The sequence below is a fragment of the Brachyistius frenatus genome, unplaced genomic scaffold (assembly GCF_029030835.1).
Source record: "Brachyistius frenatus isolate BFR_SWC_R1_liver_20210118 unplaced genomic scaffold, ASM2903083v1 Contig_442, whole genome shotgun sequence".
Classification (NCBI taxonomy): Eukaryota; Metazoa; Chordata; class Actinopteri; family Embiotocidae; genus Brachyistius; species Brachyistius frenatus.
In genome coordinates this window covers 13,533-157,711 of record NW_027211041.1, presented here as the reverse complement: position 1 = coordinate 157,711, position 144,179 = coordinate 13,533, and the positions used below count along the sequence as shown (strand labels likewise).

General features: G+C 40.2%; 1 protein-coding gene across 1 annotated transcript; it reads right to left on the bottom strand.

Annotated features, from left to right (window-relative positions):
* Positions 1–24,362: 24,362 nt before the first annotated feature.
* LOC138637209 (seizure 6-like protein 2) lies at positions 24,363–110,750 on the bottom strand (the record flags this gene model as incomplete). Its single annotated transcript, XM_069725727.1, has 3 exons — positions 110,307–110,750; positions 30,446–30,913; positions 24,363–24,496 (listed from the first exon to the last, which is right to left on the bottom strand). Coding segments are annotated over exons 1-3 (675 nt in total), but the record flags the coding sequence as incomplete, so codon positions are not given.
* Between the last annotated feature and the right edge of the window lie 33,429 nt (positions 110,751–144,179).

Here is a 144,179-nt window from a genome sequence, read left to right as displayed (position 1 = left end):
GATGTATCAGTGTATTGAAGGGAGTGATGTATCAGTGTATTGAAGGGAGTGATGTATCAGTGTATTGAAGGGAGTGATGTATCGGTGTATTGAAGGGAGTGATGTATCTGTGTATTGAAGGGAGTGATGTATGAGTGTATTGAAGGGAGTGATGTATCTGTGTATTGAAGGGAGTGATGTATCTTTGTATTGAAGGGAATGATGTATCAGTGTATTGAAGGGAGTGATGTATCAGTGTATTGAAGGGAGTGATGTATCAGTGTATTGAAGGGAGTGATGTATCAGTGTATTGAAGGGAGTGATGTATCAGTGTATTGAAGGGAGTGATGTATCAGTGTATTGAAGGGAGTGATGTATCAGTGTATTGAAGGGAGTGATGTATCAGTGTATTGAAGGGAGTGATGTATCAGTGTATTGAAGGGGAGTGATGTATCAGTGTATTGAAGGGAGTTGTCCTATCTCGTTTACTGTACAGTACTATGTCGACTGAATTGGTAGAACACTTAGGTTGCGTGTTGAAATTGGTTGTCTGAATGGAAACTAGTGAAAAAAGCTGTCCCTTTATTTAACTTGCACTAATCTCACAGCTGCTCTACTGGAGGAGCTCACAGAGCTCTGTGGATGTAATGAGAATATTTATGTGTGAGTGTCAGTGATTGCATGACTGCAGGGCTGATAATCATTTATATACATTTACATATATAAATAGAACTGTATTTACTTCAACATTGTCTACCCTTCCAATGGGATACAATCCTCTTTATCCTTTATAGAACATCCAGCGAGTTTATGGGACTGCACTTACCCTGTTTTAACGTTCACTTTGTCTATTGCTGTTTTATTATCACCACAATCCCGTCACGCCTGTCAAAAAATTGGTTTAATGCAATATGCCTGAAAGAGGAGTGAAAAAAAAAATTAAAATCACTGTGCAAGCTGAAAAAAAAACAAAAAAAAACAGAGACAAACGATGAGGATGTAAGGTGAAGGTGTAAATTAAAAATATATTCCGACGCGCTGTAATGTATTGTATGCAAGAACAAAAACAGAAAGGAATTCACAGTCTCGAGCCTGTTTGTCATTGAAATGGTGCTGCAGAGAATAAATTACATAGAGGGAAATCAATTATATAGGTTTTTTTTCCCATGGAATCATATGAAGAAATCAGACTAGATTTCCATATGAAGCAGAACTGGGAAACATGAAGATGGTTAAATAATCCAGGAACCATACTGAGGATGCTGAGACGATAACTGTTATCAGCGAATACCAAACACTGATAACTGCGTTTCCAAAAAAGCTATTTATACATCTGGCGGATTCAACACCATCAGACAAAATGAGGCAGATTACATATTATTCAGGTCTAGTTTTGCACCAGATGAATCTTTGACAAGAAGATCTCATAACTATACTGTACCTGAGAGTCATGGTTTAGATTTCAGTTCAGTTTTATAACCTTTAGTTCAGTCTGAGTTGTGTGTTTCCCGTTAAACTCTGTGTCTCTGTGTTTAGGTCTTCTTCACTCCCTGCCCTTGTATGATTGTCTGCCCCACTCTGAGTTTTACCTGTTCCTCACTGTCCTCATATCCATGGTATATTTAGTTTGTTGCAGTGTTCAGATTGTCCACTATAGTGGACTATGTAGTCAGACAGATGATTGTGAATCTAAACCGAGCAGAGAGAGCAGTTGTTTTCTTCATGTTGACTGGCCCAGATGGAGTTACATCACCATGGTCTTAATAATGATGATGATAATATGAAGACAGACGATCCTTCTGGTCATGGAAAGACAGAAAAACACTATCACAGCAATCGGGTAAACTTTTCTTCTCATATTTTCAAGTTTGATGCCCAGCAAATATTGTAATAATAGACAGAAATGCTAGCTTAAAGTTCAGCTCTCTTTAGTCTGTCTTTAGCCCAGCTGTGCATCTGCTGGTCTGTCTGTATTTTGTCCAGTTGCTAGGTTACAGACTAGTTACTCTGTTAAAATGTAATAAGTAACGGAACTATTTTAATTACTCTATTAAAGTAATGTAATTTGTTAAATTTCAATACTTTTTGATTACTTTTCTATCAAATGTTTTAAACTGCACAATAAAACTACATTTAAAGTAGGCAGTGGAAACCTCCCAACAGAACTCAACACCGATGCTGTCAAACTGTTATTTTGATTTTAAGCACAACCATCAAACCAATCACAGGTTTTTATGTAGATTATAACTGACGGCAGTAAAGAAAATGTTCCCATGACCTCAAACCAAGTCACATCCAGGTCCACTCCATGCTGAATGCTGATAGGACTATCAACAGGGCTGCCTACTGCTCACAGTTTTATACCTCTGGTTCCTGAATGAAATATCTCTTCAATCTCCAACACCATGGCCCATCTGCTTTGATGCCTCGAGCAAGAACCCTGATTTGATTGGCAGACGAGAGGTAGTGTGAACTCAAACAGGAGAACCTAAATCTGAAACAAGGCCTGAAAAAGTTGAGAATGAAATATAAGTACTTGTTGTAATCGATGAACGGCGAAAAAGCCTGCAGCTCAAAGTGGAAAAGATAACCAGTTTGTGTGTGAACATGCATTTATATGCACATGCAGCAGTGCACTAAATGAAACTCTCATAACTGCAGCAGTGACCTCTGCGGGGACCGTTGAGACAGTATGTGGGTGTGATGGCACCCCCCATCGGCACATCTTAAAAAGAGGACAGCGGTTATCTGCTCTCTCAGTCAAGGTTTTAGTTACAACACCTGACTAATTCAAAATGCAATACAACGGATTAAAACTAACTAATGACAAATAGTGATTTGAAATGTTTATTAGCTGGGCATACTGGGCAATATGGATCAGAGTAAATATGAACCTACAAGTATTCAGCCAAGACATCGCATAAATAGTTTTTATATATTTAAAAACGTAGAAAAGGAAAACTGGGGAAGCCCGTTTAAATTGCCTTTGCACAAATGGTTTACAGGGCTCCTGGTTCTGGTAGGACGGCCCCTTAGAAGAATTTGGCTTCGGGCCCCAGGGAGGCCAGTGCCGGCTCTGGTACCTCTTTACCTAATGTGGCAGAATCATTGTAGTCATTATAAATCAATGAGATTCAGGGTTCATCACCAACCGGTAGCCAGGAGTCATAAATGGATCAGCTGGTAGACTACAGACGTGGAGGTTTAACTAATAGACTATTAATAATGATATTTAATGACATTAACTACAAGTTACAGTCTTTTATCTAAAAATTACTTATTAAAGGAGTAACTGTAATGAACTATCATCAACTTATCACTAAGTTGTTACGACCACAGCCACTTTGACAAACCTTTCTGGTCAGCTGATTGGCTCGGTGCTCTGGTCTGCTTAAAAAAATAATTTAATAACTTTGCGGTTCTGTTATTGTTACCTTATTCAAACTTACGATTCAATGCAGTAATCCACCTGACTGTTTTCTGTCTGTTTACGTAAGCGGGTTTTACATGGTGAACATTTGCCGAAATGTAAACATGAAAAGGTTGAAACGCTGGAAGGTTTAAATTAAACACTGCACCTTTAATCCACAGTACCTTTAAAATGAAACCATCAGTTTTCTCCTGATTTCTTGTGCTGTGTTGTGTTTTACCGAATGATGTAATATTAAAGACTTGTGCTTTGAGTTGTCTTGGATTTTTGTGATGCACTAATCTCATAATATATATCAGAGTAGAAAATAACTTATGAGGCAGTCTACATGATGTTCAACAAGTAATACCTGTCAATGTAATTCCACAACAGATGTTTTGGGAAAATGAAGAGCTGCAAATACAAACAGTAGTTTTACTTCCACTGCAATTATTGAATCATTAATTATAATTTAGTTTTTCTTTGATCCTTTCTCAGACTTCTGTTTGCTTCAAACACTTCACCAGAAATGTATTTACTGGAGGGTTTTTTTTTTTTAAAGCCATTCAGATCCTCCAAATTAATCCCACAACAGTGCTTAAGCTTTTACAGAGAGACGTCCATGTTTCTTCTCTGTGAGGTGAGAAGAGCTGCCACATCTTTCTCTCTCTGTCAATAAGATGTTAACACAAGACTAGTTTGAATCGATTGAACAACTTGGAGCACAAAGGCGCCTGCAGGTAGCTTTATTAACACTCTGCTATCATTTCAGTCCTGACTTCTGACAGCGGCACCCCTCCAACTGTTTCTCTTGTGTTCAATTAAGTGTTACCTTTCCTTGTGGCATCAATGATCCTTCTGTCACAGAGACACACAGAAAAACTAAATCCATTATTTTAGTTTGTATTCATACAGTATATGAGAATCCTTTCTGTATAAAGCTTGAGGAGAAGGAGGGTTTTTCTGAGAAGTGAATGGCACGAACAAGGACACTGTGTATCAAGGTGGGAGTGCCTGCACTGGGCTCTGCAAGGTGTACTTGTTTATATGCATGTGTTTTTGAATGGCGAATCAAAGGCCTCATGTGCAGGCCTGCACAGAGCTGATAGCAGACCCATCAAGCGTGGCCCACCTAAAGCAGAATAAAAAAAACCCGCCACATCAGAAAAAGCCCCAGCGGAGAGCATTTCTAAAGTGCAGCGCTGCACTGTGCACATCTAAAAGGCCTACCTCAGCCACAAGCACAAAACTCAAATCTCCAGCCAACGATGAGCACTTACAAAAGGCAGAGCTCAGGGCGGAGAGGGAGCGATGGGTGGAACAGACTCGTGTCCTTCACTCTCCAGCCTTTCATGTTCCAGCTGTGTTTTTCCTGACAGCAACACACCTGCACTCAATGCTCCTCGTTCACTGAGCTTTCCTAAAAACCCTCACACACGTTCTGCCATTCAGCAATGTTTTCTGATTTGATATTTGTTCTTAGCTAAGAACAGAATCTACACGTTCTTAAGAGCACACGTATGCACAGTGCTGGCAAATTTGTACAAAGTAACTGCTTATTGCGTTCTCTTTAATTACACAGTTGTTTATAGAATTTGAAATACATTGATATTATTTGTATAAGTCAAATTTTTGATATTTAGCAAAGCAGTAATGATCTTCAGTAAACACGATGCTAACACTCCCCGAAGCTGCACAATAGACTTGGTGTCCAAATTTGACTGCTTGTTTGTAAATAAACGCTTTTAAAATTAATTTGACTTTAACTGTCAATACAGAAAGATGATGATAAAAAAAAAAGAAAACAGGTTTCAGTTTATTTTATTTTTATATTTTGTTTCTAGATTAGTTTTGTTTAAGATTGTGGCCCGTGTTGAGGCTGCCTCTAAGAACAGACATTAAACGGGATCTGGGTTCCTGCTGCAGGACGGTTTAGCTGCTCCATTATAGCCTACTGCAAAAGCAAATGTTTAAATGTTGAATACAAACTATGTACTTATTAAACACATGGACATGCGATTGCTGTCTCACCACTAACGACCCCGATGCACTGATCCATCTCCGGTAACTCCGGGCAAAAAGCCTCGACTGATCTGCATCTCACTTCTATTTTTTTAAATTCATCAGTTGTGCACTCTTCCCCTGAACGTATGCATCTGTTTAAATTTACATCCTGAGCCTAATGATGCTACTAAATTCCTTCTCCTTTGCCGCAGCAGTCCTCCACTTGAAAAATATTTAGTTTTTTTCCCCTCTTGGAGTCTGGTGCTCCACCATAATTCGATTTTCGCATTATTTATTTTTCTCTAACTTCTATTTCTCAGTTAATTTCTCTGAATCCATGTGCTCAAAGCCCCAAAGTCTGGATCTATTTTCTGAAGATTTAAAGTGCATTTACCAACATGTGCGTTCAATTTACAAAGACAACAGGATCCATCACCTAAAAATAAACGTGTGAAGAATCTGCAGTTTAAGAACACGCAATAAATATGAGGTAGACTTTTCTTTAGGACCTTTTAACAAACAATTTTAAAAGAAAACAAATGAAAGGCCTCCTGTGCAGTAACAATATGAAGCAATGTTTTTATGGGCATGCTCCTGTTTTGTTTGTATTCACATGCACATTCAGACAGGACGATTCACTCATCATTTGTTCAAAGAAGTAAAATGTTTTGTAATGGGTCAAAAAGGCAGGAAAGAAGATGACTGATAACTAATATCAGTTAACAATGGAGGTTCCAAATTACTCCAAAAAAAATAATTGCTTTTTAAATGATCTCTGGTGACGGAAATGCATTCAGTATGTTTTATTAGAGGTAATTGAGCAACACTGCAACTATAATTATGTATTATTTACTCCACAATAAACATTTCATATATTATTGAAATTACTTGGTTTCAGCTAAGAAAAATGTTTAGACAGTGAAAAAAATAAAATAAGTTCAAATGGTGTCTCATTTGACAATTAAAATGACAGAAGCTTCAACCATGTTTGATCTCTGACCATATCAAGCATTTTGAATGACTGTATGTAAGTATGAGGGTTTTCACAGTCACTATACTATATAACTATACTGTCGACTACATTTTTTCCTTAATTCCTAATTCCTATGATTCTATTTACTTATTTGTTAAAATATCTAATGGTAGCCCTTCTTTAGACATACTCCTGCAGTCGTCTCCATATTACTTGTATATGTCACTGAAATCGATATTGTTTTTCGAGTTAACAGCCTTTCTGTGATGAGGAAGGATTTCATTGGAAGGACATTGACGGTGGATAAATGTTTGGCGATTGAACAGGAATTGAGAGTGAAACAGTCAAACCTTCTCTGAAAAGTGGTAAATTGTCAAATTCATTATGTCAATGCAACTACACTTAACATTAAACTGTAGCCACATCAGCAGCCATACGTTTGTGCAAGGTTGATTACCTAGAAATGCCCCTTTAGAAGTGAACTGAAGGAAAGGCAGCAGATACACATCTTTTACACAGACATATGCTATTTGTGAAAAGCAGAAAATTCAGACCTCAACTGTAGTCTGTTTTTCACACCAGGTGGACAGTGGCAGGTACAATCACATACAGATGTGTGACGCCATGTTTCTCTGCTCCCCTGAAGTGATGTTAAGTAAGTCTCCTGCTAACGTCTCTCAGCTCTCTGCAGGTTTTTCTGAGGACTACACTGCTGCCAAACATGAGAAAAATCCTTTCACTGGAGGGAAAGAGTTGATCACTGATCTCTCTTCTCTTTGTATGGGTTCAGACTCAGTTCATATTGGTTTTTCAATCCATATTCCAAGGCAACAAGCATGATTGTGTTATTCTAATACACAATACAACAATACACAAGAGTGGCAAATGATCAATAGACTGCATGGCTCAAAGGAAAAACTGATGAGCCCAAAATGGTAAGAAATATGAGTGTTGCTTTCAATCAATCATCATCAGATCAATGTCAACCTTTCATTCCACTGATTTAATAAAGTCAGATATGTTGATATTGTACATACAGTACAGTATTTAACATGTCATTGTGATGTCACACTGTAATAAGTTTGGTTAAATGGTGTTGTCAAAATTCAGAAAGGAGGATCCAGGATACTGAGGCAGCTTATTGGGCCGAAGGTGAACTTTACTTACAAAGAGTTGGAGAAATTACAAAAAGCAGGCAGGTAAACACAATACAGAGGCAGATTGTAAGAAGTCACGAGGGAAATACTGTCAGGCTTCAGCTCTGGAAACAGAACTACGACCCAACACGGCCGGTGCAGAGGACACACCCTGACAGGACTGACTGTTGTATCGTTCGATCATGCTCTGTTTAAAAGAACGGAGGCTTTTGGGAAATGTACTGAGCTGAATCACTTCCTGAATATGTTTATTTCTTAGTTCCGAGCTTTCAGTCATTTGTCACTCTGAGTGAGCTGGAGCTGGAGCTCGTGGCTAATGTAGCTGGAAGATAATCAATGGGATAATTACTGGACATACTTTGGGAGGACAAAAACAACAAAACCAAATTCTGTATTCAACAACTGTTGTAATATATAGTTCATCTCAAACTAAGACTGAAACTGTATGTCTGAGAAAAAGAAAAATAATTCTAAGAAAAACAAAAATCTTCTGAATCTGAGACACACATCGATGGAATAAGTTTATAATTAGTTAACCGCACTGGTTGAAGTTATTTATAATTAATTAAAGTGAAACGTATTGTATTATTGTTGATAAAATGTATTGTATAAATGTTTATATCTAATGTTAGCTGATTTTGAATCAAGCTTGGAGTGTACGTCTTTGGCTAAACATGGGTGGTAAATTAATGCTGATGAAGCAGATCTGAACTGATCTGATGACAAAAGAAATAAATCAGAGGTTTAATGAATACATGTGCGAGAGAAGAGGCTGGTGCTACAATAGGCGTCTCCCAGGGCTGTGGCAGTGCAGTGCAGAGGGTGTTTGATTGTATTCTGCTGTCTATAGAGCTGTTTGACTGCTGTTCAGTGAGCCGCTCACTGTCGGAGTGTAAACACTGAGGTCATGAGGGAGAGGCAGAGGCAGGTTTTTTACAGATCAAAGGGAGATTGGCCTGGTTTAGCGCGGCATAAGCATTGTGGGAGTTTGAACAGATCCAGTATTCTGCAGCAGTGCCTCTCAAACGGCGGGGTAGGAACTACAGGTCTCTGTTGCAACTAGTGATGCAATACATTCAGAATAATGTAATGCTGGAGCAGCTCAAAATGAAGTGGATGTAATGATTTCTATTTCAGAAATTCAGACCACTTGCAATGAAGAATTTCTCAAAATGTTATAAATAAAACAGTGATTCCACTCGAGCCTGGTGATATGTCGACTGATCTGCAATGATTTCATCCCGGTGAGTTTATGCACCTCATTTCACCTGGAGGCCGCCACAGCCAGGTATTCTGGGAGAATTCAAACCGCATCAGGTTCTGGCTACCTGCTGCCCAGAACTGAGAGCTGCTTCTGATTGCGGTGTATGACTTCAAAAGCAAGTGGAGGGCTTGGACAAATTCAAGAATATGAAACATCAATGAGAAATATGTTGTATGGATGTTTCAATGGTGGCTGAGTTTCATGCAGTATGATAGTAGAAACAAATTATCTTAGGTAGTGTTTACTTTTTTAATTTTGTTTGTTTGTTTGAATCAGTTGTGACGCAGCACAAAGACCAAGACTATAAAGACAAGTAGAGGTTTACAAACTTGCTGTGTGGATATGTTCATGTGGAGAGCAACAGAAACAACATTATAAACTGTATGTTCATGGTTAGGTTCAGTGGTCGTTGCACACTGGAATTCATTCAACGATGCCGTCGGAGAGGATTTCATTGGTGCTCTTAGCAGCTCATTAAAACAAGGCTTGTTTCAGTTTTCTCATGTATACCTGCGTGCCTGGTATGTCATAGAGTAAAGATCAATCATGGCTTCTTCTACGCAGATTATTCTATTTGTTGTCATTTTAATCTGTTTTCTTTATTTCACAGGGAGGCTGTGGCTCAGACGGGAGAGTGGGTTGAACACTAATCGGAAGGTTGGTGGTTCAATCCCCAGCTCCTCCTGTCCACATGCCTAAGTGTCCTTGAGAAAGACACTGAACCCTAAGTTGCTCCCGATGGTGAACCATCGGTGTGCGAATGTGCTCCTGACGGCAGCACCTTGCATGGTGATCTGTCTCATTAGTGTGCGAATGGGTGAATGGAAAAACCATGTTAAAGCGCTTTGAGACCGAAAGGTGATAAAACTATACAAGTACAGACCATTTAGCATCTCACATTTAGAATACATACATCTTGTATGTTTACTCAGACATCATGTCCATTTAAATGTAGAAAAGTGTTTCACTAACAGTGCGTACACACCAATCTATGCTTAAACAGTACGCACAAATCTGGGATTCATCAATATTTTCTTCCCTGAATTTGTTCGCTCTCTGAATAAATTCAGACTTTAGACCATGCATACAAACAAATGATGCCTAGCTGTCTTAGAAAATGTAAACAAACACCTTTTAGTATATTAAAACAAACTGTATTCATTAAAAAGGGATTTAATAAACGACAATATTGAAAACTGTTAATTTACTAATGCATTGACCAAATTTATTGAATAGGCTAACCATTAAATTGACTCCCTTTAGTCCATGTCAATTATTTTCTTAATTAAAATATTCACATATTCCCAGATAATTGCAAATACCACGTTAATTGTGAAATAAATTACCCGTGGGTACTTTTACTGGATGTCATCACTTTCACCCTCATTTCTATGTTGGATGTTAATATATTAATAATTGCTGCCAGTGTCTCATGCTGCGCCGTCAGATCAGATATCCTTGTCCTAACAGAAAGGAGGTTCTTTGTGCTCATAAGCACAAACACAAAATCAGGATAATTCTCAAGCTTGGGATATAATACATTTATATAAATAAAACCTGTAAAAAAACATGCTTTAATTACACTCAATTTCCTTTTTGAATCAACAGAAATTTAACAATACTTTAGTAACATCTTTGTTGCCAAATATTTTCAGTCAATTCTCCAGTGAATGATTTATGGTAATGCATTTTATTCCCTTTTTTATTTTTATTTTTTTATAATTTTTGTTGTTAGCATTTGGTCACAACCCTGATTTACTAACTTATCTGTGATTGACACAGAAGATGTGGGATTAAATATCATGCTGTGAAGTATAAAGGCCTTCAGGAATATAAGATTCACAAACATTTACAAGTGAAACAAAGATCAAGTAATACGAAATATAAATGGAATTTTGTCTTGTGCATTATATTCCAAGGTTTAGCTCTTACCACAATTATCTTGCAATGTGCTCTGGAATAATTTTTTTGGGGAAAGGGGGGGAGAAATACAAGTTTATGCTGCAAATAGAGACGGACCAAACACAGGATAAAAAAAAAAAAAGAAAAAAAAAAAGACATCAAATATTCATAGTGCATTGTGTGGGGCTGCTGCATATCAGAGTATCTTTTCCTCTGGTCAATGAGATGTTGACAGGCTGCTGCTATTTAATCAACCTCTCCACCATTTGATTCCTCTGACCGAATCTATTGCTTTCTCCCATTTCCTCCTCTCTGAAAGGCAATCACAGAGGGTGAAGCATTTTAATAGCTATATGGCGGAATGCACTTAAAGGCAGCATGAGCTCAGTATGAGCATCTTTCATTAGATTGTCACCCTAGAAGGATGTGAAGCACTCTGGGTGGCCTGACAGGGGGAGGGAGGGGCGGTGAAGTAGAGGGTGGTGCTGTGACCTTGCTCACATGACATCGCTGCATAATAAAAACAACAAACTGCAGCTACCTACCTACCTCATGCTAACTCATTACTAAATTGTTTTGCCAGTTTTTTGCCTTTTTAAAAAAAAAAAAAATTGTTCATGAAGCACTACATGAATTGCAGCTGAAATTAATGGAGGTATTTGGGGTAGATGTTGAGTATACTGAGCACACAGTTGCCCCTCCACAGACCAGTAAACACATCCAGACTCCCATAGCAAACAAAGGCTCTTTGCTTATAGTTTGGAAAAGACATTGCTTTGATTTAAATGTTAAACTCACTGTGTCTTAAGCAGGGGTGTAGTGCTCTTTGCTGAAGTACCGGAGTGAACCTGAGACATCGTTGGGTCGTGGCTGGTTTCACAGGTTGTGTAACCACTGTGGCAGCAAATAAACATACGGTCAGCAATAATATACAGTAGCTGAGATATTCTATCCCTGTTAATTCAATAAAGTCAACAATATAATGTCTATTTGGAGTAGTTGTTCTGGATTAGTCATCTAAATTATGATTGTTCCATTTCAGTCACACCATGTTTCTGCAAATGTTAAGAAATGAAGTGTTTCTGCATACTGAATCGTTAGAGGGCTTTTAATTTCAAACAAATACAGGAAGTGTTGAGTTTGTATTCACGCATAGTCCAGTAACTTTAACAGGATAAACCATAGCTGATCAAAACAAGGCTTTGAGTGGACACTGTGAGTCAATCAATACACCTTACATGTCAAGATGACAACTTTGACCATTCTATTTGTTTTTATTGGCTCTCTTTCATGGCACATGATTTAGAGATGATTGTATCTTCAAGCACATTTCAACATGATCAAGAAAACAGTAAACATTTTGTTTCCTCATCTTGAGGAAAGAAAGGGTGGGAAGTCATTCCAGTGTGCTCCAGCAGCACTACACCTACGGACTCAAGCCACTCTGAAACCACCATGTTTCCAATGACCTTAATCAAGAACTTTCAGAGTTTAAACACAGACAGAACAAAGTTAAACATGCTGCAGTCACTACGTGTGGCTGCAAGATCACTAGCTATAATCATGTTTCTTCATAACTGCATTTGCTTTTGTGGATTATTTGACACCCATTATCAGGAGACAGGGCTGTTTAATCTTGTTTGGATGCTTTTGTATGGCTCATAGCTTTGTTGTATATAATTATTTATCTGCCACTACACATGTTGTTTTTAGTTAAATAAGTGTGTTGTCACAACCCTTTCACCATACAAACATAGAGTGGATGTTCAGTTTTGTGCAGTCAGAAACTTTTTAACATTGTCACTATTAGCTTTGTACAGTAGCTATAAATATTTGAATAAGTTTAGGAAAAGACTGTGCTTATAGCGACTAAACTTTGATCTTACTTACAGTCAATAAAACGGCCAAAGTAAACTGCAGGTGTGTGATGAGATTAAACCGTCAGTCTTCTGCATAACGTGTGTCAGCCTCGACACCAAGCAGTAGCCTCCGGGGCTGAGGAAGCCAAAGTCCAAGTAATAAAAGTTGCAGTTCCTTGAATGGCCACTTGAGGCTGGTTACAAAAGTGAGTCAATGCCTCTGGACCCCAATGTTAAACTAATATCATTTTTACAGCCATACCGATAGAGACCCTTCATGGCCCTGGTTAAAGCCATCAGACTTCATTCTGCCGCCTCAGCTCCACCCACGCTTCACCTTTTTGCCATTTTTTGTATTAGAGCCAGGCATTACCAAGAAGGAGACAGACACAGAAATACTGAGCCTAAACCTGCTCATCAGGAAACCTGCAGGTGACGTCACAGACGCTACAATTATTGTTTTTCACTCAGTCAATGCTACATACCCAACCCCCACCCTGACCGCGGGGTTTCCACATTGCGGCACAAAGGACACTACTTCCTCTGCAAATGATTTCAGATTAGGTTTTGTGACTGAAGCGTGATACAGATGGAATGCTGATGAAGCCCATTCTCCTACCTGACCTCCACAGCCTCCACTGTAAGGTCAAACTATTCACTGCCACTTGGCATTGCCCTTTCATGTAAATCTGTAATGCTAAATAACTGCAAATGAATGTAGCTTCTATAAAGACTAGGTTGAAATTGTGAGAAGGAATTGATGTACTAGCAGCTTTCCCTGATTTAACGACTTGAATGATGAATGAATCACACAGAAGAGAAGGAGAAAAACAACATGTGCCCTTTACTGTACAGCAAACCAAGTTTAGCCCATAGCTGCAGTTTTGTTCATCTATGCTCATCTACTGTAATCGAGTCAAAAGGACACACAAAGACCGATACAGGAGATCATTCCTGCCCACTGCAATCACACTGTACAATAACTCACCTCTGGCCAAATCCATCACACATCAATAACACCATTTCACTGTTGTTTGTTTAATTTGTTGCACTGTTGTTTAGTTCAGTTTAATTTATTAATATTCTAATTTTATTTGTGTACAAGTTGTATATAATGTGCATTTTAAAATTTTATACATTTTAACAGGTATAAATAGTGTAACTAATGCAATTAACTCTTTGAAGGAAGCCCAAGTGGACCTCTCCTCCTTACAGGGCACAAAGAAATGAATGAGCTGAAGGGTAAAGATACGCATGTTTATGGTAATGAAGCGCATGCATAATGTAACATTGGTGTGTGTCTTAGGTTGAATTAATTAACTTCTGCTTCAGGTATCCTTCCTAAGTATGTCATTTCTCCCTCGTTTCTCAGCGTCTCGGTCAGTTAGCATGCATGGGATTATTAGTCTAGGTGACAACGCGATAAACCTACAGGCACCAGCATACAAACATGCTTCAGTGGTTTTACAGCAATGGCATGCAAACTCAACCAGCCACAGTAAATTCTGAAGGGTCGTGACAACAACAAAGCAGAGAAACTTAACCTGCGAGGAGCTGCACATATTGTAAATGAGCAGAAAAACACCTCAAACTGACAGGGCAGCTGCTCCCATAGGACGTGGATGTTAGCTATTCCTCTTGGAAACTGTCTCAGCATTGACAAATGCTTCCTAATCAATCTCTGCCATCAGTCCAGACAGGGACTGAAGATAGAACTGTGCCGTATTGAACCGAGGTGGAGTCTGGCTCAGCTAAAGCAGTTGAGGGTATTGATCCATCAGTCGATATCCTGCACTATCTGAGGCCGAACCTTTGCTGACTGTTGTTTGGATCTGTTTTGAGCTCTCTTTGGGGAAATTGCTGCTTGGCCTTGGCTCTCATCTTTATATGGCCGGCTGGGATTGATGCTTGGGCCACACACACACACACACACACACACACACACACACACACACACACACACACACACACACACACACACACACACACACACACACACACACACACACACACACACACACACACACACACACACACACCGGGAAGCCTGTCATTAAACAAGAGGTCTGTCAGAGTAATCACAGCATACAGTGTCACAGCAGTATCAAGCCAATTTACTTCCAGAGCATATGTAACCACACACGCTATACATAGAGGATTTTCAAATATCTAAAAAAAAATCGTAAGGAAATGTACAACATATGGTATATACACATACAAATTCCAAATAATATATACAAGGATGACACAGTGGTGCACCTCACACCTCACAGCGAAAAGGTTCCGAGTTTGAATCCGGGCCTTTCTGTGCAGAGTTTGCATGTTCTCCTTGTGCCTGCGTGGGTTCTCTCCGGGTACTCCAGCTTCCTCCCGCCATCCAAAGACATGCATGTCAGGTTAATTGGTGGTTCTACAAATTGTCCCTTAGGTGTGAATGAGAGCGTGAATGGTCTTTGTTTCCATCTGTCTCTGTGTTGGTCCTGTGATGGACTGGTGATCTGTCCAGGATGTACCCTGCCTTCACCCATAGTGAGCTGGGATAGGCTCCAGCCCCCCCATGACCCTGTTCAGGATAAAGCAGCTATAGATAATGGATGGATGGATGGAATATATAAGAAACGACTTGGTGATCATTTCACTTTATTCAGCTCTGTCCAAGGAAAACATCCATCTAAGTATTGTCACCTCTACTGCTCATGACTCAGTACTGTGTATGTTCTGTCCCAGTGTCATGTGTGATCTCTGATTTGTTTCCATGCTAAGTCATAAAGAAGAACCTAATAGGTGTGTTTAATGGCTCCAATCAGTACGACGGGAAGGCAACAGGACTATTGGTTAGAATCCCGCTTGGTCAGTTGTCAGGGTGCAGTGCTATTGTTGGCGAGAGCAGAACTGAAAAGTTAAAAAAATTGCTGATAATTTGCTTCCCTTGAGACCTTTGAACACCTTTGAAATCTGACACCGGGTAAAGAGCAGAGTTAAACCCAGGCAGTCTGAATACACTCTGCTTACTCCTCCTAATCACTATCAGATCACTAATTACCAAAAGATTGCTGCTATGACAACCACTTCTGCAGGATTGTGAACGGTCTCGTCATGGCAGAACATCTTCATGGGTATAATATCAAGTTGTGTCGTTATCTCGAAGTGGAAAAAAACTTGTGAAAGTGGTTGAAATGGTGTTCTCGCTCAGTCCTTGCACATCTCATGTAACGCAGGCTCTATGTTACCATGGGATCTCATTATGGCCTGAGATAAGAGTTGTAATGCCAGAGCTCCTTCACATTTCTGGAGAGTGTGGCAAGGTGAGGGAGAGGATATTGAACAAAGCCTTGCCGGGGTGATGATCTCTCTTTACTCCTTTACCTACAGCACTTTTCACATATTCTCTGTGCAACCCCAACCCAGATTCATACACGGAGAGTTCGGCACATCACCCCCCCAGGACCTGCACTGAGGAGTTACTAAGGTATATGAAATGGAATTTCTTGGAATAAGAAATTACCTTCTTGAAAATCCATTTCACCAGACAGCCTGGCCAGTTTTCTAGTCTATCTGACACAAACAGAAACACATTCATTCTGTTGGACGGTCATGAGAACAAAGAAAAGACCAGGGACTACATTTCCATGATCTGTCGTACAGTGCCAACCAATGACTCAGCATGAGTACCCGTGGTTCTGTATTTATAAAAAAAAATGTAAAAGAAGAAAGAAGAAAACCTTTGGTGCGTGAGTTAGACCGGTGAAAGCCAGACTTGGGAAATCTCAAAGTGTATACAAGTGGAACTACATCTAAAGAATCATCAACAGAACCTGCTCCACCTGTCCAAAGTGAATTGGAGGCCGGCTGGAACAAATGCTCAGAGAAAAGTGCTGATAACATGTAAATTGTACATATTGTCGGACAGTTGTAGCAAAACAAATATAATCATATCTCAGAGCAGTATTTTCACTCAACTTGCGGAGCAATTAGCCCAAACTGGAGCTGCGTAAAAAAATATTCTGAATATGTTTGTTTTTTTATCCTTTCAGTTGAGAAAGTTGCAGGCACTCATTTGCATCTATTTTTAACAATATAATGCCAAATACAATGTACAAATCTATCCACATGTTGACAGTTGTTTTGGGGAGCTGAAGGAGGCTTGCCATGAAACAAGTCTTTGTTTCACCAAATCTTTAGAATGGAAGTAGTGAGTCCAACTTTAGCAAAACTAAAGGAGACTACTGCCTCGTGTGGGAAAAACACCATGTTGAAATAAACCACAACTACCGTTTAACCACTATTCACCTGAGTAGCTTTACTCCCCCTGCTGCAGGTGTTGGGGTCTTACCTGGTAAAAGAGCCCAGACTCGACTCAATAATCTCTCTTATCAAACGTCTGTATCAGTGTAAAATCTGGCTTATCTTGTACAAAAAGACAATCAAATTAGGTAGCTGTGATTCTCCGGGGTTATTAAAGACCTTTGAAGAAGATTAATGAGCACGATTTCTTGATAAAACAAATTAGAAGCCCACTCTTAGTGAATAAAAGCTCCAAACGACCGGCTAGATCCACCTGACACCTTTGATGCATGTCCAACATGATTTGAATTCCACATTTGTCTGCGCCTGTCTGTCCAGGGAGGAAACGTGATGAAGAGAAGCTGATTAGATATTTTAGTCAAAGCACACTTAAAGCAGTCCGTAAACAAACTAAAGGAGAGGACAGATAATCCATGTGTAATTAATTAGTTGCTGTGGATAAGCCCCATCCGCACGCTGCAGTCACTTTTAATAATGAAAGTAAATGGAAGATGAGGGGAAAGTTCAATTATATTATTCTGCTCATCACCTCCTCTTCTTCTTCTTTCCACCTCATTTCCTTATTTTTCCTGCTTTATTCCCTTCATTCATTTCCTACTCATCTGCTCCTAACGCTATCGCTTTACTTTCTTCAAAACTCCCTTTTTCTATTGTCCTTCTTCCTTTCCATTCTTCTCACTTTCTGCTAGAAGGACATCATTTTAGCAGGCCTTTTTGTTTTACTTAATTAATTCAGCATGGCATTGTGTTAAATTTAGCCAATTTCCTGTTTTTGCTTTGTCCAAATCAATCAGTAGTGAGATATATACCTATTGTCCTGACGTCACGCCAACACAGTTACTTAACTCTGTCACCAGACACAAATGGTGATAATGAATGATTCATTAAAACCAATGATAACAATTTAGTGACAATGTTCCGTTACATTGATAGTTGATGTTTTTAAAAATCGCATTGCAGTGGTCCCTGAAGGACGCTGCTTTCATTTCTGTCTGCCTCTGTTTCTTAAACCAGCCTGAGTCCTGATCTTTCAGTTCATCACAGGGTAATGGACGAGAGCACACTTGTGCATTTTATACATTTTAACATGTAACCCCCCCCCCCCTGTATGAGATGCTAGCAGGTTGTTACAAAATAGTGGTATTTAAAGTTGTGTCCTGTTTAAGGGTTTGTTTCAATTACTAAAATATAACAAATATTTTCTTCAGTAATATTGTGTTGTGACAGTAACTACGTACAGTATGATTAAGGTTTGGAAAAGACCATAGTGGGGCCATGTTCTCCGTTTCTCAGCTACTTGTTTGGTCTATAAAATGTTCATCCGTTTCTTACAGATTTTTTGCTGACATCATCACATGTTTTGTTTTGTCCAACTAGCAAATCAAAACCCCAAAACAATCAATTAACAATTATATAAAAGCAAAGACAAGCAGCAAATATTCACTGAACAAGCTGCAACCAATGAATTTTGGGGGGAATATTCACTGAAGAAATTGTTTTTTTCTGGTTAATTAATTACACATACTGTAGTTTCTGCTGTACAGCAAACAAGATCTAATACATGCACATCCACCACCTCTACACCCTGATGTCTTCCATAATTATATAAACATCAAACTATGTCCTTCATTGGCACTGAACCTGGTTATTAGAGAGGAAACATGATGGAAGAGTTGATCTGTCAACCTACAACCTGTCACAGTCACTGTTACTGTCTTTTTTGTCTTTCCTTTTTGTAATTATTAAGGGAGCCATTTAGGAAGGTGATGTCCTCATTCCTTAATGTCATCTTCAAGCCACAATTTCCTCACTAACCTATATGTCTTCCTGAAGACCAGCTGTTATTGAATTCTGCCATCTGAGTCCCGTCCTTTGTGATGTCAGCATTGGCTCCACGTTGATAATCTGAGGTCCTGTGTCATCAGCTGCTGTTTAATCATATTGTCTCCTTCTTCAGCAGTGATGCTGGTGAACAGCACATAGACATCAAAATACCTGTCAATGTAAGGACCCAAACCCCCACTATTCACAGTCATATGTTCACCCTCCTCTCCCTCACCATGTCTTCCATTGTCTTCCACTACACCTCTCTTCATCTTCCTTTTGCTTTTTGATTTTCTAACATTTTATTCGCTTCCTTCACTTCCTCTCCACATCAGTGGCAGGAAGCAGCTGGGAGACATCATTGACGATGATTTGCAACCACATATTCATTTTTCATCCTAAATATATTAGGCCCAGCATCTGGAAGGTCAGCATTGTAATGACCATTGTATATTTTATGAGCAGCAGGAAGCCATGCTCTTGGAGTTAATCATGTGGATGAGGGGTTTTTCAGGTAGAAACAAGGGCGCTGCTTAAATCATCACATAAAGCCACCCCAAAAAGGTCAAATGCTTCAGAACGGCACTGAATGCCCTACAGCGGATAGAGAGGCTGTAATCATTTGGAGCGCCTGCCACTCTCTGCAGGCTAAACATTGTGTGGAGGTGACTTTGGAGATCTGCAGTGCATTTCCACAGTGTATGTTAGTCAAAGAGGCTCAATGAGTGATGCTGCTGCAACCCCAGAACAAACTATCAAAACTAAGCACATCTTTGTTTTTGCAATGGTTCATGAAAAAGGCCACAGTTCATTACAAGTCACTTGCTTGCATATTGCTTTTGTTTTAAATAAGCACACATATACGCACGTTTCTCAAAAAACAAGTGGACATGCAAATAAAAATGATTTTTAACCGTATTTTAGAGCCACTATGAATTACCAATTCATGGGTTGATATCATAAACCAACAAAGAAATGTAAATACATTATGTCTGTGCATTACAATTGCCTGGCACATTGCACAGACTTGGAGAAGCTCAAAAGCTACTTATTGTAAGTTATTAAAAAAAAAAAAAAGCAAAGAATAAACATGTCGTCTTCCGTCCTGTTTTCTTCCTAGCAATCTTCTAAGTGCCAAAATTTTAAAAGGGATCTTATAAATAATTCAAAGTTTAGGTTCCGTGATCAGCAAGAATCAACAAACTGACACAAACAGATATAGACTGACCAACCTGCTCCCTTCAGAATATGTAATGTGTATATACGAAATTATTTTTAAGTGGCAACATAATCACTGGCTGGATTGATTTTATAGATGAGTTTATTATTGATTCAAGCACCACATTACAAAGCAGGAAACTCTCAGAGGATTCACAATCAGACCGCCATCTTGGATTGAGGCAACAAAATAATTTAGGTTAAAGCTAGGGATGGATTATGTAAATAAACATCTCTCTTGAGTTTTCAGTTATAAATCTGAACAATGTCTTTCTTTAACCAAGAGTGGCCAGAGGTCAGACAAACCATAGAAAGTTGAATATCGGTATAGCAACAAGTGAATATTAAACTGAATGTTTGGCTGAAAGAAAAGTGTTGTCAGTTAACATATTACTGTTAAGCTCAGCATCATCTCTAAATACATTCCTAACAATATTTCCCTTTAGAAAATTAAATTTGATCAAAACTGTTGTGTGCTGGGAAAGCAAGTTTGGTTATAAGGATTATGATTAATAATCACAGGGAACCACCTTGGGATCGGATGCCGATCCCAAGGTGGTTCTTTTAATCAATAAACTCATCTAACTACAGTTACAAAGAACTATACAGTTAACAACAAGAGACAAACATTTAGCACCTACGTGTGAGTGGGCAGAGCCGTGTGTGTGGATATGTCGGATGTAATGACGTGCATGGGTATATCATAGCTACAATGGTATCCATAACAACAAGACAGATTGGAGGAGAGCTTAGCCGTGCAACCACGCACCTGCACATTGTAGGTGAGTGTAGGTGTGTGTAGGATAAGTAAAGGGAAGAAAAACAGAGAAAGGAAAACATTTTCAGTACACAGCGGTAACTGTTCTTTTATCACACAGATTACTGGTTTGAACGCGGTGGCTAACAAACGAGCTCAGAGAAATACACACAGCAACCCGTAACAAACACAATAACTACCAAGGTGGATCAAAACATTCAGAGACTGCTTCTGTTGCGCCTGAACAATGTGCTGCACCGTGAACGGGGCACAGACAAGCTAGAACCGCCGCCACTAGGCACTCCAAGTTCCTTTGCTCTGTGAAAATCAACGCCTGAGTTACACATGCCTTTGTGAGCAGTGGTCCGGGTGCATCTGTGATTCTTTATGCACCTGAAACTTGAGCAGATGTCTGCTCTCCAAATAAACACGTTAACGATGACAGCAGGTGTTTGTGTTCTTCTTAAAGCTTAAGATTTAAGCAGCTTTTGACAACACAGACTTAAGGTGTTTGCAGTTGTAAAGTTCTGCATGTGTGTGTGTGTGTGTGTGTGTGTGTGTGTGTGTGTGTGTGTGTGTGTGTGTGTGTGTGTGTGTGTGTGTGTGTGTGTGTGTGTGCCGTTTGCACCCCCCCCTGAATCTGAGATTCTGAAAAAAATATAACATAAAACAATGATAACCGGAGTTTTGATGTATGTATTGAAGCAAAGTACCAGCTAAATTATTTTCCAACCTTAGTAACTAAATCCCATCGATAACTGGTTACAACAGGACAAGACAAATTCAGGCCTGATCGTAAACAGCCCTGTTCAATAAAATCTTTACTTAAATCGAACATTTTTAGAAGCAAGAAGTTGACTAAAATATCTCACCAGCAGCCCATTTCACCCAAATCAAAATACATTCCAGAATAGATGAAGAAGGTTATTAAAATGCATCAGTCGGGGAAGAGTTACAAAGCTATTTCTAAGGCGAGGCAAGTGGAGACGACTGGGAGCAACAGTGAAACTTCAAATAAGTGGTTGACCTTTCAAAATTCTGCCAAGGGCAAATCCAGGAAGTCCAAAAGAAAACATCCAACATCCATCTTTGTATGCAGTCTAAGTGGAAGACACTGCTCTGAAGCTCTAAAGCCCCCCAGTTCCAGGTCCTATCACCAACATCCACAAAGAATCAGTAACTCATTTCCTCTTTAATAATAAAAGCGGGCAGACCGTTTCAAGTCAAATTGATGTTTGGTGAATTATGCAAAGTGAAATATTGCATCCTTGCCTTTTAAAAAAGAAAATGGTTTTAACAGTGTGTTTTCAAGCATCAGCTTGTCAGCATAATTTTTGTTTGTGAACAATGATCAATTGCCCACAATCCAAGAGTCCAAATCTGTTTCTTTGAAGAACAACTTGAGTCCAGAGACACAAATGTCAGTGTCGAGAACTTATGAATTCACAGAGATGAAGAATTTATTGGCATATACCATCATGACATATTCTGACAGCACAACACAAATCTAAACGAGAAGAATGTCCTCTTTGAACTCATAATCCAAAACCTTTTCATCATGTGAGGAAACATCAGCTGGTGTTTCAGAAGTGGGAGGACTACAAAAGAATGTTTAAAATTTAATGTCAACTGATCAAATATTTCTGAAGGTCTCCTAAAATCCAGAAACAGAAGACATAAAGGAAGTGCATTTTAAAAATGAACAGTGAATTGTTCTCCTGTCAGAGCGGCTGCTATGTAAGCTGTATATCTCTGCACTTGCTGGCCTGGAGACGGCTATTGTTGATGAAAAATGTGAATGCTAATTTAAAGCCATCCATCTGACAATAGACCAACAACATGCTCAGTGTTTTAACAGCTTAAACAGGGACAATGATTCCAACACAAAAGGACGGTGTGTCTCCATTACATTATCAAGGACAGTCAGTATGAATAAAGACTAAACCTGCAGAGGTCACTCTCTCTCTCTCTCTCTCTCTCTCTCTCACACACACACACACACTATTGATTATGGTATCTGCATGTCACCCTGCCAGAAAGGCGGTCCATTTAAACAATCACACGCTCCCAGTGTGTGATTCTTTTAGGACCTACACAGAAATTTTAGGTCCTAAAATAAAAAGCGAGGATAGCTTATTGCAATAATGCAGTAAATCATCTTTTAGTCATCAGTGAATTTGTTTGCTATCTGCACAATTAATTTGGGATTGAATCTAGGAATCTGAACACAAAGCGCTGATATCTTTACACTGTGGTGAAGTACAAATGCTCTATACATGAATAAATACATATCTTCATTATTAAAACTACTCTGTGTCTTCACAAATAACACAAAACCTCATCAAAGAGTTCCATGTACTCATGCACACAGGTACAGAGATGGTGGTGGTGGTGGTGTGTGTGTGTGTGTGTGTGTGTGTGTGTGTGTGTGTGTGTGTGTGTGTGTGTGTGTGTGTGTGTGTGTGTGTGTGTGTGTGTGTGTGTGTGTGTGTGTGTGTGTGTGTGTACCTGTCTAATAGTGGAGCACGCAGTTGTTTCCAATTTATCAACAGACAAGCAAACAGGATATTTTCTAGAGTAACTATTTAATCATGTTAAAATCACGTCTAACACCCACTGCTGATGTTATGTGAATTTTGGCCAGCAGGTGTTTGAGTGTTAAAGTTCATACTTCACAGTGCCTCTGTAGCCTGAAGCAGGAATATTCAAGGTTTCGTATCCTTTGCTGCCTCAGGAGGGCTGAAGGAACCAGTCTCTTCAAACAGAACCCGTCGGGATAGTGCCGGGTGTTACGTCCACTTTTTGAGGTATATCAACTAATTTTCAAACTAGATCTAGAACGAGACCATATCATTTATATTCATGTAGCTTATTGTTCCATTACATAACCTGTTTCTTCCCTGAAGTCACGCCGGTGTTTGCATCTCTCCTCCCTCACACTGCTCAGTGATGAATGGTGGGCGTCTGCTTCGGACAGTCGCCCGGCTTCACTTCACGGCTGCTCGGGGGAGAAAAACTGCGCTGGCTCGGCGCCCATCGGATACAGAGGGTTGGCTAACTATAGCAGCTAACAATTAGTTTTGTATAGGTTCACAGCAAAGACAAACTATTCATTACTAGTACCATTATGAATAAAGGAGGCAAAAGAATAACTAAACCTAAGACACCCCGAGCAGGAGAAAGCAGGACAGTGACAGGAACAAAGAATACTCAACACTAACTGCTGAGCTAAAATAACTACCTGAATATCTTCTTAAAAACTGGGATTAGTGAGAAAGACACTAATAGAAAGAGAAAACTGTGAGTACTTGAGTGGAAGTTTAAATGTACATTTAATTAAACATTAGGATATATGTCTTAATTGTCCTATATGTCCTATTTTTTTAATTTATTGTTAAAGGGAAGGAAACCCCTTTTTTTAATTTTACTTTGATCACATTTAGTATTCAGGAATGAGGATTCCTCAACACAAGCTTGCCAGAGGCAAATGTTAGAAGTGAAACTTTGGTAGTTTCGTCAAGGTTTCACTTATTCACATTATTATTAATATAAAGAACCGCCACAGTTGAGACCACATAGTATGTCATTTTTCCATTTATACACAACAAATATGTATAGTAGCAGTCATTATAATAAGTGTGAGTTTTCCATGACCCCAGACTTGGATCAAGCGGACTACATAAACTGGGTGGATGTAGAAGTGGTTCTTACCTGGACCTCCACTCCGTAGCCCATGTAGACGGTGATGATGTAACTGCAGTCCATGGTGGAGTGAAAAGCAGAGCTGGACTGTGGAGGAGCCTTGATGTACCCTTCAGGCCCAGTGAGGTTCATCTGGCAGGGAACTGCAGGGGCGATAACAAAAGCATGAAAATGAGTGAATGAAAGCAGCGAGGACACACTCACACACACACACACACACACACACACACACACACACACACACACACATTCATTCATATTCCATGTGCAAACTAATGTTGCTTTACCATTGGCTGTTTATTGATGCTTCTCCCCTCATGATTTGATTTGTGGTCATAATGAACCCTAATTATGAACCACAGCCATTAAAACTGCTTTTAATGGGTGATTTAGAATTATTATTATTATTTTTTTTTAAATCATATCCATGCATATCCCTAATGTTAACCATATGATGTGATGTTTTGAAAAGCATTCATAAAGGATTGTTAAAATTCATGGACAGAGAGCTGAGTGGTCCAGAAGGAGCCTGATGGTGTAGTAGTCCTTCTCTATCTAAATTTCACGTTTTAACATAAACATGTTATTCATAGCAATATCAAATATTTCATATTGTTGTGTGTGCTGTCAGTAAAACGTATTTGAATTTTAGACCGTATTTCCACCTACTATGAACATGTGATCCTATTTGAATACATCATGTGGGTGATGTCATAACAGCAAAGCTTTAGATGTATTATTGGTATTTTGTGTAGTAAATATTGTTACATTAATTGTTGTTACTTGTTTTGTGTCAGGTCAAGTGATGCTGAATGCTCTAAATATATCTCAGAGGTCATTTGGGAAGAAGCTGATCTGAGTGGTGTACTACCAAGCAAGTTCAACACACCTGCTCAACAAAGCTGAAACTGTCAGTCGGAGATAATCGGTACTACGACGGTGGTTCATCAGCTTTCTCTGTTAACGCTTTCTGCTTTCGGCTCTGAATGCGTTCACATAAAAGAGGTGTTTGTAGTATCTGACCATCACAAACACGGACAAGTGTTCTGACAGCAGAGCCACATCTTTTAAAAACGAGGAGCAAACTATAATCTTAAAAAACTATAATGAAGTTAAACACATAATCCAAACTGAAAGCAGCCCATCTGCAGCTGCTACATTTTGGAAGGATGTGAAAATAAAAAAATTGATGACTGTGTGAATGTATTAGATGTATTCTCATGACATGTATGAATGTTTTAGTCTCATCATTCCACCTGCAGCCCCAGAGGAGTCAAACGGACTGAGGAGCAAATAAGAAATAAACATAAAATCATAATTCAAAGCGGTAGGCGTGTTTATGGTCAGATCTTATAAGTGGGCAACACGTGCAATGCTTTAGTGCATTGATCAGTCCCAGATGTCAGTAAAAAGAACAAATGAAATTAATCTATACCTCATAAAAATCGTAGTACACCCCTCTGGAGTTGCATTTCTCTGAGACCTCTATCAGTTGTGACACTGCTTTGGTCATCACAGCAAATTTCAAATTACAGCACGCTCTAATGGTTAATTGTAATTATTAAAGGAACAAAGGAGGAAGTCAGATGACGTATTTATAAAGTTGCCATTGGAAAGATGTTGGGGTGAATGAAAAGGTCGTCAATGTTGACAATGGCATGTTTATTATTGTAACCATGGCAACAAAAATCCTTTAATCTCAACAAAGTTATTTTAAAGCAGTCTTCCCCAAAACTTAGCCAAACCTTTAACACACTGTTGTGACATAATAAGGTGTTAGTTAGTTATTTTACAACAGTTTTTCTGCTGGGTGACAGACAACTGTCAGCATGTTGAAGTTGTATTCGTCCCTCAGGAGTCTCATGGAGGGACGGATCTTTGCTCTGGTCTAGAACTTTCTGACATCAGGTGAGAGGTAGAACTCAACTTCACCATGATGCTTAGGTGTCTTTATCAGACTGTGGTCACCATGTGCAGATATTACACAATGTAACCCAGAACATCTCCACATGTTATGGTTCATTAGTATTGTTTAGAAAAGGTCAAACAGAGCGACCCAGCATCCATTAATCTAACCTGACTCTGTTTGATGCATGCGGCCTTTCTCAGCAGCTCATCCCTGCAGTGACATTTCAGACGGTTTCCGGTCTCCCACCTTCATCCCCCTCTGAGCTAAAGAGTGAATGATGACGAACATCCTCTCTCTCCCATCAGCCCCTTGGGGAGTGTCCACTCTGGCAGCGCTGCAGTGTTGTCGTTCACTCGTTGCCTAGATGTCTGTATTCCCGGGGTTTTGGGCAGAGTACTGTTTGTTTGTTTGGCCCTGCTGTCAACCTGCACACAGATGAACTGATTAATGAAGCTGCTCCCACGTTGCTCTTCCTGACTTGCAAAGTCCAGAAGAAATGACCACCCCGATATGTATTTCCACCATCTGATACCCTCAGGGGTGTTCAACTGCGGTCCCCGTTTGGACATCTCAGGTTAGTGATGCAGTTGTACTTTATTTTAGCTCTGTGGTCATGTTATTATGAGCAATGCAAATAGGCTAGATATTAGCTGAGCATGTGAAAGCCGCATGGGTACTATCAAAAGAATCAAATTATGTTTGATGTCTTGTATAGAGAGGACTGCTGTGATGTTTGGATCTCATATTTTAAAGACCAAGTAAAAAAATACTTAGCAGACCACATTTTATGGCGATATTAAAAATTAAGTGACAAATTCAGATAATGTTTTGTTTAATGTTTCAAATGAAATACCCAGCACACGCATATAATATAAACTACTGTAAAGAATAGTATCTAACATATTTATGCACTTTAAGGCTATGGAAGCATTTGAGAGAAATGTGGTAAAATCTTTGGTTGTCTTTTCACAGGCTAAGTTTTATGGAGGTTGTTGTGCACAGTTAATATACTGTAATGGAAAATAATGATAGTAATACTTCAAATAGGCAGTATAGGAAGGAAGTATCTATATTCAGTCCCTCCACGAAATCATGTATTATACCATAAAGAAAGCCTTTTCAAACAAAACTGACTATTAACAAAAATAACTCAAAGGCTCTGCTCCTGTTTTCTCATCACCAAATAGAACTCTGGGCTCCAGAAGAAACCAGAACAACAGGAAGGGACAGGGTTTGTGGAGAATGTGGTCTTCACATTCAAAGTTAATCAGTGAGTTAGTGATGGAATTCGGTCCGAGCTCATTAAGAGCTTGGTTTGTAGGAGGAGGAGCTTAAAGTCAATCCTGTGTTTTACAGGCAGCCAGTGCAGAGCAGCCAGAACTGGACTGATGTGTTTTCTTTAAGAAAGGAGTTTATTTGTACTCAAACTATCTTTTCAAGTAGCTTACTAATAAATGGAAGGTTGGATATTTGGCCTGTAGCTGGTCAATGAATTGACATCGAGGTTGGATTTCTTCAGTAATGATTTTACAGCTGTTATGAAGGCATCTGGGAAAATGTCTGTTTAAAGAGATGTGTTTATAATCTCGAGGGCATGACTTGAAATGTTGTTGAACACCTGTTTATAAAAAAAAAAAAAAAAAAAACACTGTTGGTATCGGGTCAATACAGGAAGTGGAGAAATTATACCAGGTGAGCCTTACAAAGCTCAGTTAATGGGATAGAGATGAATGTTTCCATGGCTGCATCTGTGTTACAAGATTTTTGGAGTTTGTCTGTGTTTACATAAGTAACAACACTGGCTCTGATTGAAATGGCTTTGTCTCTGAAGAACAGTGCCAGTTCTTCACATTTTGATGCTGAGACCTGGAGGGGGCCAGGGCTAGTGTTGAGTAGCTGCTCAATAGTGGAGAACAATATTCTTTAGTTCCCAAGTTCTCTGTAATAATTTTAGAAAAGTAATCCTTTCTTGCCAGATGTATTGCTTTGTTATAGGAAGTCATGGCTTCTTTTTATATCAATTAACCGAGTCCAGTTTTCCTCCACTTTCTTTCAGCTGCCCGACAACTTCTCTTGTTCTCTTTCACACCGTTATTGTTGAACCATGGGGAGATTCGACCAGTCGACTTCTTTCTGACCTTTTAAAGGAGCAATAGAATTTAAAACAGACAACTGAGTGTTATTGAAGTGTTCAACCATGTCATTTAAAGAGCACTCATGACTGTATGGCTCAATTGATCTCAGAATTTTGCTTCAGCACTCCCATCAAGGACTCTCTTTTGAACCAGACTCTCCCATTTAGTCTTTGGCATGGTTGCAATCACATCATAACATATACAGTGACAATCAGAGATAGGTAATTCACATACAGAAACATGATCCATGTGTAACCCTCTTGTTATCACCAAGTCCAGGGTGTTACCATGCTGGTGGGCGGCTTCCTTTACATGTTGGATCTCTTCAAAGCTGTCAAGTACATTTATAAGCTCTATAGCTTTGTGGTCATTCTTGTTATTTACATGAATATTAAAGTGTCCATTCAGAATGAACCTATCATATCTGGTGATACCTGGTGAGATCAACTCAGAGTTCCTGCAGAAATAATGACGAGTACGTTGGTGGCCGATACACTGATCATATTCAAATGATGTAAATTCACAGAGGTCAATGTCATTACACCCAAACTGTGATCCCTCTTCCTCTCTTGTTTTGTCTAACTGACTGATAGAATTTATAGTTAGGAGGACAAGCCTCTATCAGAGTTGCTTCACCAGTAGTGTTGTTAAGCCACGTTTCAACAAGGAACATAGTTTGGAGTGGTGTGTGCTGCCATGTTTGTTGCTCTGTCCTGTGTGTGCTGCGTGGGGGGAGAGATCAATCTGTCCTTTGACCTCATCTTGTTTTGGCCGGGCACGCCAAGGGCATGACGTAGGTTGGCGCCAAGAAGTCTGGATCCAGTGAAGTTCAGATGAACTCCATCAGGTTGAAACGCTCCTTTCGTTTCCAGAAAGTGTTAAAATTGTCAATAAAACATATCCCATGGTTAAAGCATGTTGATGTCAGCCATGTATTCAGGATCAGGAGTCGACTGAATGATTCACTTCCTTTCTTGCAAGTAGGAATTGGTCGAGAAATAAACACACCTTGCGGTTGATAGTCACTCAGTGTTTTCAGCCGCGGTGTAAAATATTTTTTCGGAGTCTTGTTCGCAGGATGTCCAAAGACCCCATGTGGATCAGAACCCTCAGACTTCTTGGACGAGTTGAGAGGATAACTGGGAGTAGGTCCGTTAACTCCTTGACAGTTGTGTTAGCCATGCACAGATTTTCAGTCTTTGCCATTTTAACGTGCTTGGTGATGGCGTCCCCTATTAAAATAGTGTCTGGTGTCTGACTGGCTTCAGTGTTTCTTCTGGCTGTCGGTCTGGCAGTGATTTTGGTGCTTTTTTCTCTTGCTTCGATTAGACTTATTGCTGGTAATATAACTAGCTTCCTTGGTTCCCACATACTCAGTGTTATCACACACTTAATTCTGAGCCAGTGGCTCGTACCTGTTGTGCAGGGAGAGTTCCAGTGGTGGAGTGAGCGTTGGAGTTGTGTTCCTGATGCATTTGCTTCAGCGGCAGACAACATCAAACTGAGTCCTGGCTGATGTTTTGGGCCTCGCCCCAGTACAATGTGTCACCAGGGACGGCAGGTGCAGCGGCCTCAGCTGCTAATCCAGAATTTCGGACGACGTCAGAATAAATCCTGGGAGCTGGCCCAGCTGGTGCAGTGACATTAGGACATATCCAGGGGAGGGTGTCAGCCAAGTATGTGGCAGAAGGCTCGACATCTGTAGCCCCTCGTATAAAAATCTGTCTGCCCACCTTCATTTTGTATGTTGGCTGCTACAGAGTCAATGAGGTAGTGCTTACAAAAAAAAAAAAAAATGTTTTCTCAACTTGCAATTTTTTAGAATTCCCACAATTTTACGCAAAAAGAAAAAAAAAATTTTAAAACTCCACAAATTACATCAAAATCTTTGAGAAAATCTGCTGCAAAATGACACATTTTTGATCATAATCACCAGAAAACTGCGAAATCCTGGAGGGACTATTTACCTGACAGCAACTGCACAATGCATGTACTTATGAAGACTGAATATTTTTCCCTATGATTTGTCTAAATAAGAGTGTTCTTACCTGGACTCTGCATGGTGGTGGTGGTGGTGGTGGTGGTTTCGGTCTCCTCTTTGTCACTTCCTGGTCTCGCATCTTCCGCCCTCGCAGCAGTAGCAGCAGAGGGAATGATGGTAGAAAGCTGTGGATCTTTTAAGACCCTGCTGCTGGCTGCTAATGTGTGCACAGTGAGGCTTGTTTTCATATTAGCGCTTTCAGCCCTTTCATCTTTGTTATCCAGCGCAGCTCCTGACGGTGGGGTGGAGGAGGTGGGCTGAGGGCTGGATCCTCCGCTGTCTTCAAAGTAGCTGGGCTGACCATGAGGGACGAGTGGGGCCCGGTGCTGCGGGGGGGTTCTGTAGACCGCATGGTGATCTGGGACATTGACCGGAGGGACGGTGGTGACCACAGGGAGCCTCCTGCCCATTTCCTGGGTGGTGGAGTGAAGGTTGGTCCTGCTCTCCAGGGTGATAGATGGACCATCAACAGAGGCTGCAGAGAATGAAAGAGAATTTTAGATGGATGTTGATTCATACCACAGACTTAATCAGCACTCAACCAGGCAGGGGCAGAGATTTCTGGCTCTAAACATCTCCATTCACAGCCATCAACACCTTGCCAATCTAATTTTTAATTTATAAATGGAGAATTTACAGCAAACAGCCTTAGGTCATGGCAAATCCTTTGAGTAAAGAGGGCAGCTAATCGGAAGGTTTGTGGTTTCGATCCCCGGCTTATCCTGTCCACATGCCGAAGTGTCCTTGGGCAAGACACTGAACTCCAAGTCACTCCTGTACCATTGGTGTGTAAATGTGTGTGAATATATTCCTGATGGCGAGCACCTTGGCTCAGCTCCATTAGTGTGTTAATGGAAAACGGTGTAAAACTTAGAGACTGCTAAGGTGATAAAGCGCTCCATAAGTAAAGACCATTTACTATTCACTAAAAACTGATTTTCTATTTTTTTTTCTATCACTTTATTGTCTTCAGGGCAGTATATACAATTTCTAAATTTTCTGGTAAAAAAAAAAAAAGCTACTAAGATGTATGACGATGTAAGACGGTATGGATCCCATTGAGGAGCAAAAACGGGAAAGTACGCCCATTTGTACAATTTCTTGTCCTAGCCATCCGTGTCATGGCTGGCTTCTTCCCCACTTTTGAATGTGGCCAATCAGAGCAGCTACAAAGACTTTCTTCTTTAAAATGTGGTTGAAAAACTAGTTTATTTCAGGTGCAACCCAGCATCTGCCCTACTAAGTGGCCTTTAACTTATTAAGTGGACCCTAGAGCCCGTTCTTTTCAACCTCAGTGCATATTAACATTCTACTATCTCCAAGTACAGGTACAGAGCACACAGCAGACTCTACTGCACAAAAATTAAATAGAATACACATAACAGTTTTAGAAACCAGCTAGTGCTCCTTTATTAGAAAACCACCTGATTCCACATCCTCTGTATGCCAGTTTAATATCACCTTAACACGTTTTTATGAATAGATTCCTGTTCAAACTAAGCCCACCTACAACGCAGGGCATTGCACTAATTTTCAAAGCCACCTAAAGGCCTCAGGTTCCCGAGAAGATGCCCACTTTGCCTAGTTTTTAAACTCAACTTCACAGCAGTATCGAGAAAATTAATTTTCCTTTTAATTAAACTGTTATGAGCAGGTCGTTCAGGCCATAACAATGATGGGAGGTCCACAGTAAAACTGGATTAACTCAACATTTTAGTGCAAAAATCAGAAGACAACTCAACAAAATGTCAAAGGCTGCCATGAGCCCGGCTGTCTGTGGAGAGAGAGAGAAAGCAAACAATGAGGGAGCCTAGCTTTATGCTCTTCCTCTCAGGTGCAGCTGGTCAACAATCAAGGGCAGGCGAAGCTCCACAACTAAACTGGAAACCATGCCTGCAAGGTAAAAGGACAGGGCCAAACAGAACACATCAGCACAGCAGGTGGGTGGAGATAACACCTACAACAGAAAGCACAGAGAGCAAAACAGGAAGGAAGAGTGGACGGCCTGGACTACATCTTCTTTCTCCGGTCCAGCATATCAATCAAATAACCACACGCAGTCACACGGCTCTTAACTGTATCTGGCACACTAAACTTCAACTGAAAGGGGGGAACTACTAAAGGCAACAAGACTGAAACTTGATCACCTTCCTCAAACTGACAATACTCGGCCTGAGCTGACTTAATCTTCTGGCTGGATTTGCCCATCATCTGACTAGTGTGACACAGTTTACAATACGCCGAGGCGTCCAGTACACAATCATAGGTTTCCTGGACCCCTAAATGCCCAGCAATGCTATCATGAAGGATTCAACAGCAACTGCCTGAATTTGGATGGAACCACCACCCGAGTAATCTGATCCATCTCTATATTGTCAACTACATGAGTCCAGTTCTCATCAGCATGCGTTCTTGTAGAAAATAACCATTTTGCAACCTTTCTAGTTTGCTCTCCAACTTGAACAAACGGGTCAGCATGGGATCTAGAGCCTGCTCTGCAATCAGTTCCTCTACTGACCGATGGCAAAGGCCATGGACAGAGCACAACCTTATCCTGAACCTTGTCAGAGACTACACACTGAAAAGAGAGCAGTAAAGAACCAGCTTGTGTGGACTCCTCACGCTCTCCTGAGCTCGACCTGCTCATTTCGTAGGGTCCTGCACAAACAGGGAAAAGATGTGGGTGCTTCTCACACTCATCCGGTTCTAAAGCGCACTGAGGTGATGCTGTCATTGCCAAAAGTGGTGGAACATCCTTCCATACTCTTGCTTCAGTAAAGTCATTCCCCAAGATAATGTCTACCCCTTTCCACTGGCAACAAATCACACAGTCCCATGACCACTTCACCATCAACTAAGCCAGAGAACAAGTTGAAGCGGTGCAGCGGCACAGGGCTAGGAACCAAACTAATACCACCTACTGGAGTCATCTCACCAGTGTCAGTATCTGATGAAAAAGGCAATAACCCTTCCAAAATTAAACTCTGTACTCTACCTGTATCTCAAGATTTTTACCAGTTTCTTCTCTGCATCCCCCAGAGACACAAACCCCTCCGTCATGAAAGGCACGCAAGCTTCATTAGCTTTGCGGCGTGACATTGCACGACATTTGACTCTGTACTAGTGACCCCGGAGCAACTTCCTCTCGGGTAAAGCTGGTCACCAATCAAGGGCAGGCAGAGCCCCACAACAGCAAGGTAAAAGGACAGGGCCAAGCAGTGGGTGGAGACATCACCTACAACAGAAAGCACAGGGAGCAAAACGGAAAGGAAGAGCGGACAGCCTGGACCGTCACAAAATATTTCACGATATTCAATTATGCAATATTATTAAAAACGGATTTGCTCAAATTACCTGTATTCTGTAGCACAATATAAAAATACATTATTTCAATGATTTATATTGATGTAATGCTGAAAACCTTCTCTATGCATTTGATACTTCAAGGCTGAACTATTGTAATTATTTATTATCAGGACATCCCAGTAAGTCTGACAAGCCTCCAGTTGATCTGAAATGCTGCAGTGGGAGTTCTGTCAAGATTTAGACACAGATCATATTTCTTCCAAATTAGTTTCTCTTCATTAGCGCCCTGTAAAATCATGAATAAAATGTAAAATCCTTCTCTTTACATATAAAGCCCTTAATGACCAAGTTCCATCCCATCTTAGAGACCTCATACCACCCCAATGCATGCTTTGTACTCAGAGTTCAGGCCGACTCGTAGATCCTAGAGTTTCCAAAATCAGAAGTGGAAGCAGAGCCTTTAACTTGCAGTCTCCTCTCCTGTGGACCTATCACCTGTTTAACATTCACCTTGAAACTTTCCTTTTTGATAAAGTTTATAGTTTCCGTTAGCTGTTGCAGTCTTCTCGCTCAAGTAGGATTTTTTTTTTTTCTATAACACTGTATGTGTTGGGGTGTTAGAATACTGACTCAAGTGCAAAACCAAAACACAAATAAACACTTGAATAACAGAGGTCCAAACATCTAAATTCAACCACAAGGGAACAATCCAAAAGCTTAGTTTCATACAATACAGATGTACAGGAGGGAACAGCAAAATCCAAAAAGGCAAAAGAGGGTCAAAGCATAAAAACACTCCCAAAATGCTGGCAGGAACTCTGGAGAGACGAGCCGACACACAATAGCTGACAGAACAATGACACGCGAGGAAGGGAGCATGTAGACCTTATACACAGGAGGGCAGGGAGATCATTACACACAGGTGGAAACAATCAGGGCAGGAAGGCAATCACAAAGGTGAGACAACACGAGGACAGGAAGTGAGTGACCAAAATAAAACAGGAAATGAACAGGAAAAACCTCAAAAAGGACAGAAAGATATAGTGATGAGGATAAGGCAAAAAGACAAACTGATGACAGATAGTGAAAGTATGGTCTCAACTGTGCAATTTACAATGTCTGTACATGACTGATGTTGATTTAATATGATATAAAGAAAACTGAATTGAATTTAACAGTTCTTTAGATGTCTCTATTGGCATTCTGCTGTAAGTACTGGACTTTTCTTCTGTAAACTGTTCATCTTAACTGAATGTGTATAGGTGTATACTGTATATGTTAGGTGTAAACTGTTACCTTGTTTGTCTGTTCAACAGAAGAAATAAACCAAAATTCAAATATTCAGCAGAGCAGGTTCCAAAGACTCTGCCACTGATTCATCGCACACTTGAAATATGAATTTTATTTCACGGCGCTGCAGTGATTTTGACAGCACAAAGTATAACTTTATGGCCACAGAATAAATCTAAAATTCAGTCACCCTCTTTATCTCGGTCTGTTCACTTCTCTGCTTCGCTGTATTTCATCCTGACATCCAGGCACAGAGGACCTGTCTCATGGTCCTGGATGGAGACACATTCCTTCACAAGAAAACTCATTCCATCTTTCAAAGGTGAATGTTATCCATATATATTCATGTGGAGTGGTGCATAAGTGCTCATCAGACTGGAGACTTCTTGTAAAAAGCAAAAACGTACAACCCAAACAATTCTCATAAATGGCTCCCATCAGTGGCTTCTTCCCTCCCTGTAATAAGACTCAATATTCTTTCCTGAGGAGATTTGATGAGCCGCTATAATTCTGCCACTGCAATAATCAGGACTGCCCTCCCAAGTGCACCTGTGAGATCTAATCTGAGACCCCTTCAGGAGGCCATCATCCACTGAGGGAAGTCTTATGTTTCCTTAACAATGTGTCATTTCCACCATAATAGCTCTGACTCTCTGCTGGCTAATAGCCATCTCCTTCAAATAATCAGGCTTTATTGTATCTCTTCCATTTCCCAGCCAGCACTTTACTTGTCAAACGCATACAGTTTTTTGCACACAATCAAGCACATTGACATATAAATCTAGAACAAAAAATAATAATAAGCAATGAGACAGACCTCCCAAATGACTGACTGCAGTTTTGTCTTCACCTTGCAGGTGCAAGGTGTAAAAGGTGTAAAAGGTAATACACACACTCTGAGTTTTGATTGGATCAAAGTTAATCATGTGTTTGGAGACGTGGTCTTGGTTTTTGTCTAATAAAGTCAGACAGACAAAAAAGTGTAGATGCTATTTATTGCACACTGAATGGAACTTCTTCTATATTTAGATTATAGACACGTTTTTGTTCCACATGTTCAGATATGTGTACAGTCAGCACTCTTGGTAAATTACTAAAGCTTAAATGAATAACTACGCTAAAATGAAACATACTTGACATGTCACATCAAACTGTGAGAAAAATATAGTTATAAATGCAGGGATTTTTTTTTTTTGCAGCTTCAATAATGTTTACAAAAAGGAAGGGTTGAACAACAGTTTAAGTCAAAAGAAAAAGATGAGTCAGACTATTATTGTCTGCCTTGATGTTCAATTTTCATGTTAGATCAGGAGAAAATCAAAGGAACAATGAAAAAAACATGTTCAAATCTATTGAAACAAAGACTGACATATCATCACTTTTATGCATAGCATGTATGTTCTGCAAAATGTATACAGCATCAAGAAATTCATGTATTCAGTGCCTCATCTTGAGATACGTCCCCCAGAAAACAGCTCAGCAGGGCCTTGAAACAGCAAATATCTCCATAGTAATTGGTTTTCTGTATCATGTTCGTGTACCTGTCATGTATGTTTTGAACTAATATTTCAGTTTATTACATCTGACGTCACACACACTATTTGGTATTTATATAAACTCTGCATCATGAAGACGTGCTTGTATCCTGCTTGTGTTCCAGTTTTTCCTCATTAACGCATACTGATGCATCAAGGTGCTCCACTATCAAATCAGGTCATCTCACTTCTCTAGTCTTCAGTGTTCTATTGCATATCATTGTTTTGTTAGTGCTCGTAAAGATGTGCTAATAATAGTACACAACATTGAAGCCTTCCATAAACCAGCGAGCAACAGAAGCTCTCAGTGAAGAGGTCAGTTGCTTCTTTAAACCGTGAGCCTGATCTGTCACTAACTTTAATGGAGTACCGGTTGCAACCAAAACCACACTTGTTGAAATAATTGGTTCTGAAACCTCCCAAACTTTAACCATAGCAGCTGTAGATCAGAAAATACCAACATGAATTGTGACAAAGTGATCTGAAAAGATTTGGGAGGGTTCTGTTAAAATATGATGCTGCTCAGAACTGTTGTTTGGTGTATTTTTGCATGTTGACATTTAGTTAGAAGGACTGGTGGTGTTCAGTGATGTTTGGCTGCTGACAGTTTCTGCTTTTTACATAAATTATTTGTCTGATTTGTAAATTAATTCTTGTTAAAAACAAACAAATAATTTATTTCCATTATAGATCAATAATGTTTAATGAAGACATGGTGTTTAATCAGAATAATAAGATGTAAAAGTGCCATTTAAAAGCCAATCAAATTGCATATCAAGTCCAATTCGCATTGCATTGATTTATGAGGTCCATTATTAGGGCCTGACTCCATCCAGGAGTCAACTTCTTATAATTAGACTGTTTGTGATTCTCTTTAATCGGTGAATCGTTCAGCTGTCAGTCCTGCCTCAACCAGTCAAATGAGTGCTCATTACAGTTCCTCCACTGACATTCCTTTCATTTCCAAACAATATCCTCATCAAACAGTAATATTTCAATATTCTTACAACAAAATTAATTCTGATTGGCAATCACCCAAACATTAAGAGTAGCATGAGGACACAGACATCCACAAATGTATCATTAAAGTAGTTCCTGCTACTGTTCTCATGCCAGTTTAATAAATAGTATAGATAAATGGGAAATGTGCCCGTAAAACACCAGATGAAACTTTAAAATCAAGACTTAGCATCACTTAGTTTTAGAAACTGACATCTCAAGCATATGTTAAGAGGACATGTTTGAATCTGTTCAGCACATTCGTTGTTCTTTTTAGCTTTGATTGGAAGCACAATGAAAGGTGTGAATTCTTCCCGATAGTGTCGGTGTTACTGAGCTGAATCAGGTAGATGTCAGTTTTCCAGCACTGGATCTACTCTACTCAACTACTCGCTTTCGGTACCAGGCACGGTTCTGGATTTCATTTTCCATTGCAGATAGTAGTCCCTCGATGTTGTGTTTTTACTATAAAACTGCTGTGATGTCACCAGTGTTGGGAAGGCTACTTTTAAACACAAATAGGTTACTAATTACTAATTACCGTGTTTGAAATGTTCTTCAGTATAAGTTCAATTGAAATTGTAATCTTTTGGTTTCAAAGCACAACCACCAAACAAATCAAAAGTATGTATATGAACAACAAACTCTGAGTGAGGTAACGATGCATGTTACCATCATCTTCAAGCACGTCTGCATTCAGGTCAACCCTCTGCTGAGTGATGACAGAACCACGAATATGGCTAAGTAATAATCACCGTTTTTTCACACTGGTTCCTGAATGACTCTTTTTAAATCTCTCTTCGTCCAATCCGACATGGCTGTGTGCCTCGGTGGGGTTGGTTGGAGCAAAGCTGATTGATTTAATTGGCAGATGAGAGATGGTGCAAATTCAAACAAGAAATTGACTCAAAATGTGAGCACACACTGCCAAAAGAATGGAGCCTTCCCAGACGTAGACAGAAGGAAGTCTCATCCAGCAAAAAAGATGGAAAGCATTCAAGTAAATATTATTTGACAAAGAGACGTTCTACTGAAAAGAAGGCATGTGGATGTAACCCCTTTGTAATCACCAACATGTACAATAGTGACTATAATTTAAATATGTATTTGATCAATAACTGGACCTGGTTAAAATTGTCTGAAGTTGAAGTAAAAGATGTTAGGCTTTTTTATGCACATAAAATGCATACTTTGTTAAAATCCATGTTAGTGAGCACGTTGTTTACAATAATCCATCCACCTGACTGGTGTGGCACATCAGGCTGCTGATTAAACAGCAGGATGATTGCTGTTTAATCAGCATCATGCCTGGACTGACTGCACCTCTAAAATGTGTAGTTTTATCTTGCAACACAATGCCACAGATGTCAAATGTTTTGAGAAAGCATGCTGACAGCAGGAATGTCCACCAGAGCTGTTGCCACTCAGCCCAGCTCAGGACAGGTACACCCTTGACCCGCAAGATCATCTACAGATCAGCAACTCAGCAATTTGAAAAAAAAAATATATTCTGAGTGACGGTAATGTGCTAATTTAATAGTAATTGCTATTGGGTTGCCCTGCTAATACATGAAATTTTATTTGTATTTTTCATACAAAGTGGGATATAATAATGTCAGCCCACTGTTGAAGACAATGCAGGAATTTGCTTTGATTTGCAAAATGGACTCCTGCTCAAATTATTCTGATGCGTTGCATGTTAAGATGTTGTGAAGTGATCGGGAATTTATGAGTTACTCAACGTCAGGAGATCTGAAATTAGTAAGGATATTGCTTTGCTTCACACTGTGAATACTTTGAGACTTTAATCATTGATATGTGATATGTGTTGTGCATTGATATGTTGAGAAGTAATTTAAACAAGAGTAGTGGTTGTGCAGCCAGTAACTAGGATTGAATTCAATGTCACTGGTTCTCTTCTCACAGACCAGCAACTCATTTTGTTCAAAAGATCAAGCTGTACCGCTTCATTTGATTTATGCGCCATCTTGTTGTGATGAGTATTTCCTGAAGAATTCAAACGAGAAGAAGGGAAATAAATTTGGATGGCTGTTATGTTAGTTGAATTTTTAACCCTTAGAGTGTGACTAACACTAACCTGAGTTTTCCTTGTCTGCACTAACACATTTCTGGTGTCTGGAGTCAGATTTGTCCCTCCTGGTGTCCTGTAACGTGTTTCTCGAGGATAGGGTCTGCTGGGCTGTATTACACCACAGTGTTAGCTCTGCAGTCAAGTAACTGATATGTACATCACAATCAGTCAATGTGAGATTAAACATCAGGGTCATAAAAAACATATAAGCCTTTTAGTGTCAATAAGACACTAATAATAATAATAATAATAATAATAATAATAATAATAATAAGCCTGCCTGTTGGCCGACGTTATTGACACAAGTGTTGAGCTCCACCAAGAAAAAAACTGTTCCGTTCCTTTCTTGTGCTTTTCCTTCACTTCAGAGGCTGTTTTTTGTTTTTTGTTTTTTTTCTGTCTTTTTGTGATGAAGCAAGAGGACGAATGTGAAAAAGGGCAAAGAACTTTCAGAAACACTTTAATGTCATTCCCCTGAGCTGTTCAAGAGCCACAAAAGATTTTTAACCCTCTTTCAATCCAAATCTATATGATCACAGTTCACAGTAGTTTACAGTTGGAGACAGTCAGGCCAGGATGAAAGGACCCGCTGTGTGCTTCCCAAGCCTGATCATTGGATTATTTCTAAACACTCAGTGGTTCCACAAACATCCAGCCCAACCACAGGATATCCAACACTTTTCTTCAAAAGCATCTATGTCCAATGGAGAAGAAGGTGTTTTTGTATTGTAAGGACAGAAAGTGTTTCAGTCCTGTCCTTCTCGCATATGTAGAAATATTTTAACAACCAAAATGAGTGCACTGTGGAGGGGATGTGATATCTGCCTTCATCTATCTGCCAAAAGAAGAATACAGAGCACTTCTTCAGTGTCTGTCTGTATAGAGAGAAGCATCTGGATCAAACAGCTGTCTCGCTGTGAATGAACCAGAAACAGACATGAAAGAAGGAGAACAAAGAGAAACAGACTCCTTCTGTGCCTTTTAATAGGATTTCCTTTATTTCTGCTTCTCCAAGCTAGATTGCCTGACCACTTAATGTGAGTGCAGCTAAGGAGGCACTGAAAGGATTCCAGCAGGCCGTGGCCATGTGTTTGTGACCCACTGTAACTATGGTGGTAAAAGGGTCAAGCGGGAGTCTGAGTGTGTGCAGCTTTGTGCTTTCAAAGATGATGCAGACTGGTGGACGACGTCTCTGTCTAAACTTATTCCAGTAAAAGCAAGTAGAGTAGGCTGAAATAAAAGAATATAAATACAGTCTGCAACATTCTCTTAGGCTGGGGTAAAAAACAAAGCCCAGAATCACGGCACAACTAGATTAGCATAACATGGTACATTTAATATAGCGCCCGTTCCTCATGACCCGACACTTATTCCATCTGTGGGATATGAAGCATCGACAGCTGCGGGTGGTGGGGGTGGACACGTCCACCGTCTCCTGGATCACTGACTACCTGACAGGCAGGCCGTCTGGGCAGTGTGCTGTCTGATACGGTGGTCAGTGGTACTGGAGCTCCTCAGGGAACTGTTCTGTCTCCTTCCTGTTCACCTTCTACACCACTGACTTCCAGTACAACTCAGAGTCAAGACATCTGCAGAAGTTCTCTGATGACTCTGCAGTGGACGGGTGTATAAGGGACGGACGGGAGGATGAGTACAGGGCAGTAGTGGAGGACTTTGTGGAGTGGGCGGGAAGAGAGATGGTGGCTTCAGGAGGAAGACGACGGCTGCACAACCACTGAGAGTTCTGGGAGAGGAGGTGGACATGGTGACATGGTGGAGGAGTACAAGTACCTGGTGTCTCCATGACAACAGACTGAACTGGAAGACCAACATCAATGCTGTCTACAAGAAGGGGATGAGTCGACTCTTTTTCTTGAGGAACCTTCGATCCTTCAATGTGTGCAGCGAGATGTTGGAGATGTTCTACCAGTCTGTTGTGGCCAGTGAACTGCACTTCTCCGTAGTCTGCTGGGGGAGCAGCATTGGAGCCGGAGACACCAACAGACTTAACAAGCTGGTTAAGAAGGCCGGCTCCATCATTGGCTGCAAACTGGACAGTCTGGAAAAGGTGGTGGAGAGGAGGATGCTGAACAAACTATTATCCATATTGGATAATCCTGACCACCCTCTCCACCACCTGCTGCAGGGACAGCAGAGCACTTTCTCCAAAAGATTCCTCCAGCTCCGCTGTCACAAGGACAGATACAGGAGATCATTCCTGCCCACTGCCATAAGACTTTACAATAACTCACCTCGGGTAAAATCCATCACAGTACAATAACTCCCTTGCACTGCCGTTTTGCATGTTGTTTTTATTCTAATTCATCGCACTGTTGTTTAGGTTTAGGTTTAGGTTAGTTTATTTAATATTATTTATCTTGTTATATTGTATATAATGTGCATTTTCTTTTTTTATGCTGCTGTAACATAAAAATTTCCCTCTGAGGGATTAATAAAGTATATATCTGTAGCAAGGTTGGTGCTACCAGGGTCTCTCCTGGACACAGATGACATGCTCAGTCATACATTCGGGTGTAAAATGCCTTTATTTTCCCTGCCCATACACCAATGTCTTCGTGCAGCTGCTTCTGCTTCTCCTCCTCCTCCTTCTCCTTCTCCCTGCTCCCCTTTATAGGGGAGAGCTCATCAGTTCACCTCCAGCTCAGCTGTGCTCATCAGGTCATATTCGGCTCAGCTGTGCTCATTACCCCTTCCCGGCACCGTTCCCTGAACCACTCCTCCCACTCTCTACCCCCTGCAGCTGAGCTAACCACACTCCGCCACCACAATATTTACTATCTATCTATCTTTTCTGACGTCGACGAGCTGCGTCGGCCGTGTTGGAGATGGAACACGTCGCAGACAGAAAAAAATGGCCCTTAGAGCTTTGCACTTGTGATCAGATCAACATGATGTTCATGTCCGGTGTAAACAGGATGAATCCGTGCTGAGGAAATGGACGGAATCTTAAAACTCAATGTGTGCCCATCAGACAGGAGGAAGGGGATTTGTTTTTAAAGAGGCTAAGAACAGGAATATGAGAACAAAATACTTTTTTTTTCAGCCACATCAGTGGCTGGATCCACTCAACTCTACACACAAGACTAGAAGGTTGTCCATCAGCTGGGACTTTTTCTCAAACTAACAACAAATCCTACAATGTACACCTGTTTCAATGAAGTCTGAGATAAAAAAAAAAACATAGACTTGGAAAGAGAAAGAGCATACCATTTGCATCCCCTGGTTCTGGTATAAACAGCACATTTGCAGCATGTTTTGGATTTTTATGAGGCAGAATTGATTGCAAAGATGTCATCTCACTCTTTGTGAATACAAACTAGACTTTTAATCCAGTGTTGCCTGGAGCAAAATGTTCCCCACTTTAAGATTTCCCTCATTATATTGATCCTGCTCCAAACTCGACACTGGGGGACACTCATTCATGCAATCTTAATAATAGCAGGTATATCTGAATACAGGCCTCTCAACCTCCTTGTACCTCATGAAGCACTGCACACCAGTAGAAACACTACAGGAGGACAAACTGCTCTATGTAAACACAGACATCGGCAGTAGATAAATGACATGAAAAAATGTTTTTTTGTTTTTTTAATATTTTTTTTAGTTGAGCACAGCATGTTGTTTGTCCTTGTTTAAAAAGGTAAAAGCCTTAAAAACATCAAATTATACTGGATGGTGTTTTGGAAAATGTGCTTTTGCATGTTTTATGCTGGGAAAACTTAACAGCTGATTTTTCAGTTGAAGTACTTAAGTACCATGACTACTGCATCTGTCACAACAATGAGAACTTGTCACTCTTCCTTAAATTTCCCCACAGATGACAAAACAACACACACACACACACACACACACACACACACACACACACACACACACACACACACACACACACACACACACACACACACACACACACACACAGACACAAGTCAAGTGTTATGTAAAAATAATGAAATGCAGCAGAGATAACCCTATCATCATCCTGGATGTTATTTTAACTTATATTTCTTGAAGATTATATATAGGAGAGGTGGTATACTGTATCACAGTGTCTGGCAGTCTTGACTCATACAAGCCAACCACACTAAGAGCTGTAGGGCCGAACCCCAGAGCTTTATTCTCCTGAAAGCTGTTAAACAGCGTCCTCTCCGCTCTGACACCTCTGGAAAAGGTCACCCTCTCATCTCCATAATGACCGCAGACAAAGACGAGGCAGAGTGGATCAATAGGCACCTCCAGCCCGTATCAGTGCACGTGCATTGATCTGACTCAGAGAGAAGACGAGTGATGCTCTGCCTGGCCTGTTTTTCTAGCAGGGGGATGAGAGGAGCAGTGGCAAATGTGAATATCTGCAGGAACCATCCACTTCCTGTAATCCCCCACTACTGCTCAGTACTGTAAAACAGAGGTTCAAATTTTGCAGTCCATCTACAGTACCTCTATACAAGAAACCAGATTTCTACCACTTCTAACTGTAACTGCCACAACACTTTTCATTGAGTTCAATTCACTAATGTAACTTCAATAGCCACAGATTAAAGGATAAATAAGAGCAACATAACATGCCCTTTTCAAAATCCAACAATACAATTGCGTTTCTTGCCATTCAACTGCTGAATTTGACTCCTGTTCAGCATTGAATGTTTCATCTAACCCACCAGGTCCCGCAGTCTCACTAAGCATGTAAATATTTCATGATTTACAACTAATTTTTACAGCATTTCTGTGTGGAGTTTGTATGTTCTCTTTGTGCCTGCGTGGGTTCTCTCCGGGTACACCGGCTTCCTCCCACCATCCAAAGACATGCATGTCAGGTTAATTGGTGGTTCTACAAATTGTCCCTTAGGTGTGAATGAGAGCGTGAATGGTCTTTGTTTCCGTCTGTCTCTCTGTGTTGGCCCTGTGATGGACTGGCGACCTGTCCAGGGTGTACCCTGCCTTCACCCACAGTGAGCTGGGATAGGCTGTAGCCCCCCGTGACCCTGTTCAGGATAAAGCAGCTATAGATAATGGATGGATGGATGGATGGATGGATGGATGGATGGATGGATATAATGTGATGTGTATATATAAAATTACAGTTGTCTGTAATAAATCTAAATTGAAGGATGATTCTTGGAATTGTCCAGGTGGAGTGCAGTTGTTGTGTTTCAACAAAAACCTCCAGCGGTACAAGTAGCACAGCTTCATAAAGAATGCATGGAGACTGCATATGCATGCATGTGACAGCGCTTAAAGCCAGACTTGTTAGGATTCCTGTCTGTTCCTAGTGTGTTTTCCCCTGTTTAACCCCCGATTACCTCTCCGTCTGTGTCCTGTCATTCCCCTGTCTGTTTTTTCCTCAGTAGTACCCTCCTCCAAGCACCGCCCACTGCCGCGCCTCTCTCCGGCAGCACAGCTGGGCGGCATTCCAGTGATTAACGTCGGCTGCTACTAATACCCTGGTCTCCTGCCCACCCGGTGTCAGTTTGTCCGTTGCCTACCCGTCAACCCGTCCCATAAGTCCATCCGTCCGTTTCCCTGTTTTGAGATTCCGGTTCTGACTCCAACCTGTTTCCTGTTTCCTGCCGTTCAGTGTCGAGCCACGGGCATTCACCTGAACGAAGAAGATTCCAGATCGTTCCTCGGAGATCATCTGCTGCAATCTTGGCAATCCTGTGTCGAGCTACGAGTGTCACACAGTCGACCCTGCCTATTCCATCCAGTGTCGAGCCACGGGCATCACCTGCACGAAGAGACCTTCCAGTGTGATCCTCGGAGATCCGCTGTCGAGGGTTTGGGCTATCCTGTGTCAAGTCGCGGATGTCACACAGTCGATCCAGCCAATCAGCTCGCTGAGGAGAAGTCTGGGGATTCCCCCAGCGGAGCAGCGTTGCCGTCTGGCTACGTCACCCGGTCACGGGCCGAGGAGAACCCCGGGATTCCCTCGGGTGGCAAGGCCCCACGCCGGCAGCTAGCCACATTCGCGGAGGAGCCAACTTCCGGCTCGGATTGGGACTCAGACTCTTGGTGTGCATTCCTGTTTGCTCTCACTGCCCGGGAAGAAATAAATACCTGGTTCCAAAGAGACTTTTACTGTGTGTCTGCATTTGGGTTTGTTTATCTACACACCTCATAACAAGACTGGGAGTAAATCTCACACGAAAGTTCAATTGTTCTTCATGACATGTCTTCCACAAAGCAAAATCCACATTGAAATGTTGCTGTTGAAATATTATTTAGGATTGTACAAAGACATGTAGAAATATGACACTCATCGCAATGAAAAGTAACATTATCAACACTTCAGTGTGCAAACGTCCGATACACATCATAAAAATAAATCATGTCATTTCTGCAGCTTCTTGCAGTCACTGGTTTTATTAGGTTGTTATTGTTGTTTTCAGGGTAACGAGGTAAATATCAATCAAATGTACTAAATGAGGTTTCCTCTCAGGTCTGACACACTCACATGAAAGAATACACAAGAAGCATATGAATGAGCATAAATCAGCTCATTTCAGTTCATGATGGCTAGAAAAATTCAGCATTCGATGTGGGGAAAAAGTTCTTCTAAATTATTTGGATTACAGAGTGTGGACTCCCTGTACTGGACAAATAGATAAATAATCTAATAAATGAATAATCTTCAGTAAAAGACACATGCACTTTAACAGACAAACCAAGTTCAAAGCAGTGGAGAAAATCACAGTTCTAATCTAAAGTGGAGACAGTTTGTCAAGACAGGGAGGAAATGTTTGAGACAAAAGTCTTTAAAATAGGAGATGACATTTCAGAGTGCAAAACTGAGGGATCTACAGAAACAGATATGTTGAGTTCAATATGAATAATTCACTAATGTAACTTCAATAGCCACAGATTAAAAGATAAATCTTTTCATTTTATTTTGAACTAACTGGTGTTTTTTGGTCTGTTGCGTTGTCAAACAAGGTTTAGTCATTTCATTTAACCCCTCAACTGTTTCTACATAAAACATTTCAACATATTCAATGGTGGAACTCAGGTCCACATTCATAAGAACACATTGTGACCAGTATAATAACACTACTGATGGAATTACAGCTGCTGAATAATAGCCAGTGTTTGTCAGTCTATTGTAAGGAAGTGTATCATTTTCTGTCCGTCCCTCAGCTCCACATTATATTAGAAAACTGTCAGCGGGTGATCACAGGCAGGCAATGTCACTTACACAACAGGACACAACAATGATAAAAGTTTGTAGACTAAATGTTAAGGTCACATAAGGTCACTGCTGCAGGTCCAAGATGAAGGGGGGACTGGGCCTTAACTGTGAGGGATTTTAACCAGAGACAATGTGGGAAGTAATTCTTATGTTCACTTTGGTTTTATCTTGACTATAACGTTGTCGTCGTTGAGAGGTATCATAGCTAAACTATAAAAATGAATACCAAACCGAATTAAACACATTTCAAGAGCCTGTGACATCACAGTCCTCACGATGTGTAGTTGAGGCATTCTGACTGAAACTCGTGTCATGATGATAAAATGAAACAGTCTGCCAGCAGCCAGTTAGAGACCGTGTGTCTTTGTCACCAACTTTGTTCAAATTCTCCCTCCTGAAATGCCTTTCTTTTCCATCCACCATACTTTACATCCCTGCTTGTTTAGTCCCAAACATTCACCCTTGAGCTACAGATTAGCAACGCCAGCTCTTTGTGAAGCTGCACAAAGCCCGAGCAATTAAAGGCTCTTCTCTTGGTTAACAAGCTCTAATCCAGACATGCTTTTATTGCATTTGATTTTGCTCGCTGCTTGTGCCAGAAACGCTGCGAGACGGGACCCTGCTCCTGCTCTAAGTGTTGCAATAATAAGTGCGGATTCTGACTCAGGTTCTTGTTCCTGTCACTTTCCCAGCTACGGATGGCAATCAAAAAAAGCAATAACCCTGGAGAGAGGCTTGGATCCACCTATCAGACAACAGCAAATGGAAATGGTTTGGCAGCTTTACACATCAGCTATGCCAGGATTGTGATTTAGAGGGAAAGTAAAATCTGAGACAACACATGGCAATCCTCTGGAAATGTCTGAATGAGCGGAAATTCATTCAAATCTGAGGAATGATGGTGGGGAAAAGTATTGGTAACTGGATGTAATAGGGAGCACACAGCTGTCTGTTGTTAGTAGTGAAGCAGAATAAAAGAGAGGTAACAAGCAGGGAGGAATTATATTCTCTGCAAACACTGTTGTTAAAACACAAGCTACATGTTCAGTTAACTTCTGCCATTCACTTTGTAAAGGACATTTTCCCGTACAAAAAGAAGCTGATGTGTTTGATAAGAAAGATCTGTTCCCTCACGTATATAGTCACTTCTACTTTCCCACGCTGTCAAATACTCATTCATCATATTGTTGTCATAATACTTGCCTAAAGATTAATGTTCAAGTTTTTTGAGCCAGTTTCTCATTCTTGTTCTTCAAATATCATTGTAAGTCTGTCAGTCTGCCTTCAGACCTCCTGATGCTCCACCCTCCTCCTCGTCCTCCTCATCCATCTGGTTTTCCTGGAGCCTTAAAGGATCCTTCTTGACTTTGGAAATAGTACTTTAACAAAATAGTCCCACATCGCGAACTTTTAATCATCACAGGTCTATAGAGGAGAAATTAGGGAAGACCGATACAAAAAGATCCCAGACCAGACCCAAACCGAAGATGTTCTTGGTCAGGAACCCACAGGGCCCATCCTATGTCACTTTTTCTTTTTCAATTTGGCGAGCACAGGCAAACTGTGGATTAACGTCACACAGGTTAATAGGCAGGTGTGATTTCTATGTCAGTGCAGCTGTAATAGCACACAGCTGCGTATTAAACTTAACCACTGACAGAGCCATTGTTCTGTATATTGGGTTGATGTTTAGATTATTTTAATGTATCCCCCTGGTGGTTGCATGTGTTATTGCAGTTAGTTTTAGCAGCAGAAGTCTTCTTTTCATTCATTGGCCAATAGGGTCACATGATGTGGCCAGAGCAATGATTCCAGCACACAGCAGAGGTGAGGGGTCACATGTGGGCAGCTCATCCTCTGCCTTTCTTACGTTGAGTGCCTTGAGAAGCAATGCTTGTGAGTACCAAAATATCATGTGTGCTGAATTGTACTGCTTAGTGAATGTTTACATAGAACTTTAACATAAAGAGGGACGTTTTTATGGAGCTAGTATTTTTAGCATCTAAGTTAAGGTAAAGCATTGTGATGACTCAGCAAAAATGTGAATTATCAAGCCATGCCTTGTTTGTTGAAAAGGAAGGTAATTTAGCACAGTGTTTTATTCTGTGTGGTACAACAGAAAAGATGTAATTTTATTTTGACATACATACTGATTGAGTGATTTATTTTTGTCCTTATTTCAGTTTAAAAAAAAGATTGTTGTACATGAGAAGAGGAAAACAAACAGTAAAAGTTCATTCAACTTTACTTCTTTGTCTGACTCTCTATACAACAGTATGTTCGCTATCTGTTGAAGTGTGGTCTGACACCTACTCTGAGGACAGAATAGCCATCAAACTACAGTCAGTATATATGCATCTCAGTCGATCTTTTAATCTTTAGTTTTGATGTAAATTCACCCTAATTTGGGCAGTTGGGTGAGCTTTGCAGTATCTGTCAGAGTTCAACAGCTACAGTTCATCTGCCTCCTTGGATCTGTCCACCTCCTGTAACCATCAGTCCTGAGGTCCAGCAGCATCACCCAACAACACGTTTCCTGCTGATAGGCTGCTACAAACAACTGTGTGCAGCCTCACCGGTGACTATTTGACTTGGTCAGGAGCTAGAGGGGATGGAGGAACGGTAAGAGAGAAGGACTGCTAAAGAAAACAACCACTGGGAATAAGAAACTGGAAACAGACAGTGAGATGGAGGACAAGACGGAGAAAAAGACAAATATAAATTGATCGGACAAATTTGAAAGCAAAGTCATTACTTAGGCTGTGCCAGGAAGCTCCGAGCTGAGTAATCAGTGGCAGAATGCCGTAAATGTGGAGGAGGTGGTGGTCGTATACAAATGAGCCGCTGACAAGCTGCAATCCAATTAGATGAAGAAATATGAGGGGCGGTGCACAGAGACATGGGACCTATCAGCAGCTGGCAGGAAGGAGAAGATCAAGCACTTCACCTCGTGCCGGCAAACATGATCGATCACCTGACACACGTACTGTAGTATAGACACACACACACACACACACACACACACACACACACACACACACACACACACACACACACACACACACACACACACACACACACACACAGCCGGTAAACTCATCACAGACAACAGGACACATTTTCATTGTTTTAATCATGCATATTAGTGTCATATCGCAGTGGTAGCCGTCATCCTCGGGTATGACAGGCTGAAGATTTATTGAGAAATGAATCATTTCTTAAAGGATAAGGTGTCTGTGATAACGCACACCTACAATGTCTGCCTGCAGTCAATGGAAGGACAGTTCATTAAACAGCTACCGACTGAAATGCACGTCTGAAAACACTAAAGCATTTACAGCTATGACGGCTGCTTTGTGATGCTTTGAGCTGACGGCTAACTTCAGCGTGCTACTAGCAGCTGTACTTTGAGATAATGTAATGTTTCCAAGTATTATGTTTACCATAATACATTGTTTAGGGTGTTACTATGTTTCCATTTGCCAACAAAGTAGCGCAAAGAGTGCTGGGAATGTTATTATTATTATCATTATTATTATTATTATTATTATTATTATTATTATTATTGGGACAGTTGGTCATTTTGACAAAACCAACCACAACCATAGCGGTGGCTAATGGAAGTGCTGCTGGAGGATTAACATCCCGCTGAAGCTCACTCAACAATATTCAAGGACACTTAAGGAAAGTAGGCCAAAATATACCTCAGAATTTTGTTCTACATATGTATTTTTTGATCTAATTACATCAACACAAAATACTGATCAAAATAACTCATCTCAGGACATTTTAAATACAACAAAAGTCAATACAAACCATCAGTTCTGCAAACTGTCCATTAACTAAAATTAACCGTCATCATACAAGACAATTTTCTATCCAAAGTACTCCTGAAAAATAATGCATGCACAAAACACATAGCACCTTCAATGCCTGTTTAAATGTCCTAAACTGGACAGAGACTTCTTTGTATGTCATTGTCCTTCTATCCCTCCTGCCACAGTCCAACCTTATAAATCATAAAATAATTTCAAAATTCAAATGCTAAGAAACAGTGCGACATGAATGGAGATGAAGAGATTTTGGAAAGAGGAAAGAGAAGGGCATGCCTGTGTCAGAGGGAGAAACCCCACAAAATTATTCCAAAGAGAAAGAGAACAGAATCCATTTGGGGATTCAACGCAGTAATCCTCAATTTTTCATTCACAACCCCCATCGTCTTTCCAACCTCCGGTCCATAGCATGATAGATCTACTGTCATTAATTCTGTAGAATGGTGTGAAGATGAGAAAGGCAGCGAGTCACAATCTTCACGGCCACATATATGAGGCCGAGCCCCCTTTCATCTCTCCCAGACAAAAACACAAAGATACTATCTGCAATGCCTGAAAGCCATTTCTCTGCAGCATTAGGAGCTGGAATTGGGTCCTTCAGGAGACCTGTGGGCCTGGAATCCTCCAAGCCCGGTGGTTCTGAGGGATTTATCTGCAGAAGTGTTTTTGACTCACAAACTGGATGAAAACCAACGTAACTGGATTAACAAACTGGATTTGAACCAGTGCTGTAAGTAACAGTTAAAATGCTGTTTAAACACCAATTCAATTCTATAATATCAATTATGCATTGGCTTTTGAAGCAAAATTTAAATCCAACTAAATTTAAATGAACATTGGAACCTGCTGTAAAATCACTGAAATGCCATTCATAAATGACTTTACTCTAACTGGAATAGTTATTTTAATGATAATTGAGTGATTTTTGGCAATTCAACTTCAGGCACCTGTCTAATGATAACATCATCACTTTTCTTGTGAGCACTGTTTTGTCAGAGATGTCACACTTTGCATTCAACCCTTCTTTAAAAAAAAAAAAAAAAGACTAAAAGCTTGGAAATATTTTTTTCTGTACACGTCAGAAAAGGTAAGAAACTAAAACTAGAATTGCTGCGTGTTGGTATTGTCAAATGTGATGCATTAATATTTGCATCGGTGAGTTATTAAGTTGTTTACCTCAGTAAGGTTTGTAGTAACCTGACACCAAAGCCTGATTTGCCATCTATAATCACTGTATACACTGCTCACTCAACAAATTAATCCCAAATCAGTCACTTTTTGTAAATTAAATTAAATATATCATGAATCTAAATGAAGCTATCTAACCTCATATATATGCCATTTGATGACGGATTGTTTTTTGAAATAGAGATTGTTAGGTTCATAATTCCATTATGTCTGTGGGCCATTGGTAGCTGAGTCCAGGTAGTGTTTATCCACTGTATATTTTGTCCCTACAGTCCTGCACAGTATGTAATAGCCATGACTTAACATGATGCATGCTGGATTGACACCAAGGCATGATGGTTAGAAATGTTGTCCGACGTTAACTGGCACTGCAGAACGTTACAGTGTCACATGATATTTAAACATGGCGGGAGCGCGGCGGCTGCAGTTTTCTGGACACCAGGCACACTGTACAGTTTAGTAGTTTGTTATTGTAAACAAAGTAATGCCCTTGTACTTCCTTATTTTTATCTATTATTTGACTTACCCAATGTTGAATGTGTCTGACTTGTTGGCAGCCTTTATATACTTTTCCCCTGCAGTCACCGATCTTGCCAATCATCAAGTCAGCCAAAGTCAGGTGTAGTTGAGGTTAAACGCACCCGTTTATGAGGTTTAGTTAAGCCAGATAACGGTAGAATATCCTGGGTAAATTGAAGCTGCTTCATAGTACAGGCCAAGCTAATGACTATTCCAGCTTAGATGGAAAACTGTGTCGACTTGGTATAAAACAAGAGGTACTGGCAAAGAGGATTGGAAAGTGAGAGGCAGATTAGGGAACAGAAAGCAGGTGAGGTGGGCGTGGCCAGCAGGTAGCACAGCAGGGGGGGAGAGACAAAGACAGACAGTGGCCCAATCCGCATGTCCACCCTCACAGACTCAGACTCTGAGACGCGTTCTCGGAAGGTCTGCAAGGGTTTAGGGCTGTCCCACCGTCAGATCATTGAGTCTGAGGGCTCTCTGGTGGACATTTTGAGCCCTTTAACCACCCTTTCCGTAAATCTGCATTTCTGCAGACTTTGGCTAAGGGAATTACCCACAGTTTATAGCAAAATTCACGACGAATTAAATGTGGTCGTCTTCTCTCCAATATGTATATATATATATATATATACATATATATATATAACTCAGGTGAGCACAGGGAGAAACAAAGCAAAGGGAAAACGACTTTCAAAATAAAACAGGAAACAAACGAAATAATCAAAAGCACATTTTAAACTAAAACAAAACTCAAGCTGAAATAATAAACAGAACAGGGGTCAAATCATACAAAACCACGGCAGCCTTTATCCATGAATGGAAACTGCAGAGAGAATTTTTTTTTTGCCACAAAAGATCAAAGCAAAAAAACATAAATCATATATTCATTTTTTTCTTTGAGTTTAATTCAGTTTAGTTTTGAAAACCTTAAACGTCAGATTTCCACCAATTACAGGTAACATAATTTGGGTCTGATTATTTTAACCTTAAATTATCTTCTTTTTACCCCCACTGAGGCAACCAGACTTCTTTATGCAGCTAAATTGACAGTAAATATGTTATCCTGTTCGCTTCGATGCATTAGTTTGGAGAACAAAATGCGAGAAAACAACAAAGAGCTACTGAATATTTTTTAGATCAGCTCCCCCAGTCATTTCAGAGCAAATACCACTTTTATGTTTTAGGTTTGTTTGTTCATCTGAATGTCACATCTGAGTCCAAATAAACACGTCTAAAAACCCTGATTTCTTTGTAAATGTCACAAATTGTAGTGTCTGTAGTTACACATGTGGTGCCTTGAAGGTTGCACTGTACCAACATTTTATTTTTTTTAATAACTGAACATGATTTTGAACAACAAGCATTAATAAAGTCCTGTGTGCAGTAATAGGTTTCTCCATGTTTGCAGACTTTATATATAGAAACGTTTTATGTTGTTTACAGAGTCAGTTTCTCCATGTTTGCAGACTTTATATATAGAAACGTACGTAAAGAAGAGAGAAATAATTAATCACACAAAACATAACCTCTAAATCAATACGTGGCAGGTTTAGAAGCAATAACATTGTTCCCTGGGAGGGGAGAGAAGAGTGGAAAGAGTCAGCTCTATTTCCACTGCTGATGCTGCGCTGTGTTCCACACGGCTGCCTGCCTTCACCAAACTGACAGCCACAAAAATGAGTGTTTACTGCTCTCCGGCGGAGCAAGATAAGCCCACAGATGGGCCTCTCCACTCCATCAGGTCGAGAGGGGGCCATCTTGAGGTGGCAGAGGGCTGGATGAATGAGAGGAGGGGGGCCTGGGTCAGAGAGACAGATTTTTTTCTTTTTTGTATGTGTGGGGGTTGTGGGTGGTGGTGGGGGAGTGGTGGGAGGGGTTTGTGAGGGATGCATTGCAGAACCAGTTCAACATAGTCCGAGTGCTTCTTACTAGCACAAGATTATCATGTCGGAGCACGCTGTTAAGAGCCTCGGTACTATCGGCCATGACGGGTCTACATCTCAGTTTTCACAGACTGCAACACACATTCTTCATCATGCAACGTGATGAAGATTTGTAACAGAATGGCACCTCTGAAACTGTCTATAATCCACTATAGTGAGACTGTATTAAGGAAAAGTTCACATCATGTATCACATGATACACCGTCACGCATTTGAATTTTGTTCCTATCAGCACAGATAATTTTCAAATTTGTGTACATTAATATACAACTTAACCTAAAAACAAGCAAGAGAAAAACATGAAATATAATATATAAACATCACATTTCACATTTCATCATTTTAGATACTTTTACTTGAGTACTGACTTTGGCTGCTGCACCAACCTCTACTAGGACATGTTAGGCATTTGGAGAACATTTGCATAAACCTAAACTTCACCCAACTCCTTGTTGTTACTTTACTTGGTCCTGTTATTATTATCAGTATTATTATTATAACTGACACTGGTGCCTCCTTGTGTTGCAGCTTTTTCACTGATAACATCACCCTGCTGCTGTCAGACTGTGTATCCCTTCACCTCAGAAATGAACCTGGTCAATTAGTCCAGTCTAGAAGACTTATAATAAATCATAATAACGCCACAGCAGTTGGATGTGACTTCATCACTTTGTACTGCAGCATTCTTTCATGAAAAAAAAATATTGTATGTTTTTTTTTTTTTTTAAATAGATGAGCTCGTGTGAGCAGCTTTAACCACACTGAATCCAAAAAAAGAGGTTACATCAGGGGTGTGTAGCGATGGTGGGGACGGTGGGGGGGGGGGGGGTGCTACAGTCAGATGTGCTTGTGGCAGTTTGAGAAATCAGGCAGCCTGACAAGTGTGAAATTTGAGTGAAGCCAGTGAAGTGGAACGGAAAGGACTGTGAACATGCAGTGACTCGGAGAGCAGAGGGAGCCCAGATGAAACACTCACGCTGGAAAGACCTTTGAACTTCAGATGAAAAGGGACACCGGTGGCTACAAGGGCACTCAGCAGGAAAAGAAGCCATACGCTGATGTCTTACAAGGTTCCAGTCTAGTTTCACCAGCCAGTACGGAGGCCATCCTTGATTCCCAAGTGCAATTGTTAATCAGTGAAGTGTGAGAGAAGGATAGCTGCAGGGATCCATCTGAGAAAAATAAACCAACAGACACAGTTGTATGTTTAGGGGTGAATTTGACTATCATCTCTAGCAGTAAAGCAATTACTGCAGTCTGTTTAGAAGTGGAATGAAAAGTGGAAGTGTCTCACTCTAGTGTGATTAAAATACTCCCCCACAAAGCAATCTGCATATCAGAATAATTCAAACATTTGAATTAGGTGCAAAGAGGGGGCAGCATGTGGAAATGGATTTTGAATTATCAGGAGTGAAAGACGGAGGCTTCATTTGCCTTTTGTCTTAGAGGACCCCATCAGCGGGGGATCAAGTGTGGTGCTTCCTGTCAGTCTTATCAGGTCGTCAGACCAAACCCAAGCAGCTCTACCTGCTTTTCCCAACACATGGGAGATAACTGACAGCAGACAACCGCTGATTCAATCGCAGACGGACGCGCAATCTTGCCCCCTCGGGTCCCTCATCTCACTGCGACAGGCAGTCACACCAAGAAGAGATAACAAAAAGGAAAAGTAGAGCTGAGGAGCCCTGCTGCCGTGTTTGTGGATACATTTCTCTCAACATTATGCCGGTTTGATCAGACAGTGAAGCAGCACAGCTGGAAAAAGAGCTGAAAGAGAAAAGGGAAGCTGGAGAAGAGATGCTCGTCTGACATCTGCAGCACCAATGACAGCTTCTACAAATACTGTAACATGTCAAAAGACAACATCTGTAGTAGCTGCTGTCTGTAGTGTTGTGTAAAATTAAAACCTGAACATCTTTCTGGTGTCAGTCAGTATGGTCTTTGTTTTGAAATCCATTTGATCTAATATGTTTTCAAATTTTGTTGATGTCTGTCTGAAAGGTTTTGAGACTAATTTAAGTGTGATTAAAGCAAATGGATTATAGGCATATTAGTTTTTTTTTAAGATGGTTTAAGTGGCAGAGCTGGATTTATTGTTCACAAAAAAAAAACTCGGATGAAAAAGATACACTAAAACACGTTTGGCCATTAAACCTTTGGAAGTCACAAAGCTTTATAAAAACCTCACAATTCTCACTGCTCTGGCTTATCAGGGGCAGCAGGGGGGTCTCGTTAGGATGGACCTGGTGTGTGTGTTCATGGTAATGACTGTTTCTCCATCACTTGTTTTTATCGTGTTTGCTTATGTAGCTCCCTTTTTACCTTGCAAATTGTTGCCTCTCAATCATCCACGACGCCCTCTTGCCATCTTGGCTTTCAGGACACTTTGGCATGTGGACAGGTTAGAGTCAGTGGTTGAACCATCTGAGCTACAGCATGGAGCTCTGTGGCTCAGAGGAATAATAAATATCCAGTTCTGAAGAACAAAACTTAAATCTCAACATGGGATTTGTTGACAACAAGACAAATATAAAAGGCAACCAAACTCGTCCTTTAAGTCTAAATATACTCGACACAACACAACTAAAATTAATTGATATTCTACTTACTTTATATTCAATTGTACAGCATCCAGAATCTGCTTTGCATTTAGTCTGAGCAGCTTCAGTTAGAGCCGACGAGCACATGGTGTGTGTTCATCCTGTCCCTGTCCCCAGGTTTCAACCTGAATTTATCAACTGGATTTTAAAGGTTATACACCAAAAAGGAAAAAATGTTATAGACTACATTTAGCCTTGCTTCAGTCACTAAGAGCTGTATGTGCAATATGTAATGCCTCCTTACCTGCCTAATTAATTTATCAGAACCAATGACAGTAAAATCCACCGATGCAGGTTAAGGAGACGCTTTCAGACAGACAGAAGGAGATCCATTTTATGTCAATCATTTTAAAGCAATAAGATGTGACAGTAAACACACATGTCTTCTATACTTCTGCACTCCAGAATCAGTAACACTGTTCATCATGTAATATTATGTGTTGTGTTATTGTAACTTGCCGCTGTCCCACATGGCTAAATCTAAGCAGCAGCAGGTATTTTACATTCACCCAGTGCTTCAACTGCAGTGACAATGTCCTTAACTCATGCCAGCAAAGTTTTGGGTCTGGCTCAAGAAAGCAAACACAATTACCAAATCAATTATGTTCCGCTGATTACTCTTGATTTATAATTACCGAGCTTGGGGCCCACTCTGCTTTTTAACATTAATTCAATAAGCTTGTTTGTCCACAGCGCTGGCTTGCAGTGCCTGATTGGCGGTTGGCAGGCTCTGCAGGTGCAGGTCCTCAGCCTCCATTTCCTGTCTGACAAGAGAGAGCCCGTTGAACAAACTCACAGGGATGGATGGGCAATCTGAAGCAGCAGGAGTTTACAGGAAAATACAAGACTTTGGTGACAAGCTAAGCCCTGCAGTTTGTTGGTCCTTTAGACCAGCTCCGTATGGGTCGTTAATAGTGGACCGCAAATAATGATATCTGCGTAGGAAAGGACAGGCCATTATTCTACAAGAATATGAAAATAAGCCATTGGGTAATGACATGTTTTGGCTTGTTGGGGTGCCAAAGTAAACACTCAAAATCCTCATTAAGTCAGTTTTCACTTTTTCATGTTCATTGTCACGGTCTTGTTGAACAGAAAGGCTGTACTGATGTTGACTGTCATCTTCAGCTAAAAAATAGTATTGTACTTTTGAACTAATGGACCAAAGGGATCAACGACAGACGGGCAGACCAACACTGTCATCCGGATGCTACATTACTGGTAAGGATGAGGGATGTGCATCAACAAAACTAAGCATAACAATCATGGAGCCACTGGTTGGAGGCAAAATATCCCACCAGCACGACAGAGAAGTAAAGGTTCAGATGTCCTCTGAAGCATGATAACAACATGATAACAAATCAGATAGATTTGATTCTCTAACAAAATGGAAGCACAAAGTTGTTTTTAGTCTCCCCAAGTAGCCTTTGGAAAAGCAACTTAACAACAAAATAACGACAAAAATGAAAGAAAAGGTGATTGTCAATTCATCATTCTAGATTTTTTAAGAAGAACCTGAATGAAGTAGAATGAGCTACCAGGACTTTAATAAGATTACACTGCTGACAATGGCAATATTGTTGCTATGCTAACGTGCTAATTATAAAATTAGTTTTACAGGTTTTAAACCAAACAGTCATAAACCAAAGTATTATTTCAAATTACTGTTTGGTTACAAAAACCTGATGAAACATTTGTTCCATTCAAAGTGGTGGACCAACCAACAAAACCACTCTTTGTCACTTTAACATAGTGGTTGACTGTTGTTTATGATGTTTCCCATCATACCCGCCACGAGATCATAGGACCGCAATATGAACACAGCAAAGTTATCCACATAGAGTGAAGTGTGGCCAGTATTTACCTTAAATGATATTCTGACTTATCATTAGTTCCTGCAGTGGGTATCAGGCTGGGCCTTCTAAACTCAACATACCTTTACACGGCCTTTACTCATCCAAGCAAATGACCATTCCTGCTGTTGGTCCTTTGGATGCTGACAAAACAGCTTGGATCCACCAAGACTTGAACCCTGCCAGACCTCTGAAAGTGCCCTATATGGTATCGGACACCTACACTTACGCGTCACATCTTTTATGACCTGCAACTGCATGTTGGAGCTTTCACAGATCAGACTGGTGATGTGTAACCAGATATCTCTACTTATCTACCACCACTAGTTGTACAAATAGCTGCTAGTTGTATCGGAAAGCATCCCTATTCCCCTGAATAATACACTTTTAAACTGTTCTTGATTTATATACTATACTTAACCAAGCAAAAGTTGGTTAAGTTTTTCGACAGACAAAAAAACAACAAAAAACAGCTAGACTCAGTCTATAGGCTAAACAGTATCTTGCCCAACCAGCTTAATAAGCAGTTTTTTCTGAATGCCATGGCCTGATCAGTTGTCCAACCACTATCGCAGTTCATCTACAGTCACTAGGACATAGGTTAAGAATGAACTGAGTGAGTGGAAGAGTGCATGGAAGTCTACACAGTCATCAGATGGGAATCTACAGCTCTAAAATGTGTTGCGGTGACCCAGAACCAACACCTCCCTTACCCGCAGTCACACACTCCCCATAGCCCTTCAAATAAACTGCATTCACTGATGTCACAAACACAAAACTAGGCCAAACCCAGTTAGTTTACTGACTCACTGTATGAATAAATCTAAGGACTAATCCTGTAATGTCTACAGCACTGCATTTTCAGAGTTAAAATGAAAGCACTGAAAACAAACAGTCCTCCTCTTCACTGTTGAGTCACGGAAGAAGGACAGCGGTGCATCACAAAGTGAAAGGAGAAGAACAATAGATTAGTTACATGCTGAATAAATAATTCAGATTGCACCATCAGCAGAGCAGATTTTCACAAAGCCTCAGAAGACAAGGTGACACCTGCGAGGAAAAACAGCTCTATCTCCTTCGTTTGTGGAAAATAAGTTAGCTGAATACACTATATTTTACTCTGTTCTCTCGTCAAAAATAAAAATAAAGCTACAGAAAGAAACTGAATATTAAGAAGCAAAGTCAAAATGAGGTCAGATAACTGCCAAAAGGACTTTTATCACTGTCTTCAAATGAAATGAAAGACAGTCATACTCCACAGCATTGTGGCAGATCAAACCCTGATGTGGAGTGTAGAGCTCTTCAAATCAACCAGAGAGCTGATACATGTAAGCTGATGAGCTGAGTGAGTTACAGAGATAGCTTGGCCGAGAGATGACCAACAGCGATGTGAAACCAATAAGTTGCAAATCTTTTAGAAAGTCAGTTTGAGGTGACCTTGTTACTGTAAATCCTCAAACCTCATTATCTATAATACACATTATTCAACAGCGCTAAATGTTCACCTCGATGCTCTGTTGTTGGCTCTGGTCTGAATGGTCATTACCCCAAACAACTTGAAAACAGCATGAATGTGCCCAAGGAATATTACATCAATCAGACTGTTAATTATGTTGCTTACAAGTGGAAACTTTAGTATGAGATGATCACAGAACCAAGAAAACCTGCAGGAGCAGCAGTCATAGTGTTAACCCTCAGGGGATTACGCCTATTCATTATCGATTTAATCTTGAGTGGTTCGACTCTTCATAAATGTGTAAGTCACGCCAGCATTTATAGCTATAAAATCATTTAGTATTGATGAAAAGGCTACTTTCAATTGATTAGTTTACAAAAAACAATTGAATTCTGGGAGTACCTTCAAATGTTCATACGGAGTAAAATTCGCATGTCCAACTGATATTAGCTGTGTCCCACTGTTCAAGATAGCACAAGTACCGACCCAAGTAATTGCAACTAATAGTGGTGATACATACTGTACAGTATATACAGTAAATAAGCAACAATATAAGTAGTACCCGAATATATCGGTTTGCCTCATTGGCTTCACATGTATAAAGTATGCTTGTAAGATGGCGCCGCGCTAGCGGCAGCCTGTTGCAGCAGCTCCCCTCCCCTTGTTATTAGTATTATTAGTATTTTTAAGCCTTTCTCCTCTCTTCGGAGTTGTTTTTTTTTTTTCTTTCTCTCGTGTTCAGTTAACGGACCGTAATGGACCGTAATTTTTCCACGTTTCTGGATGGGGGCTCTGTTATTGTTTACTCGCGTGATCAGCTGATCGCGCTGAGTAGCCCTCTACTGCTGCTGCCCGGAGCGAGGCCTGAGATCCCCGTTGAACTTCGGAGAAGACGGCGGGGTTGCAGATCCGGAGCTAAGCTAAAGGCGGAAAGGAGGAAATACAAGCCAGCGGTACCGGAGATCTTAATGGGGAACGTGAGGTCGTTGGCCAACAAGACGGACGAGCTCGGCGATATTTGGTAAAGACCCAGAGAGAGTACCGGGAGTGCAGCATCATGTGTTTCACCGAGACATGGCTGCACTCACATTTCCCGGACCACAGCGCGGCCGTACCCGGCTTCAGGACTGTTCGGGGGGACGGAGACGTTGTGCAGAGCGGCAAGAAGAAAGGTGGAGGGATTGAAGTCTATGTGAACGAGAGGTGGTGCAATCCCGACCACGTGTGTGTGAAGGAACGTTTCTGTAGCCCGGACATTGAACTGCTAGCCGTGGGGATGCGCCCTTATTATTTGCCGAGGGAGTTCACGTCCGCCATTGTTATCGTTGTTTACATTCCTCCATCAGCTGACGTAGAGGCAGCAGTGGACACCATCCACTCCACTGTGTCTAAACTGCAGACTCAGCATCCCGGTGCATTTTTGGCAGTTAATGGAGACTTTAACCAGTCTGGATAAAGTACTGCCAACTTTGCACCAGTATGTGAACTGCCCCACATGAAACAATAAAACTGTGGACTTACTGTATGCTAATGCCATGGATGCATACAGTACTACTGCCCTTCCCCCCCTTGGTAGATCAGACCACAACCTGGTCCTGCTGACTCCCAGGTATGTCCCCCTGGTGCAGAGGCAGCCTGTGTCCACCAGGACTGTGAGGAGGTGGACACAGGAGGCTAAAGAAGCCCTGCAGGACTGCTTTGGGTCCACGGACTGGAATGTGCTGTTTGGACCACATGGGGAGGACATCAACAGCATGACGGACTGTATCACAGAATACATCAAATTCTGTGAACACACCACCGTACCATCCCGGACTGTAAAATGCTTCCCCAACAATAAACCGTGGATCACCAGTGACCTGAAAGTTCTTCTTAATCAGAAGAAAGCAGCCTTCAGGTCTGGGGACAGGGAGGAGCTCAGGAGAGTGCAGCGCCACCTGAAGGAGAAGATGAGGGAGTGCAAGGACTCCTACAGGAGGAAGCTGGAGGCCAAACTCCAGCAGAACAACGTGAGGGAGGTGTGGACCGGTATGAAGGAGATTACTGGGTTCAAGGGGAGAGAGAGACAACCAGGGGGAACCTGGAGAGGAACAACAACCAGGGGGAACCTGGAGAGGAACAACCAGGGGGAATCTGGAGAGGTCAAATGAACTAAACTGTTTCTTCAACAGGTTTAGTTCACCGCCCTCATCTGTCTCCTCCACACCTCACACCTCCAAAACACCTCTGCTGCCTCCCCCCCTCTCCCCTCTGCGCCCCCTGGTGAACTGCATAGAGCCCTCAATCTCACAGGGCTCTTCCTCCATCCATCCCCCCTCACCCCTCACCCCCCTCTCTGTGACGACTGGCCAGGTTAGGAGACAGCTGGAGAGAATCCACCAGCGCAAGGCTGCAGGACCTGACAGCATCAGCCCCGTGGTCCTGAAGACCTGCGCCGTCCAGCTGGCTGAGGTCCTACAACACCTCTTCAACCTGAGCCTGAAGCAGGAGGAGGTCCCGGTGCTGTGGAAGACGTCCTGCCTGGTTCCTGTCCCCAAGAAGAAGACTCCATCTGGCCTCAACGACTACCGTCCGGTTGCCCTCACATCTCATGTGATGAAGGTGCTGGAGAAGCTGGTCTTGGCCCACCTCAGGCCGCTGGTGAAATCTTCTCTGGACCCTCTACAATTTGCGTACCAGCCTCATGTGGGAGTGGACGACGCCATCATCTACCTGCTGCAACGAGCTCAGTCTCACCTGGATGGAACCGGTGACTCTGTGAGAATCACTTTCTTTGATTTCTCCAGTGCATTCAACACCATCCAACCACTGATACTGAGTGAGAAGCTGCGGGTGGTGGGGGTGGACGCGCCCACCGTCTCCTGGATCAATGACTGCCTGACAGGCAGACCACAGTTTGTCCGTCTGGGCAGTGTGCTGTCTGATACGGTGGTCAGTGGTACTGGAGCTCCACAGGGAACTGTTCTGTCTCCTTCCTGTTCACCTTCTACACAACTGACTTCCAGTACAACTCAGAGTCCTGCCATCTGCAGAAGTTCTCTGATGACTCTGCAGTGGTTGGGTGATGGACGGGAGGAGGAGTACAGGGCAGTAGTGGAGGACTTTGTGGAGTGGGCTGGTAGAAATCACCTGCTCCTGAACGTGGCCAAGACCAGAGAGATGGTGGTCGACTTCAGGAGGAAGGCGACGGCTCCACAACCGCTGAGAGTTCTGGGAGAGGAGGTGGACATGGTGGAGGAGTACAAGTACCTGGTGTGTCCATCGACAACAGACTGAAATGGAAGACCAACATCAATGCTGTCTACAAGAAGGTGATGAGTCGGCTCTTTTTTCTGAGGAAACTTCGATCCTTCAATGTGTGCAGCATGATGCTGGAGATGTTTTACCAGTCTGTTGTGGCCAGTGCTTTGTACTTCGCTGGGGTCTGCTGGGGGAGCAGCATTGGAGCCGGTGACACCAACAAACTCAACAAGCTGGTTAAGAAGGCCGGCTCCATCATCGGCTACAAACTAGATAGTCTGGAAAAGGTGGTGGAGAGGAGGACGCTGATCAAACTATTGTCCATCTTGGATAATCCTGTCCACCCTCTCAACCACCTGCTGCAGGGACAGCGGAGCACTTTCTCTAAAAGATTCCTCCAGCTCCGCTGTCACAAGGACAGATACAGGAGATCATTCCTGCCCACTGCCATAAGACTTTACAATAACTCACCTCTGGCAAAATCCATCACAGTACAATAACACTGTTGACTGTGTTTCTTGGTTGCTTGTATATTATATGTATATTATATATATAGATATATACTGTACCGTATGTATATATATGTTAACTGTGTTTATTGGTTTGTTGTATATAATATATATAGATATTTAATGTACTGTATATATACTGTATGTACTGTGCATTTTATATTTTATATTTATATTTTTTATTTTATTGCTTTTCTATTATATTATTCTATTATATTATTATTTTTATTCTATTGTTTCTATTATTGCTCCTGTATGTATGCTGCTGTGGCGAAAAAATTTCCCCTCGGGGATTAATAAAGTATATACCTACCTACCTACCTAAAGTGCTATAATGAATGTAGAGATTGAGTTTAACCTCAACGAGTCACACCTTGTTACCAAGACTCAAAGCGTGGTTGTGTATTTATGCTGGCGAATGCCTTCAGAGATTTTCAACCTGCTGCAACAAAACATAATTTATGGAACACGCTCCTGAATATACTGAACATTTTAAAATGTGATATACAGTGAAACTGACTGGAAGGGCTTACTACGTTGTGACAGTCAAAAATGCATCCATGATGTTCGGAAAACATGGTAACCACTGACAACAGCACACAGTAATATGAGCTGCCAATGTACTTTGGGCAAACTGAATATAACATTGGAATTGATTTTAACATTTAAGAGAGTAAAATGCTAAATGGAAGTAAAATCATATTGAGTCATCGAGCAATAATGTGTTCAGTAAATTTCATGGCATCTGTCTGTGATTTATGAACTCATGGATAAATAAGTGCACTGCTGGAAAAGCAAAGACCAAAATAGGGAAGAAAAAGTTAAATAAAGCTTCAAGTTTCAGGCTATAATGCTGCCTTCCAGGCTCTGTGAAGCATGTCTATTTTAGAATAAGGCACACTTACAGCTTTGCACACACACACACACACACACACACACACACACACACACACACACACACACACACACACACACACACACACACACACACACACACACACACACACACACACACACACACACACACACACAGCACTCACAGGTAATGGAGGCATTACTGTGAGTGATGGGCCACGCCGGGCTCCTCCACTCCATCACCTGCCCATCTCTAAGACATCTCCATTTGCTCAGCACACCTCAGCACCACTCATACCGTGAAGACAACACAAAAAATACTACATTGAAGTGTTTTGATATCGGCCTGATATGTCCAGGGCAGCTCCATGCAAAGTCTATACATTTTGCGCTCTGTCTATTAATTCAATACCATCTAAATCCCTCAGCCAGGTCACTGCTATAAGCTGTGCCTGGAGCTTCATTAGTCACCTGAATGACAGGCTCACACATTCACACCGCAGTCTGATATTCCGGTTGGACAGACACCACACACACTAATGCTTGCATGCATTTCTAGCTGCCTGACCACATCAGTATAGTGACTTGAACGCCTTGCTTCATTGTGAGCCCTGAAACACCCCCGGCTGTCCTTGCAGAGGAATATATCTATGGTAACGTCGTAAAAAATACCTGTGAGGCAAAATAGCTTTAGAAACACCACAGATAGTTTGCCAGGATCAGTGAAATGTGCTCATGTTCACATTATCAGTCAGAAGGTTTGCCGCACCATTCTGAACCAAATGTAATCAGTTTCTGGCCAATTCCAACACACAAAGTCTAACCTCAGTGATAAATGTATGAGTGACTTCCTCAAAATCTTGAAAGGAAAAGAAAGACTTTGACCTGAGCTCAAATTCTTAGCTGCAGGTAGCTGGCTGTAACGACAGATTTCATCTGCAGGCCTAATTTAAAAGAAGACACAATGACCAGTACACCACTGGCACACTTACAATATTACAGGACCAGAATTTAGAGATCAAGGAAACATATCACTGAATAAAAATGACTGACTTATTAGTTCTAAACAGAAGTTCATGGTTTTTCAAAGGAAGTGTATGGGAGCCAGCATCCAGGTGCGTTGGGAGTATGGGATGGCATTCTTCTTCATCTGTGTTGTAGCATGGCATTCTTCAGCCTGGAGCCGTGTTTCGTTACCATTTGGTAGGTGCATTGCAATGATAATGGTCTCTGGCCATTAATTTAAGCTAATATTCATGTTATAATGATAAAAAAAAAAAAAAAAAAATTTTTTTTTTTTTAAAAAATCAAAGATACTGGTATAAAAGGAATAATCATTAATATCTTTTAATTGGAGCATTGTTGGCATAGTTCTGACGAGGAGTGATATTGTTATTCCATAGGAAAAGATGTTCTGGGATTAATATTGACACACTGCTAAAAGAGTGTATCTCTATGAAGGTGCAAATACATTAGCTGCAAAAACTATATGTATCAATATCTGCAATCCTATCCAATAAGTGATTGAGCTTTTTCACTACTTGCTACAAAAAAAAGACCTCCACCAACAATGTGGATGAAATCCTAAATTATGTTTAATAGTAGCAAGACATGACCTCTACTTTCTAAGCATGATCACACATGCTGGGCATAATTTCTATTGCTGTAAAGTTGCTCAAAGTAAACAGAATGAATCCCAATAATTTGGGTGGTTTAGCCTTTCGTTTCATCCTAGTGGTGGGCAGAGTGTCCATTATAATATAAAATCTAACTGATGTAGATGAATGACAGCCATCACACTCCCTGTCGGCTCTCTCACTTTTAACTTTTTGATTTTATCCAAACGACCCAGTCTGTACCACCTACTTCCAGAAGTTACTTCACATTTTACTCACTCCTCATGGTAAAGCTCTGAGGACCTGATTTCCTAAAGGTTTGCATGTGTAAAGGTTCGCGTAAACTTCACACCACCCACAACATTTTTGTCAAGCTGTTCTACTAACGACGTGCAGTGAGGACTGCGTCTTTCAGATGTGCAATTTAACAGACGCTGTGCGTTTGCCATGTATGCCTGAATGTACATGTAATATTGAGCGTTTCTACTTGAAAGTGCAAAATCCTGGGCAGAAAAATGCAAACAGATAAATTTAGCGCAGAGGAAAACAAAAAATACACAGAGAACATGTTTTACATGTGTGTAAAAAAAAATTCAGATGTCAGAGGCAAAACATTATTCAGACATATCATCTGTCCAGTGATGGCATTTTTAAGTTATTGAATGAACTGAATGATGATTTACAGCTAACAACAAGGAGGAGCCACAAAATACCAGCAATGACAGAACTTCTTATAACTCTGTATTTTCTCTCCTCTGGGTTATTCCAGCGTATCTCTGCTGGGATATCCCATTCCAGTTTTTCAGGTGGGCTGTCCAAGGTCCTGAATGTGTCCCGCAGAACTCACAGGTAGCTTCATCAGATTCCCACTGAATGACACCAAGTCAGCTGCTCATCACAGAAAGATCTGGATCTGCTGCTCAGTGTTTGTTAGAGGATCTCATTCACCGTCACTCCTCTTTTATTTGCCAAAGTTTTATTATAAATTATTTTGATTTTGATTTTCACCTGATATTTTGCCACTTTCTCTTAATTTCATGTGTTCATCTTTTTGTTTTCCCCACATTGACTTTATCACAGATAAACTCCCATCCAACGTTTCATCTTGTCATATTGATAATTCTTTGCTGTAGCTAAACAATATCTTTATTGGCCTCCTCCAATAGTACCTCTGATTCAATGGGATCAAATTTCCTTTTTCTTCTGCAGTTCTGTTTTCCGTCCAAACTGCCCATGGCTGGAATCACTTTAAAACATGAAAACCCCTCATTTAGCTAGCGTGATTTTTATCTGGTAACAGTGATGTTATTAGTCTTAGTAGATCACCCGCAAAACGGGTGCAATATAAATGCACATTTTTGGAATAAACATGTAATTTAGTACCCTTTATTTGAGATCTTAGTAAATCAGGCCCTGATAGTAGTGATCTTGTTAATGTGTTCTGTCCAACACTGTTGTATTGTGGGGTATTATGGGGTACTTCAGTTGGTTTTGAGAATACATTCCTTCTGGGTAAATGGTCTGTACTTGTATAGTGCTTTATCACCTTTCGGTCTCAAAGCGCTTTAACATGGTTTTCCCATTCACCCACTAATGAGACAGATCACCATGCAAGGTGCTACCATCAGGAGAACATTCACACACCGATGGTACACCATCGGTAGCAGCTTAGGGTTCAGTGTCTTGCTCAAGGACACTTAGGCATGTGGACAGGAGGAGCTGGGGATCGAACCACCAGCCTTCCAATCAGTGTTCAACCCACTCTACCGTCTGAGCCACAGCCTCCCTTAGGTCAATAGGGTAACTACATGCATTTGCTTGGGATCAAAGTAAAAGCAATGCATTCTGAAAATTAACTTACAGCTGGACATATGGCTGCAGAAATTTGACATTTTCCCTTATAGTTAAAGAGCACACAAACCTGCACCAATCTAATCATTTCAGTTGGAGAAGTGTATTTTTCTCAACTTTACTGCATGGAACAACATTTTAAAACATCAACGCTCGCCTCAATCATCTCAAATTGAACTTGCAGTATTAGCACTTCCAATGTGTAAAATATGGAATGGCAACTATAGTAACAGGGTTCACGACTGCTTCATTTTTAATGCATTAGCAGGGCACTTACATTAAAAGGGCAGTCACAATGCCTGATGGACATGCTCAAAAATGTGCTGATATGTTGAAATGTCTAAGCATGAGAAGTACCTTGGCCAGGCATGATGCATTTCTTATTAATACCCTTTTGATGTTATATACATGTAGTGGAATGATGCTTCCAACATACCATTCATTTTCAAAGTGTGAGAACCTTTTTCAATAATTTTATTTGATTACTCTGGCAGAGAGGGTTGTGCAGCTCGCAGGAAATCAACATGTCCGTATCCTTTCATAGATATCGGGGAACACAGGAGTCCAAACAGAAGAACCATTAAGTAAGGCTGCTGTTTTGTCTCAGTAAACACAACAGGCTTAATGGGATTTCACGATTATCCTCCGAGGCTAGATACTGCAAATCTCCCACACAACCCTGTGCAGAGGTGTAGAATATTAATGAAAACTAGGTAGACTTTAAGATCTGGTCAAAAGTCAAATCTGCTGGCAGACACTGCTCGAGTCAAATGGTCTGACCACACGGTAAGAAAGACATTTTACAAATTTGAGACTAAGACCTTTTGATGGTGACATCTAGGGTAACAAACATAGCTCAGTTATCCACAGTGTTGAGGGAATCTCAGTGAATCACACAGTGACGATGGTGATTCATTATAGGCAGACAGTTTCCATTAAGGACTCATTCATACGTGTTCTTTATACCTCTATTAAACAGGTGGTACTATGGTGCTTGAATCAGAGTAAATAAACAAACTAAAAATTCCAAGACCATAGCATATAGCCTTTCAAAACTTAGTTACAGAGTGTTTTGCAAAGAATGAAGCAAAGTCCAGACAGAATCGTGTTCGTCTTTTAGAATAGTCTGGTATTTTTATTTGATGAATCAGAGCCTGGCGACTCGAACGCATTGAATCCATACATTATTTTGTTAGATGATTCAGACATGAACCATATGAGTCTGTGAATGGCTGATTTTCAAGAGTAGATGCCTCGATAATCATGTCTATCTTTACACCAGAAGCAAAACAACAGCTACTTCTTGTAGTTTGGCACTCTACCGTAATTTAGCATAAAGTAATCCAATGACAGTTCATGGGAACAAACAGGTACTGCTGAAAGCTAAAATACAGAACTTGACAGTCAGACAGGGCTGGTGAGAACCTGTCCAGTTCTAGTGCAAAGCCACAAGAGAGTAGAGGAGATGATGTGGTCATTGAGGAGGTCCCACAGGTGCAACAGGAAGATCTCATCAAGCCAGAGACCAGGGAGAACGCCACAAGCAAAGTCATCAGACAACCGGTGAACCAAACAAGCCTGACTCAGCTCTGACCCCGAACTTCTCTCAGTGGTTCACAAGTTGTTGCTGCCAACAAATTCAAAATAAGCACATATTTTTCATAAAACAATAAAATGTCTTTGTCTCAACATGTGATATGTTGTCTTTGATCTATTTTCAATTAAATATGGGTGTTTATGCGATTTGCAAATCATCACATTCTGCTTTTTACATTTTACTCCCGACTTTTATGATGTGTGGATGTATGAGTGAGCAAAGGCCAAGAGAATATATTGGCCACGTTGGTGGGCACAACCAAAATGGTGGCTGTAACCACATGCACAGTCAGGGTAATGCGGCGGTGTCCCTAGCAATGAGGCAGTGTGGAACCGAGATAAGATAAATCAATGGAAATACGGCCTTTCATACAAAGTGTACTAACACCGTCTATGTGGCAAATGTATGAGTGTGCATAAATGTAGATGTTTAGGCCTGCGGGTTAGTAAAAGAAAAAGAAGAATAGAGGAAGCGTTTAGCTGACAGTCAATCACAGTGATGAGGGACATGGTAATCACACTTTTGTCAGAGTTGATCTGTGGATTGCAGCCTTGGTCTTTACACTGTTAAAAGAACAGAGGACTTTCTAAACACGTTAGCGGGCAATAATAATGCAAACAGCTTCCTCACAGCGACTGAGGTCATACAGAAAAGAGAAAGATCAAAGCTGCTCTTTGTGATGTCACGGCTGCGTCGTGGGATTCCTGCCGAGCTCAGAGGGTTTCCCTCCAGAAAGATCCAGCCTTTCCAGTCATGTATGTGTCACACTAAGGTGTCAAAGACAGGCTCTAATGGGATCTGTAGGCATTGTCTCTTGTGCGCAGGATTTTGGGTCTGAGGTAGGCCTCTATTTTGTTCTGAATTATCACGTGTTCGTTCCCCAATAATTCCAAGCAGGAAGAAACAAATACGCTTGAAAAGAAACCAGAACATCCTGCACATTGTTCATTGAAATCACTTTATTTATGAGAAGTTTTGGCTTTAATCCCATCCCATAATGTAAACTAAGATTGTGTAAAACAGTTATACTTATTCTTTACAACTCTAATGAACTTAGCATTGCCTTTGTTTTCATAGTTGAGAAGCACTTTGACCCTAATTCGAATGTATACTGGGAGGCATGGCTAGCATGTATGAATTCATCAATGAAGGTCTGAGGACTGAAAACATCCTCGAAAACTAGTGAGTTAATTTCTTTAAAAGTTCTATTCCTGAAGGGAAAGTTTTTATGCTATGCACCGGTATAGCTGTTTTTCTTCTTATGTACTGAAAACAAAAGAAATTAAGTAAAGTGTACAGCACTATTTAGTACTATTTAATAATTACAATGAAAATAAAAAATACTTGATAAAAAGGTGAATTGAAAAAAATGCAAATCCACAGAACATGTGAACAAACAATCACGGAGTCATGGTGATAATGTTGGAGGAGATGAGCTAGCAGGAAGGAAAAATGGTAATCAAGGGAAAATGTTTCATTACCCTTCTGTTTGAAGGTAATTAAAGCTGCCAATACACTCCATCAGATCTCACTGGTGGATGGTCGAATAACTTGAGTATGATGACAGGTTGTTTTTTCCACCTTAGAGTGGTGAATTACATGGTGCTGGAGGAGGTGACAGAGGGGGGGGGATCAGCTTCCTCACCATCCTGAATATCTATCCTTATAAATATTTTCTAGGAATCTAAGTTAAAAAGTTACAAAAATGAATGTGATATCTCTACTGATGCCATATTGGCTCTCCTATTCATGAGCGTATGAAGGATTATGCTTGCTAAAAGGTAATGTTGTGGGGATTTGGAGAATTTCGGAATAGCAGTTGATCTTAAATGTCTTTGGTGCAGGCAGCGAGATCAAAGCTTTGTGCTTTTGCTGGAATTTCCTTGTTGCACTTGGATTAACAGTTGGTTTCTTGTGGAGGTGCTGCTGTGTTATGGAACTTTTACCCTGCTGTTAATCCTGCTGAGTTTTCAACAGACTAACTCTCCTTCCTCTGCCTGTCACAAACCACTGACTAGATCTCTGAGTCAACCACTTGGATCTCCAGCACATGTTAGGGGAAATCGATTAATGGCTTTTGTGGTCGCAATCAAAGTGTCACTTGATTGAAATGTGGGACAGTTTAAGCCATTCTGGTAGAACATTTTCTCTAAATTACAGACAAATTAGAGACAAATTACATACCAAAGGACAATCAGACCAATAATGATATAAGGAAGCCATTGTGCAGTAATACCTACAGGCCAATTGGGTATGCCTTTCAAAATAAATTACTTAGCAAACATTTTTAACCCTAACCCACATTAATATTTGGGCTGATGGCCAGCTAATTTTTCAATGGTAATTGGCTTTAAAAATGAACCATGAGACTTGTACAAAAACTGGACATATCAGGATTCCCAGAAAATATGTATCATTATTCCGCACAGCAGGTGGCACACAGTTTAATTGCAACTCTCCCAATTAAAACTGGAAAAAGTCAATCAGCTCATCTTTCTTGGAAAAAAACTTGGATGATTAAGTCTGTTGGACCTATGTGTTAAATCAACAAAAATATCCATCACTCCTTGGCTGAGGATTCAAATAGACTAAATTATTCCACCTTTTTTCTTTGTATTAGGTACCTTGTTTGTTCAAAGGCCAACAAAACTACCTCTGGCGGAACATCTATACATCTCTAAGACTGTAACTATTCTGTTCGCCTGTTTTTATTCTGTGCATTCTGCATTAAATACAACCCTGTTTCCAAAATACTTGGGACGCCATGTAAAATGTAAGTAAAACAGAATGCAATGATTTGCAAATCACGTAAACCCATATTTAATTGAAAATAGATAAAAGACAACATATCAAACCGTTGAAACTGAGAGATATTATTGTTTTATGCAAAATATATGCAAATTTATAATTGTATGCCTGCAGCCTTGACAAAGTTGGGACAGGGTCATTTGTACCTCTGTGTTGCATCACCTCTTCTTCTAACAACACTCTGATACCATTGTGGAACTGAGGAGACCAGTTGATGGAGTTTTGAAAGTTAAATGTTGTTCCATTTTTGCCTTATATAGGATTTCAACTCCTCAACAGTTCAGGGTCTCTTTTGTTGTATTTTGTATTTCATGATGCTCCAAATGCTTTCAGTGGGTGACAGTTTAACACCTCGACACTTCTACTACAGAGCCATGCTGTTGTAATACATGCAGAACTCAGTTTGACATTCTTTTGCTAAAATAAGCAAGATCCTCCCTGAAAGAGACGTTATCTGGATATGTTGCTCCAAAACCTGTATATACTGTTCAACGTTCATTGTGCCTTCCCAGATGCCCAAGCTACCCATGCCATGTGCACGAATGCATTGTTGTACTGTCACTGATGATGGCTTTTGAACTGTGCGCTGATGGGTGGTCCCCCTCCACTGAAGCCGGGAGGACCAAAAGAATCTCAAATGTCCAAAAAGAATTTCACATTTTGATTCATCAGACCACAGGACAGTTTTCCACTTCACCTCCATCCATATTAAATGAACTTGGGCCCAAAGAAGGCGGCAGTGTTTCTGGATCATCTTTATATCTGGTTTCTTCTTTACATGTTCGTGTTTTAACTTGCATTTGTAGATGCAGCAATAAACTGTGTTCACAGACAAAGATCAGAAGTGTTCCTGAGCCCATGCAGTGATTTCCACCACAGAATTGTGTTTGTTTTTATTGTGAGGGCCCGAAGATCACCACCATCCAATATTGGGTTTCTCTGGATTCTCTGAACCTCTTAATGATATTTTGTGTATTGGATGATGAAATTCCCAAATTCTTTGTAATTTTACATTGAGGAACATTATTCTTAACTGTTTGCACACAGTCTTTCACAGAGTGGTGGACCTCTCCCCATATTCACTGTTGAGAGACTCTGCCTCTGTGGGATGTTCTTTTTTATACCCAATCATGTTCCTGACCTGTTACCAATTAACTTAATTAGTTGCAAGATGTTCAAGCAGGTCTTTCTTTTAGCTTTACACAACTTTTCCAGTCTTTTGTTGCCCCATGTCCCAGTTGCAAGTATGGATAATTAATAAATTAATAAAATGCACTTTAAATAACAAAGAATTTTGGTCATTTATTTGCTGTTAATTGTTAAGAGCATTTAATCTAAGCAAGACTTGCACAAGTAATTACTATTTATCAACGCTGTGGTCTTCTACAATTCTAACAGTTAAACTAGTTTAACAACTGGTGTAAAACCAAAAGTGAAAGCAGAAGTAATATAAATTTGTAATGCTACTTCTAATTTAAGTTGAGCCACATAATTTGTCTGTAAAATATGTATAATTTGTTTTTGTCTGACTGCCTCTGTTTGTTGCCCTGCCTCATGTTTTAGCGATGTAGCTGCATTCTGAGATCTCAGCCAATACTTTAATTAAAACAAATATATCAGTGATAGAAACAATAGCTGATAGAAACAATGATCAAAAATATGGTTAAGTTGGGAGAGGACAATCATTATTTGCCATGAGTGGTAATTTGTCAGAGACACTGTTGGCTGTCTGACAATTGCTATGATTTCACATCTCACCACTAAAACCCAGAATTGTGTGTGTTTGCATCTGGGGAAGAAAATTGGTAACAAAGGACTCTGACTTGACTTCACCCAACCATGTTTGTCTCACCTGGAGTCTTTCCATCTCAGGGCCCCTGCTTAAAATCCAGCTGGTGTTATTGAGCTGTGTTTAAGGTATTAAGTAAAGCCCCCTAGATCCATCCACTGTGCAATGATTCCCTTTAATTAAAGAGTGCACTGAGCCGACCGGAGGTCTCAGGGGAGAATCCACTGGTCACACTCGGCACAAAAAGTCAAACACTGCCACAAGTAAAAGATCCGCTTTAAAGCTCATTAATCTAGCCCACCCTATTCGTTGGGAACCCCCTGATGGACCTACAGGGATTTGGGCTGACTTGTATTCCCCAAAGCAATATTGAATCTGAAATCTTCAGGGAGAGGTTGAACCCCTCTTGACTCCAATTTTTGCTCCAGTAAATCAGAAGGCACTCTCTGCATTTAGCCTTTCAAGGTAAACTGGAGTGATGAGGACCTCATAGTGAGCGCTAAGCGATTTGAACAATAACTTGTTGAGATGAATCTACCTATAGTTAATGCTGATCCTTGCATTCATAACCTAACACTAACCCTTATTTTTTTTGCGCAGTAAAGCTTCAGCTGCCAGAGACAAATCTAGTAAAAACCGCAATCACCTTAAATCCAGTTTAATTTTAAGACTAGCTCCGATTCATTTTCATACCCAGTTGAGACCTAAGCTAGACTGAAACGAATGCTATGTATATTTATTTTTTAAATATGCAAAAAAGATTATATTTACCAAGTTTTGTTAAAGATAAATGGATGGAAGAACTGTTAATAACTAAGCAAAAGGAAACGTGTTAAAGGCCTTATATTTATTAAAGCAGTGCTACTCAGCTGTTGAGTTGTATTTAAATTCCCTAGTTTTTATGTTGTCTTACGATAACCCCAGCATGAACGTGTATCTGGATAATTCACCCTTGGACTCAGTGGGCTCCTGAGCCTGTGCCCAGTAGGGGTGTTTGTTAATTCATCAATAATCAAGACAGTTACAGGAGTGCTATGAAATGTAAATCTTGCAATTTATGTATGAACTGAGAATTCCTTCCTCACTCCCTGTTGGTTGGTATTTAATCAAGGCTGGATTACCATCAGCCCGGCTCAGGTTGTGTATGGTAAATGAAGTACAAAATATTTCAAAATTATTATTTTTTTCCCACCTGGTCCCTTTTAATAGGTTTCATCTGGCCCTTTATTTATGGAGATACATTTGGTTTTACTTATGCAAGACCACAGGAAATACAATGATGCACCTCATGAAGGCTGATTTATTCTTAGTTAAAAAAGACCATATTCTATATTCCTTCTTTTCCCTCAAAAGGGTTTTGACTGCACAGTGTTCGTGTCTGGACACAATGAATAGATAAATGTCTAATCTAATATAGATAAATGATTGCATCTGCAAAAAGCTTAAAGTTCATGTGCATATTTTGCAAAGACACTCAATAATTTGTTAAGCTACATAAAGAAAACAACAACTCAAAAGACATCAAATGAGTAATATACAACTTATTATGGTCTGTATTGGAGGGTTAAAAGATAGGAAGGACCTAACTGGTACAAAAATAAGAAAGGACTTTCTAATTTGAATGAGGAAACAAGCAGAATTCTACTTGTATGTCCCTGGACTGTTACTGGAAGACACACACACACACGGACACACACACGGACACACACACACACACACACACACACACACACACACACACACACACACACACACACACACACACACACACACACACACACACACACACACACACACACACACACACACACACTGTGCAACTGCCTAAACCAACAAGGCAAAAAATGAAAGGTCAGATATTCACTATCTGTTTTGTACTGTATCCATATACCTGCTGCATCTGTTCTGCTGTCAGTCTCAATACCAGCTGCCTCCATCTGAGGTCAGAGGTTAAGTTAGCTGTTTTTATGTCATACCAGGAGGTAAGATTATACCAGCCCCCCCGATATGGGAGGCTTCGTTTCAAGTGTCAAACACAATCTGACCTGATATAAAACATGTCCAACACCCTGCATTGAACATTTACACACCTAAGTCATTTAAAGTAGAATACAGAGCACAGAATGCTCCAGCAGTCTTTCTGACTCACTCTGTGTTCAACATCCCGAAGGGTCAGCGATGATACACTGATGGAGTTTAACACAATGGTGTGTTTCTGCCAATCAGCTGCTTTTACACGTATAATGTCTGTTGAAAGAACACAACTAGATGTGGAAGTACATAAGACAGTTTGGCTGGCAACAACTCCACTGACTATAAGAACTTTTATCTTACAACACTGGAAATATTTTTACAGCAGTGTGGTACTATGTCAAGCTACCACTGTGTTGTCTCAAGATAACACTGTTGTATTAAAAAGCAGATCAAAGTCTGAGCATCAAAGTTTGCATTCAACTGAAACATAAGAGAAAATGTATTAAAATAATTATCATACAGACAGAAAAACAATGAATTATTGGATGGGATTTACCACAAAGCATGCAAAAGAAAACATGGAAAATCACTGACCGATGCGTATCCCCCGTCCAACAATCAAATATCCAGCAACAGATGTATTTTTTAAACTTTTACTCTTTCAGTAGACTAAACTTAAAATATATTTGACATAAAACCTAGAGACGTGTATATGCTCATTTTGTTTAAAATGAGAAATGCCAGAGCCACAACATAAGTGGAGAATGGAAAATCGGACTGGACACATACAAATTAAAAAAGGAGGCTGTAGCTCAGTTGGTAGAGTGGGTTGCACACTAAACAGAAGGTCGGTGGTTCAATCCCCAGCTCCTTCTGTCCACGTGCCAAAGTGTCCTTGAGCAAGACACTAAACCCGGTGTGTTGTAAGTCGCTTTGGATAAAAACATCAGCTAAATGTAATGTAAAAACAGTCATATCTGAACTGACAAAGATATATATTCATTTTAATATGTCAAGATTGTAAACTACAGCATAGTTTAGGAAAAGTGCACCGGTTGAATTTGATATTCTATGTCCTCTTTTGTTTGTTGGTTTATTGATGAGGGTTTTCTAGTTTCTAATGTTAAGGATTGGTTTTAGGAAAATGCATGAACTGTATTTAGTTGAGTTTGACAAACATTTCTACTTTTCAGAAGCTCAGCTGTCACAGTGATGGTTTAATGTGGGTCAAAAAATGAACATAAATATGGTTAAGGTGAAGGAAAGTCTGCAGCCGTAGCTCCAAGAAATAACAACTAAGAAAGAGTCAAATACATTTTAGAGCCACAGATTCCTTGAATATGACTCAATCTGAATTGTTCATCAAACATTGTTTTATTCTGGAAACAGGACTAATTATATTAAGGTTCATGGAAGTTGAGGTGTTGGTACTGATAGTCAGCTTGTTTTGTAGGCTGTAAGGTGGTGTTTTTAATTTTTTTTAATGTATGTCTGTAGTGGGATGTGGCATTTCATTTTTAACATCCATTATGGTCCTGAATTTGACTTTGTTGTGCTGACCGTTATCATTTTAACTCAGCTAAGCAAACATACTTTGTGAGCAGTTTTGTTCATATCCATAAAATTCATCAAAATGTCACTCCATTCTCTTCAGTTCTAACAGTCACATTTGAGCTGCGTCTCTTCAGTTAAGGCGTGATCTTCACCCTGTTAATGTCTACAGGGATGATTGTAAATGGTGTTTTTTAAAGGCAGGTTTTTAGTTTTGTTGAATACCAAACTTATCTAAACAGATAAAACTGGGCACACGACAAACAGCAGGACTTTTACTATTAGCTTAGTTACAAATGTTAATGGGAATCAACCAAGCATGCTTCTGTTAAAAAATGTCCCCTTGGGGATTAATAAAGTAACTCTCTATCTATCTATCTATCTATCTATCTATCTATCTATCTATCTATCTATCTATCTATCTATCTATCTATCTATCTATCTATCTATCTATCTATCTATCTATCTATCTATCTATCTATCTATCTATCTATCTATCTATCTATCTATCTATCTATCTATCTATCTATCTATCTATCTATCTATCTATCTATCTATCTATCTATCTATCTATCTATCTATCTATCTATCTATCTATCTATCTATCTATCTATCTATCTATCTATCTATCTATCTATCTATCTATCTATCTATCTATCTATCTATCTATCTATCTATCTATCTATCTATCTATCTATCTATCTATCTATCTATCTATCTATCTATCTATCTATCTATCTATCTATCTATCTATCTATCTATCTATCTATCTATCTATCTATCTATCTATCTATCTATCTATCTATCTATCTATCTATCTATCTATCTATCTATCTATCTATCTATCTATCTATCTATCTATCTATCTATCTATCTATCTATCTATCTATCTATCTATCTATCTATCTATCTATCTATCTATCTATCTATCTATCTAGCTAGCTAGCTAGCTAGCTAGCTAGCTAGCTGTCTGTCTGTCTGTCTATCTATCTATCTATCTTTTCAATTTCAGAAAGTAATTTGAATCTGAACACCTGGTAATACATGTTCCAGACATGTATTTTGTAACTATTTTGAGATGTCCCCACTTCTGGTAGTAACATGGAAAAAAAAAATCTTTGAATGTTATCTGTAAACACCTCTACTCAGACAGACCGGTGGACAGGTGACACCTGACACCAGTCCAGTCTGAGATGCCTTAAAGTTATCTACAGTGGTGCTGTGGCCCGGTTGTGAGAGCAGGAGGCTACACTGGGAGAGATGGAGACAAACATGGCAGCGTCATTCAGAATACAACTCACCAACCCTGTGATGATGGATAAACACCACATTCTGCCGTTTCCTTCCCCCCAGCCCGAGCATCCCTCAGTCAGTGTGTGTGGCCTCCAGAGAGACAGCGCCTGTCACACACACTCTCTCTGGAGGCCCATTGAAATGGTGTGACCTTGAGAGAGTAGACTGAACTAATATGTCAGGTAACGGCCAAGAGGGCATTTCACCTTCCTAATGGAAAGCTTCCCCAGAGCCGGCTGAGTGATGGCTCAGTGTATGGTGCCACCTATTTGGATTAATACAACTCAGAGGCATTTAGGGGAGAGCCTGATAGAGCTTGTGCACATCCAGAGGCTGACAAACACAGATGTGAACCCACATGATGCCATAATTAAAAGACCCTAGATGAGGTTGAAATGAAACAACGATGCAGAAAATGTGACAAAACAAACGACACATTTCACACACTGAGACATTTCTGTTAAACTATATGCACAATGATGGAGTTAACCACAAGATCAAGAGTCCCAGTCTCTGATCTTATTGTACATCAAAGTCATATTGGGTGTCATAGTCAATGCTTTCCTTTAGAAGAAAGACAGGACTATCTTGGAGTGTTAAATAAAATGTTGCGGTAAATATTCAATATTAATTTAAAAAAAAATCCAGGATCAAATGACAGCCTCTGGAGCACAGACTTTTCAGGTTTTTCGGGTTGTCCCCAAAGCTACTGTGTGTAGGCTATCTGTATTTCTTTAGGTTACCAAAATATATGCATTCAGATGTACCAGAAGTGTGCATGGTTCATACTTTCACCTCTGAGAAGTTGACTTCTCACATTGTTTTCCATTGCCATTGATATTTCTCCTCCTGTATTTATAAATTTAACGTAACCTGATGCTGACACTTCAGTGTGCCTCGTGTCCAGATTTCTCCATAACTCAAACGTCCTTGGACTCAAGGTTGCTCAGCATCAATCAGAGGTGACCCGAGCAGCCAAGTAGCTGATACTGCACTCTGTCTCCCTCTCTCTAACTGACACCAGCTCGTTTCCTGTGACGGGTGGTGCACTAAGACAGCCATCCATCAGCGCTAATATGTTTGACTCAACCAGTCAATAGCACTGTACAGTATATGTGAGCTAAGAAAAGAAGCTCTTAAATGAATGCGAATCAGACGAGAGTATAACTGCCTGGAGCAAAGGGAGATCTCCCTGCTATTAATATGAGCAAAGCAGACATCTTCAGGAAGAGTCTGTTTAATTTATATCTTCTGCTTCCAATCATTATGGACTCCAATTCAAATCTACAGGGAAATGAAAGTCTGGATGGTGTTGACTGTAAAATATATTCAAGATGTCACAGATTTACTGTTTTTGCAGTTATAATATGATATATCTCAGCGCAGATTTTTGCTTTGGGGCTCGGGTAAATCTAGCCTCCATCAGGGCGACGATGTTTTCCCAAAACATCCTGCAGTAAAGCTATTTGAAGCCTCACAGTAATGATAAAGCAAATGGCTAATGGTGATTGTAGCAGCATTATCCGCGGCCCCACCAATCATAATCAAGACGGTGCTGATTTACATGCCACGCTCCTGCATAAACAAACTCGGGTGTTGGCTAACCACAGAAAGCACTTTGCATTAAATAACAATTACACTCACTAGGATTGATTCCGCTGCTGTGCTCCGTGACATTTTCAGTATCATAAACTAGCGGATTTAGTTTGTTCTTCAATTATCAACCCAAATTGTGTTCTTGTTTTACTTTTTTCCCTTTTTGATTCTTTATAGAACTGAACTCGTTTCATCTTTGTTTTACTTCAAGCAGAATAAGTGAGCTAACCAAAAAGTGCTCCAAAAACACAAGAGAGGCCAAATCAATAGAAAAAAAGAAGGACATTTAAACGTACCGGCTCTGTCCTCAAATTTAACTTCAATCAGAGAACATTGGCTTATTTGCAAAGATAAAGCAAAAGATAAAAAGCCTTTTCCAGAATCCATTTGGATATATTAATTCTAAGCAGAGCACATTCTCATCCTTAAATACTGCCAGACCTCTGTACTCTATTTCATTTTACTTCGCTGTTTACCAGCATTACCACTGCAAACAATACTTAAAATACAGTGAATATGGCAGTCACACGCTGTCAGCTGCGGTATCAGGCTCCCAGCTCAGCATGTCAATCTCACAGATATTGTTAAAACACTCAGAGAATCCCATTTGAGCGTTACAATGATTTGTGTGCAGAGAATCACTGCTTTTCTGTATGCTGCTTCTTGACAGAGTGCCACCATACTTAGTCAGATACCAGCCATTTAAAACACATATCTGAATGCACACATAAAAAGCAATACATGGTCAATGCTAGATAAATTATAGCTCTAATGAAACATTTCACACAAGAGATACTTGCAGAAGGCAATGCTATTTTAAGAAATGTGTCAGAAATAGAGAGTTTGCGGTTTTGCTACAGGTTAGGTGGGGATATTACACACTATGAACAAAGTAATGCAGCAGTTATTTCCATTTGTTAAACTTGACATTAACTGAAATTCATTTTCCCAAACAACATGAGCAACTAGGCTTCTATTTTTGCCTTTTTTTTTTTTTTAACTTTGAACTCTATTTTAACTATTTCTTACCCAGTGTATATGTTACAATCAGGTGAGAGTTTCATTCAAATGAGTCAGAACAAAACAAGTTGTTAACATTTGTGGGGGAAACCGAGTGTTATTTAGGAATAGTCTGTCTGCATATATGTATGAATAGATGTGTGATTGTAACAGTGTTTGTTGCTGAATTAAACTGTATGAAAATGTTCTCCTTCAGCTTATTAAATTCCTGCCGATATATAATATCAACCTTGAAACATTGCTTTCCTGAATTATGTTCACAAATAAAAATGATGCTGCTGTTCAACCATTCTGAATTCAATAATGCATCGTTTGAAAGCACGAAACCCTCCAAATGGAATAGTGTAAACTATTTTAAGATACCGATGCCACAGCAACAATAACAGCGGCTGCAGCAATAGTTATTTTGGAATGAGATTGGCAGTTTCCTCTTCTGTCATCTAATGGGGCACACACCTGTTAAATCACTATTGCTGCACATTATTTTCACCATAAGAGCATCCAAGGTTTTAATCTATTTCAGTAAAAATGGTGGACGTTAAGGAATTAATATGTCATTAAGACTATTGATATATGTATAATTTAAAGCTGATGATGTCTAATTGCTTTCCTGTGTTGTTCCAACGGACTTTGAATGCAAGCTCTACCACAACACCAGGTGTAAATGTAACGCACCATAGATACCAGGAGCAGCTAAGCATCCAGGTGTTCCCAAGGGATTCATTCTAGGTCTTCTGTTGTTCTTTTGCTTTTTGTGTGTTACATTAACCAGTATATTATTTACTGCTCTTTGATCTATGCTTTTATATGGTCATACATTCATACAGCGGCGGAGATGGGAATATTGAGCAGGATACTGGCTCTCATAGACAATACCAGCCACCCTCTCCACAACATCCTGGCAGGCTATGTTTAGAATATATTTTTTCCGAGGTGCAGTAAAGTATGGATTAATTTCTTTCAAACTGAATACAGATGATGAGGTTTGTTCCGAAGGATGCTGTCCATCAGAACAGTACTGTTGTATTGTGGACTTGAAGAGGACATAAGACTCTTCAAGTTTTTATACTTAGAGCGTCTTTTCTTTTCAATTGCTTCATGCAATTTATAATGTGAATATTAATGATAATGTTAACATTGCATTTTTAATACTGCTGATGGTTTACATGTCTAATTGCTCTCTATAAGTTACTCAGTGAGGCACTCTTTAATCCTGTTTTGTAAAGTTATTTACATATGTAGCTCATGAATATGGTGCAATGTTAATGATACAAATAACACTGACATCAACAATGCCACATTATGCCTGAGCTCTCCACTTTTCTCACTGCAAATGATAAGTGATAGTGACCCAGGTGAGACAGATCAGTGGCTCGGCTCTAATGACGTTTTAATGGTAAACTAATGGTTTGGTTTGTGCAGACAGACGTCAGTGGGTTCAGTGTGAGGTCAATGAGGCATGGAAACAGGCTAATTGCTGCGTCATAAAAGCTGTGTGTAAAAACAGTTATTGTTCTGCTCGACCCGCTTTAACACATATTCTGGGGTTTTATGCTTGTTTTGTGTCCGGCTGTGCTCACTAAAAAGATGGAAGTTCACGACATTTCATACAACAATATGAAAATACAGATGCTGTTTATGACGGAAATACATTTATAAAACCACTATCTTTACCATCTTTTTTTTATCTTGGAATGTTTTCTACCCTAAAGGGGCCTTAAAAGGGGAAGTCAGTTTTTCATACAATATACAGGCTTATGAAGTCATATTTTTGAAGACCTTGTCAAAATTGGTGGTTCAATGGTTAAAGAGAAATCTGTCACACAGAAGGCCATCTTTTCTGTTTCTTCTTTACATTTAATCATTTTACTTTAGTGAATTGTGTTTTATGTGAAGGCTGATCAAATTTCAGAAGAGTCTAAAGAATTGGTTTGGTGCTATCACAACAATTAATGCAGAAATCAAACAATCTGCACAATATATATGCTCATTGGAAGTGGTAATTCATATTTTTTTATTAGGTAAGAGTAAAAAAAAAAATAAAAATAAATTCCCTTTAAGCTGAAGTACATCGTAATTTTTGAGAGAAGACAATCAAACATATCTGATCTCAGCAGTCACAAAAAACTCCTGGAAGAACCAACCAATAAAACAATTCTACAACATTCTTCCGGAAAAAAATAAATATATTTTGATGACAATGTTTGATTGACAATAGTATTTTTGGGGTATATTTCTTTGTAAAAAGAAAAATGATCAAATAAAATGGAAACTGAAATTCTAGAGACTAACTGGATTCAGCACCAGAATAAGTATTCGTCATTATCAGCGTATCTCGAGCTCCATGAAGTTTTGCTGCAAGGTCAACATGGAATTCTCGCATTCACAGCACAGCCTGTGATAATTCCCTTTTCTGTAAGAGGTCATCAGGTGAAGGAGTCCCCGGGGTGATATGTGTGTGTGTGTGTGTGTGTGTGTGTGTGTGTGTGTGTGTGTGTGTGTGTGTGTGTGTGTGTGTGTGTGTGTGTGTGTGTGTGTGTGTGTGTGTGTGTGTGTGTGTGTGTGTGTGTGTGTTTGTGGGTTTTCTTTACTCCAGCCGACCAGCACCAGTGAGCGTGGCTGTTCTGTCAGGAGCTTAAAGCTGTGGTGTCAGGTCAGAGGTCAGGCTGTGGTTAATGCTGTTCTAAATTGCCTTTCCTCAGAGATTTGCCCCCATCAAGACACCTGAGAAAGGTGGGAAGGTCACACTGTGAGCAATGGGGAGAAGGAAGTGGATGGGAGTCTCAAAGATGCACATGCAAGGCCAGTTAACATGTCCACTATGCTGACTATCACCCCACTTACAACCCTTGTGACAATGGACTGAGTTCCACAGGCTGCTCTATTATGTGCTGGGATTTGCTTTGGTTGCTTGTGTGGGATTGTCTCCAAATCAGAGGACTTCGACAACCAAAGGCCAGAGATGGTACCTGCCGTTTACAGTAAGCCAGGTTCTCTGGCGTAGACCAAGTACAATGATTTCAATTATTAAGTGGACTACCGATTTGTTTATTTTACATCGACTTCTGTGATAACATCAGTTCCATGCTTGCATTCGTGAATATGGCTGTATTTAAGCAGAAAAACCTGTAATAATTCACTCGACACAGCAGAAAACAACAGTCTGATTTTCCAGAGAAAGGACAGCTCTGACGGTGCAGGATTCACCCAACAATTCAAGAAACTCTAAATCTGCCTCTGTAAAATCATAATTACACATTAAATCAGTCATGAAGTTACTGTAAACGGTAAACTGTGCAGAGTTGTTTTCAGTTTGTCGACACACTGTTAGATCCTGCTGTTGTGTGATAGTACAGCTGTTGGACAAAATTAAAGGAGCCACACTCAAGATTTGTTTGGTCTGAAAACAAGTTTCCGGCAGAAAGTGTCATGTTTGGCTTGAAACATGCAGGGAAGGAACTGCAGGAGAGATTTTGATGTAAGGAGGTGCGCAGGTAGGCTGTGGCCTAATTTAACACCTGTGTGGGTGTGTGGGTGTGTGTGTGTGTGTGTGTGTGTGTGTGTGTGTGTGTGTGTGTGTGTGTGTGTGTGTGTGTGTGTGTGTGGGTGTGTGTGTGTGTGTGTTTCTAATATTCTTTTTAAATACAACCCCATTTACGAAAAAGTTGGGATGCTGTGTAAAATGTAAATAAAAAATAAATGCAATTTTCAAATGTAATAAACCCATATTTAATTGCAAGTAGACCAAAGAGAACATATCAAGTGTTGAAATTGAGAAATGTTATTGTTTTATGTAAAACATATGCTTATTTTGAATTTGATGCCAGTGACACGACTCCAAAAAGTTGGGACAGGAACATGTTCACCAGTGTGTAGCATCACTTTCAGCATTAATGCTTCCTTCCAGATGTTCAAGCTACCCATGCCATGTGCACTAATGCATCCCTGTACCATCACAGATGCTGGCTTTAGAACTGAGCTGATAACAAGCTGGATGGTCCCTCTCCTCTTCAACCTGGAGGATGCAGTGTCCATGATTTCCAAACAGAATCTCAGATTGTGATCCATCAGACCTCAGGACAGTTGTCCACTTCACCTCAGTCCATCTTCAATGATCTCGGTCCAGAGAAGGCGGCGGTGTTTCTGGATCATGTTTCTATCTGGTTTCTTCTTTGGAGAGTTTTAACCTGCATTTGTGGACGCAGCGATGAACTGTGTTCACAGACGATGGTTTTCACAAGTGTTCCTGAGCCCATGCAGTGATTTCCACTCCAGAATAGTGTGTTTTTAATGCAGTGCTGCCTGAGGGCCTGAAGATCACCACCATCCAATATTGTTTTTCTTCTTGTGTTCAGAGATTTCTCCAGATTCTCTGAATCATTTAATGATATTATGAACCGTAGATGATGAAATCCACTAATTCTTTGCAATTTTTCATTGAGGAACATTATCCTTAAATTGTTGCACTATTTTTCCAGTGGTGAATCTCTCCCCATATTCACTGGAGGGACTTTGCCTCTCTGAAATACTCACTTTTTATACTCAATAATGTTACTGATCTGTTGCCAATTAACCTATGTGGTTTTTCCAGTCTTTTGTTGACCCTGTCCTAACTTTTTTCAGACAGTGTTGCTGGCATCAATTTCAAAATAAGTATATATTTCTCATAAAACAATACAATGTATCCGTTTCAACACTTGATATGTTGTCTTTGGGCTATTTGCAATTAAACATGGGATTATGAGATTTGCAAATCATTGCATTTTGTTTGTAATTATATTTTACACAGCATCACCACTTTTTCAAAAACAGGGTTTTACCTTTTTTAATCTTCTTAACCTGAATTTAACATGATAATTAATATAAAAGCTGGGGGGAAAAAAACAGACACTTTTAAATTTGTCTTGCTTGAAGGCCTCTTACTCAGTGCTGTCATTACTTCAAATGATAGGACTTGGATTATTATGTTTATTAAAAAGGCTGGGTTTATAATTGGTTTGACACTGGATTCATCAAAAATGGTCTTGGGGAGAGAACTAGGGGGAAAGTTCAAACTACTTTCAAGTTTGCAGGGCTCCCTTCTGAAGGTTGTCCTGAGAGGGAAATGTGCTCAGGTTAATGAGAATGCCCGGACACATCTCACTACAGTTTAGGTATTTTGTGTAAAGGTGGGAATCACTAATCCCTTGGCTGCCTTAAATCACTTTGTTCATTTCACCATGTGCTTTGTACACTCGGCTTAAGCCAAAAAGGTGATTAAATGTTTCACCATCCAAATGCATTTCACTGTGTTAATCAGCAAGTGACCGCATTCCATTGTAAATGAATGTCAAAGATGCCATCATTTATAATCTTCATTTTGAATTACAATCTTCACAAATTTAAAATAGTGAAGTATTGCGATTGCCATCTAAAAAGAGGTGAGCACCACTTCAAATATGCACCGATGATTACCACTGTGTAATTTAACCTGTTGTACACATGTCGTATGTAAGCATACAAGTTTTATACAATGGTCCTTCAAAAACCGGGTAGAACTGAATGTAACCTTGCAAGCGGTATGAGGGCTTTGTGGACGTGCCCAATTCTGCCCCCAGTGCTTTCACCATTCACTTTGAATCTAACAGAAGCAGGTCTACAGTGTTAAATATTTCATCGTACCTTTCCATGTAACTGTTTTCCTACTACCAGCAACCCTGAAAACGAAAGAAAAAGGAGCAGAAAGCCGGTGCAAAGAGACACCTTGCTGACGTGCATTTAAATGTTGCTGTGGCTGTGGGACTGTGTTTACCTCGGAGCACGGTACATACTGTACGTTGTACTGTACCACATGAAGAAAAGTCTCGAAATGCAAGAAGGATTTAGAGGGAATCAATCTGGAGGAAAGTGATTTGTATTAATCTTGTCATTGAATCTATAACAATGAAGTGACATTGGCCTTGTCCTCCATTCAGGATTGAAGACTTCAACAGTGGACAAGCTGAAAAGAAGCTCACAGAGAAATACCAACGGTTAATCTCGTAGATGTGGAAATGAATAGCAGACATTGGCACTGATCTTTAGTGTAATTTGTGGGGGGCTACAGAGGTGGGGGTTGAGAAGAATGACACTGAAAGCACCTTCCGTCTGCACTATGCAGCAGAAGCCATTACTGGCTATAGTGTTGTCAGCCGTTCAGCATCAGCTCCTTTGAGAATGAGGCTTTCAATCAATGTATGAAAAGCCAGTATCTCTGAGGAAAGAATGAGGCAGAATAACTCATGACGGGGGCAGTAGCAGTCAAGTGAGTAGGTGTTCAAAAGCACTGCAGCTGTCTGGAAGGAATTGTCTCCTTTTTATCCGTGGCACTGGCTCTGCTGAATTGTTTGTGCTAATGATGTCTTTCTTGGTTGCTGTCAGGCATATTTACAAGGAAGACACTCCTAAGAGAAGCTAGCATGACCAGACAGTATTTGTAGAACAGGGTTATTTTCATGTGACAAACAATAGTGTTGTTTTCCTAGTTGTGAGTATGCTCCATATCCTGATTCAGAATTCAATCATTAAAGTGACACTGTATCACAACTACCAGTAATCATCCCACAACCCCTCACATGTTTCTGCTATAACTATTCACAACTGTATATAAAGTAGCTCAAACTAGCTCCAGCTACAGTATATACAATATCTAATATGATCAGCCAGAGGGACCAAACCAGTAGCTGAAAGTGCCACAGGTGAGAAGTCAAACAGACAAAAATATTAAAGGATTTTTGCAGATTCATCTTTGTGATGATTGAGCAAATTCTAAAATGTGTGCTATCGGAAAGGTGATGTTGAAAAAGCTAGTAAGAGGACCTGGACTTGAGATATTGTCTGTCTACAACATTATTTTGTATACAGTATTAAAAGTTGCCAGCAAGTTTTGAAAAATAAAAATAATAAAATACAAAGCAGCAGCTTATGGTATTGTTCAGACTATAGTGAGCAGCATGTAAACATTACATTAATGCTGTGTTATAAATAATATATAATTATGGCACTCCAGTTACCTAATGTAGATAATCTCTTTGCCATTAATAATTAACTTACTTAGCTAACACCCAACAGTGCACTTATAAAGTTTCCAAAAGTCTGCTGAAGAGCCAGCAGGATCTTGTCGGTCGCTCCAAGAGCATATCAAGGACAAATACAAATATTCTCTCCATGAAGACGAGGACCAAACTCTCACCAACAGCTGTCCAACTGAAAACGCACTGGAAAACAGGTTCACAATGCCCAGAGCCCCGACAGTTCTTCTGACTGAGTCATTCCGTTTGTATGTTTTACTGATTCTTTGTGAAACAGAAAATTCCCACACCTGACTCGGTTTGTCAGTGGGAATGATGGTGATCATGTGGACCGTGGCCTATCTTATCTGTCACATTGCTAATGTTTGGCATCTGGCATTGATGTTGTGGGTAGTTGGATCGACTCTGTTCACTCCAAATTACTTTTGTAAAGGCTCCTCTCTGCCTTTCGCAGATTAATTTAAACAATCTAAATTACAACTTTCCCATAAAAACAGCAGAAATGTTGTCCTTCACCAGAGCGATGCAACGTGTGTGGTACAACCGGATCTGACACCTGTCCGAAGATCACGACAATCCGATATTGTTTTTTAGCCATTTCCCTTCAGTAAAAAAAAGATCTCTCAGAATTATTTGAATCTTTTTATGATATTATAAAATCCCGTTCACAGAGTGATGAACCTCTCCCCATCTTCACTGCTGAGAGACTGCCTTTTTGGGATGCTCTTTTTATACACAATAATGTCACTGATCTGTTGCCAGGTAACATAATACGTTTTGAGATGTTGCACCAGGCATTTTCAAATTGAAAATGAGCATATATTTTGCAAAAAGCAACACAATTTCTCAGTTTCAACATTTGATATATTGTATTTGGTCTATGTGGTGGTGGGGCATGGTTTGGCTCAGCTGCAGGAGGGACTGATTGGGGGAGTGGTTCAGGGAACAGTGACTGGAAGAGGCTTAATTAGCACAGCTGCAGTGAATCACTGATTGTCTCTTTCTCCACATAAAAGCAACTAGCAGGTCACGGGACGTCTGTCACGTCTGGGCACACTGAGCAGCAGGCTGGCTGCAGACAGGACGTTTGGCGAATGCCCGACAGGAGAGCACAAGGGAACTAAGATATTGGTTGTGTTGAATAAACATGTTGACAAACTGTACTTTGCTGGTTGTTGTGCGTTCAGGCCGAAATAACCCACGGTGACGGCAAGATGTCTGTCACAGTCTATTTTCAATAAAGTATAATTTTACATCATTTGCAAATCATCGCATTCTGGTTATACTTACATTTCCGATAGAGTCCAAGCTTTTTTGGAAACAGGGTTGTAGTACACAGCATGGCTCAGACTTTGAGCCAGAATATTTAACAGCTAATTATGAGGATACTTTTTTGCGACATTTTTGCTTGTACAGCCATTTTGTGCCTCCATGTTTTGTCCTACTTACAGTGTGGGATTTACCAACCTGTTATTTGCAGTGTGGGAGTTTTGAATAGCAGCCTTTATGGAAATAAGTGCCAGTTACTGTAGGGGAGCAAAGCAATCTCACCCAGTCCGTCTCACTTCCGACAGACATTCAGAGTACACAGTACCCCATGTAGCCAGCAGCATTTCCTAGGTACATAATTAAGCTTTATTCGAGAATGAAGCATGACTAATACTGCCAATTTTTACATTGGGCTGTTCACAGAACTCTCCAACACTCTACAGCAAGCTGCTTTGAGAACTGTGAGTTAGAAAAACTCACACAGTAGAAGATGTAAAAGACTGTTGAAAACAACTGAGGAAAACAAAGACAAAATGCTCTCAGTATTACTAGTATGTAGAAACACTTGATGCAAAAGTCTGTGCTCCTCAGACACTTGGCTACTTGTCTTACTTTTGCAGATGTGCAATGCTGAGACTCTGCTGACCATTTGTTTAGCTCGAGACGCTGTTCTGCAGATTCCCTGACAACTCAAAGGTAAATAATAATGCTGCTGATTGCTTCTGACAGGATTCTGTGTCTCTGCTCTGCATTTGCATGTTTTATGTTTATTACTGCAACAATGAGAGCCCAGGGTGTACTGTCAGTGACATTTTACTTAGTCAGTTCATTACATGTGTAGTGCTTGGCTCTAAAGTCCACCCCCACCATTAATTTACATGAATGTGATTAATACACATTTTTCATGAAACTTTCCTTTGCTGTACAATATTTCATCGAATCTATGAATTTCTGCACTTTAAAATGAAAAATCCACCCTCATAAAAACATCCAATACTTCAGTAATGTCACTACAGCTCAGAATCCCCTCCTCTAACACTATGGACACATCCAGCTCGACACATTCAACTGCTGAATGAATAATCAGTCTAATATCTGTGAAGAGGAGAAAAAGGTTAAAGTGGTAAAATGGGTGCATAAAAGCATATTGCATGTCAGAGCAGATTGCATTTTTTCCCTTTTCTCTCCATTCATCGCACTTTTTTTTTTAAGCAGCTTGTGAATCAGCTTTTATATCATCCTCAGTTTAATGCAAACGGCTTGGCTTAGTGTTAACAAGCATCATTGTGGCTGTGATCATCTGCAGTACATACTGCTCTAAATAGACCATTACAGGGAGGAAGTGAGCCTCTGGGCTGCACAGATGTCACCGTTCTACACACTCTATACTGCTGCTCAGACAACCCCTGTTTTAAAATGACACACTATTGAAAATAATCCCACAGTCCAAGTGTCCTTGAGCAAGATGTAGAAACCCTGCTGTCTGATGACAACTCTGTTCCTCACTACTAGTCCTCATTCATGTTGCCAAATATATTTTGGAGAGAATGTATTTGCTGCCTGGATTGCATTCAGTGGTCATGAGTTTTCCAGTCCAAGAAGTGTGACATCCTTATACTCCACATAAGGCATAGGTAAGACTGCAGTGTCTGCAGAGCGGCCACAGAACCACCATTAAAGAACTATTACATTATAAGGGGTATAAGGTGGCCCATGCACATTCATCCAGTCTTGAGGCAGCTTATTAATACTATAAGTATAATAGTTATTATTCAGAAATGACAACAGGTGGAGACATTAAAAACTAATTGTTAGTTTTTCCCTTCAGCAAATTCACAGTTCCAAGAATCTTTTCATAACAATAATGCTCCTAAACATAGAAAATAACACACAACTCTCCTGGATAATTTATGTTTTTCAGTACTGAAACTGTTTGTCATGAACCTTGATTTCTCTTACAGCAGTTCTTAAAATACAATGATACCAATGTGTTCGTATTAAGGAAACAAAACATATCAGCGCTGCAGAAAATTCAAAAGCAAAAGTTGCTGAGCTCATCAAACTCTGTAATTCAGCTTCTCCAAAGAGCCCCACAGATATTTCAAATATCAGTAATTCAGTGTTGAGATCTGTGTGTTGACAGAATATAAGGCTTGAGTTATACATACAGAGAAATATACCCTTCACTGTCAAAGAACCATATTTTCGAAATGAAAATGTTCATCTTTTGTACTGCTGAATCAGCCAGAAGAGTTTCATGGATGCACTCTCACCACTCACATTAAGTACTGCATGATAAGAAGCCAGGGTCTCTGACCTTTTTACCTCTGAGAGCTACTTTCACAAAATGAAAGCGACTGAAAGCTGCTCAGGTAGCTCTGGGACACTGTAACATTCATTCACATAGCTGAACTCCACCAAACTAGCTGAATGCACATCTTTTACGTGAACAATAACAAAATAGATTTTCAACACACATGCTCATGACCGGGTAGCTGCTGGTTGGAGAGCCCTGGCTGATGCAACTCTACTATACTGCTTTCTGTGTTTGTGAGCTTTCAGACTGCATTTCCCATAAATCCTTTTGACTCCTGTCCCTGAGGAAGAAATGTCTTCTGAAAGCAGTATAATCCACAGTCCTCTGTCTGGAACATTTCATCAACCTTGAGGTGATTGAGGTGTTTGTGTGAAGCGTGTGATGAGCCCTGACAGCTGAGGGCTTCACTCCCTTCTGCTTTGGAGGATCAGCACCTACTACTAATTTGGATTCATGCTGTGAAAATATGCATCTTATTTTCCGCTTAATGTGACCTAATGTGAGCCAAAGAGGCAGAGCATTCCTATGTCGGATATGGATTTTGTGTTTTTTGTTGATATGACTGCGGTCCAATTAAAGCACATCGATATCTATGGTCCAAGAAACACATCACTTATTTGACAACATCCATTACCATGGATCTATGGAACCACAGGAGGCTAACTAATGCTAAATGGCAGGAGGAAAATATTGTAGTTTCATATTGATGCAACGACATTTTCCTCTCTGCTTAATCTGCGTCATCTCCTCCCTTCTTGTTTAAACTCTAACTAAGAAATGACATGCAGGGCACACATGCAAACAATTTGATATCTTTTATGTATGTATATGCATAGTCAGACTTACATAAAAAAATTTGGCGAGCCTTTGTAAAATTGCAAATTGGAAAACTGTCTCTCTAATTCTCTCTGTTGCACAGTTCAAAATGAAATATAAAAATAATACATTGGAATTTCAATTGGCCAGTCCTCCATATTGTCTATCATGCAGGAACAGAGAGAAAAGAGAGGTAAATATAGAACCCCTGCGTTTGTTTCCAGATGTAAGAAAATCCATTCAAAATCAAAAGTGATTTGTATTAACAGCAATTGCTAAAGATTCAGTCCCACTAAAGCAACTAAGTTTGTAGTTGTTCATGAATGGAAAATAGAATGCAGTTGTTGTTGAAGTGTGGGATTCATATTTCTGTTTAGAAGCCTTTCACAGATTCCCCTTTTCACAAGCCCAAGATTGTTGCCCGTTAAACATCACTCGGTAGACAGAGCACAGCACGGCTGATGGCAGGCTTTATGAATGACTGCAAGAGTTCAAGTTTTTTTTACAATGGAGAGAATACACTTTATTAAATAATATAAATTAGAAATAATGTCATGCTTTCGGAGTAGCGGCTTTGTGACATAATGCTACATTGCTACATTTGCTGTTGATGAAAAGTCCCACAATGACTGGGATGGTCAAAAAGCAGCTTCCCACTCAGCACAGACTCTTGTTGTTAACTTCCTTCTAATGACATCAGCCTGCGTTCAAAAGTCAACCGATATCTGAAAAGAGTGAAAGACTCTGAGAGGTGTCTCTGAGCAGCCGTAGAGCACACACACCTGTGCATCATTAAGATTGTATAAAGCTGTCTAATTCATTTTGGTTAGATTGTAATTTTGTAGGAAAATATATTTTATAGTTATAAATATGTATTATTACCGTTAGCTGTTTGGTGACTTTTTCAGGCCCAGTTTTGACCATGCACATGGCGATGTTACGGCCAGACAACGTCAAAGACACTGAAATCTCATTTCACCAAATAATCACAGTCTAATCGACCCCCGGTGTTCGCAGGGTTCTCGTTTCTGTCGCTGCAGTTTTAAAGTACCTTCCCCAACACTAAGAAACAGTTATGATAAGTTATGATAGAGGGAATGCAGTCCCATCAAAATCTCCAGGGCAGCAGGAGTTTGTTTGATGGTACTAAATGTGTCTTTGCTATCTTTATGAAAATCATAAAGAGTCACAATCTCATATCAAGTGCTGCACTCAAAAGCTATCTTTGAATGTGATATATGGAGTATGTTTTCTATTTCCTGAAAGACGGATTAAGCAAAAAGAGACTTCACTGAGTTACAATGGCGAGTGGAACAAAAGTATGCAGGGTGATATTGACCCTTCAGTTGTAATTCACACAAAAAGGTCATCAGTAACACATTTACTTAACTAAAACCACAATTTCTGCCAACTTGAACCAGTGATTTTGTTGCCTAAATGACAGACATGAGTCTGGAGAGGAACCTCGATCTTTGGTGTGAGAGTCAAGCACTTGTCCTCCTGCTGTCTATGATCAACGTTTAGCTACATTCATTAAACTTCTGAACATGAACTGACAGCGAATAGACTGCACATGAACATGACTGCTGTAACAACTTGACCTTAAACAGCTTCAACAAAATAAAATGTGGTCATCACTATTATTACTTTCAACTTCTACAATAAAGGTCATGATCCATTTCTAGCAGAACAACATAAAACTAACAACAACAACAAAAAAAAGTCCACAAATGCTCCTTTGTGCACTTCTCCTCTGCTCACTTCTTCTCATCTTCCTGCTTTACCAAAATTCGGGCTTTCAGATGAGGATTAATAGCACAGCATTTATGGAAAAGCATTATTTCTTTCTTTTTCTTCCTCACACACACTTGAGACTTTTTTATACAGAGATGTGCACAAAAGGAACGACTTACAAGCCACTGAGCGTCAAACTATGACCTTCCTCCTCTCCCTCATCCAAACTGCTCTGCGGATGTGAAGCTGCAATCTAAAAGAGAGCCAAGGCTGTCAGAGTCCTAATCTTTGCAGAGAGGCCCTTGGCTCTGTATGCACAGCAGACGCCAGCCCCAATTACACAGGTGTATACAGTCTGCCAGTGCATGAGAGGAGAGCGGACAGGCCCTATTCTCAACACAAACACCGGCTCTGCGCTGCTGCTGCTCGATCGATGCGCCTCCAGGGCTCAGGGAGCCGGCTGGGAGGCTGAGCTGCAGGCGGCAGCGGCTGAAAGGCAGCCTGAGACGGACAGAAGAGGAAATGAGAGATCGTCCAGGAAATTGCCTATTACAAACGCAATTTGTCAAAGCTGGCATGCTGAGTTGTTGTTTTTTTGACGAGTGAATAGACGATCAGATGGCTAAAAGTTTTTATGAAAATAGAGCCACAAGGAGAGCTGAGGCATCTTTGCAGCCACTGTATGAACTATTTTATCACATCGGGGTGAAATGTAAAAAATGTAATAATTCAGACATTATTCAGCAGGATTTCTTTCAACAATTATACCTCCTTGAAGACTTGCATACTCATATATATTGACAATAATAAAAACAAAACTCAACTAGACCAGAATATTACAGAGCAGACCTGACAAATGTTAATTTGAGTGTAAATATGACTTAAAAAACACATTTAACCAGCCGTATCAGGCCCATCCACCAACGGGATTATATGAGACAAACATGCATCTGATAGTAAGGCATGTACAAAAGCAAAAGAGTTACAGTCTCAGTCCTGGCACATAATGTATTTATGTTGAAAAAAAATTAAAATGAACTCTTCAGAGAAAAGAACTCTTACATATCTGTATATCTGTGTTTGAGGGGCAGAAACCCTCTCTAGCTTTAAGATTAGACTCAAAACGTTCCTTCTTGATGAAGCCTATAGTTAGGGCTGGCTCAGGTAGACCTGAACCAACCCTTAGTTATGCTGTTATAGGCCGAGGCTGCTGGAGGACCTCGTTACATGCTGAGCTTCTTTTCTTTCCTCCTACTCTTTAACTGACTCATACCTCACCATCTTCTTCTCTCCCATAGTTTATTCTTATTGTCTGTTGTCTCCATTCAGTTCCCTCGCTCGCATAGTTTCTGTTCTTTCTTTTGCAAATGTCCCATCATGGAGCTGCATGTCTCGGCCCTGTGCTTGTCGTCTCCACCAACAGTTCTTCTCTTCTATCTCTATGCTGTCCTTTTCTCTCTCTGCTCTCCTCTCACCCCAACCGGTCAAGGCAGATGGCCGCCCGCCCCTGAGCCTGGTTCTGCTAACAGATGCTCCGCCCACCCCTGAGCCTGGTTCTGTTAACAGATGCTCCGCCCACCTCTGAGCCTGGTTCTGTTAACAGATGCTCCGCCCACCTCTGAGTCTGGATCTGTTAACAGATGCTCCGCCCACCTCTGATCCTGGATCTGTTAACAGATGCTCCGCCCACCCCTGAGCCTGGTTCTGTTAACAGATGCTCCGCCCACCTCTGATCCTGGTTCTGTTAACAGATGCTCCGCCCACCTCTGAGTCTGGTTCTGTTAACAGATGCTCTGCCCACCTCTGAGTCTGGTTCTGTTAACAGATGCTCCGCCCACCTCTGATCCTGGTTCTGTCGGAGGTTTCTTCCTGTTAAGAGGGAGTTTTTCTTCCCTCTGTTGGAGGTTTTTCTCCCTTAAAGAGGAGGTTTTTTTTCCCTCCTAGCTTATGTGGGAATTGTTGAATTGTTGGGTTTCTCTGTATAATATTGTAAAGTCTTGCTGTAAGGACGTTAATGTGTTAAGTGCCATTAAGTGCTATGTTGTGACTTGGCGCTATATAAATAAAGTTGAATTGAATATCTGGAGTCCATCCTAATTAAGGGACAGTTTTCTCTGCCCAAGCTTTCTCCAACTGTTTGTATCCTGTTCTGCATCGTTCCCACGAAGAGGAATATCTTTCTAAAGACAAATACAGTATACACTGAACCTTTCAGAATACAAATGATTATTAATTTGATTTTAACATGACAATAAATAATTTTAGATAGGTTAGAGAATACCTGCTGTGCACTCACTTTTTCATAATTTTTAATTTGATATTATTCCACAAACCTGTAGTAAATTTTTGAACAGTGAGAGACAGAGAGGGGACAACACACACCCTATTTTATACAACATATTATCATATAGTATATATTATTTATCTTCTGAACCTTTGCTCAAGGGCACAACGCTGCTGCTCTGGTGTTGATTTACGGTAGAAAAATTGAGTGAGTATCAACACTCAGATCATTGAGTCTGTTCAACAGCTTTCAAACTGCCAATGAAACTGATTCCAGGAAAAATTAACATTGTACTCATTTAGTAAAACATACTATAATGCTGAGAACTTCAACTTGTATGTGGGTTATGGCAAGTGTTTTAATATTTCAGAAGTATGGAGGTTTCAGTGTTGAACTGTTTGCTAGAATACCCTGCTATCTACAGCTAACCTAAAATATACTGAATATTGTATTATAATCCTCCATCTGTGTCAGTCAGCTGCAGGTTCTGTATAAGCTGCAGGATTCATTGATATGATTCTGACTCAGACAGGGAGAATGGATCAAGCCCAACATTGATTTGTAAGAAATATCCCCAGGTCCCCCAGGCATGATGTTGAGTGATAGCTGCAACATGACAACTATCAATTAGACTGCACTAAGTATTAACACAGAAGCTTCAAACCTGGGAATTATTCGAACACTCTGTGAGCAGAACTGGGTTTAGAAAATGTTCTATTGGCAGGTTTAGAACCAAATGAGAGAAACTCATTGTACGACTATTCACGTCACGGCGTGTTATTCAAACAGCAATAAAGCAGGGAGCTGAGCTGCGGCGACGCTCAGAGATGACAGGATGTGGGATGTGTTGGTGACACACAAAGCAGGTGCAGTTCAAAGCGCATCGCATTCAATATGCATCTTTTCTAATTTAACTTCAACACTCTCGGTCATGGAAAATCTCAAACAGGAGGAGACAGAGATATTGTAAAGCAGATGAATGCGGCTTTCAGCAGACCAGCTTTGACTGCAAGAGATGAGGGTAAACACTTTACAGACGCCTTTTGCTTCACCAGGGACTGTTATGCAAAAAAGGGGGAGCGATGGAGAAAAGGGAAAATGAGAGTGCTCCACCCTTCCGCCCCCTCAGCTCCTCTCAGGAAGTGTCAGGGGCTGCGCGTAAAGAACCCAACGCCCCCATTTCCTGTGAGAGGGAGCGGCACTGAATTTTGATAACACTCATTTCCAAATGAGCGCTTCAAAGAGGAGAAGGCTCGGAGACAATTAGAACGAGAGCGTAGCCTCAGTACCCTGAATAGCCCTTGATGAGAGCAACGGGCGAGTTTGGATAGGTTAATCAGCCGTAAGCAGAGAGCAGGTGTTGAACACGCAACCCTTACAATCCTCCGCCCCAAATTATGTGATCGTTACATTCACAAAAGTGCGTCTTTTAATTAAACACAGTGTCCTTTCCCGCTGTCTTTTGCTTATTCAGAAGCGTGAAGCAGCGCTGATTGCATCAGATCAGTGACACCAAGAACAAATTGCTTTCCTGCTGTAGCAGAGATGATGAAGGGGGTGGGAACAGGGTGTGCATGTGTATGTATATCTGTGGGGGAGGGGTGTGTGTCTGTGGGAGGGGGGGGTAACAGGGAGACCGTGTTGCTTATCACTGGAGAGGTACAATGGGGACTTTAATCTGAAGATGATGAAAAATGATTGTGAAAATGTCTTGTCATGCAGTGAAAAAGAGGATTTCAAGTTTAGTTTTAATCAAAATAAAGTGAATGTTTTTAACAGCCGTGCAGCTCAAAGCCAGATGTACTGTCCGAAGTCACATGTTTCTAAAAGTCATTCAAAGACTGGAATGTTCTCTCATAATGCTGCTTTTCAATTAATGTTACATTGAAGCAATATTACACCTCAGTGATGTTTACAGAACCGCATCACGGTCATGCCAATTATTGAGATTAAAGCACACCTTCTTGCGTAATATTCCGATTATACAACATGGTACCAACATGTAATCAACATGTATTCATAGTGTTTCCATGGAAACACATGGGGGTACGACGAATAACTGTCAGTAGACTCTCATGTAATGTAAGCAATGTTTACCACTCCAGGAAGTAGGCTGACCCTTAGTAACGACCCTAGCAACAGAGACAACTTCAAGTCTGTTTTAATGCCTTGTAGAGATTGTGGGATATTATCATATCTCATACTGAATAAATACCACATATGGAAACACAAAGCTGCTTTGCTAGCTCAGTCTCTGTGTAACTAAGATATCTTCTGGAAAAAGAAATGCAGAAATACTATTTTCAAGATAGTGGTGCAGTGTGGTGCAGTGAATTTCAGCTGCTCAATAGTTCAGGGTCTCCTTTGTTGTATTTTTCATTTCATGATGCTCTAAATGTTTTCAATGGGAAACAGGTCTGGACTGCAGGAGGCCATCAATGATCTCGGGCCCAGAGAAGAGAAGGCGGTGCAGTTTCTGGATCATGTTTATATCTAATTTATTCTTTACGTGGTAGAATTTGAACCTGCTTCTGTGGACGCAGCGATGAACTGTGTTCTGGTTTTCACAAGTGTTCCTGAGCCCATGCATAGATTTCCACAAAAAAATGTTGTCCGTTTTTAATGAAGTGCTGCTTTATGGCCCAAAGATCACGACCATCCAATATTGTTTTTTTTCTTGTCCCTTGTGTTCAAAGATTTCTTCAGATTCTCTGAATCTTTTAATGATATTATGAACCGTAAATTATGAAATCCTAAATTATTTTAAAATTTTACATTATTCTTCAATTGTTGCCCATGTAGGGCAACAATTGAAGAATAATGTAAAATTTCAAAGTGATGAACCTCTTCACGTCTTCACTGCTGAAAGACTCTGCCTCTCTGGGATGCTCTTTTCATACCCAATAATGTTACTGAGCTGTTGCCAGGTAACCAAATTAGTTGTAAAATGTACAACCAGGTGTGTGTTTTTTTAGCTTTACGTACGATTTTTCCAGTCATTTGTTGCCCCTTTTTTTTAGACGTGTTGCTGGCATCAAATTCAAAATGAGCAACGTGGTTGTACGTTTCTGCAAAACAACCACATCGTTTGTCTTATGTGTATTAGTATAATTCTCACTAATGAATGAGACAAAATACATGTCAACAGGTTTTTTGATCTAAATAAACCTTTTTACAGTTAGTTATTTTGTATTAACCATTTAGCCATCTGAAAGTGCAATGTACATGGTCAGACTAAGCAATAAGTGTCCTGAATGTGAGGAGAAAATGAAAACAAATTTATGGTTACATTTTAGTTGTGTTGATACATATTTCAAAGAGCTGGGTATGGCCGCATTTTTTTTGCAAAGGTCGTTATTCAGCTTTCTGTGTCTGTGTTGCACACATCTACGTCCATTAAGATCATTGGGACTCATTTACAAACCGTTCTTAAGAAAAAAAATATATTCCATTTACGACGTTTCTGGCATTTACCATTGTATAATATCATAATATTGATTCTACAATATTTTTTGTTTCAAAATTTGAATAATGATTATTGTAATTACTTTGCAAAGCATCATGGTTTTAAATCAACACTATACTAACACTCAAAGGACTGACTGTTCAAGTTTGACGTCAGTGAATGTTTGTTTGTAAATTAAAACAAATTTGATTTCTAAACTGTGATTCCTTATGTAGAACAATTAATCTCAGGAGGCAAACACATCCCTAACAAAACAAAGAGGGTGTCTTATTATTGTTTTAAGTTTATATCAATCTGTGGATGTATTTCTGCGGTTGTAACCAGCATTGAGGCTTTCTGTGACAGTGTTTGGGTCATTCACGCCTGGATGTCCAGTGTATGGATGTGCTGCTGCAGGAGGGCTGCGAGCCACAGTTTATTTTTACCGGCGGTCTTCTGACACACCATTTACTTCATTGTCTTTTTGCATTTTCTCTCACTCAATGTCTGCGACTCCACGTGCACACGGCCCTGCAGGTCGTTATGCTAATTAGGAATTACTGGCATGCACTTTCAGATTACGAGGACCATGGGATTCATCAATGCAAGAACACCGGTGTGAGCAAATCTGCAGTTTAAGAACACGTCATGAATCTGACTTTTTATAGGACTATGCTCCTCAGCCAGGGACAAGCCTCGCTCGATGGTTGTGGTCTAAATCTGATATTGTACATATACATGATCAATACCAGCACAAAGTGACAGGCCCAGACTGCAGAGGGCTACCGCTCACTCTGCCCATTATCCTATCAACCCCATAATTCATGAATTGATTAATTAAAATTAATTGTTTAAATTATCTTCATCTACTTTTCAGACGTGTGAAAATTGAATCGTGTTTTATGTTATATGTATGCAGGGGTTTAAAAACGTTCAAGCACCACTGTATGCAAATTATTCATGATTTTGAAAGAAGATACTTGTAATCCATTGTGCAAATTGTGTTTCAGACTGCTGGAGGAAGTTTCAAAACAGCATATTTTAGGGGCTGTAATAATGTAGTTAGCCCTGGAATTATACTTCTCAAATCGTGACACGTTAGGCTTATTTAATACTTGCATGTAGTTTTCTTACATTTGTTACCAATCTGAATCCAGACAAGAGTTGTACCAACCTATCAGCTTGCTTGACGCACATGTTGAGATCTTGTAAGAGTTTGTATCAACTCCTCTGCAAGCCTATACAATCTATAGGTACCCATAACACCCGTACCTAAACCAGCAACTACAATATTTCAGATGGAATTAGATTTTGGAGCAATATTATTCTACAATATAAGGAAAAGGTAGAATGAAGATGCATGGGGGAAAAAAAGTGTGGAGTCGCTACAAACGCAAAAAGAATGTTTTTGTGATTTCAGTTTTTATTGTTTTTAAAGCATCTTACTAACCAAATGAACAAAGAGCACCTGTTTTATTGTATTATTATTAAGTATTCTGGGATCTTTGGGATCTTGGAGGGTTTTTTACAAAACCTGATGAAATATTAAATGAAAAAAAAAATAGAAGGCATGTTTAAATGATAAGTTTACAATCCCTTTCTGGTGGATCAAAAAAATATATATATGAAAGTTGGGTTGTGCTTGAAATCCTTCGAAATGTTTGGTATCAGCTTTCAAATCTATTCAGCATGAGAAAATAAGTACACAGTTAATAACCTCAACTCTGGGACACTGAACGCTGTTTTTACTGAGGAAAGGTTGCAGCAGTTAAAACAATTGCAATTTTGTGGTCAATATTACACAGTATGCAGCACTAAAGCCCCTATATAGCCCACTTAGGGCTACATTATTTTTTTATGGTTTGTATTGCACTTTTATTTCAAATTTGTTTTGTGCTTCATCAAGTTTAAACAATAAACTAATACAAATATAATGCACACAGTGAGTACATAAGGGGGAGATAAATAGAGACCCATAGTTTTTTGTTACTTATTTCTTTTTTTGCCCTAATCTGGTCCTGCTTTCAACAAATTCCGAACAGTTGTTTCTTCTTGTATTTTTCAATGGTTGAGGAAGATTGTAGATTTGAGTTGGTGTCCATATATGAATGCTAAGTGTGTGTTAAATGCAACCTTTAACACACTTTCAAATCCCATATGTGAAAACCCTAAACCTATAATTAATTTCTTCAATTGTCACACACATTTTAACTTCACTTTGGTGGCGTGGGGACAAATGTAAAAAGAGTTGCAGCAACATATGTCTTGGCCAACAGCTAGCAGCCTCTCCCTGTACACTCTGAAGGCAATGATGTGTGTTTGTGCTGTTGTTGGCCTAAAATAAAGCCCTTTTAGCCCAGTCAGCCTTGCAGCAGTCATTAGTTTGAGGCAGCACTCCCAGCAGAGCGCTGACAACGATGATGGGCATTGGCAATACGTGCAGACTCCAGGGGTGGGACTCTGGGGGCATCGCTTGGCCTGGGTCAGCCAGGGCCAACGTATTTATCAGGACAGTAATCTGAAGGAAAAAGGACACAATGCCTGACCCCAAAACCTCAGGGACATCATCCAAACAGCTCCCATTTCAGGTTCACCACAACCTGTCATGTCACTCTCAGGCAGCACAGATCACGGAACACCCGGAGAGAAAGCCCAGCTGATTAATCAAGGAGCGACAGTGAAGCATGAATGTAGCGGTGAGAGTAAACCAGGAAGGAGAAGCAGGACTGATCGCTCATGGATCTGAACTTTGAACTGAAACTGGTCCAATAATACTAAAACTGCAATAATTCCAGCTCACTGTGACCATTCTGTGGTTTACTGCAGACACGTTTTCGCTCTCATACAGTTGGCTCACACGTGCTGTAGTATAAATTGTGTAAAGGTTGAGATGTTTGAAGTACTACTGCAGTACTTTTGCAATATGAATACACTGTATTTTGACCTCCTTGTCAACTACTAGATTCCTCGACAGAAGAGGATTACCAAACGGCAAAACTGTCAAGAAATCCAGACTAAAAAGCAACAATCGCAGTGCAATTTTTGGTGTCATTTATTTTAGGTGAAGAACAACTTGCATTTCAACCAGCTCAAACCAGGTCCAAGTGCAGCACAGCCAACACAGGAGCACATGTGGACAGAGTTCCCCACAGACAGGTGGGATAGTTGCCCTCACACACTTACATAAATGATTAAAACACTTTTTTTTTTTTTTTTTTTTTGATGCAATCTTCTGATTCAGCTTAATCAGAGAAAAAAAATTAAGTTAACTCTTATCTATTAAATCAAATTTGAATCGTGCAGTCATGACTCAGCAGCTAATGTAAGCAATATAAAATGAAAGGCAACTCAGGTAGCTACAAAGGAATCACAATTAAATTGCATACATATTGTTTTCTGTGCCACTGGATGAGGAGCAGCCTGAGGCTATAATATTATGTATGTATATATAGATATCATTTTATATTTTGTTATAAACGCTGTTAGGAAACAGTTAGTTCAGCTGGAAAAAGAGCAGCATGTCTCAGAAAGGATCTGCACCACCTCGTCAAAATTTTACATCTTAAAGAAGCATATTTTTGTTGATGATTTCTACACAAATTTATTAAAATGTATCCTAAATACACATCAAGGGCAACCACTAAACCTGGAGAAAAAGTACATCCAGTCAGACAACTCTGGTCTAAAATGTTCATTACCTCACAGATTTTAATACATAGAGAGAGATATTGGGGAATGATGAGCAAATACCTTAAACAGGAGGTACACGCAACAGCGTCACTGACAAAGTGGGGAGATGGGACATCTTTGCAGCTTAAATAGAATGAATTGGGAGGGTTTGAATGTTCGATGAATGTGGAGTATGAGTCACATGATGCAGACTGGAGCAGCTCCAGCTCACTGCCTACACTAGCTCATCAGCATCGCTCCATTTGTGCTGATTCCCTCAGAATGACATATATATATTTTATCTCTGTGTTCTGGTTTGACTGTTTTACAACAAGAAGAGGTCCAGATTTTATAAAAAAAAATCTGTATGTATATGTATTTAAAGGAACAGGGACCTCACGTATGGCCCTGGGCCCCAAAATATGTTCACTAATAAATCATCATAAAGTATTTAAGTGCCTTTTCGTATCTTGCATTCAGTCAGTGGTTGCCATTTACTTCACTGTATAATTGTCAGAGCATAATGCTCTATGTAGACAACATGAGGATTAGCTTACTATTGTATCATCATAGTCAACATCATGTCTGCATTTGTGCCTTGTATTATAACAGCTGACTTCCTGTTTCATATTGTATTCACACAGGAGACATGAACATTACTGTGAGGATTCTGCTGTGTGCAAATTGATTTTCATACAATACAGACATGAATTAAAAACAAATGCCTGCCTGGGAAGCTGAGAAAGATATTCAAAATCTGAAACACTATGATTTGCTTTGGACGATTATCATATTCATGTCACCTTTTTAGAACAAAAAGGGATGAAACAAGCACTGTGAAACTGTTGACTGTTTGTTTGCAAAGCAGAGTTTGATGTCACAGTTCCTTACGGGGAACCTGTCCACCTTCCAGAGGGGTCATAGGTCAAGGTCAACTAAAGACCTTTACCCTTCAAGCACACTGACGACCCAAAAAAAGGACCGTTTCTCCAACCGATGCCATTCTGTTTCCTCCAAGACACTCTGTCTCAGAGAAAACAGTGGTTGGTGCATCAATGATAGTGAGGAGCTTTGAATTACTATGATAGCGAGATGTGGCAGCCAGGCAGAGATGCTGCAGGGTCCTGGCCCTGCTGATTGCAGGCTAATCAGGGGGTGGAGTAAAGGATGGCCGCTGCTAATGTGAAGTATCATCTTCCCTGGGTGATACTTGTCTGTTTGAGTGAGAACAGCATCTCATAAAACTGATTAATCTTAACAGTGCTGAGGACAGATGGACACTGAACAAAAGGATGAAACACTAATAAATGACATGCTTCAGATGTTTATGTTGTATATCTGCATTAGTAAGGCAAAGAGGTCTGGTAAAAAAGAAATGACAAGCTGTGACACGTTAAGTCATTCCCTCTACAGCTAATTTCACGCCCACTAGTGGGTGGGGAGTATTTGACTGCATAGCTTTGACTTTAACCTGATTACTTACTGAGGACTTGGTAACGTGAGGCATTTCATCGTCCAGGTAACAGCTAGAGCATCCACACATCCTGCTGGAGACGTGTCATTCTTTGTTGCTGCCACGCGTCTTCTAGAGAAAAAGTTACCTAGCCCATATGTCATGTGCAACGAGCAGTTCCCAGCAAAAATAGACAGGGAAAAGGTCTGTGACCATATGTGAACATACAACCGCAGCAGAAACCCGCTGCAGGTACTGATTGTATTATGTCAATAATTTACCAGGTGTTTTTCTCTGTGTGCCTTTGTGTCTCGTTCTGAACGAAGGTAAACAAAAAACGCATGAATCCGTTTCAACTCTTCACTTGTCTTCACCTCAAACATTTGATCACTGATGGTGACAATCCGGGAGGAACTAAAGTCCTGATTTACTAAGATCTCAAATAATGGGTACTAAATTGCGTATTTATTCCAAAAGTTTGCACGTTTATTTTGCACCCATTTTGCGGCTGATTTACTAACAGTAATGGCGTCACTTATATGAGGTGCAAATTGCTCAATTTAAATGAAATGATTCCAGCCAGGAAAAAATAGAACAACCGCAAAAGCAAAAGGAAATTTGATCCCATTAAAATTAAGAAATCTAAATATAAGAACAAAACACTATATGGGAGATTATTAGCATTAAAGTCAATGCTGTGGTAAAAACAAAAACATCAGTAGATTGAATTAAGAGAAGATTGCACGATATTAGGCGGAAAAAAATGCGTAATAATAAAACGTTGGCAAATAAAAGAGGAGGGACGGTGGGTGAGATCCTCAAACAAACACTGAGCAGCAGGTCCAGATCTTTTTGTGTTGAGCAGGTAACTTGGTTTCATTCAGTGAATTCTGCGGGACATGGCATTCAGGGGTCGGGACAGCACACACCTGAACTGACTGGGTGGGATTAGCAGCAATACGCTAAAATAACCCGGAGGAAAGAAAATGCTGAGTTCTGTCATTGCTGGTATTGCATGGCTCCTCCTTGTTGTTGGCTGTAAATCATTATTCAGTTCATTCATTAACTCAGAAATGTCATCGCTGGGCAGACAACATGTCTGAATAATGTATGCCTCTGACATCTCAAAAATGTTTTGAGAAACATGTTCTCTGTGTATTCTTTGGTTTCCTGCGTCTCCTGCTCTCCACAATAAGAGCAGCTGTCTCTAATGTACATCTGATTCATACATGCCTTTCAATCGTACTAAAATACACACGCAATCATTTCTCCTATTTCTACTTTCAGGTTTAGTAAATGCCAATGCAGTTGCTTAATTTATCTCTTTGCATTTTCCTTTCCAAGTATTTGGCACGTTCAAATAGAAGTGCCCAATATCACATGTATTCAGGAAAACACGCAAAATGGACGACGAGGGTTACATGTCACAGTAGAAGCACCGCAGCAGACACGCTGGCAGCAGAAGCACTGCAGCAGACACCCGCAGCAGACACGCTGGCAGCTGAAGCACCGCAGCAGACACGCTGGCAGCAGAAGCACCACAGCAGACACCCGCAGCAGACACGCTGGCAGTAGAAGCACCGCAGCAGACATGCTGGCAATAGAAACACCGCAGCAGACACGCTGGCAGCAGAAGCACCGCAGCAGACATGCTGGCAGTAGAAGCACCGCAGCAGACACACTGGCAGTAGAACAACTGCAGCAGACACGCTGGCAGCAGAAGCATCGCAGCAGACACACTGGCAGTAGAACAACTGCAGCACACATGCTGGCAGTAGAAGCATCGCAGCAGACACGCTGGCAGCAGAAGCACCGCAGCAGATACGCTGACAGCTGAAGCACTGCAGCAGACACGCTGGCAGCAAAAGCACCGCAGCAGACATGCTGGCAGTAGAAGCACCGCAGCAGACACACTGGCAGTAGAACAACTGCAGCAGACACGCTGGCAGCAGAAGCAATGCAGCACACACACTGGCAGTAGAAGCACCGCAGCAGACACGCTGGCAGCAGAAGCACCGCAGCAGATACGCTGACAGCTGAAGCACTGCAGCAGACACGCTGGCAGTAGAAGCAATGCAGCACACACACTGGCAGTTGAAGCACCGCAACAGACACGCTGGCAGTAGAACAACTGCAGCAGACATGCTGGCAGCCGAAGCACCGTAGCAGACACCCCGGCAGTAGAAGCAGTGTACACCCACACATACAAGCGACCTGCATCAATACAGAAAGCGAGCTGTCACACACACAACATGCAGGTAGAGCGCCGGCTGTTATGGGACAACTTACTATGACATGTGTTATTGCTATTATTAACAGCATTGTTGTCCCATTTAAAAAATACCTGTGAGGCATTTTTGCACATTGAATCCAAATATGTTTTTAGAACTTGTTTTCTCACCAAGAGTTTTTTGTTTCAGTATACTCATATGCATGTGGAAATGTGGTACCAAGGAAAGTTGAACCGCTCTATGTTGACAGATTGTTGTTGGACATACATATCTACGCAATAATCCTACACTTGTACTTTTTAGAAGTAGGTTTGTTCATATATTTTAGGTGTAATAACGGCCTTATTTATGTCTGACACAAACAGGTTCAAATTCAGCATAAAAAGTAGCATATGTCCCACCTATTTTACTTTCTGGGGTAAAGAAAGCTACAAATTTGGATTCAGAATACTTTAAAACTATACCATTCAATACTTTTTTGTTTATATATATATATATATATATGTGTGTGTGTTTCCCCCTGTATTGTGGTAAATAACAGCAAACCGAAAGCCCAGAAACTAAACTAAGGAATACAGTGCATTGTAGAATTTCATACACTACTAATCTACTGCTTTGCAGTTAGTGTTCAAAAAACAATATATTTGTATCTTTCATGATGACAGAAAAGGACATAATTGGACTTTCACTTTAACTTCAGAATATACATCACTATTGTCTGTGATATGTTTACTTTTGTGTTTTTTTATCTAAATATTTTTTTTCATATATTTACTCTTTTTGCTGGCTTTATTTCATTGTTCTATCGGAACAGACTACACCCTGAAACCTGCATAGACTCAGTATGTAGAGTGGAAATAGGAAACATAGCTCTCGATAAAAGTTGACATGGTGATATGTCTCAACACTAAACTAACAAGTAAACAAAGAACAGTTTAACTTCATATTGTAGCTTCAGAATTTCTAAATAAAACTCTAAACTCTAATCAAACGGTCGGCAGCACCATCGTCCGCGTCATGATCAATCGTCTGCTTTTTGCTCAAACTCAGTAACATTTCAGCAGCCAGACTGGACACCCGAATGCACAAAACTAGTCAACACATTTTCTGTTATGCCAAGACAAGATCACAGGGTGATCATCCGGACACAAACACAAGCATGAGCATCCATCACCACCTGAATTAACAGGTCTGTGGAGTCAGTCAGTGTTAGCTGTGTCAACACAAACACATCCAATTAAAAGATGACTGACAGAGAAGCAGTTCGTCTTCAGATAACTTCCTTCCCTCAGAGATTTAATTCCTGTTATCTAGTCAATACAGAGAGGCATACAGGCTATGATATTTGGATAACCGTGTTTAATGCATGGACTGAGAAGTGTTGGATTGGTTATTAGGGACTTCATTTAAAGTGCAGGGAAGTTGAACATATTGAGTGTGTGTTCAGATTGTTGCAACTATCCAGGGAGACATCTCTCTAACATCACCCATGTTTTGTTGCCTCTCTGTTTTGTCAGGGGATATGAATAATGCAGGAAGACTGCAAAAACGCTATCAGGCATTCCACTATTGTGACAAGAGCACCAGGAGATAGGCTGCAATCATTTGGATTTTTTTTGGGGGGGGGGAGGGTGGAAAATTACTTTTTTATCAGGCTGTTTGCCTGCAGTTGACTTTTATTTTTCTTCTTGAAAATTGAAAACTTGAGGCGAGGATAAGGAGACTGTGGAGGAACCATTTCAGAAGTTGCAACGGCTATTAGACTGGTTTATATTATCTAAAAAGTGTTTTGATTGATAACTTTAATAAGCTTTTCAGACGTGTACCGCGAACTGATATTTGTGGATTAAATGAGTGGCATGAAAACAGCAAAGCCACAGTGTGTTTTCGGAGGAAAATCAGAGCGAGCACAGGGAAAATGGTAAAACGGGAAGCGTCGGCGAAAAAAAAAAAAAAACACAACAAAAGCGTCTGATTCAGGAGTAACGAGGTCGGCGGCTGAAAACCTCTTGAAAACACTCATACAGCAACAACAACAACAACAAAAAGGGAGTAGATTTGAATATTTGGACAATTCTTACCTTTAGTGTCTGTGTCCGTCACCACCGCCACCAGAAGCAGCAGGGCAGGAAAATAATCTCTGATCGCGTTCATCGCGTCTGTTTCGTGTTTTGCGCTCCTCGAGCTCTCAGCCGTGGACGTCCTTGGGATGAAGACTTTTCCTCTGAAGCACTGGTACCTCCGCCGATCAGCGACTACACGCACGGAGCGCTCCTCCCGATGACTTCAGCCCGGGTCTCTTGTCTGAATGAACTCATTGACTGTGACGAGAGGCTGTGAGTGGACCTCCACCAGCAGCCTACGACCACAGACTACTGACTGGACTGAGTGCGCTGACTGGAGCCTGGAGGCTGGAGCTGGTGCTGCCGCTGGCCCGCTTTGTGGTCTGTGATGGGAGCCTCCTCTCCGCCGCGCTTCAGCACCACGGACAGCTCTCCGCGTCAGCCGGTGGAACACGGAGAGCCAATGGAGCTCCGAGTCATCACACTGTACTGAAAGGTGCGTGATTACAACTGAGCTGTAAGTAGCTACTGACTAAAACGGTCTGAACGTGTTAACTCAGCTCGCTGAATATTATCTAGAAAAGACAAAAAAAAACATTGCGTTTATTTTTTCAGATTTCGGACTGTTTTTCTGATGTTGAATGCAGCTTTCAAAACTGCGGGCTCACTGAAGTGAAAAGAAGTCAAGTCAAGGACAAGTACTGACAAAGTGAAGTAGGAAAAATAAAGTTTATTTCACAAACAGTCACACAATTCATTTCATTTATACCTGTTTTGTTGTTGTTTTTAACTGTGGTAGACCTACTGTACTCAATAGGCTATGAAGAAAAAATAATTAAGTCTATCTCCAAAAATGTATGAGATGTACAGAGCTGTATTTTGATAAATAAAATATGAATTGAATTCAGTAAAATATGTAAATTACTCAGGCTAAATCAGATCACATGGAATCCAATAGGCCTAACTGTTGGCCTGTAGTTAGCTAAAAGCTAATTAGCGAAAAGAAGAACAAGGCTACTTTTCTTTCCACAGTAGCCTATATTTTAGATTTCGCTGTTGTCTTAATAATGTGGTACAAACTGAGTTACTGAAAAAGGCCCAGTGGAGCATCAAAATTCTATGAAACAGGAAGTGTGTACATTGAGTTATCTTACCATTACAGCTGTAGTGAAAAGTTGACCTCTTTTCCAGTCCTTGTGAATGTTTTTTTTTTTTTTATGAGGACTACTTGCATTCCCTCTCAATACGTTTTCCATTACCTTGCGACGTTTCTTCCTTCTTTCCTTCTGAGAATATGTCTGTTTGTAATCAGCTGCTCAGGTCCTCATGAACAGCAGTGTGTCAGTCCAGTTCAGCTATAATACGCTTCAGATACTATAGAAGGGAGAAAGGATTATTTATTTGATGCATTTATGCTTGTTAATTTTAAAAGGCCGATCTCCGGAAGATTTCAGCATGGTAAGCGCAGCTGCTCTGCCTGGCTGTGGATGTATGGTTATTGTTCAGACTTTACCTGCTGCTGTGGTTCAGTCTGTAGTCCTGTAATGTGGATTTGTCAAGTTGTTACTATTTTAATCTGCAGTGCTTCTATGACAACAATTAAAAAAGAATGTGTCCCAACTGTAATTGTAACAATTACATGAACTCCACTTCACCTCAGTCCATCTTCAAGGAGCTCGGGATCAGAGAAGCCAGCAGTGTTTCTGGACCATGTTTATATCTGGTTAAAATATATAATAATTCCTATCAAAACTCAAACAGCCCAGAACTCAAAGGCAAAGCAAAAAAACAAAAAGTCATTTTAGTATGTAGCTCCTGTAATTTTTTACTCCTGTCCTTTTGTAAAATACATCAGAACAGTGTGAAAGTGCTCATTTCTCTCCTGTTCACTGGTATTCTGACACCGTTCTCATTTTCCGTCCAGGCTCAGAGTTTCAGAGTAGTTTTGACTCGCATCGATTGCCATTCTTGGAATTCTACACGTTTCACCCTAGAAATGTGCAACCTAAACAGTTTAATAAAAGCATACAGCTGGATGCTTTAACAACATGAGAAATCTCGCCCACTATCCTATTTGTTTCTTTCAAATGACATTATTTTTTTTCACAGTGGTTTTCCTAAAACATTTTTTTTTCCTGTGGCATAATGATCAAGAAATGATCCAGATGACTGACATATCCTGGAACTCACATTACAATCCAAATGGGTGCCATTTCACACAGTTCATTTGAAGAAGTTCCATAAAAACTGACTGCCAGGCTGTTTCGTACTCAGTCACTTGGATCAATTTGAATATGCGAGAGCTGCTCTGATAGAACGTCCTGTCCTGGTGAAACATTAAAAGTGAAACTGTAACATCTCCTCCTGTCGGTTAAAGTTCTCTGTGTTCATTAATGTTTTCAGTTGATATTCATTTCCTCTTTTATTATGTATTCTCACCTAACCTCTAGTTTCAGACGCCTTCACTTCCAGTCCTTGGAGTTTTCCCGCATCTGTGATTATTTGCCTCGCTCTGATTGTTTCCCCCTGCATCCATTTCTCGCCTCTCGCCTCACCCTTATTGTACTTCTGCCTGGTTGGATTGTTCATTCTGGTTTTAAACTTTTGGACTGTCACCGAACATCAATTCTGGAAACTGTTTTTGTACCTCTGTTTATACTGAGCTTCACAGTAAAGCCTTTTTGCCTGACCTGCTGTCTGTGAGTTGTGCTTGTGGGTCCTACAATCTCTGCCCTCGTGACAGAAACATACTGTTTGAAGATATGAACAATAGGACTCTTATTCTGTGTCCTTCAGTATAATATAGTGTATGTAGCCATTAAATTAAATTGTATGCACTCAGAAAACAGATCAATATTGGAAACTTACTCTTCAGATTCAGATTCTTCTCTGTGCTGACATGATTGCATGACATCATTTCTGTTGATTTGTCAGCTGCATGTTCATGCTGCCAATCTCCTGCTCGACCAGATCCCAAAGGTGTTCTCCAGGATTCAGATCTGGGGACTCTCTGGGGGCACTTAACCTTTTAAAAACACACCTATTTTTTTAGGCCTCTGCTCGAAAATTGCATACCCATAATAAAAAGAGTATATCTCTGCAACCACAATAAAAAAAAATTATTAAAAAAAAAAAAAACAATATGTTTAATAATAAAGGCAACACTTGTGAGATTTGTTCAGATGTGTAAATATCAGTATATATGTCCATACTTTAATAATAGTTTTGCTAAGTCTTCTCCCTGGCTCCCAATTGGGGGCCTCTAAGGCTTAAAGCAGGGGTGTCAAACTCATTTTAGTTAAGGGGCCACATACTGCCCACTTTCATCTCAAGTGGGCCAGACCAGTAAATTCATAGCATAATAACGACAACATTTCTCTCTGTTTAAATCATTGGTGAAGGTTTTTGGATGATAAATCCTATTTCAAGGTATTTCTACAATAAACTAGAAACATAAAGACCAAAAACTCAGCTACTGTTTATCTGCCTTGGCTCTCCTCTGCAGGTTCCCCAGCAGCGAGCGCTGCTGCCTCCGGAGCAGACGTCGCATTTACGCTGTTTTTGAAGCAAATACTGGATCGATTAAAAAAAAATTACGAAACGTTTGTACTCATAAAGCTCCATATTCTCATATAAATGCAATTTATGTCTTTCTGTAATTTTCACACTTAGCAAAGTCATCCGGCGGGCCGAGCTGGACCCCCTGGCGGGCCGGATCCGGCCCACGGGCCGTATGTTTGACACCCCTGGCTTAAAGGGTTAAGTCTGCTGAACTCGCTGTCATGTTCATAAAACCAGTTTGAGATGATGTTTTGCTTTGTGCCATGGTGCATTATCCTGCTCAAAGTAACCATTAGAAGAAAGTAAACTGTGGCCATAACAGGATGCGAGCAACAATATCCAAAGAGACTGTTGCTCTCAAAACATGATTGTTGGTATTAAAGGGCTCAAGGTGTGCCAAAAAACATTTCCCACACCATTACACCAACAGCAACCCTGGCTGATGACAAAAGGCAGGTTTGGGTCCTGTGATCTGCAGCTTCAGCAGAAATGAAGATTCATCAGACCTGGTTTCTAGTCTTTTACTTTTTAATTATAAAAATGTTTCACATTACAGGAACAAAAAACAATGAAAAAAAATGGAGAAACCAACAACAACATGAAAAAGCAAGGATATGAGGTCATGGATGATCAGTAAATAAAGGCAAGTTCACCTGATTTAAAGTAAAATACTGTACATACGGTAATTACAAAACACCTGTTTCTAAATAAACACACTATTTTTTTCCATAGTTTTTCTCCCAATTCCTTCTTTTCGAATGAGTCATCTGTTCTGCAAAATGTAAGCGTTTCACAATATTGACAAATATGCCAACAGTGGTACCATTTTTCTGAAGCGAGTATTTTGTAATGGCTTTTTTACTTGCTGCCAGCAAAGTCGTTAAGAGATGGGTATCATTTTTCCTCAGGCCACCTGGGATATGGCCGAGATAAAGAGATGTGTGTTGATCTGATACTAAAACCAAGGATTTTTGAGATTATTGTTTTAAAGTCCTGCCAACAAGACTGAATAGAGGGACAAGACCTGAAAACACAAGCATGGTCAACCATCAGTCCTCCACGCTCCCTCCAGCAGTAGAGTTGAGTACAGGTTTGTTTCGACTTTTTTTTAGGAGTGTTAAAAAAGCATGTTTTTCCAACACATAAGTCTGTCCATGCCCGGGAGTTGGTGGAGGACCATTCAGCCACATATCATCAGTTATTTCAATGTCCAGCAGTTTTTCCCATCATTGCTTCAAATAGTCTGTTGTGTACTTATTCAATGATGTGATGCAACGATATAACTTATTAGCCTTTATTACTCCCTACAATAGAATATGCAGGTTCATCTGAGCAATTTCACCTCTTTAGAGTTGGAAACATTTTATCACTTCCACCCATACTTTTAGCAAAAAATTCACCCAATGACTCGCTGTCTGAAATAATTCATTTTCCTTGTTAGCACTGCCAAGCCATGACTGTAATGGTGTATCGATTAAAGATAACTCCATAGTCTTTCATTTGGCTTCATAGGACAGGTTAAATCAGTATACAGGAGGTCTCAGTTGAGCTGATAAATGACAATCCTTTTTATCCCAAATGAATCGTGAAATATGCTTATTCCATTCTCGAAACTTTTTCTGAGGAATTTCTACTAGAAGTGACAGGAAAAGAGACAATAATCTGGGAAGAAAATTCATTTGAACTGATCTGATTCTACTGCCAAAGTTGAGTGGGAGCATGCCCCACCTATCAAGGTCATCACATATTTACTTGTTACTGATCTCAAATAACTGAGATAGATCTTTAGGTAAACCTACTCCGAGATATCCGATGTGGAGTAACTTCCAGTTAAAACTATACTTTGAAATGAACTCCTGCATAGGAGTGTAATTAACTGTCAAATTAACTGTGTATGTTAAAAACATTCCCTGAATATACCCCATATATTTCCAGCAATTTCATTAGTATAGGTAAGCCTGAACCAGGATCCATGATTGTGACCAGTACATCATCTGCATACAAACTTACTTTATATTCAACCCCTCCTATAGATATCGGTCTCCTGTTGAATTGCTTGTGCCAGAGGTTTGATAAATAGATTAGAGAGATCAGAGCTAGCAGGACAGCCCTGCCTAACACCACTTCGCAGAGTTATGGAGAGTTGTTTTTGCAGTAGGAAGGAGTAAAGTTCCTGAATACAACATAGAAAATCTTCACCAAAGTCAAATCTGATCATAAGTAAAAAGAGAAAGATTTCCACTCAACCAAATCAAAAGCTTCTTCACCCCTAAGCTGAGAACAATAGAGTTAATGTTCTCCCTTACAATCTGCTCAATGATATGTAGGGCTCTACTTATGTTGTCTTGAGTTTGTTTGTTTCTTATAAATACTGTTTGAGCTTCATCTTTAAATAAAGGCATTACATCACTTCCCAGTTTTGCCTGTGCCAACTGTAGATTTTTAAAGAGTAGTTATCTGAGTTTGACATTTTTATCAGTAGCATTTTACATTTGTATGTTTTCTTGAATTTGTGACAAAGAGAAAAAAAGAAGGTAGCATAATAGAGATAAAGTGCTTGAATCTGTCTTTTACAGAGATTAGACACACAATAACCTGCTCATTAATATGTTTGGAAATAGCTAAATATGCATAAAAGAGAAGAAACACTTATGAATCATACATGAGTATGGACAGTAGCCTCTTGGGAATTAATGCAAAGCTGTTAAATGTACTGATGTAACATGTTTTCCTCTCAATGAGGATATGTCAGCCTTTGTCTCATCTGTGAGCTTCCTTTTGAAAATCCACATGCCTCTTGCCATTCATACGTCTCCTTCCCTTCTTTGACTCAGCAAGTATTTAAGTGTTGCATCAGCAGCACTCCGTCATCAGTCTTTTACACCTTTTGGTTCTGAGTCATCCCACTTCTGCATCTTTGACGCTTTACCGCCCAGGGAAGGCCTTTAGGTAGCTGATTTCAGCACTCAATTCTGAAGCTTTTGCAGCCGAGGTGCTCTACATCCCCCCCAGTGTGTGTCCAGCCTTGCAGCTGCTGCTCAGCACACTAAGAGATGACTCACTACGTCAGTGAGGGAGAAAGTGTCCTACACAGGGGCATGTTGTTACATCTCCTCAACACATTGGCTGTCATTTCCGTACCTCTGCTGAACGGCCAATAAGCTAGTCATGGATTCAACACGTGTATGTAAGGCCCGGTCTGTCATCTTTTTGACCCCATACATGTGAGGTACAGTGTATGCAAGAACTGAAGAGCTTGAACTACAAAGAAAAAACAAATATGTATTTGGTATATTTAATCTAAGGATAAATCAACATGTTTAACAGCCACCTTTTGAGAAGCAGTCTGAAGCCCTGCAACAGTCCTCGAGGTTGAAACATTTAGTATATGCCATCATATAACCCTGTTTCCAAAAAAGTGATGGCGCTGTATACAATGTAAATAAAAAAAAAAAATTAAAATGGGATGATTTGCAAATCATCTGAACAAATATTTAACAAACAAATATTATACTGAAAATAAAGACAACATATCAAATGTTGAAACTGAGAAATGTTACTGTTTTATGAAAAATAAGTACTCATTTTTAATTTGATGGCAGCAACACGTCTGAAAGAAGTTAGGACACGGTCAACAAAAGACCTGTAAACGACTGGTTGTGTAACACTAAAAGAAACACTTAGCCAAACATCTCACAACTAATTAGGTTACCTGGCAACAGGGAAGTAACATGACTGCGCATGAAAGAGCATCTCAGAGAGTCTCAGCAGTGAAGATGGGGAGAGGTTCACCACTCAATGAAAGTGTTGTCAAATAGTGCCACAATTTAAGAATAATTTGCATCATCTATGGTACATAATATCTATTCAGAGAATCTGGAGAAATCTCTGAATATTGTATGGCCGCGATGTTCAGACCCTCAGGCATCACTGTAATAACAACACACAATTCTGTAGTGGAAATCACTGCATGGGCTCAGGAACACTTTGAAAACCATCGTCTGTGAACACAGTTCATCGCTGCGTCCACAAATGCAGGTTAAAACTCTCCAAAGAAGAAACCAGATAGAAACATGATCCAGAAACACCGCCGCCTTCTCTGTACCGAGATCATTGAAGATGGACTGAGGTGAAGTGGAAAACTGTCCTGTGGTCTGATGATTCAAAATTATTTTTGGAAATCATGGACGATGCTAAAGAGGAGAGGGACCATCCAGCTTGTTATCAGCGCTCAGTTAAAAAGCCAGCATCTGTGATGGTACAGGGATGCATTAGTACACATGGCATGGGTAGCTTGAACATCTGGAAGGAAGCATTAATGCTGAATGATATAGTCAGGTTTTGGAGCAACATATGCTGCCATCCAGACAATGTCTCTTTCAGGGAAGGTCTTGTTTATTTCTGCAAAACAATCTCAAACTGCAATCTGCACATATTCCAACAGCATGGCTCCGTAGGAGAAGAGTCCGGGTGCTAAACTGGCCTCCTGCAGTCCAGACTTGTCTTTTTTGTCAATTAAAGAAATTTGGCGCATCACGAAATGAAAAAAAAATACAAAGGAGACCCTGAACTGTTGAGTAGCTAAAATGATATCTTAGGCAATAATAGGACAACTTTTCACTTCCAAAACTCCAGCAACTGGTCTCCTCAGTTCACAAAGGTTTACAGAGTGTTGTAAAAAGAATAGGTGATTTGACACAGTGGTAAACATGTCCTTGTCCCAACATTTTTTAAACATGCTGCTGCCATCAAATTCCAAATGAGCATATATTTTTGAAAAAACAATACCATTTTTCAGTTTCAACATTTGATGTATTGTCTTTGGTCGATTTATGTTAGGTTGGGTTAGGTTAGGTAGTTACTTTATTAATCCCCCAGGGGAAATTTTTTCGCTAGGGGATTAATAAAGTAACTACCTAACCTAACCTAACCTGACCTAAATAGACCAAAGACAATATATCAAATGTTGAAACTGAAAAGAATAGTTATTTTCATTTAACTATGGGTTTACATGATTTCCAAATCATTACATTATGTTTTTATTTACATTTTGAGCAGCGTCCCAACTTTTTGGGAAACAAGGTTGTAATCCTCTTTACAAGCGTTGCTGAATTGATGATGGTATGCAGAGCGAGGTAACCACATCCTAAAGGACTCTCGTAGGACTTTAGACTAACAATAGCTGCCTCTCCTAAAGTTGTTCACTCCCTTTTTCAGGTGGAGTGTGCAGTAATTAGGAGGATACTGACAGATCCATCCATTCCCTCAGATCAGAGTAAAACAAGCTCATTGGCCAGGGTGTGGAGAGGATAAAGTGGCTAAGTTCTCGTGCTTCCTGATAACAGCAGCACGTTAAGGCTCTCCTGCGCCTTTGTTCTGGCACTGGGGCTTATTTGTCTTAATAAGCAACCGTGTCGTGGCTGCTTCTATTAGACATGCAGTCGGACTGGATGCATTTCCCTTCAGAACCAAGGGTAGATTGCCTCAGTGGGCCCTCTTGAAGTTATTCTGCAAGGACAAGGAATTAGGAACAAAAAAATCTAATCAGGGTTTTATTTTTCACTTTAGGCTCTGGTATAAATAGCAGCTATGTTGCTAATTTACTCATGTTCTGCCTCAGCAGGCACAGTTGTTTTGTTATATAGAACACAAGGCTTGTGACAAAAGACCCTTCATCAGTTTATGGTAAACATATGTGAAGATAAAATACTTCCCATCAAACTACTTTGCTTTGCTCATCTATTAACTAAGGATGAAAATTAACTAACATATTAACACAACATCTGATGTGACACTGAATTTGTTTAAGATTCATGTAAATGAGTGATTTCAAAGTTGTTTCAAAAAAGGTCCAATGTAGGGTTAGTTAAAAAAAAAACACATTTAGTATACCACAGCATGCTTACTGCTGAACAGTCAAACAATGCAACTGCTGAGTGAAGAGAGGTCACTTATATTCCCCTACCTCTCAGCCTCATGACCAGGTGTGACCTGCATAGCCGAGGCTTACGGATGTGTTCACACTGCAGCGAAACTTCTGCCAGTGTAGCTATTGTTTTTTCCTCATGCGATGAAGATGTGATGTTTGTGGTCTGTGTAAACCAGCATGATATTGAATGCACTGGCCAGGGTTTAGTTTTTCTTCCTGGCCTGAAATGGTACGCAAAACGCGTGTTCAAAATGAAAACACAATGGCTAGAAACAGCCTCTGTGTCAAGCAGCTCAGTCTCTGACTGACCAAAAATTCCAGTCCTTCAAAGATTCAATCACATCATCCCAGCTAAATGAAGTTTAGAATCCATTACCAGACAAACACTTTATTTATTTCAAATGGATAAAACTGTCATTTTCCCCACCAGTCTACCCCCCTACTCAACACCATACTCAAGACTTCATGGAAAAGTCTTTAAAGCTTGGCACACCTGGATTTTAGCAGATCATTCCATCCATCCTGCAGATCCTGTCAAACGTTGTAAGATTGGAAGTGAATGTGAAGTGCCATATTTTGGTCTCTCCACAAATGTTGTCTTGGGTCTAGGATTTTTAGGTCTGAACTTTTGCTGGCCCACTCAAGGACAGTGAGGGACTTGTCCTGAAGACATTCCAGCGTGGTCTTGGCATTTTGGTTCGCTGTGTCCCGGTTGCTGCACTCTGGTGCAGTTTTTCCTCTATTATGTGGCTGCATTTATCTTGACCTCAGTTCTGACCTGCCTGAACGATGAAAAGCTCAGAAAATGACATTTTCAACACAATAAAGTGTGCAGAAAATGAAGGAGGGTGAGTACTTCATCAAGCGACCAGTGGACATTTCTGCAGTTTCACTGCGGCATCAGATGTTTGCCATTCTCACTGTCTCACATATGAATTCAACAGTCCAGAGTTGTTGCACTGCCCCTCTCATAATATGTCACTTTCAACGCAACAGCAAAAAAATGAAATACCTGCTCCGCCATTTCCACAATGTTCACATCTACCCAACGCATTCATTATATTAAATGTACTTTTCAGACCGGTGTGACCAAGGCTCATCCTTGATATCATTTCCTCCACCTTTCTATTTATAGTGCTTACTCTAATTTATCCTCCCTGTCTGTGAATACTTTAGTCATATTGCTGGCTAATGGCCAAACTGTCGGCCTATTGCTCTGTCAACGAAATCTGTTGCTCATAGTTAAAGGAGGTTGTGTGATTGCATTGAAAGAAACCGATCTTAAGAGAGCCAGTACCTCCTTTGGTTCATTTCTTTTAACATAATTGTCGACTTTTCATTTTTCTCACATTGTAACATTGTCAGGAAAATAATGTATCGTCATATCCTTTTTTCTTTAAGAGTGAAAAGTGAAGCACTGTAGTTAGGCCTTTACGTTTAAAAACCTTGACATTTTAAGGAGGATTAATAATAAAAATCTGTTAATTGCTGCCTCCCTCATCACCACCACCATCCTTTGTTGAAAAAACGTCATCATTAAATGACATACAACTGCAAAACAACTGTGCAGTGTGCAGAACGACCGTTGCTTTTACACAGCAGCTGTTGTTATGAGAGAAAGACACCAAGCTTCCAATCTCTCCACTCAAATGCCACATCTTTCCTCCATCTCTAGCCAAACATCTGTAACCACTGGAAATACAATGTAGTGTATGTTATGACTGATGGGAAGCCAATATAATCATACCTGACAGCAGAAAAAGGTATTGTTGCAGTGTTTCACATGGCTCTTTGGTTTCCATACGGAATGAATATTAATGAATCTGCAGCTACAAAAATGTCGGGGATATTTACTCAATTTGCTAGGTCAGCAGTTTGCTCAGGTGCTTCTCTCATAAACTTCTTTTGATAGCGAAAGGTACCCTTTAATCTCCAACAGCATGTATAAAATGTCACTGACAGACTAGGAGAAGAGGAAAAGTGAGAATGTGGTGCTGGGCTGTGAGTCCTTCATAGTAAACAGGAACGTCTTGCTCATAGATAAAGATCCTTAACGGTGCGATGAAAGGAAACCTTATCTGAACATGTCAAGCTAATTCATATTCAGCCCAGTTTGCCTTTTTACCGAGCAGATATCAACACTCATACTGAATACATTAAGCATTCATCTTTACATTTTTCATATGACTTTACCACTGAGTCTATCAGTGAGCTGACAAAAGATAATCGTATCTGACACACTTTGGTTATATAGCGAGGGCCAAAGGCTAAAGTTAATTTACTCTCTAGCAAAGGACACAGGGAAGATTACAAAGATTAACAATACATATTTCATTTGTAAAGCATTTATGTCAAAAGTTAAAGGGCTCTATCACACTTGTGATTAATTAACAGACTAAGTACAATCACTTAGCACCATGTGTCATACTACATGCAGATTATCCGCTGTTCAACTACCAGAAGTGGATTTGAACACGTCCTAAATGCACTTAGGTCGCTCACATATTCCCCAAAATGTACTACGCAGAATAAAAGAGTAACGCAACAAATGTTACACCTAAGAATGACTGGATTGTTATACTGTAGAGCTCAGTTAGTATATGGCCTCAATGATAAGAACAAACATTAAGCAAACATTTAGCAGATGAACTTTAAAACATTAGAAACACTGAAAGGAGGTGGGGGGCGGGGCCATGTGGTCTGTGTAGAAATGTCTTTCTTTAATGTTTTGTTGTTGTTAAGGAAGATTTTATGTGTTGTTGTAGAGAAATAATGAATAACATTTGTACAGCTTTGATAATCAGGATTTGAATGTCTGTATCCCTTAGGATATGTTGCCCAGATGAGGATATAAAACCGTGGTAATCACTCACAGATCTGCTTCACAGATACTCTATAAAATATTGATTACTTCTTATTTATCTCTTGAAAGTGTATTATTGGTTTATTTACCGGTGATAACATGTTTTCAGGGGATTTCTCAAAGCACTTTTTACAATTCAGTAAAACTAAACATCTGTACTACTGATGCTTCATCAGATTCAGAGGAGGCAACCTGTGAAGAAGATGAGGAAGGTGAGCTGTATTCAACGGGACAGTGTGAGGATGGCAGCAGCACTGAACCGTATCTCTGGACATGAGGCAGAGGAGGGTTCAAACCGGATTAAATGAGGGAAGATTTTAAAGTCATTATTAGAGGAATGCAACAAACACATAAGTGAAAGATCGAGTAGTTGTGCAGTACACCTTGCATTGCTCATGTCTGTGTGTAGTAATAGATGATGTTTGCGTTGTGGTGTTGAATGTTTCGCATTGAAGTGAGCAGTCAGGTGCAGTGACTCTGAATGCAGCTTGAGGCCTGACTCCACCCTCAGCTCGTTACAGGGTATAAAAAGCACCTGTTAGTTGCTCTGTGTCTTGCCTCCTGTCCTGAGACTGCTGTGGTTATTGTCGCAGGTATGTCATGAAATAATCAGTCTTCTTGCCGAAATACCAAATGCTAACATGCCTAGTGTCTGCCTTTGTGACAGCTCACATCTGTGTTGGGAAACCCCATGGTGATTCGACCAACTTGATTTCCCTGTCAGCTCCATACCGAAGGTACCAGAGGCTCCTCAACATAGACTGCCTCTCACAAGTGGCCTCAGTTTAAAAAAAAATCTTTAGTTTTCTTTATTTTGGCCTCTTAGTTTTAGACATGTTAGACTTTACTGTAGATTGTAGTTTTGTGCTAAGTTTGTATTTTAGAACTAAAATGTAATAAAGATATTTTTAATTCCCTTATCGGTTTTGTAAGTTTTCCCTTTGTTAACATTCTTCGCTCCCGAGCAGCTGCAGTCTTGCCACTTCATTATTTTGTCATTCCAATAAAATACTTTATAATTTGGAAATGCGTCTTTGTCTTCTCTCAGTAACATGCCTACATGCCTAATTAGTACTCACCAATACCATATTCAAGATTTATTTAATTTCTGGGGTTTAATCCCCCAGGTGGCGTCCAAATCTCCATTCTCTCCATTGTGCCCTCGCCACATTTATTATGGTGATGTGTTTAAGTAAATGAGTGGATCACACACACACACACACACACACACACACACACACACACACACACACACACACACACACACACACACACACACACACACACACACACACACACACACACACACACACACACACACACTCACAGGTTTGTGGTGGTTTCTATTGTGATTGGTTCAGGGGTCTGTGGATGATAAGAGATATGATGGGATTGAACACCTCACCTGTTAGTGAGAGGCTGGTGTTTTATGATGTTTTATGATGTATTGTGATATATTATGATGTATTATGCGCCTGAATGGATGGACTATCGGCATATGTACAAGTTGTAAAGTGAAGCTTTGCATTGTCACCGATTAAAATGCTAGTAACTATTTCCTCAGCTTCCAATGCTGATAGGATAGTTCTAACGTAACACAAGGAAGAGGATAGAAAAAAAAATCTAGGAATAATATTTTGTTCATGAATGTTAATAACTCATCATATTTCAAAAACATGTCAATGACTATTGTTCATTTTTTTCCACATTTTTAAAACTATATACAATACATAAAAAACAAGCAAATTAACTGTTTATAACATGTTTTTAAAGTAGGCACATCTAATATATAAGAAAGAAGAAAATGATAAATGTACACCTCAAATGGGCAATATATCTGAGATACAGATGGTAAATTGGAAACTAAAGGTCCTTTTTCGAACAAAAAAAATCATGAAATTGTGTAATTGTAGCCTAAATACAGTAGAAAATATCAATTAATTATTTTTTCAAAATGTTTATACATGCTTGCCCATTTAAGGAGTGAATGTTGGAATGCTGACATGCTGATAATGTGAATATGATGATATCAAGCAGGTTTCATGTTTATCATGCCGACCATCTTAAATCAAGAATGTTCAAATTTGGTAATTAGCACCAAAAGTCCATTTGATGTCATATTGTGTCATTGCATGTTATTTGGGAGCTCATTTTGCAGGTATTTGGTCATAACCAAAGACAGATGTTTCATCTGGGTTCTAACAGCTGTTTGCAGGGTGGTGTGATCGTAGCCATTGCGGTTATTAGAGAGACGTTTCCTGTCTGCCACTTCCAGAGGGTGGGCCACCAACAGCTGTGTCCTTCCCCCGGCAGAGACTACAGTCTACGACATGCACAGTATTCAGTGAGAAAGGCCAGCTAGTGGAAAGGTCTTAAATGTCTGCATAGTGGGATTAAAACACATTCAGTTTGGTAAGCGAAATGTGCAGATGTCATACGTAACCTAAAGATACAAAGATAACCAGGTAGTCGTGACTGTAAAGCCAGAGATCATCTATGAAGGGGGTAAAGCCCGAAACTGTTACCCATAACCACCCCGCTGAAAAAAAGTCAACCCTGTTTCCCTCAGTGAGCCCACATCTATCTGACAAGCAAGTAGGAGCCATCGACATAGAAGCCACAGAGGGAGGATGAAGCAACTAATCCTCTAGTAATTCCAGTCGAGAAGAGAGCAGTCAAACGGAGTCATTAGCAGAGTGGAGAGACGATTCTTCAGGTCAGAGGTGTCTTCCTGCTGCAGCCACTGGAAGTTTTCATGTTCACGGCAGCAAAAAGGAAAACGCTGCTTCTATGATCTCTGTCTCAAACTGTAGCTGTTCCTTATTCTTAAAGCTTCAGTTATTCATTACATGTTCCTGAGCATGCTGTTGTCCTGTTGGTATCAGCAGTCATCATGAATATTCACATTGGCAGCAGTAAATCCAGGTAAATAACAGTGGAGCACTAGGGGACACAGTCTTCTGCATGACCTTTTCTCAAATAAGGTTTTTGACACGAGGTTGTAATATTCTCTTGAGAAAGCTGGCTGTCAGACAGTGTGACATTACACATGTTAAACAATTTAAAACTGGTGTTCCACAGTAAAACTGGAATTCAATTGCATATCAGTAACTTCATCATTCTTTTTTGTGTGTTAACACAACTTACAATTTTACCCATTAATCTAAACCCCACGGTGACAAAGTCAAAACATGTTTTCATTTTGTTTTGTCATCTTTGCACATTTTTCAAAATGATCAAAAACAGAAATGTCTCACTTGCAAAATCACTCAGACCGTTTGCTGTGACACTAATAACAATAATTGACCATCTGTGACAATTTGAATGAATTGAATAGTTTAGAAAGGCTGATATCTGTATATTTAAACTCTCTTCAGACTTGCATGATCAGGAAAAGAGTAGAAAATCATCTCCAGAGTAAATACAAAGAGTTCTGTGTAAAAACAGTTAATGTGCCAGCTGTAGCTAACAGGAAGTAGATGTGAGCATCAGCACTGACAACATGAGGGGAGTGTCTGTGTTTACGTGACGGCCCTCAAAACTCAACAGGAACCTTGTTTCTTTTAATTTCTGCCTATTCACGTGACAGGAAATACAATGTGTTCTCACTTCAAACATTACTATTACTGTTCTTCCAGGAAATTAATGGGAAAATACAAAACCTTAATTTTATAAATTATCAAGGTCAGAGTCACATGGGTCTATGAGGGCATTTTTATTCTGGAGAAACATAATTATTTGTGACTGCTTCCAGGATCCCTGATGTCAGGGACAGTGGCAGTGTTGAGAGCTAATGTCCTGACACTGCACTTTCTAGCCCACAGCAGAGCACAGGGGAGTTTTAGAAAGCAAAGAGGAACATCATTCATCATATTAGACACAGATGAGGGGTGGAGACTGCTGGGACCTCGGCGGTAAGCCTCCGCCACTTGTGTACACGGAATAAACTTTCACTGCCAGCAGATGCTGATTTCAGTGTCCCAGTAAGACTCCTTGGTCATAAACAGCACACTCATGTCTCATTTTATCTCCCTACGGAGTCACTAAAAGGCTTGTTTCAATCATTTCTACAACCCAGATTAAAAAAATTAAAACATTGTACAACAGACCAAAATTGTTAACAAAATACAGAAAAGTGTTTGTTTGCAATTTGTTCTTCATTGATGTTGCCTTCCAGTGAGTGTGTGACCTGAACACAGGTATTTCTGAGGAAGCTCACATGACCCTTGACACACTGTTAACATAATGCCTCTGCAATGAAAATTGTGCCTGTATTGTGTTTTAAAGGGGCAGCAATGAGTCTTTCAAGTTAAAGAAAGACCACAGACACTCTGAGATACAGTCAATGACAAGACTGCTTTCAAAGCTGAAACATACAGACAGACACGTACTTTTTTAGACATAAAGAGTTTAACATACAGTATGTAGAAGCCTATATAGAAGGGCATGACCATGATGAATCTCTCGTGATATTTTAGATTTTAGTTTGACAGATAGCTAAAAGACTCCTTCAGTAAACACCCAGAAAGCAGGTTTTTACTGAATAAGCTTTCTCGGATTTGTACGTTTTGAGGTTGAAATCCCATTGAGGATTTGTGTTTGCTATTGGAGCAGCAGGGTCTGAGCTCTGATGACTGTACGCTAAAGAGAAAAAATGATATTCAAAACATACCTGACTGATAGTGCAGTCAAAGATTTGTATATTTAAAAATAACCCAAGATTCCATGCTTCCTTTATACACAGTATTTTTATTTCAATGTGGGGATATCTGGTTTGGTGAAACCAAATGTGATCATCCAGTACAAAATATATCTCATCAAAATGCGTTCAAGATTGCAATGACAAAATTACCTGTGGTTAACCATCACATATTAAAGTGTCCATATTAGCACAGTATAATAGCGTAAAGTTTAATTTCCCTTGCTGCCTTTAAAATGTGAATGAAACTCTCTTGAAATATGAAAATATCTCCAATTTCAATCATCAAAGCGCTTGACTCAGCCTGACATGAGGCAGATATCTAATGTATAACAGAGGAAATTTAAATCGAGTGTTGACACATAATCAAAAGAAAATTACATAAAATCAAGAATAAATATCTGCCACTGGTTAACTACAGTAGTTACAAAGATTCTGGAATATCCAACAAAATTGTGACATTGTGACATTTAGTGATAGTTTAACTTCTAAATTGTAAGAGTTTAAAATGTATATATGGTCCATCTCCCCTGATATGTTGGCGCCCCCAGCGGAGTCACAGTGACAAAACATTGGCTGGATATGAAGCTCAAGTGCTTCCTGAACTGTTTGCCATCAGTTTTGTTTAATGTTGGTTTACTTGAAAGGGAAAGTGCACTTTTAAAATGTGTCAGAGTTTGACAAAAAGGCTTGTTTCAAAACTGACCATGCAGTGGGGAAAAAAACTATGATAATAATTTAATCATACAATACATTTAATAATATACATGCATGCAATAAAAAATAGGCATGCTTGAATAATCTCAATTCATAAGTGTTAGGTTGAACAATAAGTCTGTAATATATTACAGTCATGATAATGCAAATGCATTCCTTTACACTTACTGATGGTGAGATGTAGCCTTTGGCCAAAACACTGACGTGTCAGGAGTCCAGTTTTTTCCTCCGTTTTTGCCCCCGATCACCTTTCCTCCTGTGTCCCCTCAGTCCCCTGTCTTTGTCTGTGGCCACGCCCCTCACCTCCCGTGGCCACGCCCCTCACCGGTCCCAGCAGATGCAGCCACTCACCCCTGATCACCGCCTGCAGGTGTGCTGCATCTCCCTGATCACCTCCCCAGACTATATGTACCCTGCCCCTGCACAACTCTGGTTGTCGGTTCATTTTTGTTAGCCACCCGTCTGCTCTCCATCAGCTCTCCGTCAGTCCTGTTCCCGTTCCTCCGGTCTCTGTGTCTCCTGCGGATATTCCCTGTCAAAATCACCAGTCGGTGGAGTTGCCCTCCCGGCTCGGAGGATTGTTGACGCCGTCCCTTCCGCTGGTCTGCCGGCTGCCGTGTCCCCCTGGAGCTGTCGGTCGAGTTGCCCTCCCGACTGGAAGTAAGTGGACACGAGAGGTGCCACCTTTTGGTTCGTTGTTTTTGTTTTTTGTTTATTACAAATAAAGACTATACTTTGGAACTTATACCTCGAGTCTGTGAGCTTGCATTTGGGTCCTGGAAAAACACCCACCACATAACACTGATGTCTGATCCGGTGGTTGACTTTAGTGTTTAACACATCTGACTCAACGGTTTCCACTGGCTTCAATTCAAATTTGATTGAATTCAATTCAGTTGAATTCAAATTATATAGTGCCAAATCACCACAAAAATGATTTCAAGATACTTAACATTGTAAAGTCCTCACAATAGAACCTTACAACGTTATAAAGAGCAAACCAGCAAATCAACAGGGTCCCATGTGATAAATAATCTGATGGTGGGAAAGAAAAACTTTCAACCTTAACAGGAAAAAGCCTTTGACACAACGAGGCTCCGAGCTGGGCGGCCATCTGCCTCAACTGGTTGGAGTGAAGGGAGAGTAACGGCATTGTCCAAGACAACCTGCTGGTGGAGCTGGTTGTCACCGTGCAGAGACATGCAGCTCCAGGGATACCTGTAAAAATAAAACACAAAACCACACAAGGAAGAGAACTTCATAGAAATAACAAACAATAAAATAATGGGAGAGAGAAGTCATAAAGTTAATGAGGTGTAATGGAGGAATAGAAATGCATGGAGAGTGAAAGAGTTGGAGAAGAGCTCAGTGCATCATGGAAGGTCTTCCAGTAAACCAGCATGACGAAGATATGACTCAGGTCACCTGAAGCCATCCCTAACTAGAAGCTTTGTCAAATGGGTAAGTTTTAAGCCTAATCTTAAAAGTAGAGAGGGTGTCTGCCTCAAAGCAGGGAGACGGCTCCACAGGAGATTGGCCTGAAAGCTGAAGACTCTGCCTCCCGTTCTGATTTCAGATACTCTAGGATGATATGGTGCAATAAGATCAGATAAGATTGAGATCAGATGGAAATTGGCCATTAAGAGCTTTGTAAGGAAAGACAAGATTTTTGATAGGCTTGTTCTGGGTTCAATAATAGAATCCGACTGCTCTCCAAAACCTGTGCAGGAAATTCCTCACAATTCTAAAAAGCTTCACCTTTAAGGCTGTACAAACAAAACCATCATAATTAGCCTATCAGAACCAAAAATACAGCCCTAAACCTCATCAACAATGTGGCAGAGGGTATCCTCCATACTTTTCTATCCATCTATTGCTCTTCAATTCATTTGCCTTTTATTTTGAAAGATTAAGTTTACTTCCATGTCACATGTCCAACTTTCTTCATTGTTCAATTTATAATTTTAAAAAATCAATAAAAGAATTGGCACAAGATGGTTTACTCGTTTTTGTCTTTTAACTATTCCGGATCATCAAAAGGAAAAACAGCCCTAATGTCTCATGCCTAAATGTCCGGCAACATTTCTTTTACCTTATTCATATAGATTTTCAATAAATATAGACACTGGATGAATGGAAAATAAGCCCATTTTTAAAAAATTTGGGGGGTTTACAAAAAAAAAATAAGGACCCATTTCCTTCTTTTCCAGTTGAAATTCATGTAAATTTCTTAAGGGCTAGAGGATCCAATTATCCCTATAGGAACCAATAAAGCCAAATGGTATGGCCAAAGTTGTCATATTGTCACATTTTCCAATATGGGTCTGTAATTGCTACATTGTTAAGGACCTCACCCTGTTTTGTGAATTCATGTTATGAAACTTTTCCTCATACTTGCGTGTAGTTGGCCAGAAAAATGGAGTCATATTTCCTCAAAACCCTGTTTTGTCGGACCACTTTTTAATAACATTTGAATTTACAACAATGGACTACACAGCATTTCGAAATAAATTCCATTACAGTAGATGTTTGTCTGATAATGCTGTGTCCAAGTTTAAGGAAGCAATTACATTTTTATCGTCTTTGCCATGTGCCAAAGCAGTGGAAGACAGCTACGTCGACTTTAGTCCCACACAAGTGGATCATCTTGTAGAAAACACTGCAGCCTCTCTGCTGCAACTCTGGATGATGTCGCCCCTCTGAATAAAAGAGTCATGAACCAGAGGAAGTTGTCTCCTTGGTACAACTCACAGTTACGCTCTGCTAGGCAGGCGACTAGAAAGCTGGAGGGGAAATGGCTGACAAAGAGTCACAGTTCTGTTGAGCCCTCTATTCCTTCAGCTCTCAGCAGAAATGACTTCATCAACTTCTTTACTAAAATAATTCTTATCATTTGGGAAAAAAATTGGGCAGACCTTTCCTGCCACTGCCACTGATGTGTTGCTAAGCACAGCAGCCCCAGAAGCAACTGTGGGACCAGATTTATATCTTGACTACAATTATTTTCTCATCTGGATTGTCTCGCTGTCTCTTGGATCCCATCCCAACAAGACTTCTCAAGGAAGTCTTCCCTTTAATTAGTACTGACATATTAGATCAGATCAACCTACAGTATAGCAACTTGTTCATAGAAAGCCATGGCTTTCCCCCAGGGTGTCAAACATGTTTGCCTCTTTAAACATTATTTTCAGACAAGAAGGATACAGCGATGGTTCAGAAAACTGTTTCCTTCAATTTGGCAGTGACAAAAGACAAGGCCCAGTGACTAAATAGGTTGCTCAGAGTGAGAGAGAAAAGCTCGGAGTTCGACATATATCAAGCCATCTACGAGTGTTGCAGGGAAAAGGGAAGAAGTGGTAAGAGAAATAAATGTGGCAAGAAAGATGCACATAGTCCTTGAAAAATAGACTTTTTGGCTCACCAGCTGTTAAACAGCCAAAACTAAGACTTAAAAGGCTTTTACAGCCCAAGATATAGAGAAATAATCTTTAATAAATATGTATTTTGGAGTAAATGTTGTCTTTCCCTTTTTTCTTGAAGTGCATCAAGTTCTTCATTTACATGTTGAAATCACCAAAATTACCAGGCAAAAATGTTACGGCATGAACTTTACACACAATCAAAACATGTCACCTTTTTCACCCCACATGAATTTGCAGGTCTGTATAGATTTGACGGTGATCTATTTTCCAGGTCCTCCAATCTGTCCAGCGGGGGAGCCTTTTGGTTTTGCAGGCCTTTAACTGTGTTGTTAATTATAACAAGCCATTTTAAATCCTCCTGCCAACACCTCAGTCAAAGCTAAAAGTATCTGGAAAGCATGGACAGTTTCCTATATTGCATCCACTGAGGATTTGGGTTTGATTTATTTCTGAAACAGTCACCAAATCTTCTTTTAGGTTTGCCAGGTATGTGGCCAGTTCTGTCCTTCTTAGGCTCATGGAAAAGTTTTCAGGGACTGTTAGGTTCAGAACTATAACATAGCGCTGATAGAATAAGAATCAAACCCACAGTCAGACAAACACAAGGCTTGAGTTTTACTTGCAGCAAGGGAAGTCCGTGCAGGGTCTTAGAGTTGTAAGCTCTTCACCTGGCATCAGCCAACTCCGAATCAGACTTCCCTCTTTGCTCCTTTTATTGTATGTATGTGGTTACAAAACATCACGTGATTACATTGCTATAGATAAGGTCACATGTTGTGTAACGTGAGTGCGTAGGGGTTCAATGCTCTTTGCACCCTATATGAGTATGTTTGCTTTTAATCAATGTGTGTGCTAAACTAGATAAGCCAGTTCCTGTGTTGCAAGAGAGGAACTCGTGGTTTGTGTATGTAGTAGTGAACTTTCAACTACAGTTATCTACATAGACTAACGGAAACACATAACAGTAACTTAATTTACACACTGACAATGAGTTACTATTTTTCCTAACAGGGACCGTCTTGTCTGAGATGGCCTGTCCTCATTGTTCTCTGCCTCTGCGATTTTGCTTGCTCTAGTTGTTCCTGCTAATGAGTGTAAGTGCTCATATTACCGTTAACAAAGCGTTGTTGTAGTTATATCTAATCTAAAATATTCAATCCTTAGGGAGTTGCTTGCGGAATTTGACCTCCAGCAGTTTTGGACCACAATTGAATTGCAAATAGTTTTCAGCAATACACATACTGAACTACAAAATTAATTTGTAGTTTGTATTATGTTAAATTTACATACCTGATTTAAACACTTCATTGGCATGCACTCGCATTGACTAGAAACCAATTGAATGACCTTCTAAAAAAGACCATCAAAATAAAAGAATAAAGAATGAAAGTATTTTTTTGCAAAAATGAAATATCCTTAAAAGTAGAGCGACAGAGTACGCAACGTGAGGGTAACGCTGTGTGGTGCGATGTAGCAGGATGGAAGCTGCGGAAAGGTTTTCACTTCATGTGTGTGTGACACGTTGGAACAGCGGGGTGTTTGACCAGCTGACCCTCTGCAGGTCTGTCCGGTCCTCACCATCCATCTGTTCAGCCTGCTGTCCTTAGACCCCTGTTGAAGGAACAGAGGCTGTCTTCCACCAGCCTACTGTTTACCCACAATTCATCAAACATAACCTGCTTCAGGTGTGTCTCACACCCCTGTGAAAGGAACAGGGGTGTGATCAGGTTATACTTCTGTATTTTCTATGTATCTAACCCGTGTATTTTAAATCATAGCCAGTTTTTGTCAGATAATTATGAAACATGTTACATTTTACAGATTTTGCTCACTTAGGGCATGATTTACTAATGGTTTGTGTGTGTAAAAGCTCGTGGAAACTTTACACATAAAATGTCCAAGCTGATCTACTAACGACATGCATGGAGGTTTGTGTCTTTCAAATGTGCAATTTAACAGAGTGTCCATTTTGCTTAAACTAAATTACTTAAACATGCAAAATACTGGGAGGTACAACACGGCAACCCGTGCAGATAGGTTGGTGCTGTCTGAACACACCAAATCCAATCCGCTTACTTTCAGATAACAGTGCAGACAGTTTGTCCTGAAGATGGGATATGAAAAAAAAAAAAAACCTGCAGCCTGAACATAGCCATGAATACTGGAGAGCATTTAGCATTGAGAAAACTTGATATTTCCCTTTAGGAGTTGTTGGGGACCAAGAACAGAGCAAAAAAAAAAGAGAGTGAACACTTCGTGACACAGTCTGTAGCTGAAGTTATGTCTGTTGTTGTTTTTTTTAATGTGTTTCCTGTTTTTTGTTTTGTCTTCTCACCATTGGGATTGTCTTCCCTGCTCCGACTGTTTCCACCTGTGTTCAATTATCTCTCAGCCCTCGTGTGTATATAGTCTGTTTCTCCCTTACCGACTGTTTCCATGTACTACGTTCCAGCTGTCTTGCTTGTTTTCCATGATCTTTTGTGTACTGACCTATATTATTTTTGGTCACTCACTGGTGTCATTGATTACTTTGTGGACTTTGGACTGTTCCTGCCTGTGTTTTTTGGATCCTCCCTGACTTTGCTTTTGGCTGTTTTTGCACAACATTCAGCATAGACATCAAACTGCCATCTGTCTCTAACTTGTGCTATTGGGTCTCACTGTCTGCATCGTCTGACTTTAACAGGTGGACACAAACACTACTCCAAATAAATGATATTGTTGCTTTGTAAGTGCAATGAACTCCGTGGGGAATTTTTTTTTTGTCTCACATTAAAAGCAGAAGAAGAGGAACAAAGAGGTAGCTACTTGCTGAAAAGAAATCAGGGGCCATATTCACAAAGATCTAAAAAACTAAAAGTTACTCCTCGTGGTGAAATTCCATGAAAAATCTGTGACGTTGTGTGTTTTCTAAGAATGTCCTTTTAAAGTTCAGAGTAGATCCTTGTGGAGATGAAAGTTATTCACAAAACATCTTAACCCTTAAGAGAGCTCCTATGAAGAAAAAATGTTAGGATCAGGGAGGAGGACTTTTAAGAGGCTTAAGAATTTCTCAAGCAGTGGAGAAAGTTAAGGAAGAGGTCAGAGAAATATTCTTTAAACACCGAATGAACGCACGTTAATGAAACGCTACAAATTATATCTTGCAGTGATGATGTTTGTGGTCCATCTCATTATTGGCACGTAGTTAATTTTATTTCCACTGGATGTCACTGTCAATTCTGAGCCCATTTCTCAGATTGCATTTCTTTGGATCAACCAATCACATATTTTAAAATGATGTGTCATCCCTAGCAACGGGGTCAAGCACACCTCTTCAGTAAGATATGGGTTTCTGTCCTTGCTCAGAGTTGCCCATGAGAAGTTTCCTAAATCACTCTATAAGCTGAAACTCCTTGCTAAAAATTTTAAGGCTAAGTTAAGAGCTCTCTGAGAGGACTCTGAGAATCTTTGTGAATCCAGGATTCCACTTGGGGAACACTGACCAGATGCAGACAATTGTTTTGATACCACACTATGAAAAGAAACAGGGCTGAAATAAGTCACCCTTGTACCCAATCAGAAAGAAAATCCTAAACTGAAAGACTGATACACATTCACCTGGACTCTACATTTAGTTGGCAGATATATTCAGAAATATTTTTAAAATTTGTATAAAACTGTCTATGAAATGATTTACAGCATTTTTTTTCTCTTGCCATGGATGTTGGGTGTAGTATATCTATTCTGGTCATAATGTAAGCCTGTTTTTGAAGCACCTCACAGCACAGAATCCCTTGATTGTTTGTCCATAATCAGTCCCATCCAAGCTAGGTACCATTGACTATTTCAACCATAAACATGCTCATCATATCAGCATTGATTCATTCACTGAAGCAGATCTTACCTAACGATTAGAGTACAACCAATGTGAATAAAGAATATTATATGAAGATTAATGGTTTATAGATAGATAGATATATATAGATAGATAGATACAAAAATGTGTTTTATTTTAAGGAAAATGCAAAGCATTATACAGAATATTTGAGTGATACTTTAGGTAAAGCTGTGAATGCCTCACTTCTGTATTCTTGTGTTGCAGAGGTTGACGGGGATGAGCTATCTGAATACTGATCGATTGTAAATCGGAAGTGTTCAGACTGAGGATCCAGCTGTCCGCTAACTGAGAGGACAAAGGAAAATCAATGAATGAACGCTTGAATCTCTCCCCACCCTTTACCGTGAACTCTTATGCCTGGGGAGAATCCCTTTTTTTTTTTTTTTTTTCAAATAAAAGGAAAATGCCGTTTAATTGTATGCATAAAGTCACCATGAAACCTGTGTATAAACCCATTATGTCCATCTGTAGGTGATACAAAAATAGGTTTATAATGAGTTAAGCCAGCACCTTCCTTTTCCTGGTCAAACCTTTTAAACTTACTGGTACTTTTAGACACGGCAAAACTACTTTGTTGGTGTGGTTTACAATTACTACTTTTTTAGAATAGAAAAATTATAAATTAGGCCTTTTTACAGCAGACATTTTGACTTGTCATAGTAGGAAAGGCATGGCCTGCAAATTCATTTTAGACATTGTACATTTTAATATTTACACTTGTGGTTTTCCTATTGCTAACATCACAGTATCTTCTGTGTTAAAAGGGCTGATACTAATACTAATAAGTAATGATGGTAACAACAAATACAGTTGTGAAAAAATCTCTCTCTTAAAAGTCTTCATTTGGCATATTTGAGCAAGCAAAAATGGGATCCTCTTTGAAACAGCGCCTAAAGATAAGTGTTATACTCAAACAAATGGAATATAAAATTAACATTTTTAAGTCTAATTTAGAAACATAAAAAAAACATAAACTTGGAAAAAGCAAGTACACCCCCACATTTATCACACCGTCTAATGCATAAAATTAGAATCAGGGGTTCCCAATTAGATGACAATGATTGGTAGTGCTTTAATGAGAGGTGAAACCTGTTTAATTTAAACCTCTGACATCTCGCTGCCATTTGGGGTTTATTTAAAACTATCTAAGAGTGTGGTGTCATCATGCCAAGATCTAAAGGGCTCTCAAAAAGCATTCAGAAAAAGTGTAGTGGATGCTTATGAGTGTGGCAAGAGATCTAAAAAGCGGCAGCAAATTTAGCCCAAGAGCAGACTGCTTGATTGAAAAAGAAGTGTTTAGAACCCCAACAATTCATCACAGGAATCTTGGAACTGTCAGTTTCAAAATCCATGCATCTACAGAAAGAAAGGGAATGCATTTTCTTTTTTTGTAATAATGTTCTCTGGGTGAATCGCAATTAAAAAAAATTTGCCACAGTAACTGTACATATTTGGTGAAGACCAGAGACAGCTTTTTACGAGAAAAACCTCATACTAACTGTAAAGAACAGTGACAGAAATGTTAAGCTTGATTCATGGTTTCCGTGTCTTGTAGAAGGAATGGAACTATATGCTTAAAGTCAACATTGGTCCACGCACATGACTCCATTAATACTGCATTTTTAGGGTATGCATTCATGAGCTACGTAGATGAGTTCCATGCATGTGCAATTTAGTATATTGGTGCTCCCAAAGAATCTGTCCAAAAATGGAACCGTAAGAGTTCCTTTCAACAGAATAAGTATCCTAAGCACACGAGCAAATCCACTAGGAATGGAAAACAAAAAAATGGAGGGTTATGGAATGGAAGAAATATTTAAATCCCATTAAGTACTGTATTAAAGAGAATCAAATGTTTGTCCACACATAGTAGAAAAGCCAACAATTTTCATGGGATGTACATATCCATCTCCCACAAGCAGTCAAAAGCTGTCTGTTAAGTCTACAATGCTAACTACATCTGTGAGTGAGACTGGGCTCACTGGCCTCCCCATGACCTTAAACACAATGTCGTGGGCCATAATAGCTTTCAGTTACTGGCTAGTAGTGATTTTTGAGGCAAACCCAATTTGTCTCAGGGAAATATCTCTTGTGCTTCAGTCCACCTTGAAATGTGATCTACCTGTATCATATGGTGGTTCTGAGTCTTTGGCTTTGTCACCGACTTTTCTCCTTGTACAAGCTTTACATTTAGAGGGTACTGCAGGTTTTTTATTGCAGCAATGACAGGCCTCAAGTTACAGGAAGCAGATGTACTCAATATTCAAAGATTTTACTTGTCCCAAACAACATGTTATCCTCGTGGAACGGCAGATTGCAGCTTATCACCCTCTCAGCAGAATGAATGATGTGTTGCAGTCTGACTTTGTCCTGCCCAGTGGCAGCAATGTTCAGTGATGGCTGTGTTGAAGTGCACCATCATTGCTTTAGGCAGCTGCTGTTGTACCTTCTTGGTGAGGGAGCTGATTTTCCCTCTTGAGGTCACGGGTAATGATGTTGCCCATAAAGCAGTAGGACACAGTGTCAACTGGGAAGTTACACAGGTTGATGGGGGTGGTATGGGTTCTTTCTGTCTTTGTAATGTAAAACTTCAAGTTTTTTTGAAAGTACCAGGGTACCAGATGGTCAATCTTCCAGCTGTAGGTACTTTCATCCCCAGCAGAGATTGTTACGCAAGATGAGTAGTTTGTCTGAGGAACTGGTGAGTCAACAACAGGAATGGGTGCCAGGGAATTAACGATGAAGCCGTGACAGGCTGGAAGTCGGCAGGAGTGGGCAGGTGAGTATGTGATGTCTGGCGGGCGGAGAGCTAATGGTGGTTAGATGAGTGAAGGTACAGATTGGTTGGATACTGGAGACAGGTAGGTGATGATGACAGCCGGCGGGTCCGGTGTTTCCGGTTGGCAGGTGAGTATTGAGAAGATTGGCTGTTGCTGGAGCGAAGATTGGCAGGTGAGCCATCAAGAACGCGGGCAGATGGAGGGGGTCTGGCAGGAGGGCAGTGAGCACTGGTGGTAACTGGTTTAAGTTGGGAGACATGGAAAGAGGGATGGATCCTAATGGAACTGCGGAGCTTAAGTAGAAATGTGGAAGGGTTGATGAGGCGCTTGTTCTGTTCTACCGTGCGAAGTACGACGGCCTTAGCATCCCTCCACACCTTTCAGCAGTGGAGTTGATCCTGCACAGAAGGCACAGCAACTTTTCCCTCCTCAGATGATTAAAAGGGGGGGCTGGTACCCCAGAGAGCTTTGAAAGGGAGCAGCAGAGGTGTGAGAGCTGTCAGCATACTTTTCTCCATATGAGCTCCAAGAAGTTGGGTTGGTAGCGATGACACAATGGATTGCAGTTCCTGGTGTGCTCTATCGTTTGACCTTTGGGTTGTGGGTAGAAACCAGAGAATAGACTGGGTGTGGCACCCAGGGCCTGGTAGGAAGCCCCCCACACCTGAGAGAGGAATTGGGGGCCACGGTCAGCTACTATGTCAAAGAGGATACCATGAGGCTGGAACACGTGTTGGGTTAGGTCTCTCAAGCAGAACGTAGCTTTGGTAAGTGATGACATGGACTGCCTTAGAGGACCGCTCTGTAACTGTGAGGACCACTATGTTACCCTGAGAAGGAGTTAATCGAGTGATGAAGTCCAAGGTGATGTTAGACCAAGGACAGTGAGGAACGGGTAGATGATGGGGACGACCAGCTGGGGGCCGATGAAGGATTGAACCTGACACAGACTAAACAAGCAAAAACAAAGGAGCAAGTGTCGGCTTCGATGGAAGGCCGCCAGAAGCAGGGAAATACCAGAGTGGCAAAATAAATGGGAGTTATGGCCCCACTGAAAGACTTGAGAACACAGGTGGGCAATATGGACCTAAAAAAAGATCCTGATAAATTTGTGTTTTTATGATTAATGATATTCTTGATGATATGTCAAAGTTCTTAAAAATATTTAATTGTTAACTTTATATGTCAGCATAAACATAACATTATGCCTTCAAATATTCAGCAAAAACTAAAAAAAGTATCTCTCAGTTTTTAAGTTTGTAAATAACCGTTAAACCGTTAAAGTCACACCACATACAACATCTTAAGAGTGGTCAGTCAAGGCGGTCAGATGCTGGCAATCAAAAATTACAGGACTCTGGAGAAGGAACCCTCTGGATTTTCCTCAGCTCGGCTGACAGGAGAAGGAGCTGAGGCAGGTCGGATCAGACTTGATTTCAGATAGGTGAGTGGCGTGCTAGCTGGCAGCTGATCGGTGCTGGTCAGAGCTGGGAGAAAGTTCACTGAACTTGCAGACAGAGTGATCGAGGTCTGAAGCTCTGACTGACAGGCGACTGATATGTTGACGGGCTCTGGATTTGAAATACAGGAGTAAGGCAAAGCGAAAGCAAACAGGTCTTGTGTCTAAGTCATACTACCACTGTGATAGCATAACAAACTGATGCAGGTGGAGCGGTTGACCAGAGGTAGATATACTGCCAGGGAGGGATCAGGTGTGCCAGTCGCCCGAGGTGATCAGCCGCAGGTGGAACTAAATTGACTGCTGAGAGGCACATAGACACAGACATACACACACACACACACACACACACACACATATATATATATATATATATATATATATATATAGACTGGAACAGGGAAGGGGGAAAAAGACAAAAAGGGAAAAAATATTTGGAAAGCAGGGATACTGACAGAGATGAGCCCAAGGAAGGTGGTGTCATTTGCAAACTCCAGGAGCTTGACTGACTGAAAAGAGTTGTAGCTGTTTTATGTACAAGAAGAATGGTACAAGGCAATAAACACCACCGTGAGGGGAAAAAGATGTGTTTTACCCACTCCAGCTGCTGCTTCCTGTCAGACAGGATGTTGGTGAGCCACCTGGAGGTGAACTCAGCCATGTGCAGCTGTGACAAACCCTCACAGCTGCTTGCAGAGCTGAGATGATCATATTGAAGGTAGATCTGAAATCCCGTCAACAGCTTGTCAACGTTATTGTCATTGTAGTGAAGTGAGGAGCTTTTGGTTGGAAGCTGGTGATCTGTTTGAGACCCTTTCAGACAGAGGCTCATTTGATTTTGAGATCTGCTGTTGAAGTTCCTTAGAAAAACTCGCTTTTGAAAAACTGAATTGTAAAGATGGTCGGCTAATCCCTGTGTAATGTATAAAAAGTACTTTAGCTCTTTAGAGCCACAATGTAAATCTGTCAGTGTTTCATGGTGAACATGAGATTATAAAACTGCCCACACATTTGATAAGATGCAGGTGTAAGATGGTCCAACACAGCAGATGTCAGTCTACACAAAGGATTAAAGAACTATATATATATTTATATATATATATATATAAATATATATATAGTTCTTTAATCATATAGTACCTTCTCATATAGTGAGGACCCCTGCCTGGGGAGCACCTGGCCAGTCTCCCAGGAATACTCCTGGCCTGACTTGTCCTAGCTCACTCTCTCTCTCTCCATCCGATCCACCTCATCGCTCCACACAGCACCATTAGTATATTTTGGTTGTGTAGTGAGTGGAGTGTGTTTGTGTAGTGAGTGTCTACTCACTACACAAACACACTCCACTCACTGCAAAAACCTGCATCCAACAGCTGATCAGATTGACAAACATATCACACCTTTAAGAATGTTTTGTTGGTTTATTTTCTTATAATAAATGTTATTTCTTTTGTGTGTGTGCGTGTGTGTTTGTGAGGAGGGGGGGGGGTAAAAAAACCAACAGGTAATGGTAAAAATTAATGACTATGTGTTGTTTGTTTGCTTTACCTTGACCTTAACCTCCATCCTATGAAGCTCTGGGTATCCTCAAGGTCATTTCTCTGGGTTTACATTTAGGCTGTTATAGTGGTCATTTCAAATGTATCTTGTTTTTTGTTTTTTTCAGAACACCTTTCCCTCCAGTCATCCATCTATCGTTCATCATTTGATATGATAATACATTCAGATTTCATAATATGATTATGTGAATATCAAAGAAAAAAATTGTGTCAGATGAAATTGTTATGTTTTTACATGTATCTCACCAGAAACATACTTTATTATTGGACCTATAATTATTATTATAATTGTGGCTGGGAGATTGTCTGGAATCTGACAATATTGAAACCATGATGATGACTTTGTGATATAATTTATAAAATTGTGCTAAGTACTTCATGGAAAATAAATTGTATACACTGAATTTTTGCATGCTTTTTTTCCCCACAGCTTTTGAGTCATTGCTATGAAAAGAAAATCTGACCCCCAAATACATTATTTTGTGTTAATTTTTCATTCAAAATGTTTTGTAATGTCAGTCCTATGTTGTAGATAATTTGCAGTGATTTCAAAACAGAATAGTACATTCATCATTAATAGAGGACAACAAGAACAACCCCAGGTTTCTTTTCAGCACTGTAGCAGGCTGACAAAGAGTCCCAGTTCTGTTGAGCCCTCTATTCCTTCAGCTCTCAGCAGTAATGACTTCATTAACTTCTTTATTAATAAAATTCTTACTCGGGAGAGAATCGGGCCGACCCTTCCTGACACCATCACTGATGTGATGTTAAGCACAGCAGCCCTGGAAGCAACTGTAGGACCAGATGTATACTTGGAAAGTTTCTCTCCTGTTGAGCTCTCTGAGTTAACTAGAATTATTTCTTCATCTGGATCCTCTAGCTGTCTGTTAGATCTCATCCCAACTAAACTTTTTAAAGAAGTCTTCCCTTTAATTAATACTACCATATTAGATCAGATCAACCTATCTATTGTAACCGGCTATGTACCACAGGCTTTTAAAGTGTCTGTAATTAAACCTTTACTTAAAAAGCCGACTCTTGATCCAGCTGTTTTAGGAAACTACAGACCAATTTCCAACCTGACGTTTATTTCTAAAATCCTTTAAAAAGTTGTTGCAAATCAACTTTGTGATCATTTACAAAGGAATGATCTGTTTGAAGATTTTCAGTCAGGCTTTAGAGTTCATCATAGCACAGAAACAGCTCTGGTGAAAGTTACTAACGACCTTTTGTTAGCCTCAGATAATGGATTCGTCTCTGTACTTGTTCTTCTGGACCTCAGTGCTGCTTTTGATATGATTGATCATACGATCTTATTACAGAGATTAGAAGCTCTTACAAGGATTAAAGGAACTGCATTAGACTGGTTCAAATCCTACTTATCAGTTTGTCCATGTCAACAATGAGTCTTCCAGACAAACAAGAGTTAATTATGGAGTTCCACAAGGCTCAGTGTTAGGCCCAATACTTTTTACTTTGTACATGCTTCCATTAGATGTCATCAGGAAGCACTGCATCAACTTCCATTGTTATGCAGATGACACTCAGCTATATCTTTCTATAAAACCAGTTGAAACTAATCAGTTAGTAAAACTTGAAGCCTGTCTAAAAGACATAAAGGTCTGGATGACCAAAAATGTCCTGCTTCTAAATTCAGACAAAACAGAAGCTATTGTACTTGGTCCTAAACTCCTCAGAAACTCTTTCTATAATCACTTAGTTACTCTAGATGATGTTGTCTTGGCCTCCAGCAAAACTGTGAGGAACCTTGGAGTCATATTTGATGAGGATTTGTCCTTTATTCACCATATAAAGCAAATATCCAGAATTGCCTTCTTTCATCTACGTAATATTAATAAAATCAGGAAAATCCTTCCTCAGCGTGACGCAGAAAAACTCATTCATGCGTTTGTTACTTCTAGGCTAGATTATAGAACCATATAATCCTAGCAGAGCACTTCTCTCTCAGTACGCTGGTCTACTTGTGGTTCCTAGAGTTTCCAGAAGTAGAATGGGAGGCGGAGCTTCAGTTTTCAGGCTCCTCCCCTGTGGAACCAACCAGCTCCCAGTTTGTGTTCGAGGGGCAGAAACCCTCTCTAGCTTTAAGATTAGACTCAAAACGTTCCTTTTTGATAAAGCCTACAGTTAGGGCTGGCTCAGGTAGACCTGAACCAACCCTTAGTTATGCTGTTATAGGCCGAGGCTGCTGGGGACCTTGTTACATGCTGAGCTTCTTTTCTTTCCTCCTACTCTTTAACTGACTCATACCTCACCATCCTTTTCTCTCCCATAGTTTCTTCTTATTGTCTGTTGTCTCCATTCAGTTCCTTCGCTCGCATAGTTTCTGTTCTTTCTTTTGCAGATGTCCCGTCATGGAGCTGCATGTCTCTGCCCTGCACTTGTCATCTTCACCAACAGTTCTTCTCTTCTATCTCTAGCTGTCCTTTTCTCTCCTCTCACCCCAACCGGTCGAGGCAGATGGCCGCCCGCCTCTGATCCTGGTTCTGTCGGAGGTTTCTTCCTGTTAAAGGGAGTTTTTTTTTCCTCTGTTGGAGGTTTTTCTCCCTTAAAGAGGAGGTTTTTTCCCTCCTAGCTTATGTGGGAATTGTTGAATTGTTGGGTTTCTCTGTATAATATTGTAACGTCTTGCTGTAAGGACGTTAATATGTTAAGTGCCATGAAATAACCTATGTTGTGACTTGGTGCTATATAAATAAAGTTGAATTGAATTGAATTACCACTCAGTTCATCATCAGTTCTGCTGTTTGTTTTGCAGTAGAGTGGAAAGCAAATTGGGCCTTCGTGACTAATGCAAGCAAGAAGCAGGAAATAAGTACAGATATTACTTTGTAAATGTTTTACCTGCCCTTACACTGTGATTACTTCAAAATGCAATATAATATTGCCCTGAACGCAGACTGTCAGGCACCAATGTTCTGTCCTCCTCCTTCTTTGGAACTAGCAGATGTGCGATTCTGTGCTAGGCTATGTTTACAATAATACTATATATATGTATGCCATA